At 57.4% G+C, this 140,087-nt stretch overlaps 1 protein-coding gene and 1 long non-coding RNA gene across 9 annotated transcripts; one reads left to right on the forward strand and one right to left on the reverse strand.

Annotated features, from left to right (window-relative positions):
- Nucleotides 1-57,463: 57,463 nt before the first annotated feature.
- LOC102150579 (uncharacterized) lies at nucleotides 57,464-68,432 on the reverse strand. 3 transcript variants are annotated; one of them, XR_011423622.1, is made up of 4 exons: nucleotides 67,810-68,346; nucleotides 65,555-65,702; nucleotides 64,379-65,201; nucleotides 57,464-59,915 (listed from the first exon to the last, which is right to left on the reverse strand). It is a non-coding gene; the product is annotated as an uncharacterized lncRNA (long non-coding RNA). The 3 variants fall into 3 exon arrangements; XR_011423623.1 differs by having other exon boundaries at nucleotides 67,704-68,101; XR_011423624.1 differs by lacking the exon at nucleotides 64,379-65,201 and having other exon boundaries at nucleotides 67,810-68,432.
- CD82 (CD82 molecule) lies at nucleotides 68,233-116,644 on the forward strand. Of its 6 annotated transcripts, none has more exons than XM_014729435.3 (10): nucleotides 82,143-82,256; nucleotides 83,348-83,494; nucleotides 95,160-95,242; nucleotides 99,863-99,935; nucleotides 104,809-104,933; nucleotides 105,070-105,144; nucleotides 112,513-112,614; nucleotides 114,873-115,073; nucleotides 115,300-115,383; nucleotides 115,740-116,644. In XM_014729435.3, exons 3-10 carry the CDS (start codon nucleotides 95,180-95,182, stop codon nucleotides 115,815-115,817), a joined length of 801 nt encoding a protein of 266 aa, XP_014584921.2. In that variant the 5' UTR covers nucleotides 82,143-82,256; nucleotides 83,348-83,494; nucleotides 95,160-95,179; the 3' UTR covers nucleotides 115,818-116,644. The 6 variants fall into 6 exon arrangements, with proteins under 6 accessions (XP_070084746.1, XP_001489973.4, XP_014584921.2 ...); XM_070228646.1 differs by having other exon boundaries at nucleotides 82,153-82,256; nucleotides 83,436-83,494; XM_070228645.1 differs by lacking the exons at nucleotides 82,143-82,256; nucleotides 83,348-83,494 and adding an exon at nucleotides 68,233-68,311.
- Nucleotides 116,645-140,087: the final 23,443 nt, after the last annotated feature.

Below are 140,087 nucleotides of genomic sequence, written 5' to 3' on the forward strand. Positions count from 1 at the left end.
CCATGGCCTTCTGTACTGCTCCGAGCTTGGGAAAAGGCGAGCAAATGAGGCCGAGGCCCCGGGCAGCCCTGGTCCTCCCCTGCTAGAAAGGCTCGGGCCATTGTTCCTCCCAAAGTAGAAACGGGCTCTGGGCCCCGCCTGAGCAGGACGCTTTTGTTGGGTGGGGGGGGCGGCAAAGCAGGCGACGCTGGAGAGGAGTCCCCCAGTGCCACATGCCCTGTGCTCCTTCTCTGGAGCCCACCAGAGCCCAGGTGGCCGTGGGGCCGCAGAAGCCCTTGCCACCCAGCGAGCCAGCCCCAGGGGCCCGGCACCCCTGGGAGAGGTGGCGGCTGTCAGCGCCAAGGAGAGGAGCATTCCGGGGCACAAGAATAGCGCGACCACAAGACAGAGAGGCGCTGCCTCGGAAACATGGCCCCTCCCTGGAAAGCAAAGACCACATGTTGTGTTGGGAGGCCCCAAGCTTTCCTGGAACTGCTGGGAGTGGAGGCTGGTCATTTCCCAGGTGGACCCAGCTCCCCTGCGGGGGCCTGTGCAGGGGGGCGGGGGTCCACGCCTGTCCATGCGAGGCACCCCCCCCACCCCGCAGCTGATGGGGGTCGTGAGACAGGGCCATTCCTGAGACGGTCCAGCCTGTTATGGTTCACGTGAGACCCCGGGCCACAAAAAAGTGTTGGCAGAGCCTGGATCCCGCCGAGAACCACAGTAAACACGGAGACTCCAGCTCTCCAATTGGTCACACGTCCTCTGTACCTGATTGTTCGCTTGTTCAAGAACAACGGAGCACCTTTGTACCGGGCCCTGCTCTAGGAACTGGGAGGTGGGGGAGCGAGGGAGTGACAAACAGGACAGGCCCCTGCTCCCCTGGAGGAGAGAAGGAGAAAGGAGACAGTGAACACGGAAAGAAAGGCAGCAGACACTTTCAGGTGGCAATGAGTGACCCAGAGGCCAGAAGGGTGGTTATGGGATGGAGACGTCCAGGCCTAGGGGCACGGGGCAGCTGCTTCCATCCAGCAGTCGGGGAGGCCTCTCGGAGGAGGTGACATTGCAGTGGATTCCTTGGAGGTGAGAAGTGGCCAGCCATGCAAAGATCTGGGGGAAGGTATTCTGAGCACAAAAACCATCCAGGTGCAAAGGCCCTGGGGAACGAGCAAGCAGGGAAGGGCAGAGTGGCTGGAACAGAGTGTAAACCAGGGAAGAGGCACCGGACGGGGTTGGTGGGATAGCAGGGGCCTGGCTGTGTAGACGCGGAGGGATTGTAAGTCAGAGGAGGGATTCTGGACTCGATTCTACATGGACCGGGAAGCCACTGGAGAGATGTCAGCAGAGGCGTGGCATGGTCTGGCTTTTGTTTTCAAAAGCCCATCCAGCAGCGAGAGGAAGGGGCGGGTGGAGGCCCGTGGGGCGAGGCAGGTCTGTGTCTGTTCCAGCCAGAGAGGACCAGGCCCGGGCTAGGGAGGGACAGCCGGGGACATTCAGGCTCTGTTCTGGCTCTGAGCTGCCGGGAGCTGCTGAGGGAATAGACGTAAGAGGTGAAGGAAATGGAAGATTAAGATCCAGGGCGTGAGCAGACGGCTGGATGACGATGTCTATTTGCTGCCATGGGTGGGAGTCAGGATGGTGCACCTGCCACAGGACGCACGACATCAGGGGGCCGGGCCAGGCTCAAGGCTCCCAGGTGCTCAGGAGGAGCTTGACGAAGCTGCCACAGGGTATGGGGGAAATTGTGGGAGGAAGAAATCTCCACTGAAGCACAACGCTTCCCTTTCATCTGTTCTGTAGATGAAATGTTTTTCACAGATTCGGAAGAACAGCAACAACAAGTTGAGGCCAGTGGTAAGGCTACAGCTGCCGACAGCCTTGTTCACGGCAGCCTTGGTCACAGTAGCCAAAAGTGGAAGCAACCCAAATGCCCATCAACAACGAGCGGATAAAGAAAAGTGGTATGGCCGCCCAACGGAATATTACTCAGCCCTCAAAAAGGAGCAAAATTTTGACAAACGCTACCACATGGACGGACTTTGGCAACATGACACTAAGTGAAACAAGCCGGATACAGAAGGACAAGCGCTGTGTGATTCCACTCATATGAGGTACCCAGAACGGCTCACAGGGACAGGAAGTGGAATAGAGGTTCCCAGGGGCTGGGGGGAAGAGCGAGGAGGGAATTCCTATTTAATAGTTGGAGCTTTTGTTTGGGATGGAGAAAAAGGCTCTGCTGTCGGTAGTGGTGATGGTCACTCCTGTTCTCTGGGTCCCTGGCCGCAGGGCCGGGCAGATCTTCCTCCCCAAGAGGAGTGCCCCCAGGTGGAGTCACTCAGATTCATTTCCACCCGGAAGTGTCTGGTCTTAGTCTCCTTGGGCGCCATAACAGGAGGCCACAGACGGGGGGCGTCGACAACAGGCGTTGATCTCTCACAGCTCTGGAGGCTGGGAATCCAAGATCGGGGTGCTGGGTGATTTGGGTCCTGGGGAGAGCCCTCTTCCTGGCTTGTGGACCTCGCCGTGTCATCACCTGGCAGAGAGAGAGGGCTCTCTGGTGTCTCCTCTTATAAGGACACTAATCCTATTGGATCAGGGCCCCCCCCCTTGTGACCTTATTTAAACTTAATTCCTCCCTTACTCCAAATACAGCCACTCGGGGCGTTAAGTCTTTAACACATGAATTTGGGCGGGGGTCACAGTTCAGTCCATACAGACCTCAACCTCCATGTGGCCACATCTGTCTGTCCTCCCGCCCCCAAGTTAGCCTCTCCTCCCCACCTCTCTGTTCCACTGGTGGCGGCTCTGTGCTCCCAGCCACTCATCAGAGCATCTTCCCTCTCCCTTGTCCCCAGGCCGCACCTGTCACCTGCCTAAAGAGAGCTTCCTAAAGCACCAGTCGGACCGTACCAGCCCCATCATGCGGCTCAAACCACTTCAGTGCCTTCCCACAACCAAGTGACATCTGACTTCTCACCCCGGTGTTCAGGGAACGGCCCCAACCCGTCTTTCCATTCCTCCCTGGTCCCCCAGGCAACTGTCACCCTCCTCCACGCCGGCAACTTGCCCAGGCCGCCCCTCCACCTGCAGAGCTCCAGCACCCCCTCTCTGGAGGGCTCACCTCCTCCCAAGTCAGGTTCAAGGTTAACGTCCTCCCAGACGCCTTCTCTGACGGCTCCAGCTGGAAGAGACTCCGCCCCCTTGACCCCTTTTGTTCCTTGCACTAGTCAGCGACACCCTTGACAACTCATGACAGAACTTAGTCTCACACCAGCCTGAGCCCCTGAAGGGGGAACATTTGGCTCGTGTGTCTGGAAAGCCCGGCCTGGGAGCAGGTCCCAGAAATGAAGGCATCGCAACTCTCTCGTCTCTTGCCACCCAACCCTTCGTCTCTCCGGGGCTTCCTTCTCTCCTTCTCGTGGCAGATGGGGGACCCCGCTGTGGGAGGGCAGAAGAGCTCCGTCCTGGTCAGCTGCAGGCTCCCACCATCCCACTCGAGCGGCCCCACGCGAAAGACAGCACCTGCCCGCCCTCCTGGGGGACAGTCCTGATGGGCCGGGTTTGGATCACGTGCCGTCCCAGATGGGTCCCGGGGGCCAGGAGAATAGGGGACTGCGATTGGCCAGGCAGGGGTCACAGAAACACCGGGAGGGCCAGAAATATGGAATATTGTGCTTGGCGCCGTGCCAGTAACGGAGTCGGGGAAACAAGCTTCCCAGAGGACGGGGAGCGCGGTAGACGAGAACCGAGCGTCCGCTGCACCACTAGCCCCCGTTACACACCTTTTTGTGTTGTAACTCCCTTTGCACGTGTCTACGTATCTCACACGCCAGACTCGAGCTCCTTGGGCACAAGGGGATGCATCTTATTTCTCTCTATGGCCCCACTCAAGGGTCTGACCCGTAAGTGCTCAATAAACGTTACTAGCTGGGCTCCGATTTGTCCCTTTCCCCTTACACTGACCTTCAGACGAGCCTTAATGGGGGAGAGGGACCTAGACAGGGGGACACGGTGCCCCATGGGGTCCCTAGGAATTCTGGGATGCCTTCCCTGGGGCCCCACTGGGAAGCGTCAGGCCTCCGTGTCATCTTCTCTCTGCTTTTATCTGTTTCACATAAATTGAAATTTCTTGTAGAAAAGAATTTGAAGACAGTATTCTGTGGCTTTTTAGAAGTTTGAAAGCTGCTGTGCTGGGGGCAGGGGCTCCGTGGGCCATTGGTCTTTGAGACGGCCCTCACTGAAGGAGTCCACGGTCAAACCGGCCTGGGAAACTGTTCACTCTAGCCCCTTCTCGGACATAAATAATGCGCACGGACACATTAAATGCTCTGACAAGTCCTGCAGCGGTGAACATCTTCTTGGATTGGTTAAGTCACTGATCCCCAGGATGATTTCAGCATAAAATCCTTTTGTCTAGTGGTGCCAATCAACACTGTGCAGAACCAGTGTCCCATGGAAGTGAAACAGAGAACTCCTGGGCTGGGGATCTCGGGCCGCTCTGGTCCTGCGGTTCTTGGATCCATGTGAGGAGTGGCTGAAGGACCTGGGGACAAGGAGCCTGGGATGGTCACAGTCTTCAAATCTCTGACAGGCCGTCAGTGGAAGAGGTGGCTGTTTTGTACATCGGGCCCCCCCAAACGAAGCTGGCCTTAAAAACGGAGCTCCCGAACTTACTGGGGAAAGCGTGAGTTGGATCAGCCTCTCCTGCCATCATTTTAGCAACAGGTGCCTAAAATCTCAAAAACGTGTGTGTCCTTCTGCTCCAGCAAGTCCGTGCCTGGGACTCTACCTGAAGGAGGGAACGGCTCAAATGCGTATGAGCAAGGGCGTGCATCCAGTGTTCCTTATTACCCTGAAAACCGGGGACCGTCAGAACCTCCAGCATCGAGGGCTGGCAAACAAAATCGCAGAGCATCCGCGCGGTGGAAGCGAGCAGCCAAGCATACGATATGACAGGGTAAGGGAGACACGGTATGAAGCTGGGGCGAGGCACTGATAACAAAATGGGATATGAACCCATTTTTATTAACATATCTATATTCGTGCTCCTCACACTAGCTATGCTGAAGGAGCACTTTGTGACTTCCCATCTGTTACAAGTCAATACTTTTTTTTTTTTTGGTGAGGAAGATTGGCCCTGAGCTAACATCTGTGCCAGTCTTCCTCTGTTTTGTATATGGGATGCTGCCACAGCATGGCTTGAAGAGTGGTGTATGTCCATGCTCAGGATATGAACCCGCAAACCCCAGGCCACTGAAGCAGAGCACGTGAACTTAATCATTACGCCACTGGGCTGGCCCCAAAAAGTCAATGCTTTCGTAAAATACTGTAAATAAAAATGCAGTGGCCATATCAAGCTGCTATAGAAGTTTCTGAATGCTTACTCCTGTTTTCCATATTTATCTCTTTATGCACTAGGGGCAAACGGTTTGCAGACCACACTTCAAATTGCCCCGTTTTATACCTTGTATGACAATCTGGGAGGAAGTGCAATTCTAGATCATGAGTGATTTTCTCCAAAGAGCGAGTTGCAATTCTTTTTTTTTAATCCGTATTTCATCTTTGCTGCAATGAATGTGCATTTCTTGAGTAACGAGACATTGCTGCAAGTGGCCGTGGCGGGGCTGGACCAGCTCCCATAGGGAGGCTGTGCAGGCCGTTCCAGCTCAGGGTGGGAAGCTGGGAGCAGACGGCCACGGCGCCTTCCAGTTCCCAGCCGAGACCTGCGGCTGCCTCTGCAGGAGGAGAGATCAGTGGGTCAGCAGCTTCCTGCAGGCAGGGCCCTGCGAGGCAGAAGGCTTCCGCTGTCTTCTGAGTCTGGAGCGTCACCCCTGGTCCCCATCCTTGCGGTGCCTGCCTCTCCATCCCCATCCTTGGTCGCTGAACTCTCTGGTTGTCCTCCCCCGGCCGGGCCGGCCTCGCCCGTGGAAACACGAAGCAGCACATGTGTCACCTGCACACAGCGCAGCCCGGCCACGCCGGAGCCAAGCCGCCAGACATCACGTCAGCGCATCGCACCCGGAGGCTGAGCTGCGGAGGAAGCATCCTGAGTCCAGGCCGCTGCCAAGGCCCGGGGCACCGTCTGCCGGCTCCTCGGCTCCTCGGCTCCGGCTCCGGCTCCCGGGAGTTTTCCCAGGGCCCTCCACCCTGCCAGCCAGCGGAGGAGGAGGAGGAGGAGGGAAGGCAGGCGCAGCCCAGTTGTGGTTAGCAAGGGGGCGCGGCGGGAAAAGCGCCCCCCGCCATTCCTGCGGGGTGGAGGCAGCGCTGCGCCCAGCACAGGAGTCTGGCTTCGTTGTTGTTTCCTAAAGAGAAGAAAGGGCGGAGATGAGTTTCCAGACGCCAGCCATGGGGAAGAATGTAAACCCCTGCTGGGATGACAAGGCCTCCGTGGTCCCCAGGCTCTGCGGACGCCTCGGGGCTGGAGACCTTGGCAGACAAAGCCGGCTGCCCAGAGCCAACACTCGTTCTGGCCCCAAGAGGGAGGGCGGGGTGACCTTGGGAGACTCTTGGTCTCTGTGCCTCCCCGAGTTTGGGCACATCGTGGCCGTCAGGACGCAGATCCAAGGATTCAGCCTGTTGTGGAATTTTGCACCAAGCCGATGGGACGGGTGTGGGTGTCATCCTGTTTTACAAATGGGGAAACTGAGGCTCAGAGCAATGAAGTGGCCAGATTGCCCAAGGCCATGGAGCTGGGACTTGGCAGAGCCTGGACTCAAACCCCGGCCAGGCTGGCTCTAAGACGCCACCCTCTCTCTGCCAGGACATTCTGTGTCCTAAGAGGGTAAAGCAGATGAAGTCTGATTCTGAGTTCCACCCACTCCCCCCCTAGAGAGCCACGCCCGTCTAGAGCGGAAGGTAGACTTGGCTTCTTCCTGGACCCCATCCTTGTTGGAAAGCGCCAAGAAGCCAGTTGTTGTCCATGTGCCCATTGCAATAATGTAGGAAGCTTCTACCCCGGAAAGTTTAGCATTTTCAGAGTGGACTCTGGGAAATCCAAAATCTTCAAGACCCAAAGGAATGCTTGTCTGGTGGTGGAATTGCAGACACGGCGGCAGGTCTTTGATTGTGGGACCCGCCCTGGGGCTCTTTGAATTGTCCTCTGCCCTCCATACGGTCAGTCCTGCTCCCACTGACCCACCTCGGGCTGGGTCAGCAGACCTCGGTTCTTACCTAAGTTCTGACCCCCATTAGCGTTGTGACACTGGAAAGTCACTTCCCCTCTCTGAGCCTCAGGAAACTGAGGAGGGTGTGCCAGAAAATGAACCAGGGCCCACCTATATCGGAATCGCCTGTGAGCAGTGTGACAATCACAGGTTCTTGTGTCCCACCCCCATCCCACCTGACCACATCCGATGAGCCTGTCCGGAGGGTGCTGCCTGGCAATCTGACTTTCGAGGAGATTCCCGGGTGATTCCAACAGGTACTAGAGTCTGAGGTCACTGATGGAGAGGATGCCCAGGGTCGGTCCCGGGCTGTGCTGGGACTGTAACATTGGCGGGTGTCCTCTGTGTCCGTCTGCCTCCCCGCCCACCGCGCCCAGATTCACTGTGCGGAGGAGAAGCATCAGGGCCACCGGGCAGGCACGGGGCTGGGACCAGACCGGCAGCCGAGGCAGGACAGCAGTGGGGGAAAGGCCGGGGCCTGCTGGAGCCGGGGCTCCGTGCTGGGGCCCCAGGCTGGGTCTTCACTCCCGGGCTGGCCGGGCCTGGCCCCAAGTCCAGAAGGCCTCAGGAGCTGGATCCTGGGGGGCCGTCGCTTCAGCCCACACGGTGTCCTGTCTCCTCGGTCACAAAGGCCTGATCCGCTGATGTGTCTCCAGCTCCTCCCCTTGCCAGAGGCTCGACTGACACCAGGGGGCTCGAGGCTCTGACCCTTCAATCACGTGGTTGGACTCTCAGGTGTGGCCAGCCCCATCCTGGGCCGTCCTGTCAGCATGAACTATCAGGTGTGGTCCGAGGGACCCACCAGAATCATAAAGGCATCAAGTGACAGACTCAGGAAGCTCCAAGGGTTTCGAGGTTGCCCCCCAGGAACTGGAGATGAAGGCCAGCCAAAAGCTTCATTATACAAAACTCATACGACACGGAAACAGGAAGGGAAGGAGAGCCCTCAGGACGTGCACAGTGGCGCTCCCAGCGTGCCGGGGTTCAGGCTGTGGCCGACACCGTGACAGGCTCGCCAGAACCCCTCTCTTCCTCCTGACGCACAGCCGGACTACATTTCCCAGCATCCCTTGCAATGAGGTGTGGCCATGTGACTGAATTCTGGCCAATGAAATGTGAGCAGAAATAACACTTGCCAATTCCAAGCCGAACCCATACAACCTTACAATCTTTCCTCTTTTTTCTCACAGACTGGCTAGAGACAAAGCGCCCAGGGCCCCAGAGGACGACTGAGACATAGGATGTGAGGATTCTGGGTCCCTGAATCATCAAGAGAAAGGCCACATCCCAAGCACCATCATTGTTTGAGCTGTCATTGCATGAGCAAAAATAGCCCATTATGTTAAACCACTGAAATTCGGAGGATGTTTATTAACAGCAGGTGGGCCACCCTAACTAACGCATGGGTGATTTTCTTTTTTCCCCCTTATGCCATTTTTCTTAACATTCTATAATAAATACTTATTATTTTCTGTAAGGGAAAAAGCAAAGCCCAAAGTTATTTTTTAATAACAGACAAAAAATTAGATTAGATGGTTGGCGTGGAGGGCGCCTGAATAATTTAAAAATGTTTTTGAAGAAAATTTAATAGAAACATTTGATAGCACAGGAAAATGTGTGTTCTTCTGGAATCCTTGAACCGCAAGGGTTCCTCTCGTCTCTCAATGAGCCGCCCAGCCAACCTCAAAGGCGCTTTTCTCCACGAGCGTCCCGAGGCTAAGGACACAGCCCCTCCAGGACTTCTCCCCGGCCTGCTGCGTGGGTTGCATCCAGGGAGCTGTTTCTGCTCCTGGCCAGTCGCTCAGCCCGGGTCGCTGTCCTGCCCCGGCCCCCGCGAACAGCCAGGCTGGAGGCAGCTTAGACGTTACACAGCCTTAGCCGTCGTTACGTATTATATATGGGGAAACTGAGGCCCAGGGATATGGAGAAGAATTCGGGCTAGCACCTCAGGCCTTTCTCCATCCACAGTGCTTCTCCCCAAGGTGCGTTCAAGGTCAGTCTGGGCTCCATCCGGATTTCTCACCAACCTCATCACCTTGACGTTTTCAACAAGAAGGAGCTTTCTTGCCTTCTGCTGAATTTCTGTGGTTTCACAGAGTAACCAGACCCAGGTCTGGGGCCAGTCTCCAGCCCACCCCTACCACCGCTCAGGGTCTCGGGCCCCAGGGTCTCTCTCCTGAGGATGCACTTCCAGTGCAATTCTAGAGAGCCCTGCTGAGGACTCCCTCTTTCCCATTTGTCGTCCACGAGGTGGCCGGCGCTGGGCATGGCTTTCATTACCAATAAGCACAGGATCTGTATTAGTCAGACTTCTCCAGAGAAACAGGACCAGTAGGATACATGTCTGTCTATATATAGAAAGGCAGAGACAGATTTATTTTAAGGAATCGGCTTATGTGAATATGGAGGTTAAGTCCCAAATCTGCAGGGTTGGTTGGCAGGCAGAGGCCCAGGGGCTAGCCAGAGCTGCAGCTCAATCCAAAGACCGTCTTCTGGCAGAGTTCCGTCTTGCCTGAGGGAGGTCAGCCTTTTGTTCTAGTCAGGCCTTCAACTGATTAGACAAGGCCCACCCACATTATGGCGGGCAATCTGCTTTACCCAAAGGCCACTAATTTAAATGTTGATTTCATCCAAAAACACCCTTCCAGAAACATCCAGAATAATGCTTGACTGAATACCTGGGCACCATGGCCCAGTCAAATTGACACATAAAATGAACCATCACAGGATCCTCAAAGCCCAGCCTTTAGGTCAGTTTTTCTTGATGGTGAGACCTCACATTCCAGAAAGATCTCAGCCAGTGGTGCTCACGTGAGACAGCCACGTGCTGAGGGCTGCGATTCACTCCTGACAACGTCGTCGCCATCATCACCATTATTATTATTATTATTGTTGTTCCCACTTTCCTGAGCAGATGCCCAAAGCTCAGAGAGGCTCAGTGACCCACCCATGATTCCCTAGCTGGGGAAGAGCCAAAACTGGATTTGAACTCAGATATGGAGCCACTTTCCACCACTCCCTGCTGTCTCTCTTCGTGCAAACACGAAAACCATTTCCAACAGGGCCCGGCCCTGCTCTGGGCGTTAATGACCATTCGCTCCTTAAGTTCCTGCAGCCGCCGTGTGACATCAGTGCCTCCAGCGTCCCCATCCAACAGAGGAGAAGATAAGGCACGGAGTGGGGGCAACGGGCGTCAAAGCAGATGGGATCCAGATGGTCAGAGCCCAGAGCCCACGCTAACCACTGCCTTACATCGCCTCTCCCTGGGGCCCCTCCATCCCCACCAGCCCACACGTCCTTTTATTTTTAAAGGAACTTTATAGAAAAGAAGAACCTAAAAATGGTTAGGCTCCAGCTCTTTGTGTCCCTCAACCCTCTGAGCCGGAGCCTCTGCAATGTACGCTCCTTATGGTCATGTGGCCGGCCGCTCTCGGGGCTCTGTCCCTTGTACTCTTCCATCTGCTGATGTCCCCGTATCCACAGGGGGCACACAGGGGCCACCACCTCTGTGGAACGGCGTCTCCCATTCTGCCGATGTCTCCCAGCTGTTCGCCAGCCCCCCAGATCGTTGGGGGCTGCTAAGAGTGAGCATTTTCCACGCAACGACACGGGCCAAGTGCCAGGCTGCGTTTCCTCACACACACGAACTCCTTGAGCCCCCAGCAACCCTGCGAGGCAGGCCCTTTATCACCCGCATCTCACAGACGAGGCGGCTGAGGGGCAGAGCTGTGACGCGACTTGGCCAAGGCTGGCCAGCTGCTCAGCTGCGATTCACTCCTGACAACGTCATCGCCATCATCACCATTATTATTATTATTGTTGTTCCCACTTTCCTGAGCAGATGCCCAAAGCTCAGAGAGGCTCAGGGTGGCCCAATCCAGATCCAACTGACCTGACAGCTCGTGCTGGTCCAGGATCTGGCCGGTAGGCCTCCCAGGAGACATCAGCTGAGGTCACCACATTGGTGAGACCCGGGCCCTGCCGTCCCCTGGCTCATGGGCTGGCCAGGCAACCTGAAACTGTCTTACCTGAGCTGCAGCTCAGCCAGGAGTCTCCCCTGAGTTCAGAGTTGCCGAGGGGTGTGGTTCATTCACTCGCCGATTCCTGAGTTGCTCCTCGGTGCCAGCTCTGAGCGAGGACCTGGGGTCCCCGGATGAGCCAAAGCGGACACAGTCCTTCCCTGCCCCGTAGGGAGATGGTGAGAAATCACACTGACAGGTGGGAAGGAAAACCAAGGGAAGTGCTGAGGAGAAGAGGAGCTTGATTCTATGGGCCTGACACAAAGAACCAGTCTGGGAAGACTTCCTGGAGGAGGTGACCCTTGCCTGTGTTCTGTCATATGCATAGGAGTTAACGCAGAAAGAGGGCAGAAGAGTGAGGGTCCCAGGTTTGGATGAGCAGGGAGTTTTGGAGGAAGTAAATGAAGTCCAGATCAGCAGGCGAACAGAGACGAGGGAGGAGGTCACACGGGATGGGCTGGAAAACCATGGAGCAGGGATGGGAGAGGCAAACCCGGCAAAGCCTTGAAGGGTGTGCTAAGGATCTGGGTCCCAACAAGTGAGGGGCAACCCGTCTTCACCTGGGTCCATTTGCCCACTGGACAGCTTGCTTGACAGCCAGAGTGTCTAATGTCCACCCCTCCCTGGAGGGTTTGGACATCCATATAGACTTCTTATTATTTATTTTAATTCTTTTTGGCCATCCTTTGGTAATTTAAAGAAATGTTAAGTAATTTATCCAAGTGATAAAACGTTGTTGAATAATAGACAAATGTTTCCACAACAGTGTTTAAAAATCCTGTTATTTAGGGGGCCGGCCCGGTGTGGTGTAGTGGTTAAGTTCACATGTTCTGCTTCGGGGGCCCGGGGTTTGTGGGTTGGGATCCCGGGCGCAGACATACACGTTGCTTATCAAGCCATGCTGTGGTGGCGTCCCACATACAAAATAGAGGGAGACTGGCACAGATATTAGCTCAGCGACAATCTTCCAAAAAGAAAAAGCATCCTATTGCTTATCAAGTTTAATTGTTAAGCTATCATTGAGATTTGCGGTTAAGGGCAGGCAGATCGGTTTGAACCCCAGGTCTGTCCTTCAAAAGCTGTCACCTCCCCTCTCCAAAACTCTTTTCTCATCTGGAAAACGGGAAAATATCTATTTCACAGTAATATGGATAGATGAACGGAACTGACACAAGCAGAACGCCGAGCACGATGTGTTCAGTTATCTACAGTTATCTCTGTTATTCACGAATTCTTTATTTCCTCCCACCAAAAACCTGTTCCACCTCCTGTATTTCTCGTCTTGAAAAACAGCCTCGCCATTTATCCAGCATTGTTCAAGCCAAACCACCCGTGATAGCTCACTCTCTTTGCCCCCAGTGGCTGATCCCTGCGCAGACGGCGCCACTTCCTACATTTGCCCCTCGCCAGCCATGTCCCCCACTTCGTCTCCTTCCATTTCTCCAACGTCGCCCCCTTGGCTCCCTGCACTGCTTCCTAAGTGGCCTCCCACTGCCCCCTGCCCGCTATAGTCCATTCTCCATGCAGCGGCGGGAGCGACCCTTTCAAAACATAAGTGAGATCAGCAAATTGCCATCAGGGCTGCGACAAAGCCCCAGCTCCTTCTCTGACTTCACGTCCTCCACTCTCCTTCCTGTCCACGCAACTCCAGCCACGCCTCCCTTTTCCCAGGTCTTGGAAACCATTCCCACCCTATGGCCTTGAGAACAGCTGTCCCTCAGGTCCTCACAGCTCTGGCTCCTTCTTAACATCCAGCTATAACTTAAACTTCAACTCCTTAGGGAAGCCTCTGCTGACCGCCTCTCTTAAGTCATTCCTCCTCACGCCTTTCTTCCTATTTGTTTATCTTATCTGATTCATTGCACTTTCAACTATTAGAAAGTACCTTATTCATTTAGTTGTCTTGTTAAATGCCTAGAACATAAGTTCCTTGAGGGCAAGGATCCTTCCGTCTGCTTTATCGCTATATTCCAGCACATGGTAAGGGCTTGGCAAAGGTCTGTTCCATGAAAGAACTGATATCAACACTGTTAATACAAAATTAATTTGGAAATGCCTCATATGTCACCTCCTCTATGAAGCCATCTCTGATTTCCTGGGGCATTTTTTCTTTTTTGAGGAAGACTAGCCCTAAGCTAACATTGGCTGCAAATCGTCATCTTTTTTGCTGAGGAAGACTGGCCTGGAGCTAACATCTGTGCCCATCTTCCTCTACTTTATATGTGGGATGCCTACCACAGCATGGTTTGACAAGCGGTGCGTGGGTCTGCACCTGGGACCTGAACTGGCAAACCCTGGGCTGCTGAAGTGGAATGTGTGAACTTAACCACTGCACCACTGGGCCCTCCCCTCCTGGGACATTTTTGTGCCTATGTCTACCGGCCTGCTGACCGGCAGTTGAACTGGTATTAGGCAAGTTGGTCCAGAGCTGCTGGGAGGAGCTGTAAGGTTTTCGGAGAGGATGGTACAGCCCCGTCGCCTTAGAGTCCTGGAAACACCGTCCAGGAACAGACTGGCACGGGCAAGGAGCCTCCATCCCCACCGCGAGGCTGACAGACTGGAGAGCAAGAGGTGAGAGCCAAAAATCAAAAACAGTGTTCAAAAGAGAGAGAGAACGCCAACCGTTGACCACAGGGTCTTGAAAGGAGAGAGCCACCCAGGGACAATCTGCACTTTTAGCCCCGAGCTCTTCTAGGGCCCGTCAGGCCAGCTGAGCATATGGCTGCTGCTCTGTACCTCATCTCTACACCCGCACTTGGGGCCTGAGCAAGCGGCTCTGCTTGGCTGGTCCAATATCCTGGCGCTGCCTGGGGAGCTCGGTCCCTCCGACCTCTGGGGGTGGCCAAGTCAGAGGAGATGCAAAGAGGAGAAGGCAAACTCTTGTGGTTAATCTGGACCTGGGGTTTGGAGGTTATGCCGAAGCTTTGAAGGAGGAGCAGGTTTCTCCTGAGTTAACCCACGGTGCCATAGTGGCTGGGGGCCACGGACTCTGGAGTCGTTGGATTCAAACCTTGGCTCTTCCTGCTATATGGTTTTCTGCGCCTCAGTTTCTTCACCTGTAAAATGGGGCTAAGGATGGTACCTACCTCAAAAGGATGCCTTGAATATTAAATGAGAGGATATGCATAAGGGGCGTAGGATGGTGTCTGGCGCACAGCCGGTGCTGCCTCAGTGATCGCTCTCATTGTCATTCTTTATCCACACTGATTGATTTCCCAGGACACAATATTAAAGCGGATCATGATAAATTACATCTCAAGGGACTGGAGGTTCATTTTACCTCATCGCCGATTCAATAGGCAGTATTTCTGGACTCTTGTCAACTAACCTGAAAGTGTTCAGTCCTAACGTAGATTATAAGAAAGAAAACATACTTGATATGACGGTCGGAAGCCTGGTGTTGGAGGCTTACTGTAAATATTCAATAAGGACATGATTACCCTTCCACCTTGTTCCCGACACACACGCAGATGAGAAGCTAATCGCGTTAATCTGCCGTTTTCTTGTTTAACTGCAGAGGTGCCAGGGGTCACGAGGACTCAGGAGCCTGTCTTGCAGAAGAAGGATGCCTTTAAGGAAGTTATGGTCGCCAGACAACCCGCCCCCAGTTGCTGCTGACGCCCACAAGTCTGGTTGCCCGAGGGCTTATCTGGAGTGAAAGAAACACGGATTTCCCTTCGTTTCTCTGAAACTCCCCCCAAGCTCCTTAGCTCTAGAAACCCCCTGCTTTCTCCTTTTGTTAAGGCAGATTTGAGAGACTCTATCCTCCTGCCTTCTCATTTTGGCAATTTGAATGAACTTTATCCATCTCTGAGCACCGATGTCTCAGCGATTGGCATGTTGCGCATCAGGCACATGAACTTGAGGTTCAGAGGTTTGATATCAGGCCAGTTAGGGCTACGGCACCACTGTCGCTCCAGCCTCTGCCACCCCAACTTTCCTAGAGATTAATCTTTCTGAAGCATAGACCTGGGAGGCCAGCAGATGATTTTCGTCTATCTGGAAAGACCAAGATAGTTAATGGAAAAACTCTTATAAACAATGAGAGAGCTGAGTGGAATGTATAGTTACAAAATAAATATACAAAAATCAGTAGCTTTCTTACATAGCAACGATAACCAGCATCATGGAAATAGAGAATCTGTTTACAAAGCAACAGTAACAACAACAACAACAAATAAAATATTAGGAATAAATTCAATAAGAAATGTGTTGGTTCATATGAAAAAATATATATGTAACCCCCAAAAGTATAGAGAGAAGGACTTGAATAGATATGTATCTTGTTCTTGTCCAGAAAGACTCAAATTTATACAAATGTCAATTCTCCTAAAAGATATTAAAAAATTCAACTCAATCCCAAATGAAATTTCAGTGTGGTTATTTTTGGAGTTGACAGCATGATTCTAAATTTTATCTGGAAGAATAAACAGCAGAGAGAAAATATCTCGTATAAAAATGAGAAAAGGAGAAGAACCTGCATTAGCAGATATTGGAACATTTTATAAAGATAGACTAATCACATGCTTTGATATGGGGTCAAAAACAGGCAGGTCAGTAGAACAGAGCAGAAAACGCAACTTCACGTGAGACCTTAGTGCCCTGGAAGAGACACTTCTAATCAAGAGGGAGAGATGTATTATTTAATAGATGATGTGGGCAACTGGCCGGCCATTTGGAAAAAAAATAAAGATGGATTCATACTTCTCTCACCAGAATAAATTCCAGATGGAATAAAATTTAAACATAAAAACCGAAACCATACAAATATTAGAAAAGTCTATGGAAGAATATTTTATAAGGATAAAGGCTTTATAAGGGGCAAATGAGACCCAGAAGCCATAATGGAAAAGATAGGCAGTTTGAGGTTTTACAGATTTTACAGTAAATACATTGCAAATAAAATTGAAAGACAAGCTTCACGTGGGAAAAAAATATGCCTGAGATAAGTTTACTATCCTTAAGATAGAAAGAGCATCTATAAACCAATGAGAAAGAAGTAAGGAACTTGAACATGCAAAAAGAGGACCAATCTGTCTCATAATAAAGGAAATGAAAATCAGAATGATGAAATGTATTACCCCTCCATCTCACTGACAGTTTTCAAAGATCAAACACTCAAACTTGGCTAAGAGGTGGGGAAAGAGGCATTTTCCTACATCACTGGTAGAAGTATAAATTGGTTCAAGGTTTTTGAAGAGAAATTTGGCAATATCAATCAATATTTTAAATGTGTGGAATACATTTCTGTGCTTTTTTGGGACTCTCACACATCTTTTACTCATGTGAGAAAACTTGTGGTGTAGTGGATGCTGTGGTGGGCCACGCAGATGCTCCTTCAGCTGCTACAAGTGTTGACAGCTGAGAGCTCACAGCTGAGTACCCGGCCCCCCCATCCCAACCACCCTAGAGGTTACATCTTGCCCAAGGTCATGCCCACTCCCTGGAGCAGCCCACATCCAGTGACCGGTTAATAGAGATGTATGAAGACCTAACCTCTGTCCCAGCTTGGAGTACCGGGTCTTTCTAGCTCCAGAACTCCCTGTGGGATTGGCTGGAGCTTTCGTTGGGTCTCCATTGCAGCCCAGCTTCTCCCTGTGCCCACACATGCTTCCTTCACTCCCTCGCAGACGTCGATGCTGAGAGCATCCCCCAAGAAACCTTCTGCAGGTAGATCTCTGTCTCTACGTCTGACTCCCAGGGAAGCTGACCTGTGACATTTGGCGCCATGAGTGACGCAAGAAGGCAGACTTTCACACGGGGTGTTGGAGCTGGCTGACCGCTGCCTGGCTGGCAGGGAGGCCGCCCCTGTTGGCGTGTGGAGCGCTGAGCATCACTGAAGCTCTGTGGCAATGGAGCCCTCAGTCTCCGACAGTGAACTGCGACGGCTTGTGAGGAGAGGGAACAGATGGTTTGGACAACGGACCAAGTGTGGACAAGAAGGGCGAAGTCGTCATTCCAAGGACAATGGAACTGAAGGGCTGTTGCTGGGGCAATAGGTGCTTTGGAGATAGATAAGGCTTTGACAGCTTGAAAGAGATTCTGATCCTTGAGGCTGGAAGGCAGGAAAAGCTGGGGATGAGGGCGAGGATTTCCCCTCTCGAGAGAAAAGCGTCCCAGGAAAGGGGTTTCTCTGAAAGTCTGAGCTCTGTGGAGGAGCAGGACCCCAAGATGGGAGATGGGGATCTCCGGATGGATACACTCGAGAACCTTCGGGCCCCAGATGAACGTCACTCTTCTGGCCATTGCTTGAGGGCAACACAGAGGCCTCTGACCTATACCTCCCTTGGCATGTGCCCCCACCTCCCCTCCTGGCCCTCAGACCCAGAACTAGCAGTAATTCACAACGTAACTCAGGCCGCGGGGGGCGGGGCCTGCAAGGGGGGGAAGGGACTGCACTCTGAGGGTGTACAGACAACCCGAGTTGGGTAAGAGAAAATGGGCAACCAACAAGGGTATTTCTTACTCTACACAGTTAAACTCAGGAATGAACGAACAGGAGTCCGAAAGCAGCCACCTCAACGAAAAGCCATGACCCCTTGACCAGTTTCTGATCCTGAGCCAGTTTTCAGACCTAGAGTCCATTGGGTGAAGAAAAGGCTGGGCCTCCAGGAGGAAGGAGCTTGTGATCCCATGGCAGGTGTACATAAGAGAGGTTTCCCCAGCCTTCCCCCAGAGGGACTGCAGCCATTTACTTGGGTGGAAGGGAGATTCCTTAGCCTTCTGAGGACTGTTAGACCCAGGGCATGAGTTGACATTGGTGCTCAGGGACTAAAGCATCATCGCGTGTCTTCTGTCAGAGTGGGGACATCCAGGAGCCAGACCCAGCTTACTGTGGGTCCAGGGAGTCTCTGGTCTTACTCAGATAATTTGCCTGGTCCCCCAGTTTATCACTGGAATGTCTATACTTGGAATCCGGCAGAACACCACTGACTCATTAGCAAGTGGGGTAAGACCCAAGTGCGAACTTTTGAAACGTCCCCCTCATCACAACCGAAAGAGCAACTAAAAACCAATATCGTGTCCAGGCACTGGGCGTGGGGAGGTGGCAGGGACTAGTGCCATTCTGGAGGATGCACGGATGGCGATCCCCATCACACTTCCATTTAACTCGTCAGTCTGGCCCCTGTGAAAGCCAGGCAGGTCCTGAAGGATGAAAACGGACGATTGCCAACTTCACCAGGTCGTCGCCTCTCTTGCAGCCACTGTGCCAGGTGTGGTTTCTCGACTAGAACAGATTAATGTGGCCTCCAGAAAATGACACCTGAGCGCTGATGTGGTGAATGTGTTATTGTCCATCCATCAGACGGGGGGTCAAGAACAGTTTGCATTCACCTGGAAGGAACTACAGTATACCTTGACTGTCTTGCCTCCAGGGCTGTTAGTGTCTCTACCCTCTGTCATGATACGATCAGAAGGTGCTGAACTGTCTAGACGTCCCACAGAGCATTGCATCCGGCTTTTATGTTGATGGCACCGTGCGAATCAGACTAGATGAACAATAAGTGGCAAATATATCGGAAGCCTTGGTACAATGTGTGCTCCAGCGGGTGGGGGGTAATCCTAGAAGATTCAGAAGCCACATTAGTGCAGTTTTGGAGTTCAGACTGGTCCTGGTCTAGAACGTTCCAGAACATTCCCTCTAATATCAAGGGCAAATTATTGTATCTCACACCTCTCTCCACTAAGACAGAAGTACGATGCCCGGTTGGCCTCTTCGGGGTCTAAAGGCAGCATATTTCATGGTGTTCCAGCCCACCTATCAGACAACTTGAAAAGCAGCCGGTTCTGAGCGGAGACCAGACCAAGACGTGTCTGCAGCAGATCTGAGCTGCACTGCAGGAAGCCCAGCTGCCTGGGCCACACGACCCCCCAGAGTGTATGGCGTTGGAGCTCTCCATGGTGGGGAGAATGCTGTGTAGATTTTATGGCAAGTCCCGGTAGAATCTCGGCATAGACTCTGAAGTTCTGGAGAAGGCCGTGTCATCTGCAGCGGAAAATTATACACCTTCCAAAAATAGGTCCTGGAATGGTGCTGAGCGCTGATGGAGAGGCTGACCACGGGACATCAAGTCTTCGTGCAGCCAGAGCTGTCCATCGTTAGCTGAGTTCAGACAGTATTGCAAAGCCATAAGTTTGGGTGGACCCGACAGGGCCAGTGGACACAAACAAGCTGTACAGGCAAGCAATCTGTGTCCCCGCATCATCTGTCATTGTTCCATTGGGTCCCCTCCCTCAGCTCTCACCCCGTGGCCACATGTAGGCGCCCTATAAACAACCAGCAGGGGAGGAAAAGAGTTCCTAGCTGGGTCAGCTTGATGTTTGGGTGCAAGCTGCAAATGGACCCTAAATGCATGTGGCCCCCCTCGGGGTTAGTCCTGAGGAACAGGGGGGTGGGGACATTCCCCACCTTGGGCAGCAGAGCATGGAGCAGGGACCGGTCCTCCACTTCGTGCAGAGAGAGGAGGGGCCTAGGGTTAGAATACACACGAATGCCTGGGTGGTGGTGAACAGATGGACTGGCTGTTCAGGAGCCTGCAGGGAGAACATTTAGAAGATCGGGAACAAATATGTGGATGGATTTAAGGGCGTAAAGTGTGAAGATCTTTCCATTGCATGTAATGCCTGCCAGAGAGCGTCCACCTTGAAGAGGCACCGAGCAACCCAGCAGACAGGGTGACAGAGCCAGACGGCGTCAGCCGACATGCTGTCAGCAGCCCCGGTGCCTGCGTACCTGGCCCTTGGATGGGATAGCCAGGGCGGCGGGGATGGAGGCTGTGCCGGGAGGGAACCCGTTCCTCAAGGCTGGTCCAGCTAGTGCCACTGCTGAGCAGCCAGACTGCCTGCATCTGACAACGCTGGGCCCCTGATATGGCACCTTCCGTGAGGAGACCAAGCGGCCGCTTGGTGGCAGGTGACTGCATCGGACTCCTTCCACCCGGGACCGAGCAGATTCGTGTTGACCGACGCTGACACACACTCGAGGTCTGAGTTTGTCTTTTCTGCCCACAGGGCTGCAGGCAACACCTACCAGTAGTCAACTTCTAGCTGTGTGTCCGTCCCCCACACAGGGTCCTGTATGATGTTGCGTGGGACAAGGGACCCACGCTAGAGCAAAGGGGTGTAGCCCCGTTCCTCCACCTTCAAAGGGCGTCATCCCACTGTCTGCCTCCGTTGTCACGTCTCCTCTCTGGCTCTGATCCTCTGGCCTTCCTCCTAGAAGGACCCTTGTGATGACGCTGAGCCCACCAGCATAAACCAGAGTCATTGCCCCATCTCAAAACCCTTAACTTAATCACATCTTCAAATTCCCTTTGCCTCGTAGGGTAACATGTTCGCAGGTTCTGGGGAATTACGATGTGGAGAACCTTGACGGGGAGGGCATCGTTCTGTCTACCACAAGTGTCGATCCCGCAGCCACTTTGCTCATGACAGCCAAGCGTGAAACCCTGCCTGTGGTTCCTTCACACCCGGCAGTTTGAAGTCTGGTGAGCTGGTCTGCCTGCCCCTGGCTAGGACAGACAGCAGAGCAAAGCCACGGTAATTTCGAGCTGTAGAAAGGCTAAGGGCTTGGTGAGAGCTGAGGGCTGGCGGTGGACGCGATGCTGGGCAGGGAGAGGAGCCCGGGCTCTCCACGCAGGTGGGTGATGGAGAGTGTGCAATGCACAGCCTGGCAGGACAGCACCGTCGTATTGGTAAGACAGCGCCAACCATCAGCCTTCAAGCCAGAGTCCATAATGGACCCCAGGTACCCTGCCAGCACGATTAGAATGCAGGAGAAACTTCCAAGAGTTAGAGCTGGAGCAAGGAGCCGTCTCTCAGGGCCTCATTCCTCAGCTGGAAGATGGGGTGGCAATAAGGATGCCTCCCTCCGGGAGCTGCCAGGAGCATCCCTGAGGGATGGGTGTGAAGGGCATCCCAAGGTGCAGGCGCATTGTAGGTGCTCAGGGAGTGCTAGCCCATCGCTGTAGTGGTGGCCTCTGTCCACGAGATTCATGTTCCCTCCAGAGTGCAGAGTCATTGCTGGCAAACAGCAGTCCAGCCCGGGATGACGTTTCCCATTCCCCTTGCATCTGTGTGTGGTCACGTGGCCGGTTCCAGTCGATGGAATGTGGGCAGAAGCGATGGGCTCCTTCCAGCCAGGCCCACACACTCCCTCCCGGGGGTCCCCCACATCCTCTCCCCTCTGTCTGCCCGCTGAACGGTGATGCCCAGGGTGACCTTTGAAGCTGGAAGGTGAAGATGGCAGAGCCTCCATCTACCTGGGTGCACAGGCTGCCATCTCTGGTACCTCACTGCCGTTCAGACTTTATGAATGAGAAATACACTTCCACAGGTTAAACCATTGCAATCTTTGGATTTATTCTCTCTGTAACATCGGCCAACTTTACCTTAACTGATCAGCTGTCAATGATTACTTACCCATCTGAATATGCTGAAAAATCCAACCCGAGAAACAAAATTGGCACAAGGCTCAGAGAGGAGCCTCAGCAATCTGACATTTGAAGGATGCGGCAGACATCGATTTTAAACCCAGGGTCCCAGGACTGACTGCTGGGGCAGTGGGGGACACACAGGGTAAGTGCTGTACGGGGTAAACGGGCCATCCGTCACGACAGCTCCAGAGCGCTGGCACTTCCTGGGGGCGGACTCTTTCCTTGCTTTATCTCACTGAACCCTGAGAGGTGGGGACCACGTTTATGTCCGTCTTACAGAAATCCTCCGTAAAAGCCTCACAGAGAGGTTCCACCACTTGCTTAAGGTTGCACAGCTGGAAAGCAGGGGGGCCGGGATTCAGGTCCAGGGCTCCTGACACAGAGCCATCCTCTCAACCCCTGTGCTAGCTCCCACCCCCCAACCCCGGGGCAGGCGGGGGAGTTAAGTGCACTGCCAGACTCATAAGGAGATTTTCAGCTTCAACAATGAATGATTGCCCAGGATGTGGCTGAAGCTGTTGTTTGAAGATGCTTTGAATCAGATTTGTATAATCAGCAGAGAGGGTCCCAAGGACAGGACTAGAACAGATGATTCTGGGGCCAAGAAGTCTCCAAGATTTGGATGAGGAGACGGAGGTGGAAAGGGGCCTGGCCTGATTCCCCTCTTGCTTCTTCTGTCTGGACGACATCTCTGACGTTTCTGGCATTTTTATTCTTGGCTCTCTCTCTCAAACAAAACGGAACAACGAAGCTTATTTATTACATTTCAGATTTGGAGGTTTATGGGTTCCCAGTTCAATAATCTTCCGGGGGTTAGGACAAGGGTGAACTCTCTCACAAATGTCAATAGCTTTGGGTCCCAAGTGCCCTGAGAGGCGTTTAAAAGAGTCTGTATTTCATAAGCAAGCATCAATAATATGGCCTATTAATGTCTGTATCCACTATCTACTGCCACAACCATGCTGAGTTACAGCCACAAAGACCTGGACGCATACGACGATAAGCGTGCATTTGGCTCAAGAGTCTGTAGGCTTCTGCTGACCTGGGCTGGGTTCGACGGGCTTTGGTTTGACTCACTCGTGCTTCGGCAGCCAGCCGTGGGTCGTCTGACCAGCTCTGCGGATCTCGGCGGGATCCGTCTGGAGTCAGCTGGCTCTCGGCTGATCTGGGATGGCCTCGTCTGAGACGACGGGGCGGACGCAGCTCTGTGGCACAGGTCGCATCCTCCAGCAGGAGAGCGCGGACCTGTTCTCACGGCAGGTGCAGAGGGGCAAGAGGGAGGGAGCGGAAATGTGCAGGTGTTCGTCGAAGTATGTACTGACATCGCATCTGCTCACATCCCATTGGTCGAAGCAAGTCACATGTCCGAGCCACAGTCAGAGAGGAAGGACACTAAAGGGGTCCATAGGCGAGGATACAGGGAGGGGAAAGAATGCGGCAGCTGGGGAGGGAGGAGGCAGTAACACCATCAACCTACCAGAGAACTTACCGTTTGTGTGTTCACTGGGAGCCACATCCTGGACCAGGTCCTTTATAGATACGATCTTCAATACTACGAGTATCATCCTCCTGTCTCTGACTTAGAGCCTCAGAGAGGTGCAGCAACTGACCCAGAGTCACACAGCCAGGAAGCAGCAGAGCTGAGATTAGAACCCGCTGACGGCCGCGGGTGCTCTTCCCACACCAGCACACGGCTGGGATATAAATATCTTTATTACTGATTTTAAGGACGTGTCATGCCGTAATGGCTTACATTTCTAACTTCAGCAGCAAATCACTGTAGGAGGTTTGGGTCTTTCTTGGTTTGTTAGTTTAGTGTGAAATGTTAAATACAGAATTTTGATAGAAAATGATTATTCCCCAATAGCAACAGTGACAGGAACCGTAACGATAGCGAGAACTTAGCACGTGACAAGCACAGAGCTTTACACGCATTACGCCTCACTGAGGTCTCCCGGCCGCCTTGTGACAGAGGTCCTCTCCCTCCCTCCATGGTACCGATGAGGCGGGGACGCAGAGCTGTGCTCTCACACAGGCAGGAAGATGCCAGATCTGAAGTTTCTAACCATCTTGCTAAACGGCCCTGTTGCTTTGGTGTTTAGTGGAATTTAACATGTTCGGGGGCCGCCAGCTGTGTCCCCAGGAGCCCCTCTCTCTGCCTTCACAGCGGCCCTCTTGATCCCAGGTGACTGATGTCCTCGGGCAGCCATGAACCACGCCTGGGGTGGGTGGGGGTGTGGACGACGGGAACTTTCCGAGGCTGCAGCTGGGAACTGGTGCTGGGAAGGCGGGCGCGCTGGGGGTGGGGGGAGACGTCCTCCCAGAGCCAACAGGCAAGGGCCACGGGGACCTGGCTCCTTGGCAGTGCAGCCTCCAAGATGGATGGCCGTGGCCTTCAGGGCTGGACAACCTCTTCCCAGGCCTTTGATGCTGAAGGCAGAACAAATGCGAGCCGGCCGCCCGGCCCCAGCTGCCTCTCATTAGGGCCCGCGTCCTCCGCCGAGGACGAGGTGGACCCGCGAGGGAAGCCGGGGCAAACGCCAGATGTGCCGGGCGCAGCTGGCTGCAAACCCTCGCTCTCGACTCCTCGCCCCCAGACTCACTTCCCGGCCCCCCGCCCAACATCCCCCTGGTTCTTCAGCCAGAATCTGAGGCTGGAGTGGGCCCTCCCTCCCCACGACCACCGCGTTCCCCGTGACATCCAATCGATCAGCAAATCCCGTCAGCTCTGCTTTCAAGCTGTGTCGTCTGCCCAACCACCCTCTCCGTCTCCACGGCCGTCACCTGCGTCCGATCCACGCACTGTCTCTCCCGGACGACTGCAGTCACCTCCTGCGACGGGTGCAAAATTTTTGAATTCATACATTGAAGTCCTAACGCCCCAGCACCTCAGAATGGGACCTTATGTGGGAATAGGACCACTGGAGATGTAATTAGTCACGATGAGGTCACACTGGAGCAGGGGGCCCCAAATCCAACACAACTGGTTTCCTTATAAAAAGGGGGAGTTTGGACACAGACATGCGCACAGGAGAGCGCCATGCGAAGATGGAGGCGGAGGTCAGGCAAGGCTTTTATAAGCCACAGAATGCCAGAGATTGTCAGCAAACCGCCAGCAGCCAGGAGAGAGACATGGGACAGACTCTCCCGCCCTCGGAAGGAACCAACTGTGCCGACACCTGGATCTCAGGGGTCCAGCCTCCAGAACTGAGGCAACGCATTTCCGTTGTTAAGGCGCCCTGCCCATGGGGTTTTGAATTCTCTGCTTCCTCTCTTGCTTGTCCCCACTCCCCACGTGCGCATTACGTGCCACAGAAAACGCCTATTTGAGAATTCCAATTTGGACTACGTAATTCTCCTGCTTTGAATGACACAATAGCTTGCTGTGGCCTGCCAGGCCCTGGAAGACCCAGCCCCACCAAATGCTGCGACCTCCTGTCTACCTGTCTCTCCCGAGCCGGCTACGCGCCCCTCACGCCAGGCCCCATGGCCATGCAGGGTATGCCAAGTTCCTTCCAGGTAAGGGCCTTTGCACATGCTGTGCCCGAGTCCCTCCTCCAGGTCTCCACATCATCACCTTGTGGAAGTCGATAACGTACACCCCGGAGACATCGTGCGCCCCCTGCTCTGTGGCTTAAGCAGGAAAGAAATCCGCAAAACACACAAGGCACACTCTGTGGTTGTCCCCAGATGGCCAACGGTCACTGCTCGTGGGGAGAGGGAGGAAGGAACGGCTGGGGTGACCTCGGAGACGTTACCAAGACGAGGATGCTCCCGTGTGGACGCGGCTTCCGTTTGCAACTCTATACCAGCTCCGAGATTTACAACAAGGAGCACAAGCAAGGCCACAAAATCAACACGAGTGGGACAAAGTTTTAATCTTCTGTGAACAAACTGCTTGTAAACATTCTGACGCAGGTTGCGTACTATCCTGGGAAGTCTCCAGTACAGGTTACGTGTCACCTGAACATAGCAGCTGCCACCAGCGGCCGGCCCGTGCAGCGCGCCAGGCTCTGGGCTAAGACCCGCATGCCTGCTCCTGTCCAGCCCGCAAGCAACCTTCTGAGGGGACAGCAACCTCCCTGCGCCCGCTCCACAGCGAAGGAAACTGAGCGTCCTCGACGGCGACTGCGGAGCCCACACTGTCCGTCACGCGGGGCTCGCGCAGGGTGACAAGCGACATCTTCATTAGCGTGTTTTCCTGCAACTTTCTGAGCCCTTCGAAGTCCCCATCTCTCACCCTGAATACTGTGTCTTGAGCTTTCACTCTTTAGCTGTCGTCCCCAGGGGGTGTCACAAGCAACCGAGAAAGAGGAAAGATTCTGAAATTCTATAATTCACGTGCTTTAGGTGAAAAGCTGATGGATTTGGGAGGAGCAGAGCTCGGGGCAGGTGGAGGGGGCTTTGTCTCAGAGTGGGGGCTCTGTCTGCTCTGGGCTGGAGCCCGAGGGGGCAGGAATCGCAGCCCCCGCTGCGCTGGGAGACGGGCAGGAGATGGAAGTGGCACCTCGCTGCCCAGGAAAGGCCAGCAGGCCTGGCACAGCCCTTTGTCCCAGCAGGTGTAGCCACGGCCGCAGGAGGGGCCTGTGCCAATGTCCCCTGAGCGAGTGGGGCTCAGAGCCAGCTGTGTGGGGTCCCCCACGGCCCAGAGTGTGGTGCAGGGCCACCGGTGGGCAGCAGGGGACACTTGCCCCCCGCCTCTGAGGGACTCAAGTTGGCCAAACAACAGAGGTGGCCCGGAGGTGGCCCTAGGGTGGCCGAGCCGCCTCCCCCGGCCCCGAGCCCGAGGGGCTGTGGGCTGAGAGCCACATCACAAGGATGCAAGGGTGGGGCAGCGGCACAAGCTGAGTCATCCTCGCCTCCCGCTTGGGCCCAGCAGAAGCCTGAGAATCCGGCTGCCGTCAATGCGTCGCCTGGATATGACTAAGTTCAATTGCATCCGCAGAACGTGGCTCCAGACAGAGAGGAAGCTTTGTCCCGGAGAAATAAAGACGGTCGACTTTCCCGCACGCTGAACTCACAGCCTGTATGGAGAGCTTCTTGTTCCGTTTCACCCTACGAGCCTGCTCCTGCGAGGACGTCCGTTCTCTGCACGCCCTCCCACCCTCCACGCACACACACACACACTCACTCACTCAGGAGGGTCTCTCCCTGACCCCGTGTGACAGGCAGAAAACGACCCCCCAGATACGTCCACGTTCTAGTTCCCAGACCCCCTGAGATGTCGCCTGACTGGACAGCAAAGGCGGCTGCTGGTGATGCGCAGCTGTCACACTCCAGCTCCCGGGGACAGGGCAGGGGCAAGCCGCCACGCTGGGGGCCTCCTCCTGCTCTGAGGCAGGGGCAACCGCCCCTGCCCCCGGCCAGCAGGGGAGAGCAGCCCAGCCGAGGGCCCCCGCCTTGATGGCTCAGACGGGGCTGGGAGCAGGAAGGGGGACGGGGAGAGCCTGCGGAGGTGCCAGAGTGTATCGCACCTCATAAAAGAGCGCGAACTGGGGCGCCGCGGGCTGCCCTCGGACTTTCATCTCCTGTCAGCAAAGCGTTATCAGCCCTGAGCTGGGCTTTCAGCTCTTACTTCCAGATGTGGCTCAAGGCCCGTCCCCAGGGGGGCTCCTTTCCCCTCTGCAGCCCCCTTCTCACGCAGGCAGCCGCTCGGGGTGACCTGGGAGGGACGAGGAGGGGACCAAAGTCCTTGCAGGACTGTGTCCTGGGGTCACAGGAGCCAGGTCAGCCAAGCCAGGCTGGGGGAGGGTCCTGGGTACAGGGATTCCCGCCCCGGGAGGCGGATCCGGGGCCGGGGTGCCTCCTCTCAGGGTCTGTCTGTCCCTGCTGAGACGTGGGAGGAGCACCCGCCTGGACCCCAGGCCTGTCCTTGACCTGAAGGGTGACCTTGGGCAAGTTGATTTCCTATTCAGGCCTCACTAGTCTCAGTAACGTGAGGGTCTCCTTCCAGCTTCTTTCGTTAATTAGTCCATCCTTACGTATCCAGCCGCGGTGCACGCTGGCTGCTGTTCCGTCTTGGGAGAGGCAGGTGGACAAGGAGCCGGGCTCTCGACTCTTCTGAGGAACCGTTCTGGTGGGGAGAGGCCAGTAAACACGGAGGGAGCAAAACACCCAGGCTGCCAGCACCGCGGTGCCAGAAAGGAATCAGGACGGTGATCGAGGAGACCTCGGGGGAAGGACCCAGCTAGGAAGGGGGCCCGGGCCGCCCTCTCTGAAGAGGGCGGGTGTGAGCAGAGCCCAGTGGAAAATGTAGAGGAAGAGCACTCCAGGCAGAAGGAACAGCGAGTGCAAAGGCCCCTGGTGGGGACAAGCTTGGCGCCTTGGAGGAAAAGAAAAGCCACTGCAGCTGACATGCAGTAAGAGAGAGAGAGGGGTAGGAGGCAGAGTCCAGTGGTCAGGGGCCATATTTCCTAGTATTAACTAGGACCAGGTCAGGTGCATGGCAAAGAGGTTCAGAGGGATGTGGTTGGGTGTTGGTGTGGCGCTACACAGTGTCACCTCCCCAGCTCCTTCCATGTTGCTATTCTGCATTCTCAGCATGTGACTTACTCCTCATGGTCCAAAATGGCGGCTTAAGCGCCAGGCATCAAATCTACTTTCCAGTTATCCAGAAGAAGAAAGAAAAAATAACGGAAGGCAGCCCTTCTCCTGTTTGGGGCACTGCCCAGTCGTGGAACGCAGCATTTCCGCTTACCTCTTGTTGTCAGGAATGCTGGAAAGTGTGCTGTTTATTCCGGGTGGTTATGTGCCCAGCTGAGGATCCGGGGTTACATTACTCAGGAGGAAGGGAAATAGACACGGTGGCAGACAACTGCCCACGGGGCAGGGCTGCTCATCCAGAGACCCCGCTGCTTCCACTGCTCAAACCCGCAGCCACTGGTAAACCAACCACTTGCCCCACAGACCTAGTCTCCCCTGGCCGGTCAGTGCCCAAGATGGAAATTTGACGATGCTTCCCCAGCCCCACAAAGCCCCACATCCAAGATGTACCAAGGCCTGCCCGTCCGACCCCCAAAATATATCCCGCATCCCCCCTCTTCTCTCCATCGGCCTGTCACCACCTTAGTCAAGGCCTGTCTCTTCCCCCATCCACTGCAGCGGCCTCCAAACTTGTCTTCTGCTTCCCTACCACTAATTTTCCACGGAGCAGCCATCATCCTCAGTCTAAAAGTCACTGGCTCTGTCTAAAGGCCTTCGGTGGCTTTCAGGATACAAAGAATTAAGTCCCAACTCCGTGATGTGGCCCTGCGATGACCAGGTTTTGACCTTACTCTTTCTCCCTTCCTGCCACACCGGCCTTCTTTCAAGTCATCAAGCCCTGAAAGCTCCTTCCTGCCGCAGGGCCTTCGCACGTGCGGTTCCCTCTGCTTCCTTTCTCCCCTGGTAAAACCCCAGCTGAGAGGGCCTTCCTGCCGCCCTCCCCTAGGTGAGGATATTTGCTCCCACTGCCCCGTGTATCTCACACAGGGCATTTATCACAATTGCAGTTAATCAATTGTCTTCTGTCGGCTCTCCTGCCAGGACACGAGCTCCTGGGGGCAGGGAACATATCACCGTCACGAGGGGTTGCCCGTAAACGCCCGTTCAACAAACACACTGAATTCTCTGTCAGTCCCTGCAGGGCACCATGCCCACTGCCACTTTCCATCATGAATGGGGACATGTGAACCTCTGGGAGTGGGGACACTGTGCGTGTTCATGGCAGGACCCCATCCAGTGGGCCACTCTCCGTGTTCCCCGCGCCGGTTCTCAGCCACAGGCATGCGCGGCAGAGCCCCCCTGGGTGTCAGCGCCGGGCCTGAGCCTCGGGGAGCCCTCCAGCATGGGAATCCAGGGGTGAGGGAGGGAGGGACGGGCGGCGGGGGCGGCAGGGCAGCGGGGTCTCCGCAGGCTCGGAGGAGCCCGGGCGTGTATAGGGAGCCCAAGGAGGCCGGGGCACCGGAGGCCCAGAAGCCTGACCTGCAGATGAGGTGTTTCAGGCGTCGTTCGAGGAGCAAAGCTCTGGAACATTGAGAGTTTTCATTGATCAGAGTGGGAGGGATGGGCCGCAGATCAGGAGACTCCAGCCATGGACTCACCCTTGTGCCTGCCTGTTGCAACACGGGGCGTTGCTTCTCCTCTGCGGGCCTGCCTCAGTTTCTCCAACTGTGAAAAGGAGCTGGTTGAACTAGAAGCTGCTGAGAGTCCTTGCAATCAGCTTGCATGTTGAGAAAACTATGAGCTCCTGACCGTCTCCGAAAACTGCAGGAGACGAAGCCAGAAGGAGCCGAAGCAGGGATGGGCCGGGCTCCGCTGAGAGGACTAACGAGCCCTGACGTCTCTTCGCACAACGACGACGTAGGCCCCGCTCCACAGAGTCTGCCGCGTGCTGGCGACATTGTCTGCAACATGTGGCCGCCAAGGTCCCGAGGAGGAGGGCGTGCTGGCTCTGCCCCTCCTGGAACGGGCATCCACGGTCTCCGTTCACAGTGCACCGGCCAAAAGAGTGCTGTGACCCCATCCCACGGCAAGGAAGTCTGGGAGATGGAAGGGGGCCTCGGAATGTTTGTTCCCGACTGTCTCTGATGCAGCCCATGATGTGAGGTTGGGCTGATGAGCCCTCCAGGCAGCACAGGGGCGTTGGGCACCTTCCCGGTGCTCCCTGAAGTGGCCTTCGTCCCACGCACCCCCTCGCTCACACTCGACTTTCAGCCACACGCAGAGACCCCAACCGCTCCTCCAGACCCACCGCCCCTCAGCTGAGCATCAGCCCTCAGAAACATCCGGGATGCCTCTCTCCCAGTGGGAGACACGGAGCTGGCCACACATGGTGTCTCGCCAGCTCTGGGGCATCCGTGGTCTGACTAAGGGAACACGTGTTCTCCCTTTGTCTGGAGGACAGTCAAAGTGACAAGGAAGGAGAGCGGGCTGCAAGGAGACAGAGAACCCTGGGAGTGCTTAACTCGCTAACTCTGTCCTTCCTTCTGCCGAATAGTCCATCCACCCATCCATCCTGTTATTCAAGGATCACTTCCGGCCAGACTCGGGATGACACTTTGGAGGGTGGCGTCCCTGAAGTGTGCGGAGGCTTGCTGAGGACACTGGACTATGGCACAGGGGACCTGCCCTCGTAGGATGCTGAGGCTAATAAGCCAGTGACCATAACGAGGATGAGGATGCTGAAGACAACGGGGACAGCTGCCGTGTGCTGAGTCTCTGTGTGCCAGGCTCAGGGACACTGTGCTGGGAGCCCTACAGATGCGATGGCCTTGGAGCCTCAAGACAATCCCCCTGAAGCCAGGGCTGCTGTCCCCCATCGCTCGGTAACTCGGCGTCCAAAGCCAGCCATCCATGGAGCTGGCTGTGCCCTGGAGAGATCTGCTCAGGGATGGTGGTGGCATCTCCGCGGGCCAGCTCCACAGCGAGAACGAGGACGGTGTCCTTCACGTCACAGGCTCCAAGTCTGGGTCTCCAGCCCTTGTCTGCTTCATAACAATAACGTGCCATGTCTGGTTTCTGTTGCTTGCCACCGGGAGCTCTGCATAACTGGCGTCAACCAGAGGGGGACACGCCCCCAGCAAACGTGGGGAGAAATCCACTGGTCCTCAGAGGTGCCAGCTGTCCCCTCCTCTCTGCCTCCGCCTGGGCCCAAGGCCACATCCACTCTCCCCAGATTATGAAGGCAGCCACCCACCTGGTCTCCTGGGAGCTCCTCACCCCGTCCATGCAGCCACCAGAGGGCGATTTCTAACTTAGACGGCTGGCCTCCCCACGACCTGAACAACAAAGCACCAGTCCTCCACCAGCCCTTCCAGGCCCTTCCGATCTGCCACCGCCTATCTGCCCGTGGCCGCAGCTCCGGCCCTGCCTTCTCTCGAGCTCCCAGGAAATAGTCATTGAATTAAAATTAGATGGGGCCCTGAGTGGTCATCTCATTAGAGGTCTCAAACGGGGTCCCAGAGGCTGGATTCAGCCAGTATCCCTCAGAATTCTGTCTTCACCAGTGGTCACATATTTAAAAGGGGAGAGTCCTCGGGAATGAACCCCACATTCCGACTTCTCTTCCAGAAGCAGGGGAGCTGCCCAGCCCCTTCCCGGCTCAACTCTGACAACAGGCCCGTTGGCTGGAGCTGAGTGGTGGCCGGATCTCGCAAACCCGGCAAACGTTTCCCAGTTTTCTATGGCTCCTGCCCAGCTCACTCCTGTCATCTCTGCAAAGTCTGTCCGGGGCTCCCAGAAGCACTGAGGTTTTCAGTCCCGATCTGTGTAAAACCTTATTTTACTGGGGGACATGGATGCCCTGCTGGGGGTGGTGCCAGGTGGCACTTAGTGGCAAAGCTGGGGCTCCCTGCCCTCCGCCGTCTGCCTCCGTCGTCCCTGCATCCCGCTCAGACGATGGATCCAGCGCCGCGCACGCCCGCACGTGCTTGGCATCTCCATTTTGGATTTGCCTTAAGCTCCTTTTGCTACAGGTTGGGACGTGTTGGAGCTTCCTAAGTCCGCATCGGCTCCGCCCGTTACCACCCCAACGAGCTCCTCGGTGCCCCCGAGCCGCGCGTCCAGAGCCACATCCATCACGGACACTGGGCTGTCAGCACGGCCACGTGCCCCTCTCAAAGGCCCGAATCCAGAACGGATTTCTCCCTGGGGCAGCCTGGTCATGCTTTTATGTCCTCAATTCGTTAGGTTTTCTGTCAGCAGCATAAATCAGGGCCTGCCCCTCTTCTCGCACACTCGGGAACGGGGGAGACACGCAGGGAACAGCTGGAACAGGCGGGGAGGCCGGACGCGGCCGGCAGGCATTGCGCATCCTGTGTTCATCCTTCTGTTTTTTTAACCCAAAAGAGATCTTAGCGGGATCCTTGGGGAGCCAGGCAGAGGGGGAGGATGGATGGGGAGATTGAGGCTGAAATTGTTGCTTTCCACATAATCCCACGAAATTGTCCTTAATTTCTCCCAATTCCATAGTGAAAAAAAATCTCCCTTTTTATTCGATTTTTTGAAAAAAATAAACCAAATCACGCTAAACTCTTCAGTTGCTCCCCACTGCGGTTAGAACGGGACCCAAGCTCCCAACGAGGGTCTCCCAGGGCCCCATCCCATATTGTACGACTCTCCCCCTTAGCTTGATAGGTTGCAAAATTGCTTTTCATTCATTCCCTTATTCATTCATTCATTTGACAGACGTTTAATAGCATCTGCTCGGTGCCAGGCACTTCCCTCAGCCCTTGGGGTGCGGGGGGAGCAGAGAAAAATTCCTGCCCTACGGAGCTTACATTCCGGTGGAAGAGAGGTGATGTTACACAGAGACAAACACATCGTAATACGTCAGAGAGTCATAAAAGCTACTAAGAAAGAAAGTAGACTAAGTGATCGAGAGTGAGAGGGGGGCTATTTCAGGGGGGCTGACCCCTCCTAGGCAGTGTCACTGCGGCAGAGACCAGAGCAAAGTGACGGAGGGAGTCCCTGGGATAAAAGGAGGGACAGAGCTCCAGGGAGCCATAACAGCCAGTGCAAAGGCCGTGGGGTAGGAGCGAGCAGGGTGTGTTCGAGAAAGTGAACAAGAAGCCCCATGCGGCAGAGTCGGCGTGGATCCTGAGTGTAGTGGGAGCTCTGAGGGGTCAAGCTGGGGAGTGACACACTCATCTTTGTGTTTTAAAAGGATCATCCCGTGTGCTGTTCTCCATGAGACAGACCACAGGAGAGCCTGAGGGGGTGCCGGGAGCAATCAAGGGTGGGGGTGAGGGGGCAAGCAGAGGCTGGAGAGGGAGGGGTGGGTGGATCTTGGCGTCAGGAGAAGCGAGCATCGAGCTTTACACTTTGGCGTTGGCCTGGGCACACAATGCCGTGTTACAGCTCACTGCACTATTATGTTCTTCCCGCCTCCACTGAGCCCTCCTGCCGTCCAGGGGCGGCCCAGGCCCTGCAGCCTCAAACATACTCTGAGTCCGCCGTCCACCTTGTTTTCTGCATCAGAAAGTGTGTTAGGTTCAGGCCAGTGTGAAGGCAGACGAGACGGGAGAAATACCTTTCTAAGAATGGAGACGGCCAGCCCCATGGCGCAGTGGTTAAGTTCACACTCTCTGCTTCAGTGGCTCGGGATTCGCTGGTTCGGATCCTGGGCACAGACCTAGCATGGCTCCTCTGCAGCCATGCTGTGGCAGCATCCCACATACAAAATAGAGGAAGATGGGCACAGACATTAGCTCATGGCCAATCTTCCTCACCAAAAAAAAAAAAAAAGAAAAAAGGAATGGAGAATGAAAGGTAGGAATTTTGTTCCTCATATCCCCAGACTCGTTCCCACATCAGGACCTTTGAAGCAGCCACTGCTTCTAGAATGGGGGCCCCTCTCTGCCCAGGCGCTTCACCCAGAGCCCCACCCTTCCGTTCCATAGATAGAGCAGGGTGCGTCCCCTCCAGTTCATAGAGTGAAGCCCCTCACCCCTAGGGTGGTTGTATTTAGAGACAGGGCGTTTAGGAGGCAATTAGGGCTAAATGAGGCCATACGGATGGGGTCCTGACCCTGTAGGACGGGTGACCTTATAAGAAGAGGAAGTGAGAGAAAACTATCTCCCCATCTCCCCACCCGGTGCCGTGCAACGTGCTCGCCAGGCGGGATGAGCACGCGGTGAGAAGGCGGCCGTCTGCCAGCCAGGAAGAGCCCTCGCCAGGAACCAAAGGGGCCGGCAGCCTGATCCTGGCCCTTCCAGCCCCTGGAACTCTGCGAATCAACGTCTGCTATTGACGCCCCCAGACCGTGGCAGCCGAGCTGACTGAGACCAGGGTGTCCAGCTCGTGACCACCCGCCCGGCCCCAGCAGTAAACACGCTGAGCACACCCCCCACTGCAGGGCTAGTGACGCAAAATTTCATACGGAGACCACATATGCTACGATCTGTCTGTTTATAAAACACCGACAAAATGTTTGTTCCTTATTTTTAAGATTGAGAAACAAAAATAAACAGAAGTTCTACTATTTTCTTCATGGATGCCATCGGACCCTCCTGTCCACTCCACTTTGGAGACATTATTTTAGAGCTCGACCTCTGTTCTTCAGGAAAACCTTTTCTGATCTATAACTCATTCATTCATTCATTCATTCACTGAACAAATATTCTTAAGGGACCTGGAGGCATGGAGTGGATGTGGATCCAGCAGACAGACGTGGTCCCGCTCTTGAAGGCAGAGCCAGAATTGGGGCGCCCTCCTGGAAGTCAGCCTCCTCCGTAACGAGCTGCAATTAATGAAGTGTTTAATTACCTGTTTACAAGACATCTGCTTTTTTTCCTGCCAGAGGACAGAGCAGGACAGAGGCGCGAGGACAGAGGCCGCGGCCGCCCCCATTCACGGCCGCGTCTTCCGTGCTCGGTGTACAGCAAGCATTCAATAAACAGCGCACGGATGAGTGACAACTGATGGAATGAACAACCGAAGGAATGAATGAAAAGTGGCTGGCTGAGTTCACTCTCCCTTTTCGCTCCCTTTTTCTCGGGTCAGTCTTGCCGTGAAAAAATGCCGAAGCCGCCGAGGGGCGGGCGGGCGGGCTGGCCGGCAGAGTGGGAGCGAGGGGAGAGATTTGCGAGCCGGGGCCAGGTTAGCGGCGGTTTTATTACGTCCCATTAAGCATATGGTCATGATTATAATAAGCACATGAGTTATGGCGAGTGACATGTTTCTTAAAAAAAAAGGAGCGAGGAGGAAGAGAAAGAGAAGCCCAGCCAGCCCCCAGAAGCGCCTGGCGGTGGAGGCTGGGCGGGAGGGGTCTGCTCTGCCCTCCGCCTTTAACCCCTTCACACCCTGGGCGTGGCCCGTGGGAAGGCAGGGGCTCCCGAGAGGATCTTGTCCACTGGTCCGAGGGCCCCCACAGGACGGGGATGTGGTCAGCTTAGCTTGGCGGCCTCAGCATCCTGGACAGGGCCTGGCCCAGAGGGACGCGGAGGGAAGGAGGAGGGAGGAGAAAAAGAAGGGAAAGAATGAAGGAAGGAAGGAGGAAGAGAGGGAGGGAGCAAGGGAAAGAGGGAGGGCACTGACGGTTCTCAATGAACTTTCGTTTATTCATTCAACAACCAGGCTCTCTACAGTGCACAGCAAGGTGTGGCGGGGGAGGCCTGGGCTGGGGTCAGACACCTGGCTTGCTCCCTGGGCTTCGCCGTGCACATCCTGTGTGGCCTTGGGTGAATCGCTTTCCTTCTCTCTGTCTCATTTGTAAAAGGATGTGGTCACTCAAGTCTCTCCTGGCTCTGACCGGGGGCTGCAGGCCCCTGGGTAGAAGGGGCACAGAGACCCCAGCCCCGGGAAGCTCCTCACGAGACCTCAGCAGGACGCGTCCTAGGAGACCCTCTCACTCCTGCCTTCTCACCCACGTTACAGGCATGGGAATGGAGGCCTGGGCGTGCGTGCTGCCCGGCGATGAGCTCACCGGTTGTCCCCACTCCTCAGTCCTTCCTCCACCTCGCCCCAAGGTCAAGGTGGGTTTTGACCAGAGAATGAAGGACTCGAGCATCTTTCGGTCATCTGCTGCGACTGAGGAGGTGGCCACATCTGGGCAGCAGTGGAAGACAGGGGCCCCTGTTCTGGAAGGCTCCGCCACAGCATGGCAGCCAGGCGTGGGGCTCGGCTCCAGGAGCAGCATCGGCGGCTGCTGACGGAGGATGTGGGAACCGGGGACCCTGGCCACCGGAAGCTGGGGTGTCGGAAGTGCCAGGCACCATCTCTGAAAACGTGCCAAGAGCCAGAGCTCCGAGAGAATGGGTCCTCAGCTCACGCCGTGGTTCCGCAGCCTCTTTCCACGTGAGGAGGTGTGCTGTGCTCACGGTCTCACAGCGGCAGGTGGCAGAGCCAGGCTGGGATCCGGGGCCGCCCGGGGCATCCTCCCCAAGGCCTCTCCCTCCGCAGGGTGGAGGCCTGGCCACGCCTCTGCCAGGGTGACTGGGGCCAGGCAGGTCACCCCCCAGGACTGACAGGCGGGTGATGGAAGCAGCATCAGGCACAGGGCCGGTGTGCGGGGTGGGGCTGGGGGCTGGACCAAATCACAGCTTCCCGGCCTTCTCCTCGCAGAAGGCAGCTTTTCTTATCCTGTGTCTCGAGACAACTTATCTCTTGAACAAACTTTGTTTTAAAGTAATAATTCATTTCTTTCCCCTCTTTCTTATCCCTCGAAGATGCCTGAGGCCATCCTCTGAGATGACGGCCGTGTCCACACTGAGCTGTCAGAACTCCAGTCTCCTCCAGGACAGGACGCTCCCTGTCCAGCCTGGATTCCCTGACCAGGGCCTGCGAGGGCCTCGGAACCATCTGGAAGATGAGCTGGCACCTGCCGCTATCATCCCAGTGAGGACCCCAGGTCACAAGCCCCAGGGCGGGGATGGTGACAATAATCGCAGTCTCGGGCCTTCATGGAGCTCGCCTTCTGTGCCCCGCCGGGGTCAGAAGTTTCCACGTGTGACCTCGCAGGTTCTGTGACTCGTCCTCATTCTGCACAGGAAAAAGCGAGACGTCAACAGCTCCTTGAGGTCACGAGCTGGGGTGTGGAGTCAGGCCTGGGCGACCGCTCTGATGCCAGCACTGAGGCCCCACCTGCGTCTGGAGTCCTGTGATTGGCGTGGGGGTCCTGAGGCCCCCTGGGCCTTCCCTGGAGGACTTCCCCAGCTAGCAAAGGGCACCGGACACCAAATGGCTTGCCCAAATCTGCAGGGCAGCCACGCCGAGTCCCTACAAGGCCCTGCACGATTTGGCCAAAGGTGGGCTGCTTGTGCCTGTGGCAGAGGCAGGCACAGGGGATCCCGGAGCTGAGCGGCTCCCCGATCTCTGCCTCAGTTTCCCCCTTCATAGAGAATAGGTGCTAATGCTTCGAAGGACTGTTGCAAGGCTCCCGAGAGAGCAGGGGCCAAACGCCCAGCGAGCCCAGCCTGTGACTAAGACGAACAGCCCTCCGGCCACAGACCTTCTCTGTGCATTGCCAGGTGGGGGGCAGGAAAGAAGCCGGAGGAGAACCACATTCTGGGGGGCTGCCCTGCAGAGTGACGGCTGCAGGGGGACGAACCCAAAGATAAATAAGAAGAGTCCGCGTGAGCCGGGGCTCATCTTAACACTAAGCAGAGAGGCCCGGGGCCGGACTTGAAAGCTCCTGCCCGAGATGGATGGGCTGCTTCCCGGGCGGGGGCGGCTGGGCGTGGGGGATGAGTGATGGGGTGTCGGGGCGCTCAGTCACCGCCAGCCAGAGATGCTGGCCTCTGTCCGGCCGCCGGGACCTGTGCGGGGGCCCGCCCCGCCTGCGCCCTGCCTGGGGATTTATGGCTTCGTCACGGCCTGGCCAGGGGCTGGGGCCAGGCCTGCGGGGAGGGCTGGATGTCAGCTGCTCCTGCTGGATTTCTGCCCTGCGCGATGGAGGGGAGACCAGGCCTGGCCCCACAGGGCAGGGCTGTCTCGGGGTCACGCACAGAGGGGCCCCTTCTGCTGGCTCCGGGGACTTGCGAGTAGGGAGGCCTGGGTGCCCCCGGGTGACTCCCTCCGTCCTTCCGCCCTCAGCAGCCCCATGGCCCCTCAGCTGTTCCCGCACCTCCTCCCTCTCAGCCAATCTCAGCTCAGGAGGGCTGATGGGGGATGCTGAGATGCTGCAGGTGGACTCTCGGCCTTGCCGCTGGGGGCGCAGAGGCGCCTCCCCAAAGCCCAGGAGCTCAATACCACCTCCTGCCCTAGGAGAGACCTTCCATTTGGTGGACTAAAGCCCCTGGCTGCCAGCCAGCCTGGCTCTCCTGAGCCCAGGACCCTCCCAAGTGGCCCTGATCCCCTGCCCACCTACGGCCCTCGTGCTGGGGCTGGGGGAGCCTGCCGCGTCCCCCTTGCTGTCCAGGCCTCCAGCTCCGGAGTCTGCACAGCTGTTAGGAAGCAGCCTTCTCCCGCCACTCGGCCCCCCGGCAAGGGCTCCGCTTCACACAGGGGTGTGGATGACGGTCCATCCAGGCTGTCTGGGGCGGGGCGGGGGGGGGGGGGGGGAGGCGCTGGAGCAACGCAAGCTGGCTGCGCCTCCAGCCTCCCCTCCCCGCCCTCCACGTCCCCGCAGCCTCGCTGGGGCTGGTTCTCGGAATCGTCTGTTTGGGGTCCAGAGGCTTAACAAGGTGAGACTCTCAACACCTGCCCCGAGGGATCCGTCGAGCTCCTCCTCCGCTCACGAATCGGGAGAGAGGGGCGGCTTCGAGTAGGAAACCGGCACATCTGCAACCTCCCAGGGGCAGGAGCACCATCAGAACTCGAGCTGCAAAAATCTTCTGCCTTCGTCATTCATTCATTCATTCATTCACCCATTTGCCTGCCATGTGCAGGCCACTGCTCCCGAGCACTGAGAGCCCATCGTGGACAAGACAGGCAAAAGTTTTGTTTTCAGGGAGCAACAGCCTGCTGGGAAAGACAGACCTTAGACAGAGCATTGGAGATAACTAATTCATGCCGCGATGCGTCACTCCCCCCACAGCTCTGCTCGAGTCACCCCCTCCTCGGGGAGACCTGGCCTGACCCCATCCCAAAACACCACCCTGTCCATCTCCATCCCTTTCTCGATTGCTAACAGCTGCATGAGTATTTGGGATTGTGCTATGCATTTCTTCATTTATTTCCTGTCTTTTTCACCCTGAGAGTGGAAATGGTGGCTATTTTGTGCTCAATCTCTAGCGCCCGGCGTGTCGTAGGTGCTCAGTGAACACCTGTCGAATGAGAAATGCATGGATGAATGAATGAATGAATGAATGAAGGCAGAGGCCAGCGGCATGTGCAGAGTCCAGATGCTGATGAGAACCGATAAAGTCCCGCTGATGTCCCTGTTTGGACAGTCATGGCGGCGGCCGTGAGTGTCGCGGGGGCATTTTCCTGCAAGCCTAGATCCTCGGATCAGCTCCGGGATCTGCCACCTCCCACCCGGGTGACCGTGGAGAGCATTTACCCTCCGTTTTCCTCAGTCTCCTCATCTGTAAGGTGGGGAAGGGCACAGCATCTCCCTTGGGGTCACTGTGAGGACATCGGGAATGACAGCTGCGAGTGTGTTTGGATGAGAGCCTGAGCCTTCGAGAGCGGTGAAGACATGCTGGCTCCTCCAGCCCACAGCTGCCTCCCGTCTCCCATGGGACATCAGGCCAAAGCGGTCCGGGTTTTAGAGAAGGGCTTCCTGGCCGGCTTCGCTCGAGGAACGACGGGGTGGGAAGTCGACAGTGCTGAGGGTTGGTTCATTCCCCAGAACAAGCCATCCGCCTCTCAGCCTCAGTGTCCCCATCTGCTCAAGGAGGCGTCAGCTAGCTTCTCTCCAGGCCTGCGTCCCGCCCCCAGCCATTCCCAGCCAAGCTCCTGGTTCCCGAGGCCTGAACTTCCCGTCAGAGACCTCGGTGGGGGGCGGGGGGGTGGCGAGCACAGCCAGGCCTCCACCTCCTGCACAAATATTCTGCACCTGCCCCCAGCCCAGATGTCCCGGAGCCTCGCCTCGCCGGCTCTCTCCAGCCTGCTCTCCCTCCAGGCCGGCTCCTGGCCAGCAAGCCCGTGGCCACTCCCCAGGCCTCAGCACCCACCTCCCCTAACTCCCACCATCCACGTCCCCCGCCGCAGGAGGTCACGCCCATCCTTGCGGTAACTGATTTTAGGGAGGTCGACTCGCAGTGCAGGCTGGGGGCTCCCCTGACTTTTGGAAGGGCCCTCCTTGCTCCCCACCTCCTGCCACAGGGGAGACATGCACAGACACACATGCACACGCGCATGCACACGAGGCCTCAGGAGGGCGGCACAAGCTCCCCCTGACACAGAGAGCGAGTTCCAGAAACTCGGGACGGTGGGAAGGGGGTCGCTGAGGGGGCAGGCTCTGGCGGGGGGCCCAGAACTGTGGTTTCTGCTGCTGCCTCAGCCTGGGGGCGGGAGGAGAGGAAGTGCTGAGTCGGCAGCTGAGCAGCGATGGGAACATTTCACAGGGCAGAGGCGGCCGGGGATCCGGGATCTGCACGGGCCGAGGCGACCCGGCTGGGGAAGTCACTGTCCTCCTCTCGGCCTATTCCCTCCTCTGTGAAATGTCAGCTCCAGACAGCAGGCGGCGTGGAGCCGTGCCAAGAGCAGGCAGACTGGGTTCCCATCACAGCCTGGGCCCCACCGACTGTGTGGCTCGTGGCAAAAGGCTGCACCTCGCTGGGCCTTCATCTCCTCATCCACGGAATGCGAATGCTGAGCGTCACCTTGCAGGACTGCCATGAGGTTGAGAAATGGTGCATGGAAAGCACCAAATGAGGCGCTAGGAAAACACATCCCTTCCTGGGGGCCTGTGGAGCCCAGGGCGAGGTCCGGGCCCCTGGGGAGGGCCTGTCCTCACGACTCTGTCCCTCACAGTGCTGAGTGCCTGTGACTGTACATGTATTTATGTGATGATGGGTGCCCACCCTCCTTCTCCACTACATCGTGAGCTTCTTGAAGGCAGAGACCTAAGTGGCATGTAGCAGGGGTTGCCATCAGGTCGGGAATCCAGAACTCATGCAGGTATTTCAACAGAGGGAATTTAACACAGGGAACGCATTCTGAAGGGGCTGGAAGAGCTGAGCGGTCTGAGGGGATGGTAGGCAACTCAGGGACAAGAGCAGGCAGGAAGCTGCAGCCTCCCTGGGACCAGAGGGACTAAGGAGCAAGCGATGACACCAGAGCCCAGGAGCCAGGATGAGTGGGCGACATGGGAGCATAGTCAGTGCTGCCCGTAGGAGCTGGGACTCGGAAGGCGGGCTGTCCCCAGGACCTGGAACCACGGAGGGGACCCAGCCACTGCCCAAGATGCCACCAAAGCAGAAAGGGGGAAGGACCCTGGCTCCTGCCGCCCATCTCCAACCAGCTATTCCCATTGGCCAAGGCTAACAGGAAGCGGTTGGCAACGGACCCTGGGAGATGTAGTTTGGAGGAGTCAGCCCCGCAACACAGAGAAGGAGGAAGAAAGAGCAGGGGACAGATCTGAGTTGAAAAGACAAACGGCAGGCCCAAGCCTCAACTTATTTATTCCTTCACAAATGCATACATAGTGTTTAGTAGGCACGGAGCACTGTTCTAAGATTTTTACAAAGATGAATGCGTTTAATAAGCATTTGTTCAAAGAGTAAACAGTAGGCGCTCGATAAATGCTGCCTGTCCTTGCCGAGGGTGCTGCTGTTGTCAGGCATGCTTGAAAGAGCTCAGACCTGCTGTGCTTCTGGGATGTTCCAGTGCTGCCTCCCAGCCCTCCACCCCGCCTCGGCCTCCCAGCCCTCCACCCCGCCTCGGCCTCCTCGGTCCAGCGCCCCAGGCCCCAGGCCCCCGGCTGCCCCTGCCCAGAGCAGGCAGGAAGGGCAGAGGATGCGCGAGAGCCGAGCCCCTGTGGAGCCCCTCCGTCTCTGCCCCGGGCTCCCCGGGGAGCCGGCGCGCCCTTTCTGCGCCTGTCAGTCAAACCCAGCCCCTTGGAAGTTCAAGCGTGGCCAAAAGGAAGCAGATTTCAAAACACACCTCTCCTGGCCCGCTCCTCCAGGCCCCTCCTGGCCCCGCTGCAGCTCCGGGGGCGCCCTGGCCCCTGGCCTGTCCCGGCAGAGCTGAAAGCATAAGGCTCCGGGGCAGAGGCCCGGGTGGGCTGTGGGGAGGGAGGGAGGGAGGGAGGGTCTCACTCCCATCTGGGGGCTGCTCCGGGGAGGGGAGAAGAAATCTGAGGCAGACCAGGGTGAAGCTGCCCCTTCTGTAACGAGGAGGGTCCCTGGGGGTGGCGGGAACGGGGCCTGACCCCCGAAAACCAGTGAGACTGGAGGCTTACTGTTTTGTTTATTCCTCTCCCTGCAGTGGCACAAGCCTGGGCTTCTAGAAGATTCTCCATGGGTATCTGTTGTTGGATAAGTGAATGAATGAGTGAATCCCACCAAGGAGAAGGTGGCCCAACTGTGACATGGAGGCTAAAGGGGGTGTTGGCTGGAGGGCCCCCGACTGCCCGCCAGGACCCGGAGCCTTGGGCGCCGTGTCCCTGTGTGGCTCACTCCCCCTTCCTCTCAGAGCGCCCCGGACGCCATCCTGGCTCTCCCCAGGAGGGGTGACACTGGACAAATCGGTATCCTCTTCCAGCTCAGCTTTCCTCCTCTGTGAAACGGGGGAGACCACTCTCCTCCCTAGGGCGCTGAGGCCCATGGAACAAATCCTCCCCCAGGGCCCCCTGCGCCCCCGGCGCCCCTGTGCCGCAGAAGCCTTCGCAGGGCCCAGGGCCTGTGGGAGCCCGAGAAGCAGCCCGGACGCCTTCCCGTGGGGCTGTCACCAGCTTCAGAGGCAGAGCCTGGCTGTGACAAGCAGCCACTGCTTCTCGAAACGTCTCTGCAGAAGCAGACGGAGGGGAAGCAACATGGGAGTGGAGGCAGCTCTGGGCCGGCCGCCTGGACGGGGGTCATCCGTCCCCGCCGGGTCCTGGGCTGGTGAGCGTTCACTCCTCTTCTGCCCTCCTTGCTCCAAGTCCAGCCATCAAAGCCGTGACAGCCGGGCCCACACTGTCCGCTTTACTGCAGCGTTGTTTTCCATTTGGAGGACGTCTCTGCAGAATGTGCCTGAAGCTCTGAAGACGTGAGTTAATATATCGATGATGTCTTTATTGTCGGAACACTTCCTGAACGAGAAAGAGGCCCCCTGAAGTCAATAAAATGACACGGGGAGCGCATTCCTTTCCCGGGATGGAAGCTCGTTGGAGGCTGGCCTTGGGTGGGGGGTGCCTTCCCGAGGCTTGGAGCTTTGCCCCAAGGTTCCTCCGATAACTCAGGAGCCAGCTGGGCAGTGGGGGCCCGCTTCCCCAGAAACAAAAGCCCCCGCCCGCCCCGGGAGCAGGGAGCTGGGCCGGGGGGTGCCCAGGGTGTGGCCCATCGCTGGCCCCTGCCTGGCCCACCCAGTCCCCAACAGTCCCGGCCGGACCCTCCGCGGCCTCCTTCCCGGGGGTCACCCAGGAGCAGGGTGCAGGTCTTCCCTCTGCAGAACTCCGAGGAGACGGCCCCCGCCCTTGGTGCCCCCTCCTGCTGAGGCCTCCTGCCCTTCTCCGGGCCCCTGTGCTCTCATCCCCATGACCCCTAGGGCCCCCCCCCGCCGCCAACCTCATTGATCTTCTGAGTCTGAAGTCTGTCTGTGATTCATTAGAAGAGACAGACAGCAGGGTGGACTGGAAAGACAAGGCCTCGGGCTCCTGCAGATCTGCACTTGAGTCTCTTGGTTGCTGTGTGATCTTGAGCAAGTGACTTCACCTCTCTGTGCTTCAGTTTCCTCCACAGTGATGGAAACACCTGCTACTCCCTCACTTCCCTAAAGTCTTGTTATCACTGGGGAAGAAGTAGGTTGGGAGAGAAGGAGCCTGTGGGATATTGGTACTGGGAGGGACCGAGCAGCAGAAGTTTCCTCTCAAGGGGAAACAAAGGAAGAGTATGGCTATTTTAATGAATACCTACTATATGTCAGGCATACAGCTGCCCTTATTCCACTCAGAGAGGTTAAGTTACTTCCCCAAGGTCACACAGCTAACAAAAGAGACTCAGATTCATTCCTAGGTTCATGCTTAGTTTACTCCCCCCTCAGACAGAATCCTGCTGTGGAGGAGGGGGTGTGGGAGGGACCAGGGCAGAGCCCCCCGACTCTGGCAGCTGTTGCTGTGCATGATGGGAGAAACTGCTTCCTCCCGTGATGACCATGCTCTGGGTGGTGCCACCTTTCCCTGAGGGAGACATCTCGCTGACTCAGAGGCCCCCGTGGGGTCTGTTTCCCAGGGTTCCCGACTCCGTTTCTCATTTCCTTTCGATGGATTTGCCTTTCCATCCGGCCGCCCGCCACCTGGAGCCTCTGCAGCCCCGCTTCCCCACGGCCGCCTCAGTCCCCGTGGGGCCAAGGTGTGCGGGTCAGGACTCGGAAACGTGAAGCTGGGAGGGGCCACCTTCTCCACTGCACCGTGGTCCGGGTGCCCCGGGGGTCCCGTGGTTTGGGGCTTCTGGCGGGGGGAGAGGGCAGAGGCCAGAGGGGAGGGAGCCCCCGTCCCCGCTCATCTGCCTGATCCTCGGGTCCAGCCGTGGTCGGGGGGCAGAGAGGCCCTGGGCGGGGGGCCGGGAGACCACGAGCTGGCCAAGGTCGCAGCTTGGCCTAGGACGGGGAGGCCCCAGGTCTCAGCTCCCCACACCCCCTTCCTTCACCCCCCGCAGCCTGGGGAGGAGCCGAGACATCCAGTTGTTTGCTGTGCATTCATCAGCTGCTGTGTTCCTTGAAGGAATGCCTGCCCCTCTCTGTGCCTTGTTTCCCTACATGAAAACACGGAGCGATGACACTCTTCCTGAGACATCTCTCTGGGGCTGTAGCCTCATCATCCCCATTTCCCCTCAAAAAGGACTATATCCTGACTCCTCTCTGCTCAGGCAGCCCAGCCTGGCGGCCGGGGACCCTTCAGCTCATGTGGCGAGGGCACGGGGCCCTGCCTCCCTGTGTGCCCGGCAGGCCGTGGCCTCCCTGAGGGCTCCCTCCAGCTCTGTGGAGGAGGCCATGTGAGTCTCACGGCCATGGCCAGCCCCGGGGCAGACCCACCACATCTGCGTCCCAGCCAGTGCCCTCGCAGTCCCGTGTGCGTGCTGCCGATGCCACCCCTCGGTCACCAGCAGTTGGGAACATAAGCTGAGTTGTCTCTTTCCATGGCCAGTCGGGCTCTGAGCTGACGAGGAGTCGAGGGACCAGCTGTGGGTTTCAGACCTGGTCCCTAAGTGGCCGTGTCGCCGGGGGACATAACTCAACAGCTTTGTGCCTCGATTTCCCCCTCTGAGCAGTGAACTCGTCCCTCCCCTCCATTCCACTTGCCTGTCACACTGTCCCAGACACTCGAAGGAGCCAGAATGGAGGGGGGGCAGCTCTGGCCCAGGAGGTGGGGAGCAGGCCGCAGCTCTCGCCGGCCCCAGGCCACATGCAACCCCATCTGGAGCCGCTGGCCCCACCTGCACCCGGGCCGGAGGCCAGACCTCCAGCCCCCCACCCCGCTTGGCCGCCTGGCCTGCTGCCCCTGATTGCACCCACAATCTGCATATTCACCAGCTGCAGGCAAACCATGGATCCTTCTGGGGTGGGACCCTGGAGAGGAGCTACCCCCGCTTCCGAGACCCCGCTCCCCAAGGCTCCAGGCCGGCCGGGACGTCAGCTCTGTCCTCAGGCGTCCCCCAGCCTGCAGAGGCTGAGCCAGGCAGCTAAGAGGTCAGAGTAGTCGAAATAACCAGAGGAGGACTAAAAGACAAATAAGGACGGTTTCCCCTGACTCTCAGGATGCTGAGTTAGCCGGACTGGGCCTACTGTTCTCCCCATTCAGCAGAGGGGTAAACTGAGGCCCAGGCTCAGTCCTGAGTCATTCAGGGCCGACTGGGCAGCAACGCCAGGAGGAGCTGTCCTGCCCCAGAGGCCTGGCCGACGCGGGTGAATTTCCCACCCTCGAGTCTGGAAGCAGCTAGGAGCCACGAGCAGAACGTAGCACAGGGGACCCCCACGCCCGACCCCCAGCTCTGCCCCCCGCTCCGTGCGGTCACGGCAGTGGCTGTGACTCCTCTGAGATGTTCCCACCGCCCCTTGGCTCCTGGGCCCTCTCCCACCTCCCGATTCAGCCGCCACCTCCCGGCCCTGACCCCAAAGGGGCAGAAGCTTTCAGTGTCATTGATGCCCCTGAAAAACTGGAACCGGACTCCCCTAGACAGGTGCTCCCGGAAAACGTGCACAGTAGACATGCTGGTGCCCAGAACTCGTCCTTGAACCTGGCCCTGACCCTGAAGTACAAGCCAGTGGCACTTCCTGAGCTCTGTCTAGGGACCAGATGGTAGAGCGAGCGCTCTTCCGAGACAGTCCTCGTCGCCCTGACGTCAGCCCTGAGGAGAAGGAGGAAGATGACGCCCAGGAAGATGAAGAAAATGGTGTGGGAGCGGGAGGGGCCGGACTCCACGCCCGCTGTCAGACGGGGGCCCCCGCGCTGCAGCGCCCACGGCCACGGCATCTTCAGGAAGAATGAATCCTCCGTCTCTGTGCTCTTTGCTCCTGCCTGCAGCCCGGTGGGCCGCCCTGCCCCGGACCCCAAAGCGCACGCCCACCTCCCTCCTATTTTCAGCTCCCACCATGTCCACGTCCCACTGTCCTGGGGCATCGACTGGCTGCAGAGATTTCTACAGCCGGTGCCCTCCATGCCCCGCCCGGCGCCCACTGGGGCAGGATGTGGGGTCCAGGTCTTCTTTCTCTCTTCTATTCATAAATCTAACAAGTGCCTCACGCCAGGCACTGTTCTCGTGACGGGGACAAAGCCCCTCACTTAAAAGTGTCCTCAGTCTTATTGTTCTCAGCGCAGGCTGCCCCGGGTCCCCCCGAAGCATCCCCTGATGGATGGAACAGAGACTTTGAAGGGAAAGAGCAGGGCTGCGGCTGGAACCAGAAGGCCAGGGTGCACGTGCTCGCCCTGCCGTTAACTCGCCGTGTGACCTTGAACAAGCCGCTGGGCCTCTGAGCCGCAGCCTGCCCATCTGTCAAACGGGAGACCTGATCTCCGGCCATCGAGCGGCTTCCGGCCCGCCTGTCCCGCCTTCCTGACTCTTGCCATGTCCCCCATGCCTCCATTAACTGAATATTGTTCTTGAAATAAATGTGCTTTCCCCAGTTAAATCAATTTGTTTTCAAAGGAAATTTTAAATCACTTCTACAAATGAAAAAATGCAGTATCATCTGCCATAAGAAATAAAAAGTAACCAGAAAAATAAATGCAAGGAAGACAGAATAATGTAATTAGGCTCACTGGGAGCTCTTCTCTGCCAGGAACCGTGGTCCCCGTGACCCGCTCTCACTGCTAGTCATTCAGGGAACAAATGTTCCCTGAGCTCCTTCCACGTGCCAGGTGCCATTCTGGGGCTGGAGATAAAGCAATTCAAAAGAAATAGACAGAGTCCCTGCTTGATGGAGCTCATGCCCTAGCGGAGGGAGACAGGAAATAGGTGAGACACAGTGTAGAGGCACCAGCTATGGAAGGAAAACGAAGGGAGGAGGTGTTGCTCCCTTACCCAGGATGGTGGTGGTGGTGGGGGGAGGGGGTGTCAGCGTGAATTCGAGCCAAGCTCTGAAGGAAGCGAGGGCTTGAGCCAAGCAGGTATCTAAGAAAAGAGCATTTAGGCGAGAGAAAATAGCAGGTGCAAAGGCCCTGAGGCAGGAGTGTGCAGGTGTCTCTGAGGAATCCAGTGTGGAGTGAGCTGGGGGAGATCAGAGGGCAGCTGCTGTTGGCAGGGACAGTTGGGAGTCTCCCAGAGGCGTTAAAGACAGAAGGGCAGCGAACTGGGACCTCCTCATGGACTTAGAAGGAGGCAAGAGTCAAGGGCACGACTTCTGGTTCTGTGAGTCAGTGCTCTGCCCTGCGGGGTCTTTGCAGCCTTCCAGCGTCATCCTGGGAACCTCCAGGGATGCCCACCTGGCGCACACCCCAACCTCCCCTCAAGCCCTCCCGCGGCTCTCTGGATTCTGTCCCGCTATCGGGATTCCCGACTCTCCGCGTTTCTCGGCTGGGCTCAGAGCAGCTCCGGGAGGGCCCTGGAGCCGCCCGCGAAAGCTCAGGGGCCCTCCCTGCGCCTCGCATTTGCACGTTTGCACACTGTCTTTCCTTCTTCCCGGACAGCCAGCTTCCAGGCAGTGATCCCCCCACCCCCTGGGCCCTCCTGCCCCGGAGACCTGCGCCCGGCCGCCGCCCGCGCACCCGGAGGGTGGCCCTGACCAGGAGGCCCCGTCCACGCCCTTCCTCAGTTATTCCCCACAGCAACCCCAGAAAGGCACACCATTACCCCCCACCCATCTTACAGAGGAGGAAACTGAGGCTGCCGGAGGTCAAGGCAGGACGAGACATGGGGGCACCCCACGCCGGGCCGCGGGCAGCCCCAGTCTCGCCCTTTTCCTCCGCCCCACGCACCTCGCCCGGACGACACCACCATCAGGGACCCACAGGGGCTCCTGGTCGCGAGGAGAGGGGTGTCCGAGGCCAGGTGGGACGGACAGGCGTGGCCGGGCCTCAGACTCCTGCGCCGGGGCTGCCAGGCTGGACAAGGCCAAGAAATCAAAGCCGCGAGCGCCCCCCGTGCTGCCGTCGGAGGCGGGGGCGGCCCCCAGAGCCCCCTTGCCGGAAGGATCCAGGCCGGGGGAGGGGAGGGCAGGGCGGCCCGGGCGCGCAGGGCGGCCCGGGAAAGCGCTCGGCAGGTGTGGCGGGATGACACCTTGCACAGGTGGCCCCGGACCCGGCTGGGAACAGACCTGAAGGCGCGCCAGGAAGCGGGAGGACCGCAGCCATCCGGGAGGGCTGGGCTGGGGGCGGGACCCACGGGACGGGGGTCCCATCGGCGTCTTTCGCAGGGAGGCTGGACCGAAGTTCCCAGGGGACCTCCCCGTGCGCCTGCGCACGGACGCCCGGGACTCAGAGGTCTCCCCGGGCCCTGCGCCCCCCTCGCGCGGGGAGAAGGCCAGCGGATGCCCCGCGCGCGCAGCCGAGCGCCGGCCGTTCTTGCAGCCGCCGCACGAGGGCCGAATCCCGGCGAGTCAGAAGGACCCGGGGCTGGACCGACGGTGGGACGACCCCAGGGGCCCCGCGTGCTGCGTCCCACGTGAACGGAGCCCCCTGGCTGGCCTAACGGGCGGCCCCGCCTGGTCCAGGGAGCGGGGCCTGAGCCGGGCCCAGCGGGGACCCCTGCCCGCGCAGCCTGAGCCTCCGGGAAGCCCGGGCTCTGCTGGTACCAACTGTGCGACCCCAGACGACTGCTTCTTCTCCCCGTGCCTCAGTTTCCCCATCTGCAAACTGGGGAGGATAACAGACCCCACCCCATAGGGTTGCTGGGCAGATTAGAAGAGCTAATACACGAAAAGCGCCCGGGATAAGGGCCCGGGTCATTGTGGGTCCTCAATAAGTGGAGTTGTCATGTTGTTCCCTTCTTTGGCAAGTGGGCTAGGGAGGGAGCTCGGCTCGGGCAGGACGGGGTGTGGGCACGAAGGGCAGGGATGCCCTCAGGGAGAGCGGGCACCAGGTGGGACATGGAGCCACCCGAGTGCTGGCCCTGCGCAGGGCAGGGCGGATGCAGACAGGAGCGAGTCCCAGGCCCGCTTGAAAGCTTCCTGGTCCAGTGGGGAAACTCAGCGGAGAGAACGTTCCAGCCCAGCAGGGCCAGGCTGGGCGAGGGGCAGCCAAGGGGAAATGAGGAAGGTCCCGGAGTGACCCGGGAGGCCTCTTGAGGAGGGACCCGACAAGCAGAAAAGAGGAGGGAGGAAGAGAAGGTGGGTGTTTGCTGGAAGAGCGAAGGGGCCATTCCCAGGAAGAGAGGGGCTGGTGCCGGGGCGCAGAAGGGGAGAGGTTCAGACAAGGGCCTGGGCTGGATTGGAGAGCCTGGAATGCTGAGAAGAGAAATTTCGATTTCTCCCCTGGGAGCCCCTGAAAAAAATAATAAAACGCTCTAACAATAGTGTGTAATGTGCCAGGTGCCTATACATATCTCATTTAATAGTCAGAAGAACCTTCTGCTTATCAACAACTCTTATTGTCTTTGTTAGAGATGAAGAGACCGAGGGTCAGAGAAGGGAAGGGATTATTGTCTCAAGGTCACACGGCTGGGAGGCGGAAGAAGCAGGAGTGGAAGCTTGGCCCCCTCTGGGGTGTGCGGGCTGTGACTCGGGTCTACTCCAGACCCTGCGTCTGCCTTGCTGTGTGACCTGGACTCGGAGCCTTCTGCTGCTTCCGTGGGCAGTGAGAGGGGAGGTGAAGGAGGGGGGTCCAGGGCAGCGAGGGACGCCGGGAGGAGAAGCCAGGGCCGGGCGGGGCTGGGCTGTGGCTCAGCAGGCGCCGGGAGGCCGGGGTCAGCCCTGCTCTGCTCCGGGAGTGGGGAACGAGGGGCTGAGCAGGGCGAGGCCCCAGCTGGGAGCGTCCTGGGAGCCTCGGCGGGCCTGGCCTGGAGTTAATTAGCAACAGGGAGGGGAGTGCGAGGGCGGTGACCTTCGGAGGCGGCTGGTGTCCTGCTGGCCCCGCCACCAGGCCCAGCACCCACGGACATCCGGCCCCTCTCCAGCAGGCCGGACACAGGCTCCGCAGTGAGGGGCAGAGCTGGGGTGCAGATGGGCGGAGAGGACCCAGCTCTGGCCGGGGGTCAGGGGACCGCCGCCCCCAGGCCCTGGGTGACCTTGGGACTGGTCCTTACCGGCCTCGGGACCGGTTCCCCATCTTCGAAAGGCGATGAAGGAAGCTGCTGGCCCCCTTCCTGGGGCGGCCTTCCGGCCTCACGTTCCCCGGGCCTGCGAGGGTCCTGGGCCAGGAGAGGCCAGGGAGATGGGAGTGAGGACCTGCGGCTTCATCGAGACTTGCACGTGGCGGGGACTCAGGGGCCCTGCCCGAGTTGGAGCTGCTCCAGCAGCTCAGGGTCAGGGCAGGGGACAGGTGGTCAGAGGGGGCGGAGCTCCTGGCCCCGCCCCTCCAGACCCCCGACAGCTTTGCTTTTCTGCTTCCACTCCCACGGGAGATGTGGCTTGAAGCAGCTTCTATTGCTAAAGATCTGCTTGAGAACTCCTGACCTAGGTCCCTGCTGTTGCACAAGAGAACAGCCCAGAGAGGGAAAGGGACTTGCTTGAGTCACACAGCCGAGGTGGGGGTGGGGACAGGGTGGGAGAGGAACACGGACCCCACCTCCCTCATCCCCTTAATTCTAGCAGGTTTGCCTCTCAAGAAAGATGTGAATCCACCTGGGTGGGCTCATACAGGCACAGAAGAGTCACCCAGAGGTATGGTCCACTTGGACCCCTGGCTCTCCTGACATCTTTGGGCAACCCAGACAGTCTTATCTATTCTTTGTTCCTTGTCCCTCTTTCCTCAGAATTCCAGGCTGGTGCATCTTTCATTTCATTTCCATTCAGACTGGGGAAGTGGGGAGGTCTGCCACGTCCCCAGCCTTCCCCCGCAAAGGCAGGGAAAGGTCCACTTAAAAACAAGCAAGCAAATCAAACTCTTATCCACTATCCAATAGGGCCTGGCGGCCTACCCACTTCCTAACATAGCAATATTGCCCCCACTTGGCAGATGAGGAAACTGAGGCTCCGAGAGGTGAACAGACTCTCCTGGCGTTCCCAGCTGGGACCAGAAGCCAGGCCTCGAGGCTCCGCGGTGCATGCAGCTGGCTGTGGCGAGGCTTTTCACGCCTCTCCCAGTGCCGCCTCCTGGATGCAGAGCCACCTACCCCGCCCCGCATCCACTGGACCAGCAGCATCCTCGGGTCTCTGCCCCTGGGTGAGCCTGGACCACGGTGTCTGCGCCGGAAGGGCCCCATTTCAGAGACAAGGGCGACCCCTGGTGGAGTCTGTGAGCACGACACGCTGCTACAAGGCAATGGGGCGAGCCTGGGAGACGCCCCGCGGCGATCCCCCTGGCTTCCTGCCTCCCTCCGCGTATTTATTGAAAGCCTACTATGTGCCAGGCGCAGCCTGTGTCCACAACACAGAAGTAAACGTGCTCTTCTCCCTCAAAAAACTTCCAACATATAATATGGTTATATTCTTTAACAATAATTGCAATGCAAAGTATGAAACCAAGTTTTCACATTTTTTTCCTTTAAATCAGAGCAAATGAAATCCTACATGGAAACATAATTCACAATCATAGCCAACGCTTACTGAGCATGCACGACATGCCAGCGCTGTCGTAAGTGCTTCCTGAACAAACTCATTTAATCCTCCCAACGACCCTCAGGAGGCAGGAATTATCATGAGCTCCATCTTACAGACTGTAAATATATTACTAGCTGTGTGTAATATCATGTACATGATAAAATATCACTAGCTCCATTTGCAAACTAGTGATCAGAGAAGCTGAGTAACTGGGCCAGGGTCACACAGTCCAAAAGATGAAGAGTCGGGATTTGAACTCGGGCAGACTGGCTCTAGAAGCCTTGTCCTTCTCAATGTTACACTGCCTCTGGGCACAGCGCATACAAGTGAGGCTTCCCTGGCTGAAACGGAGGGGATGGTTTCAGAGTCAGGCTTGTTCAGCCTGTTCCCCGACCTCCTCTGGACACCCGGGGAGCCGTCAACAGCTGTTGACCTCAGTGTGGAAATCAGTACACGTCTGACATGGAGACCTTGACGGGTTTTAGGCCGAGAAGAGGAACAAATAGATTTGCGTGTTGCAACGATTACTTCTGAGTGGAGCAGGGGCTCAGGACTGGAGGCCATCAGAGTTCATGGGCTGAACTGGGGCAGCGCCTATGGGAATCGAGGCAGGAGGGCAGAGGTGAAAGGTGATCCTGGGGCCACAAGCTTAGCCCTTAATTTCCCTGGAGGTGGGGGTGGGGGCCAGATATGTTTCCAGTTTGCATCATGAGCCAATCAATTCATTCTCAACTGTCTATGGAACACCTGCTATGTCCAGTCATTGTTCTAGATGGTGGGGAACAAGGATACAAGGTCCTGCTCTCTTAGAACGTACACTGTAGTGGGGGGAGTCCAACAAGAATCTAAAGTCAGTAAGAGAAGCGAAGACGGTGGTAAATATTATGGGACAGACAAAACAGGGCACTGTGCTCAAAGAGGCAATATCTGTAGCAATTAAGAGTAGAGACTTCAGAGCCAGACCAGATGGTTTGAATTCTTACATTGCCACCTTGTGCAGATCTGAGAACAGAGTGTTTCTGGCAGAGGGAACAGCAAGTGCAAAGGCCCTGGGGTGGGAAGGTGCCCTGGGCATGAGACCAAAAAATGTGTGACTGAAGCATGGGAGGGGAGGAGATCAGAAAAGGAGGCAGGGGTCAGATCCCATGCATGGTGACAAGCTTGGACTTTTGTCTGAGTCCAGTTAGGAGGTGATTATGTGCATCCAGGAGAGAGGTGAACGGTGAGTTGGAGTAAAGTGGAAGTGGCAGAGATCAAAAGAAATGGAAGAATTCAGAGGTATTTGGAGGTAGAATTGGCTGAGTTTGCCAATGGGCCATAAATAGGGGGGCAGTCACGGGAAAGGGGGGAATCGAAGGTGTGCTCTAGAGTTTGGACCGTGGATGGATGGTGCTGTGCTTGCTGAGATGACAAGGCAGGAGGAACAGGTGTGGGGCAGGAGGCTGAGGGGAATCAGAGTTCTACATGTGGTTGCACAAGAAGAGATGAGACCTAAGCAAGTGGATACATGAATCTGGGAACTATTGAACAGATCAGATCTGGAATTATAGATGTGGGTGTCATCTCACTAAGAAAAGGCGAGCTATGGACTGGGAGAAGATATTCACAGTTCTACATCAGACAGATAATGAACCCCCTCAGTATCACTATTAATACCACCAATGTCAATACCATGCCATTATCAATGGTAACGTCACATCATTACAATCATCAATGTGACCACCATCACCATCACCACCAACATCGCCATTATAATCATCAACACCACCACCATCACCATTAGAATCATCACCATCACCACCACCATCACCATTAGAATCATCGGCATCACCACAACCATGACCATCAGAATCATCAACACCACCATCATCACCATCAGCACCACCATCACCATTAGAATCATCACCATCACCACCATCACCATTAGAATCATCACCATCACCACCATCACCATTAGAATCATCAGCATCACCACCACCATCACCATTAGAATCATCAGCACCACCACCATCACCATTAGAATCATCAACACCACCACCATCACCACCATTAGAATCACCAACACCACCATCATTAGCATCACCACCACCATCACCTTCACCATCAACATTATAATCAACACCACCATCACCATCACCATCACAATCATCATCACCACCATCACCATCACCATCACCACCAACATCACCATTACAGTCATCGACATCACCATCACCACCAACATCACCATTACAGTCATCGACATCACCATCACCATCAACATCACCATTACAATCATCGACATCACCACCATCACCACCAACATCATCATTATAATCCTCAACACCACCACCATCACTACTATCACCATCACCATGCTCACCACTAAGATCTTCACTATCACTACCACCATCACCAAGATCTTCACCATCCCCACCACCGTCCTATCAGGGTCACCATTAACAGCAGCAGCAGCAGCATCCTGCTCCCTAGCACCATCAGCACCACTATAGTCGTCTCCATCAGCAACATCACCACCAGCACCCGCAGTACTGTTACCATCATCACCATCACTGTCTCCGTCACACCATCCTCACCAGCAGCAGCAGCCTCATGTCGCTGTTACCACCCTAGTCATCATCATTGTCATAGCATCGTGAGCCCCATTACCTCTCCTCACACCATCACTCTCCTCCTCATCACTATAGCCGTCGCCATCACTATCATCATTACACCATCAGCAGCATTATTGTCATTGCCTTCGTCATCACCACCTCCACCACCATCAATGTCACCACTGACACCATCAATACCACTGCCATCCTCGCTATAACTGTTACAACCATCATCTCCACCATTATCATCACCATTACCACCCTTACCATCAGAAACCAGAATCTCCAACACCGCCACCGATGTAAGCATCACCATTGCCCTCACTGTTGTCATCGTCGTCGTCTGTTCTTGAATTTCATCCTTCTTGTAAGCCCAGAGCCCTTGCCCTGTGACCCCACTCATCTGCCCTATTCCTCAGTGAGGCCGAGCTCAGTCTTTCCCCTTTACAGATGGTGCCGGGGGGGTGGGGGGTTCAAACAGGGGCCGTCCCTTGTTCAGAGCCGGCCATGGAAGGAGAGAGGACAGTCTTCTTCAGGCAAGGAGGACCTGAGTCTGGGGCCCTAGCATTTGAAGATGAGTTTGGGAGAAAGGCCACCCTCAGAATCCGTGTAAACTGAGTGAACCCCTCCAAGAGAAACTGCGGTGACACAGATTACCCTGCTGCTAGCAAGCCCCACACCCAGGGGCTTCAGCAGGATGGACACCTCTCTCTCAGGCCAGGCCGGCTGGCTGCTCGGGGTTGGTGGAGACCCCGGCCCTCTTCCCGTGTCCCCCTCACCCTCAGCAGGCAGCTCCCACTCACAGTCCAGGGAAGCTGCCTGGGTCCCACTGTCGCGTCCTTTCCAGGCAGTGAAAATAGCGGACACGGATGAGACGGGCTCTGTCATCTCCTGTAAGGACACAGAAGTTGACACGTCTCTTCTGGGCACACCCACTGGCCAGAGAGGGGTCTCTGTCCATCGAGATAAGGATCTGGATTCCATTCTTACTAACTAGTATATTAATAAAAGCTACTGTTTATTAGGTCACTACGAAATGTTAACTATTACGCCAAAAATTTCACACACACCATTTGTAATCTCGTGAGACAGAATGACCACTCTTTTCATTGCCTTCACCTTACACGTGAGAAAAATGTCGTTCAAAGAAGTGAGGTCCCCAAGATCCAGCCAGACTCTCCTCTGGGGGAGGCAGCGGGTTGACATCAGACACCAGCAGCCTTGTCTACTCACTGAGCCATCTCGTCAAGGTGAGAAGGGCTCCAGAGTCAGAATGCCTGGGCCCACACGCTAATTCTGTCCCTTCCTGGCTGTCTCACCTCGAATGAGCGACTTAGACTCTATTTCTCTAAGCGTCAGTTTTCTCATTGGTAAAATGGGCTCATTCAGGATGCGATAATTTGTGGAAAGCCCACAGCACAGGGCCTGGCACACGAGCGCTGAGGAAATGGTAAGTGGTAATATGAATGACAGTTGTAGCAGCAGCAACAGTGTTGCCCAGCGGACATCATTCCTCCTGGCACTGTGACCTGACCACCCTCTCTACTGTGTCACTCCATGAGTGGCGATGGTGATGCTAATGCTGCTGCTGCTGGTAAAACAGATGCTGACGGTGATTCTGATGATGTGGATGAAGACAGCGATGATGGTGATGACGTTGTTAACAGTGACACTGATGGTGGTGGCAGTGGTGATGGTGGCAGCGAAGATGATGATGACAATGGTGATGATGATGAAAGTGATGGGGATGGTAGTGGTGTTTGTGAGGGTGGTGATAGTGGATTATAATGGTAAGAACAGTGATAGCATTGGTGGTGACACTGATGACATCATTGGTGACACTGATGATGTGGCTGGTAAGGGTGATTGTGGTGGTGGTCATCGTGAGCTCCTGCTAAAATTGATTTCTCTCTCTTAGGTGAGTGGACCCAGCTGAATACACAGTTGAAACCCCGGTGCCTTCTGTCTTTGCTGCTCAGCCTTCTCAACATTTGGCTGCTATCTTGAGGTCTAAAATGGCTGCTGCAACTCCAGCCATCACATCTGTATTCCAGCTAGTAGCAATGTGGAGGGTGAGGGTGGGAGAAGGAGGGAAAGGCAGTCTCCTGCCCTTTTAAGGGCATAACCTGGAAATTTTTGAAATGGAACTCAGACAACATTCTTTTAAACACTGCTATCATGGATAAAGTTCATTGTATGGCCCCATGTCCCTATATAGAAAGACCTGCAAACAAATTCGTCTCAGATCCAGGAAAAAGGTGGCCTTTCATGGTGAACCAGCAAGTTTTCTTCCACTAGAGGCTGCAAAGGGCCCCAGCTCCAGAAACAGACTACTCGCTTCTGGATTGGACCAGGCAGGGTGGCCAGGTGAGGACCCGGCCCCAACACCGCAGACTTGGCGCCCCAGCGAGCACCAGGGCGGGTTTCTAGAACGGCAGGGAGAGGTCTTGGCAGAAAGCGATTTTTGCTTCTGCTTCTTAAAACACGTTCCTAGTGGCCTGAAGTTAACCTTTGACGTTATTGTTTGAAAGACGGGTTAGGACAATGAAATCAGGAGTCGGGAAGCCGTATTTTCTCATTTGGGCTCCAGCACTCACTGTTTACAGCCTGAGGCAATTCTCTGAGTCGTGCTCTTCTTTGTTTTACTTTTTTATTGACTTAATTTTCTAGAGCTTTTTAGGTTCACAGCTAAATGGGGAGAAGGTAACAGAGATTTCCCACACACCCCTGCCCTCACACACGCGCAGCCCCCCATTGTCCGCATCCCCCACACGGTGGGACGTTTGATGAGCCACACTGACTCATGGGTGTCACCCTGAGCCCACAGTTTACATGGGGCTCCGTCTTGGTGGTGAACCTTCTGTGGGTTTAAACAAATGTACAATGGCACGTGACTGTCATTACGTTATCAGAGTCTTTTCACTGCCCCGAACATCCTCTGTCCTCCGCCCGTTCACCCCTCCCCACCCACCCCGTCAACTTCTGGCAACCTCTGAGCTTTTCACTGTCTCCGTAGTTTTGTCTTTTCCGGAATGGCATAGAGTTGGCATCGTAAAATATGCAGCCTTTTCAGATTGACTCCTTTCACTTAGTAACATGCATTTAAGTTTCCTCCATGTCTTGACAGCTCATTTCTTTTTCGCGCTGAATACTATTCCATTGTCTGGTCGTACCACAGTTTATTCATTCACCTTCTGAAGGACATCTTGGTTGCTTCTGCATCTTGCCAGTTATGAATACTGCTGCTATAAACATTTGTGAGCAGGTTTTTGTGTGGACTTAGGTTTTCAACTCCTTTGCATAAATACCAGGAATGCAGCTGCTGGGTCATCTGGTAAGAGTTTGTTTAGTTTTGTTAGAAACTGCCCAACTGTCTTCCAAAGTGGCTGGACCACTTTGCATCCCCACCAGCAACAAATGAGAGTTCCTGTTGCTCTGCATCTTTGTCAGCATTTGGTGTTGTCAGAGTTCCGGATTTTGGCCAGTCTAATGGCCGTGCAGTGGTATCTCACTGTGGTTTTAATTTGCAATTCCCCGATGACATATGATGTGGAGCATCTTTTCATCTACTTACTTGCCATCTGTGTATCTTTTTTGGTGAAGTGTCTGTTAAGGTTTTTGGTCCATTTTTTAATTGGATTGTTTGTTTTCCTATTGTTGAGTTTAAGGAGTTCTTTACATATTTTGGATAACAGCCCTTTATCAGACGTATCTTTTGCAAATATTTTCTCCCACTCTGCAGCTTGTCTTCTCATTCTCGACATTGCCTTTCACAGGGCACAAGTTTTTAATTTTAATGAAGTCCAGCTTATCAATTAATTATTTCTGTCATGGATTGTGCCTTTGGTATTGTATCTAAAAAGTCATTTCCATACCCAAGGTCATCTAGGCTTTCTTATGTTATCTTCTAGGAGTTTTATAGTTTTGCATTTTATATTTAGATCTGTGACCGATTTTGAGTGAATTTTTGTGAAGAGTGTAAGGTCTGTGTCTAGATTCTTTTCTCTTTTTTTTGCATGTGGATGTCCAGTTCTTCCAGCAGCATCTTTTGAAAAGACTGTCCTTGCTGCCTTGTATTGCCTCTGCTCCTTTGTCCAAGACCAGTTGACATTAGTGGGTCTGCCTGTCCGCTGGGCGCACGCCGTGTGGACCCGGCGATCAGGGGCCCCTCAGTGGGTGCAGGTTGTCGGTCATCCCTCAACTGCTTCTCTAGGTTGGCCAAAAACCCCACGTTGGGCTCAAGAATGTGCTGATTTCCAGAACCAACAACACGTTTATAATCGTTGTTTTCTCATACATGGAAAAAACTATGTGCCGGAGATGGAGCCACACGAGCGGCCAGCGAATGGCCTCATCCGTTCATTTCTTTCATTGGCAAACTTTCTAGATTATTTTCTGGATTAGATTTCCTCGGTCTCCTGGCTCACCTTCTTTCTCCACAGGGTTTTCCTCTTTCATACAAAACATTCACACCTCACAGCGTGGGGAAGACGACAGCAGTGGTTCCTGGCCCACCACGCAGCGTGGACTCTGGATGTCCACCTTCAGGAAGAACCATCGAGATGCAATTACCGCTCGCTCGAGTCTTCTCACCGGATCCCCCGGAAGCGCAAACGTTCTTATGCCGTTTTCCTACAGAAACATCAGAGCAGGCTTCCTGTTCATTAGTCAGAGAGCACATTTTCGGTAAACATTTTTTTCAAAATGTTCCAATCTTTTCATGGGGGGTGTGTGTCTATCACCCTTTCTTTGGAAGAAATCTTATTCTGATATACAGTTGGAAACAGTTGAGAGCAGAGCTGCCGGGGGAAGGGGTCGTGCGGCCCGAAGCCCCTCCCCGCTGAGCCAGCCCAGGGGAGCCCAGGCACGTCCACACAGGGTGAAGATGTCGTCACCGCACAGCTGGCTCCGGAGAGCACGGAGCCAGACTATTGCCACATTTCCAGCCCTCAGTTTCGTGCTCACTGGAGCTTTTGTAACTGGGCTTTTCAGAGATAGAATTTCCCTGTCTCTGTCTGCCACAGTTCCATCCTCTTGCCTTTATCGGCGATGCCTTCTCGTCTCCTCTCCTCGTGATTGTGGGCTGCTCTGGGGAATATAAATAAATTGACAAAAGTGCTTCTGAATGCTCAGTGGGCCACCGTGGGCCAGGTCGGGATTATTGCGGTGGCCTCCTCACTGGTTCCCCCTCTTCTAACCTTGCCCCCCTACACTCTATTCTCAACCCAGCTGCCCGAGGGACCCCATAAATCATGAGTCATGTCATGCTATTCCCCTGCTCCCATCCTTCCCTCTGAGCAGAAGCCCAAGCCCGTAAGGCCCTCCACCAGCTGTCCCTGCCACCTCTCTGGCTCACTTCCTATTACCAGCCCTCACACACTCTGTTCCAACCTTGCTTCAGCCTCAGGGCCTTTGCACATGCCACTCCTCTGCCCAGGTATCCTCCAGGTCTCACTCCCTCACTTCATTCAGGTCTCTGCTCACAGGTCACCTCCTCAGACGGTCTTCCTTGACCTGTTATACAAAACAGCCTCTCTCTTCTAGAAACTTCCTACCCTTCACTGTGCTTCAATTTTCTCCAGCCCACTTATCACCACTCACGTATTATATACTATTATCTGTCCTCCACTGGAAGGTAAGAAGCTCCAAGGGGGCAGGGCCCTTGACTGTTTTGTTTACTGCTGTCTCCTCCAAGGTAGAGTATTGCCCAGCACACAGTAGGCCCTCAGCAATATTTGTGAGATGCAAAAATGCATTCTAGTCAATGAGAGCATGAAGCACCATTTGTTCACTCAGTTGCCCTGTAACTGGGGTCTGTGGTAACCCCGCGACCTAGAATCCAGCTCTCGGGGCTGAGGGCGTGCTCTTGTTCCCCGTCACCCCCTCCCGTCCCTGTGAGACGAGACAGCCCCGCCCACTGTCCTGTGCCCAGCAGCCCCACCTCCACGGAGGTGTCGCTCGGCTGTGTGACTCGCTCTAACCATTGGCATGCGGGCGGAAGGGACAGACGCCGCATCTGAGCAGAAGCTCTGGGGCCATGCGACTGAGAAGAGCATCTCCCCCTTAGGGGCCAAGTTTTCACCTTGGACCTAGGAATGAGGGAGACGCAAGGAGCAGGGCTCACCCGACCCACGGCCGTGCTCAGTGGCCACGCAACAGAAATGAGAAATACACCTTTGTGGTTCCAAGTCAAGAGAACGTGGGGGTCCTTTGTTACTGCAGCCTGACTGCACAGAAGTGACGACCACACGGCCAAGGGGCAGCCCGGAGAGGCGGGCAGGTAGCTGCTTCTGAAGCCCTTTCCAGGCCCTCATTCTGGACGCCATGGCTCGTCCTCAGTTAACGCGACGAGTCCTGACCGAGGAGGCACTTTGGGCAGGCGGCGTAGCATGTTTATTGGATTTCAGAGTCAGGCAGTCCTGGCTCGCTCCTGGCCGTGCCACTTACCAGTGGTGAGGTCTTACTCAAATTATCTAAACTCTCTGAGCCTCAGTTTCCTTCTCTGTAGGACAGGGACCGTCACTGCTCCTCCCTCAGAGGGTCAGGCTGAGCCAGGTGAGATAAAGCCAGGGCCTAGCGCGCAGGGCCCCCATCGGCAGGGGGACACGTGTCCCAGTCATGGCTGCCCTGCATCTTTAGCATGGTCTTTCCATACGTGAGGAGGTCCCCCATTGCCACGACCTCCGGGCGTCGGCATCGACCTCTAAACTCCCAGCCCTGCTGGCGGCCGGCCCGCGGGCGACATTCCAGGCTCCTCCGGGCTGACTCTCCCACGCAAGCCTTGGACTCGGGCGACCGGCTCTGCGAGGAGCCTTGGAGTGCTGCTGGTGCGGCCGAGGGGACCTCCGGGCGCTGCCTCCCCGGGGTCGCACGGCTGCCTTCCTGGGGCGGAGGCACAGTGGATGGAGGATGGGGACAGTGACAGCTGTCTTCTCAGGCCGGCTCTGCGGTATAGTTGAGGCCTCACTTCTGGAAACTGAGTGTAGGCCCGACCTCCAGCCCGCCCCAACTCCCCACCCAATGGCTCAGCGGCTTCATTAGCGCCTTTTAGTAAATTTTGCTGCATAAACAACCAGACTCTACTTCCTGTGCCTATAAAGCCTACTGTGGTCACTATGATTTCATTGCCACAATGAAATAAGAGTCACCGGGTCCTCGAGGCCTCCACGTGCCCCAGGGACTGTGGGCCCGCCAGAGTTGGCTCATAGGTCCCACACCAAGCTTCCTGGCCTGGGCTGGGTGGGGAATCTGCAGTTGGAACCTGCTAGAGAGACTAATCCCCCTCTGCGCTTGCCTGGCCCTCGTGCCAGGGCTCTGCTCTGCTGACCCGAGGGCAGGACCCCGTGGGGACCCCCTACCCCCAGCCTTTCCTCTCCTCTCTCGAGGCTGCACTGAGCGCTGTGGACACCAGAGGGCGACACACGCTCGTTTTGGAGGGAAGAGCATGGAGGAGTTTTGGTTTTTTCTCTCCATTTCTGATGGTGAAAGGAACCAACTGGAATTAGCTGGTCCTCTTAGGGCCCTAAAGCAGCAGACGCTGTGTGTGCGCGGCCTGCAGCTCACAGGCCAGGAAGCAGACCTGGCGAGGGGAAGATGCCCGCGTAAGGTCCCATGGCTGGAAAGCGAGCCGACTGGGACGTGAGCCCAACCCATCGCTCACAGGGGCGGGCTGTGCTAACACTGCAGCTGTCTCAGGGGGGTCACGGAGAGAAGGGAAGAGAAGAACGCAGCGTCTCCGTCTCCCTGCAGCGGTCTGTGGCTCTGCTCCTCAGCGAGATCTCAGGACGACCGTCAATTCAAGAACATCAGTTGAGCCCAAGAATGCACACTCAGCTGCCCACAGGGAGCAGGCAGGTCACAGAAACGCGGGAAGCAGGCTGGGTGTGCAATAGGGAGTGGTGGGGACTGTGGCCAGCTGGAGGGTGTACATTACAACTGAAGGGGAAGCCACACTTGGGTCCAGCCGGCTGTGGCCCCGTCAGGACACACATCAGGGTGTTTGGACTTTTCTGGTTTCCAACAGAAGCTGTACATTAAAACACTAATGTGAAAATTCCCCAATTCTGAAATGCTGGTGACAAATTCAAAACTTTTTCCACTCAGCTCTCTGAGCCTTGGCGTTCTCAACCGTATGATGGGAATGATGTCTACACTACACCGTCAGCTTCTTGGGCCTCAGGAGTGTTCTTTCTAACCACGGGCCTGATTCAGGGGAGGATCTCTGGGTCAGGGCAGCTCCACCCAATGAAGGGGTGAGAGCCCCGCTTTCGGCAACATCTCCCCATCTATTCCTGGGACCACGGAGCATCAGGAGACCCTGAAAATGGCTGCCCAGAGGAGCCGTCTGTTTTCTGCTCCAATGATTCTTCCCTGGGGGTGTGGACGCCACGGTAGACGGTCTCCAATGGGATCTACTGAGGTTCAAGGAGGAAATAATAAGATCGCTTTGTATTTATCTTTATCTTTGCTTATATTGAATATTTTAAATCATTTTTATCTTGTTTTTAAAAAGTTTTTGTGTATGGTTCAGAATATGCAAAATGGCTAGCAAATTAGTGCGTGCGTGCATGTCAATTATAAATAAATAAATCAGCACACATTGGGGTGTGGGCTCACGACTGTTTGGGGTGCCCAACCCCTGTCATGGGGCAGAGCTGATGCCCAAACGGGGAAAAGGACAGCTGTAACAAGGAACTGTGGGTAGGGAGACATCATTGCATAGTTCCAGTCACCCAAATGCCACAGTTGTTAAAAAATAATTTTAAAAAAGCACAACGCAAAGGCTTCTTATCAAATTAGTTAAATATACTCAAAGTCATTTTTTAAATGTCTGGTCCATGGTAACAGTTTGCTTTGAAAACAAAGGCTGTACTATTATTGTTGTCGTCATTATTGGTATGGCAGCATCGCAGGGCAGGGCACCGCTGCACTGGTTTATGGTCAGCGTCCCCACTGAGCCGAAAGCCCCGAGGCCGGCACTGGGGGGATTAAGCCCTGGGCCTTCGGATGCAGCAGCGGCAGGGTGGGCTCAGAGCAGAGGTCTGAAGGGTCTCTGTTCAGTGACCGAGACAGGAAGGGAGCAATGGCTCAGCCTCTGGCGGGAACGTGGGTCCCGTCCCAGCTCCAGCCCAGCCCCAAGGGGCTTAGAGTTCAGGTCCTTCAGTCCTCTGGAGAAGAAAGGAAAGGTCGCGGCCCTGCTGAGCCCCCTCACCCGCAGGAACAGACCCGGGCTCGAGACACCGCTACTAACACTCGCGGCCCGAGACCCAGCAAGAGGACCGAGCCCGTGTGCCAAGCAAGGCTGGAGCCCAGCTCCTCGGGCCAGCCTCTTCCTCAAGCAGGAAGCAGGGTCCCTTCCAGGCCCCGGGAGGGAGCTCTGATAGACCACACGGCTCAGAGCTGGTGCTCAGATCGGGGTCCCTGCGCCCTGCTCAACTTGGGCCCTTTCCCCGGGGCTCAGTTTCTGCAACTGAAAACTGGGGTGCCTACAAACTGCCATCTCTCTTTCCTCTGTCACCTACCAGTTGTCTGACCTTGGGCAGGTTACTTACCTTCTCAGTGCCTCCATTTCCACATCTCGGAAGCGAGCATCACAACAGTATGACCTCAGGAGGTCGCCGCTCTGAGGATCACATGGGTGCTATTTAAGTTTCTAGCTTCACGGAAACAGTGCAGGTGGAGGGCAGGGAGGTGCCCACTCCGCCCGAGGACACTCTGAAGAAGGAAAATCTCAAGACTCACTGTCCACTACCACACTTCTTATTCTTTTGTGCACAAATGGTCGTGTGAGAGATATTGCATGGTTTCTTCTCTAAATCAGCTCAATTCAGACTCTCAGCTCCCACCAGAGGAATTTCTACTCGTCATTCTGAGGACCCTCTTGGGGCAGATCGTATTTTCCAGATTGAGTCTCCAGCCAGCAAGAATATCTGCAACACTATCTTCTGTCCTGAAAGCTCTTCTAGAACTTGCCAACCCCCATCCAGAGAGGGAGACCATGTCCCCTTCCCTTGCACCGGGGGGGGTGTGATCGCCTCCTCTAACGGAATTCAGAGGAGGTGATGCGACAGGACTTTGAGGCTAGGTCATGAGCTGCCATGTGCTTCTAGCTTGTTCTCTCTTCATTCTAGAAACCCGGCCGTCTTGCTGTGAGGAAGCCCAGCGGCCTGTGCAGGAGGCTCCTGGAGAAGAACCAAGGCCTTGCGCCCCAGCTTGAGCCGAGCTCCCAGCTGACAGCTAGCACCAACTTGCTAGCCATGTGGCTGCGCCATCTTGAAAATGGATCCTCAAGCTCCGGCTGAACCAGCTGACACTGCACAGAGCAGAGCCGAGCCTTCCCCACAGAACCACCCCCGCAACCTGCAGATTTATGGGCTAAATAAAGGATGGGGCGGTTTGTTACACAGCCATGGGAAACAGATGCACCCCTCTCCCTCCTTCCCTCTCTCCCTCCCCTCAGAGTTGTGCAAACGGTCTGGGGGCCTCACCTTGGCCCAGGCACTAAAGAGACCCCCGACACCCATGTTCTTGCCCACAAGGACCCTCAGGCCTCCTGCCCTGCAGCCCCCGGGCCACCTTTGGGGTGGGGAATCTTCTGAGAGTCTGGGAACCCCATGGCCATCCCCTCTTGAGGTCTTGCCATACCCCCATCTCCCCTACGTCCAAGTTGGCCATTTGACACCTTCTCTCAAGGCTTTCTAGATGGTTCTTCATGCCCCTTTTCTCACCTCCAGAACTCCCGGCTTCACCTCTGGAATGGACGAAGGATTTCACAAAAAATGGGAGCGGTCTCCCACGGGGCCGGCTCTGCTCTCTGCCTGGCCAAGTGCCCCAGGTGCGCTATGACGAAGCCGGACTCCTGCTGGAAGGGGAATGCTGGGAGAAACAACCCCGTTTGATATTTCAGTGAAGAACTCAGACACACAGCTACTCAGCGACTGTCCCTCAAGCCCCCAATATGTGCCAGGCATTGTGCCAGGCGCTGGGGCGACAAGGCCAAACAGGTGCGCCACCCATAGACCTGGGTGAGAGGGCCACCTGTGTCCACTCAGAGCCTGCATGCCCATGCCCGTCCTCCATCACGCTTCCGGTGTCTGAAACCCTGGGAATCTCTGCCTCAACGGTCCGAGACCAGTTTTAGGGCTTACACAAGCAACTTCCCTGGGTCCATCCTTCTGAGGGTACAATGTGCCCCCGGGGCCACTCCTAGAGGACTGACCGAGTGACAGCTGGAGGCAAGGCATGTGGATAGATGGGTATGTGGGCTGGGGTGTTCACACGCCTGAGTCCTGGGCCACTTGTGACACAGGACAGACATGGGTCTAGAAAGAATTGGGTTGGGTGGGCTGAGGGCTGGGGTCAGGGCTGACCCACCCGACACCGCCATGTTCCTGAATAGCATTCCAGAGTCCAAGCGTTCTAAATTTGCACATGGCCCTCTGGGTCATCATCAAGAATGTTTCTCAAGGCAGGAGAATAAGCATATTTTATTTTACAGTCCGCTAACCATTGAGGTAGAAAGGAGAGGGGCTCTGTTTTCGCCATGCACGTGTTAGGGGCATTCTACAGGATAATAGGACCAGCGGCCCAGGCCAGGAGCTCCTATGAGAAGACCTTCTACCGGGCTGAAAGGATGGTGGGGGAGTATGGCAGAGATTCCAGGAGCTGCCTGCACACTGCCCTCCGTGTGGCCACAGCTGCCACCATCGCTAATCTGGAGTGACAGGGACAGGAAAGGGTAGCAGGTGGGACTAATGTGAGCGAGTGTGCGCCTGGGGCGGGGGGGTGCTGGTGGGATCCAGCTGTTCTGCCAACTGCCACTCACCATCACAACACCCTCAGCTGGAGGGGGGGCGTTCTGGCGGGGGAGAAGAGGACGGTATTTTATGCCCATTTTGCATGGCTTGGCTATGGCCCCAGCCCAAGACGGAACAACACAGTGGTTCTCAAAGCGTGGGCCTGGGCCAGCAGCATCGACATCATCTGGCACCTTGCGAGGCCCTTGAGGGAAAGATGGTCCCTCCGTGGGAAGGACAGCAGAGTGGGACACGGCTGGGCTCAAAGACTCCCCAGCCACACTCCCCGGACTTGCCGTGGAGATTCTGTGAAGGAGACTTTTCACTGGAAAGAGAACGCATTTGAGCACGCACAGTGTCCAAGATGGGGCGGTCGCTTCATGAGCACCACCAGCGAGTCCTCACAGCCTTGCAAGCGCCCGTGGGATTAACTGAGGGCTCCTCCCAGCGAGGTTAGGTACCTTGCCTCGTCTCGGGTCACAAGGCTCCCAGCAGGCCACCTGGGCTTTGCGATTCTCAGACCACCCTGACTGCTTCACCATGATGCTAAACAGGGGCTCTCAAGCTGGAGTGTGACTCGGAATCAGCTGGAGGCCTTGTCCAAGCTAACGGCTAGGCTCCTCCCCCTGAGTTTCTCATGGGGATGTCCCCGACGTGACCCCACTCATTCCGAACAAGATCGCAGCTGCTGCTCCTGCCGGTCCCAGGACCAGGCCTTGGGAACCGCCGCGCCGGGCTGGGATGCAGCCGGCTCCCTGCCGACTCCAGCCATGCAAACGGGGAGTAATCCCACGCTCCCAATTCCCCGCAACCGCGGCCCTGTGAGACGCCGCCGAGATCATGGGAGCGAAAGAGCTTTGTCAGCTGCCCAGGGGAAAGGCCCTGGTCATAACTGAGTCACCCGCCGGAGGCTGGTCCTGGGGTCCGGGGGTGCAAAGGGCTGGGATGCAGGTCGGGGCACCACAGCCACCAGGAGATCTTCTGCAGCCCATCTTAGTTCTGAGCCACTTCTCAAGGGAGAAAGGCAGCCTCTGAGGGCTCAGGCCCGCAGCCCCTCCTCCACCCACGCCTCCTCCCTCACCTCAGGCGCAACCGCTACTGGCCCGGCCTCTTCTCCAGGGGCCAGTCCGGGCAAGCCGGGCCGGCGCCAGCCTGTGATTCTGGACCCGGGGCTGGATCCCGCTCACCTGCAGCGCAGACTCAGAGGCCACCACGTCCCTTCTCTAAGCCTCAGACTGTTCATCGCTAAAATGGGGGCCACAGGAGTCCCATCTGCATAGAGTTGCGCCAGTTCAAGGGCCAGTCCTTTTGACAGCGCTTGGCACGGAGCCCGGAGCCTGGCGACGGTTCAATCGGTGGCAGCCGTTAGGATTTTGAGAGAGCGCCTGGGCCCAGGCTGCCTGCTGATAGCGGCCTCCTTGGAGCGCCAGCCGCTCCCACGCCGTTCGCCGGTTGCACCGGATGCACCCGCCCTGGAATGCCAGCCAGGGGCCGGGACTGCCCGCCGCGGGTGGGGCGGCCGGGCGCGTCGGGATCGGGGAGGCGCTGGGCTGGGAAGGGGCGTGGCCTCCCCTCAGAGGGCCAGGGGGCGGGGGAGGCCCGGAGGAGAAGGGGACCGAGGCGGGGGCGGAGGGAGGGGCCTGAGAAAGAGGAGGAAGGCCGAGGAGGGGGGCACCGTTCGGGAGCGCTGTGAGTGGGGCTTCCCACCCAACGGGGTCCGATCCGGGGGCCCAGGCTCTACTGGGGCAGAGCTGGGGGCCGGGAGGCGCGGCCGGGGTCGGGCCGGCGGGGATAGGTCGGGGAGGCCCTAGCGGGGCGGGGCGAGGGGCGGGGCCCCACCGGGGCCGGGGGCGGGGCAGGAGGCCGTGGGGGCGGAGACCGGCCGCATTCCTGCAGGGCCGGGGGCGGGGCTGGCGGGCGCAAGGCGGGGAGCCCAGGGGGCGTGCTCGGGGCGGGGCCTCCGGCGGGGGCGGGGCCTGGCCGAGGCCGCAGAGTTCCCCGACGGCCACCAGGAGGGGGACGGCCGGGGGACCCAGCCCGGGGCTGCGCAGTCGGACGCTGACCGGGGCGCGAGCGGGCGACGCCGGGCTTGCAGCGCCGAGCAGAGAGCAGAGCCAGCAGGTGAGTGGGGCCGGGGGGAGGCCGGACGGCCGAGCGGCGGCAGAGTTAGTTTCCGCCCCCGTGTCCAGAGCCAGCTCGGGCAGCTTTCTCGGAACGAGTGACAGGTCGGGCCACGGAGGCAGCTGGCGGGTGCGAAGGAACGTAAATCCCCGAGTCCTGAGCCCCGGCTCTCCGGCTCACCAGTTGCGTGACCCCGGGCCCGTGTCCCGACTCGGCTCTGGACCTCTCAGGTTCCAGTAAAGGGAGGGGGTTGAACCAGGTGGACGCCATGGTCCCGTCGCCCTTTCTCAGTAAAACCCCGGAAGGTGAGCGCTGGCAGGTGAGAGCGGGCTGCAGTTCAGCCACAGGTACTCAGATGGCGCTGCCCGGGCTGCAGCTTCTCGCCTTGCCGAGCGGCCCGAGCAAAACCAGCTCTCCGTGAGCGAGCCGCGAGTTGCTGTAAAGGTCACACTTGTCACACTAGGGACTTGGACCCACAAGCCCTGGGGAGGGGGAGCCCAAGTCAGGGAGGTGTGGGTCTCACCTTTCCCCCAACACTGAGAGCCAGGCCGAGTTCAGGCTGGAAACTCAGCGGGGCTTTTGTCCCCGTCCTGGGGCTTTTCCAGGTGAGCTGGCCTGGGAGGCCCGGGGCAGAAACCAGGGGACAAATTCTTATCCGGGTGCGTGGGGATTTCCCCACCAAACCTTGGGCCCGGACCCAAGCCCAGGGCCCCCGGCTCTCGCTGCCTGCCCAGGATTAGTTCCTTGGCTGGAGGTTTCTGTCCCTGGTGGTGGCGGGTGCTCGGTGCCAGGGCCATGCTACCTAGGCTGCCTGGTGCAGGAGTCAAGGGTTTGGGCTTTGGGACCAAATTGACTTGGATTCCACTCACCCTCCGAGCTTCAGTTTCCCCATCTGTAAAATGGAGGTAATGTCGGTACCCAATGGCAGTAGTGAGGACTAAATAGAATAACATTCATATAGTGCTGAGCAAGGCGCCAGGCACTCTGTGAGGCCTTGCAACATGACAGCTGCTCTGATGTGGATGGGCAGGTGACGGACTGGCTTCCTGCCTGGGAATGAGCCAGTTTTTGGAGAGCTGGAGGCTGGCTGTGGCCCCTCCGGACCTTGTGAGAGCCAGAAATTGCCACCTGCCGCCAGCATCACTCTGTCCATTTCAGGGTTGGGGAGTGTGTCATCTGGACCCCAGAGTGGCTGCGTTTTCTGTAATATTGCTTGACGTTTGTGGGTGTCAACCCCAAAAATGTTTCTTGAGTCCTTACTATTTACTCAATGGAGCAACGGGATACAGAGGTGAACTAGCCAGACCTGGCTCTGCCCTCATTTTGAGTTGTGGACAGTGAGGGCTCCCCCATCCCCACCATGCCCCTCCGGGAGAAGATAACTCACACCCAGGCTTCGGGGCCAGACGGGATTTCCTGGGTCTGTCCTGCTCTGGTGGCTGGAGACCAGCTATTCCACTGTACCCTTGGCTTGGGGTGGAGGTGAGGCGCCAGTTATCTGTCTCATCAGGGTTGGGCACCAAAGGAGATGAGTGGTGCGTGTCGGCTTCCTGCTTCTCCTGGGTGGGGGAGCCCTACACTTTGGAACCGGCTGGAAAGTACTGTGACACAGAGTCTGATTGAAGCCTGCGCTATGTGTGTGTGTCCGGGGGGGGGGGGGGGTTGCTTGGAAGAACTGAGACACTGCAGAAACTGGTCTTGGGGGATGGAGGGCTTCCTGGAGTTGGTGAGACTTGAGCAGGACTTTCTGCCTGGGCTTCCAGGTTCTGGTTGGGCTTGGATCAGCTGGGGGCCACAGCCTCCCCTCTCCAAGCGTTTGGATGGTATAAGATTAGAGTTTGGTATGGTGGGGAGGAAGAGGTGTCAGTAGGTGGTGCCTGTGGGGAGAGGAGAAGATGTTCATTTCATTTTTTTTGTTTTTTTGAGGAAGATTAGCCCTGAGCTAACATCCGCCACCAATCCTCCTCTTTTTGCTGGGGAAGACTGGCCCTGAGCTAACATCTGTGCCCATCTTCCTTTGCTTTATATATGGGGCGCCTGCCACAGCATGGTTTGATGAGCTGTGCCAGGTCCGCGCCAGGGATCCAAACCGGCGAACCCTGGGCTGCAGAAGTGGAGTGCGCGAACTTAACCTTAACCGCTGTGCCACCGGGCCGGCCCCACAGATGTTCATTTCAAACGGTGCTTAGTAAGCAACTACTGGAAAGTCTTCCCCACCACCCATCACCCACATGATGAATGACACACGGTGACACACTAACCCCATCCTTGGTTGCTTACCGTCTGGACAAGGATCCCAATGACTCTCATAGATCAGAGAAGAAAAGATTAGAGGGGCCTTCAGGAGGGCTTCACGGAGGCAGTGAAGTTGTGAGTGGTCCCTAAGGCCTGGGAGGGTTTTGGCAGCCACAGTGCAGACAGTGTTCTGGGCAGAGGGAAACGCCAGGCTAAGGCACGGAGCTCGGAGTGTTGAGGGAATTTTTAAGGAACTCCTAGGCCGATCAGCCCCACTGAAGAGTTGGGACTGCGCAGGGACATGAAGGGAGAGTGGCAGGGTGGATCAACTCGTGGAGGGCCTTGAATGCCAAGGTGAACTCTTCGGATTGGATTTGGAGAAAGTGGGAGCCACTGAAGGTTTGGGAGCAGGGGAGTGACATCATCAGAGCGGCACTTTAGGAAAGGCAGCCTGTGCCAGATGTGCTGGGGTGGAGGACCCAGTGGGCAGGGGTAATCAACCCGTGGCTGCAGGGATGGGGAAGGGGGCCCTGGGGGCTTGGGGGATGTTGGTGGCTGGTAGTGAAGAAAGAGGCAACAGCCGTGGGGATGGAAAAGGCATCGTCAGGGGGATGGGAGGGGAGACGAGCGATGAGGGGAGAGAGAGTGAATGCCCCGTGTTCCTTTCTGTTCCGGCACCCAGCCTAGACCCTGGTGCCGAGCAGGAGCTCAGGAAAGTGCTGGATTGGAGGGTGGGGCACTGGGGAGGGAGATGGGAGCTACAGAGTCATAGGGAGGGAGCCGCTCGAGAAGGCCCTGTGTCTGCCGTGGAGCGTGGCATCTGGGCCGAGTGGCCGGAGCTTGAGGCAGACCGCGGTGGGTCTGCGAGTGGGGCGGTGGGAAATCCTGCGTGTGGCTTCCCACTCCTAGCTCCAGCCCAGGGCAGGCAGAGGTGAGAGGTCAGCGAGAGAGGCACACATTTCCCACATCGGGGGTGGGTTTTGGTTCCCCCGGGCTCCTGTGAAGTTGGCACTGTGGGACAGTCCCCTCTCTCTTGAGGCCTCAGACGTCTGAGCCACTGCCTTGAAGCTCCCCGTCTTTATCTCCCTCTCCCCCGGCCCAGGGACCCGAGCCCTGTTCCCCCTAAGGACCAGACAGCTCTCCCCTGGCCCAGGGCAGAGCAGACCCGAGCCCGGAGCATTCCGAGGGGTTTGGAGCGCTGGGGCCAGCTGGCACCCCTGGTTTGGGCTTGGCCTTGACCCCCTTGCTCCAAACCATTACACCCACTTCCTCCACCTCGAAGGAAGCTCGGAGGGGTGGTTATCATTTAATCGAGAGCATCAGACAGTCAGGAGCTGGCTCTGTGAGAGGCGGGTGGGCGGGAAGAGCCGGGCCACTATGGGCGAGGAAGGGGCCAGAGGGGCCGGTTCAATCTCGGCAGGAACGGCCCTGCACACCGGCTTCCCCCTCCAGCCTGGGTCTGAGGGCCAGGCAGGGGAGCCCAGAGGTAAACACGGCCGGCCGAGAGGGGTGGGATGTGTGGCTCCTCTCCCCTCGCCCGATGCTGCCTGTGAGGAGGCGGCCAGCCAGGCCCCCGCCTCCGTACCAGGCCCAGTTGGTGTCTGGGGGCTGGCTGGTTCCTGACTCGCCCCGGGGATCCCCCTGCACCCTGGGCTTCCTGTGAGCAGCTGATTCACTCACGGCTGACAGGGAGAAGCAGCTGAGGGGAAGGAAGAGGCCTGTATGCTGGCGCTTGGGGTTAGTTCCAGCACCTTGTGCACAGGCTGTGTGACCTTCTGTAAGTTCCTCCTCCTCTCTGGCCTTCCCTGCTCTGCTCTACTCACGGCCTCTTCTTTCCTTGGCTCTCGGGGCTCCGTAACCTGGGATCTGTCGTTTGTAAAGCAGGACACGTGAGCCCACACACACATACACGCACACACACAGGGTCTCAGGACAGAGTGACACTGGGAAACACATCTCAGACATCCCATAATCAGGCCCACCTCCTGACCCTTGCTCGCCCCGTACCTGAAGCACCACCCCTACCTTCTGCCTATCTGCAGACTAGGGAGATGGTCGAGCATGGTGGTAACGAGTTGGACTTGGAGCCAGAATCTTGGCCCCGCCCCTTCCTAGTTCTGTGACCCCTTCTGAGCCTCAGTTTCTGAATCTGTAAATTGGGTGTAATAATATAATGATAGAAAATTGCTTAGCAATTTTATACCCAGCACACAGTGACCACTCCATACATAAGAGTTGCTGCTGCTGCTGCTATTGTCTGCACCTGGCCCATCTGTCAAGGCTTGTGCCAGGCTGCTTTGCAGGCCTTCCAGAACATTCTGCAGAGCACCTACCTTCTGTATGGGCCCTCTGTGCCGCTCCAGCATGAGTGTGTGTGTGCCCCTAGATGCTAGTCATTTCCGGCTGTGTGATGCTCCCCACTTCTTCCTGGGGTGGCTGGGTCTCCCCAACATGACTCAAAGCTTCCTGAGGGGAAGTAGGACTGAACGGCAACAGCAAGCTTTCTCCAAGCCCCCTCCTTCCCCTTCCCCGCTCTTCTGTGCTGTCTACACTGAGTGCTTTCCTCCTGCTTTGTGGCATACGGAGTGTCTCCATGAACCTGCCCTGACCGTCTCTGTATCCTTGATGCCTGGCACAGTGCCTGGCACACAGCGGGCACTCAGGAAATGATGGTTGAATGAATACGTGATTCTCCTCCGGGCAGCCCAGCAGGACCCAGCTCGGTGCCAGCTCCTCTGTGACTCCTTGGCAGAGGCAGAGCCAGGAAGCATGATCCGGATGTCCCTGCCTTGCCCTTCAGGCCTGCCCTCCCCGCTCCTGGAACCTGGGTCCAGGGAGGTGGGAAGAGGCTGGCTGGCCTGGGATTGCTTCACTCGGGGCTCTGGCTTCCCCTGTGATGTCTGGCCTTTCCCCTCCCGAGAGGGGAACAGCCCAACTTCCTCCAGCCCCAGCCTGGTGAGGGGTCACTCTGCCCTTATGAACCCTGACTCAGCCAGAAAAGGCACCTTCAGGTCAGCAGTTTTTTACGGAAGATGCTGCTGCCCTGTGAGGGTACGGGCTCGGGGCTGGGGGATGGAAGGTGCCTGCTGGAGGCCCAGCCCGGACCTTACCCCTGCAGCCCACCAGCTGGTCTGCTCTGCCAAGTGCCCCCTCTCTCCCCTCTGGCTTCTTTCCCTGCAGTGTGGGCTTCTGCCCCTTCTCTGGGTCCACCCCTGACTCTCCCTGCTGTGATGAGGGGTGATCTGGGATGGAAGTTGCTGCGCATCCTGGACCTCGCTTTGTGGAACGGATGCAGAGACGTGGACACAGTGCTGGGCGTAAGGGGGGACGTTAGGAAGCCTGGGTTCACATCTGGCTCTGCTGGGAAGTGGCCACGTGGCTTTGCCCAGGGAGGTGACCCTCTAGGCTGGGTCTCTCACTCTTCAGGCAGCAAGTGGTCCAGAGGCCTGTCTGCGGTCCAGCAGGGCACGGACCGGGGCGTGGGGAAAGAACCACAGGCTGTGTCACCCACTCTGGAACCAAACAGCCTGCGGGTGATTCCTGCCTCTGCTACTTCCCTGCTGGAGGTGACCTTGGGCCAGTGTCTTGACCTCTCTGTGCATCAGTTCAGCATCTAAAACGAAGATGATAAACGTACTTGCCTTGCAGGGTTGTTTGAGGATAATATGAATTAATGTACGTGAAGCATTGTGACATGTGCCTGGTGCACAGTAAGCGGTATATATGTACCCACTGCTTTTGGTAGTGTTGCCATTATGAATAAGAAGCGGGATTTAAGTCCTTGAGGCAGGAAAGCTTGGTGAATAGCTTGAGTCTGGGGATCAGGAGAAGTGGGTTCTGATCCCAGCTCATCCTTTACTCACCATGTGACCTTGGGCAAGTTACAACCCTTCTCGGCCGCGAAATTATAACAATTATCCTGCATTTGCTGCACTTGGCTCGTGTAAGCAAGGCACATGCGATGTCACAGTGGGCAGTGGCAGGTTTTATTCAGAGGAAGAACTTCTGGGTCCCTGGCCCGTCCCCCTGCACTGAGACAGCCACCGTAGGGGGACAGGTCCTGGTGCTGCCATAGAGGCACTGCAGACACAGAATGGCACAGCCGCCTCCCCATGACTGTACTTAACAAGGCCGAAAAGTAGATGAATGCATTTAAATATACACATAACAGTGAGATTATACAGATCAGATTACAGACCTTTATTTTTTTACTTTTCCCTTTTTTCTGAATCTTCTGTAGTGAGCCCATCTTATTTTTATGCTCAAGAAAGGAAGAACACACTTCCACAATAAAGCTATCAAAAACCTTACTATACCTATTTAAACAAAAATGTATTATATGAACTTGGGATCATCTGGAGTGTCATTTTTTTTCAAAAGGCAGTGGAGTGTTGGTTTGAAGTCACTATTGACTTGTCACGCCTCAAAATTTGACAGAGGGAGTGGCAATGGAGGGAGTTGCCATGGCCAGCGGCCTCAGAGCCTGGGAGAGTGGAGTCAGATATGGCTGGGAGTGTCGTCAGCTTCCCTGCTGGTGGACACACCCTGAGTGCCGTGTGGCGTTTGGAAAGCTTTTCAACAGTCCTTAACACCCAAGGGCGTAACTCCCTCATGTGTAAAATGGAATAATAGTAATGCCTAATTCAGGGGGTGCTGTGAGCGGTAAAGGAGCTTAACCCACGTGGAGGTTTCCCAGGGAACCCCTCTTTTCCTCCTTAACTTGGGACCAAGTGAAAACAGGTGACAAAGATTTAGCTCCAAATGGAAGCGTCGTTACTGAGAAGGCTGGCCGGAGAAGGCGGCTTTAGATGGGGACCCAGAGGGCTTGCTAACGTCTGCCTGGTCCTGGCAGAGCTGCCGTCCGGTCACAGGCGGCGCTGGACAGGCGCGGGCCTCCCTGCAGGTGCAGCCGCAGGTGCAGCCCAGATGCAACCCTCCCTGCAGGCAGCTGGGCTCTGTGAGGGGCGGGGCCCTGCCGGGCATGCCCAGTGTGTCTCCCAGCCGAACCAATCAGATAAGTCACTGCAGGCGTGACGTGAGAAGGGGGCGGGGCGAGGCCGGCGGTGTTCCCCAGGTAGAGGGCCCTGGATAGGGAAGCAAGTGGAGAGGGGAATATGTGTTCCCCCTCATACACATAGGGCACTTGGAAACATGCTGGGGATGCAGTTAGCGCTCAGTAAACGTTCCTTTGTCGTTGCTAATAATGGTAACAATGAGTAATTCTGCTATTAAGGTTGGAAAGTCACTCTCCCACTCACTGTCTTGGGAGATGGAATATTAGGACGTTGTTGCAATGGACCTGTGAGCCGCCCTCACGGGTAGAGGAAATAGAAACTCAGGGGGATGGGGGAGGATGGGTTTTTCTGAGGTCTTGCGGCAAGTGAGTGGGTGGCCCGTCCTTACGTCACTGTCGCGTAGACAGCCCATTTCCGTGACCCCCATGCCCTGCTGAACGCACAGCGGAGCAGTCACTGTGGCTGGGAGGGTGTGTCCTCTGCCCTGGTGCTGTGCCTTTAGACGTTCTGCGAAAGCGCCTCTGGTCGCCTTTCTCTCTGCCCCACACCCTCTCTGGCAGGGTCAACCGCAGGAGACTGTAAAGCCTGCCACCATGCTTCTCAAGCTTTGTGCATAGCCGAAATCCTGGGGGGCAAGCTGCAAGGAGGGGCCACTGGGGTTGTGCTTACAGCTTGGGCTTCATCCAGCCCCTCAGGCCTTGATGTTGGCCAGACCCAGGCTTGGGCCAGCTCTTCCTCCCTCTCTGCTCACCTTCGCGCAAGCTTCTCAACCTCTTAGAGCCTCGGTTTCCCTATCGTGAAATGGGAATGGCAGTGGTACCTCTCCCACGCTTGCGTGAGGATTAGATGAGATACTGGGTGTGGGGTGAATGTCAGGCTGCGCCCTGCACACGGCCGGAGGATGATCAGGGTGATGATGATGGATGAAGCCTGCTCCTTTGCGGAAATGACAGAGTCCTCCTCCCAAAAGACTGGAGCCCCTGCTCTGGGGTGAAGGGTCTTTCCAGGGCTAGTGGGAGCTCCAGGGGTCAAGAGGGCCTTCGGCTGTGGGGGGCTTAGTCCTCTATCAGACTACTGAGCCCAACCTCGGCCTGGTGCTGGCGGCCTACAGTTGAGGGCAGAGTTGGGGGCTGTGATCTTGGTCCTGTGGTGATCTGGAGCAGTTCTAGAGTTCGTCGAGCCAGTCTCCCTACCCAGACTGATCCATGGACAATATCCAGCCTTTGCTTGCACACCTCGAAGCTTGGAGAGCTCACTATCGTTCATCTCTGGATGGATCTGACTCTTAAAAAATATGACATCGAATCTGAGCAAACCCACTGTCCCTTAGCTCCTACCGTCGGTCCTGATCATTCTCTGGGACCACGTGGAATGTGGACACTCCCTGAAGGGACCAAGGCTCCCTTATAGCAGGGCCCCCACCCCAGCCAGTGATTCAGATGTAGAAAAGAGACGTTCGTGTGAACTTTTTTAAAAAACTTCATCTCCATCAGAACCAAATAGCCACTTAAAAAAAAAAAAAAAAAGACTTCCTGGTTATTGAAGAAATCGTCTTTGTGGAAAAATTTGGAGGGTAAAGAACAGAGGCAAAGAGGAAATAACTGGTCAGAGATAAATACTGCGAACCATTTGGTGTTCTTTCACACACACACACACACACACGATTGGGATCACGCAGTATGACCCACTTCCTGTGCTGTCGCATTCAGGTTCACATCGTAGAGGGGGATTTTTCCATGTTACTCAGTATTCGTCCGCAGCCTGCTTCCTGGCTCCCTAGTATCTTGCCACAGGGATCTACCTTGACCCAGTTAGACATTTCCCTGCCGTGCCACCCTTAGGCCGTTTTGAATTTTTCATTGACTTTTTCATAGCATCCGTGTCGCTGTAGTGACCACCTTGTCCAGACCTATATTTTGAGCTCAATTCTAATGATCTCCACAAAGTGAGTTCCTAGACGTGGCTTTCCAGTCAGACGGTTTTCAAACTCAAGGTCTGAAAGCCAGATTCTCAGGGGAAAGCCTGTTCGCTGATACCCGCCCAGAGTGGACCCCCACATCTAGCTCCAGCCTCACCGGGGGGAGAGGGCATTGACTGTCCCTCAATGCTAGTGAGCAAACGCACAGAGGGAAGGGGGCAGGCTCTCGGGGGATGGTGTGTGTGCAAAGGAGCCCGCAGCTGGGGAGCTTTTCTCTTCCCCTGTAGTCTCACTTTGGCCCTCCCCCTCTCTGGGAACCAGTGGTGTCATGAACTAATTATGGGATCTCTTTACTATTTAATGACCTCTCTCTCTGGTGACTCCTTTCTCCCCAGTAGCCAGCCTTCCGGGAGCCAGGGAGTGCGGCAATGAGTCTGTGGGAGGAAGTTTCTCCGGAGTAGGAGGCGGGGCGGGGCTGGTGCTGTGGTTCTTGAACTCTGACATACATCAGGCTCCCAGAGGTTTGTTAAAGCAGGGTTGGTACCCCTAGAGTTTCTGACCCCATTGATCTGGGGTGCCGCCCGAGAAGGTGCATTGAGAGTAAGTTCCCGGGAGATGCTGCTGCTGCTGCCGGTCTGGGGGCCACACTTCGAGAACCCCTGGAATAGTGGGATGGGGCAGGGCAGGCTGTGTGCTGGATTTCACCTCCTGGCACTACTGACAGTAGGAACCCTGCCCCGTTTAATAAAGCCTCGTATGAGGCTGGCACTCAGTTCCCTCTGCCCCCACCTCATCCCCCCCTCCAGCATGTGCTATTATATATGGATGTGCATGGTTATCGCCATCCCCATTTTACAGAATGGAAAATCGAGGCTCTGACAGGTGACTGGATATGTCCAAAGATGCCCTGGAAGCCGGCAGGGGAGCTGACACAGGAGCCCTGGCCTTGTCACCTCTCCCTGCCCTCCCCTCACACACTCCAGGCTTCCCCCACGCAGGTCTGGCACAGAAACAGAGGTGCCTTCCCAGAGCGCTGTCCTGCCCCAGGGGACCTCAAGTGAGGTGGCTGGGAAGGCAGGTTCCCCCACGCTGTCTCTGAGCTGGTCTCGCTCTCCTTCCTACCCACCACTAGCCATTTGGTAACGTGATCCTCTCCTAAGATCCGGTCTTCTCCAGCCCGTTTATGTTTCCAGGTATTGTTCTGGGCAGGTTTTCCGGCAGGCTGGAAACTTTCTCCTGCTGAGCTGGGCGCTACCGGCAGGCATAGCAGAGGGACGGGAAGAACCCTCATCTGTGCACTCCTCATGCGTGTTAGACCCTGCCCTGGGCGCTTTGGAGCTGTGACGTCAGGCCATCCTCCCACCAGCACCCCCCCAAGTAGAGAGTATCGTCAGCCCCCATTTTACAGAACCCCGGGGGGGTTCAAAGAGCCCAAGGTCACAGCAGAAAGGGGCAGAGCTGGGCTTTCCATCCCAAACTCCCAGGCTGGACCCCCTCGTCTGGAGGGGCATGGGTCCTGGACCCGCTGGGGTGTGGGGGAGGCAGCCTGTGCTCCATCCCCACCCCAGTCAAAGACCAGCCCGAGGGGCTGGCTCCCTCTGGGTTCAGGTCTTGCGGGGGAGGGCCCTGGCCTCGCCATCGGGAGACCCAGTTCAGATCGTGCTCTGCTGCCGCCTGGCTGTGTGACCTTGGGCAAGTCGCTGCCCCCTTGGGGCGTCGAGCCCTCATTTGTCACACGGATGCCTCCTGCTTTGTGGCTCCGAGCAGTGAGCGCTTTCTCACGCGCTTGTGTCTGGAAGCCTCCGAGCCCTTCGTGAACTAGGGGGAGGCATTATTACTAAGCCCATTTTACAGGGCATGACAGAGGCCGTGAGTGAGATGCCCCACACCCTACAGCTGAGGACGCATTAGAGCTGGGGCTGGAACCCGTGTCGTCTTTGCTCCCCATCCCGAGCCTGGCCCATCACCTGGAGCAGCCTCCTGAGTGAGGAGGGGCAACTCCGGGCTCTGCTCTGTTCTCAGCCTTCGGATTAGGGGTCCCAGGGCTCTTCGTGGGGCTGGTGGGTCCTGGGGGCCAGAGGCCCAGGACTCCAGGAAAGGCAGACCCTGGCCGCTTGCTCTGGGTCCGGAACCATGGGCCGGGAAGATAGGGTGGTCCTTGCTGTCCATGTTGACGGCTCCTGCCGAGGCCTGGCATTCAAAGCTCCTGGTGGTGGCAGGAGGAGGGGTGCAGCCAGGCTCCCCCTCCCACCTCAGCCTCTGGCTTCCCCTGGGCCCTGTGCCTGCCCTCCAATGCGTGGTATGGAATTTTCTAGACTCTCAGACCTCGGGGCCTGGGCCCTGTGGTTCTGCCTGACTGTCCTCGCCTCCTCCCTGTATCCTGACCTGAGTCTTCCTCATCCTTCTGGGCCCAGCTGCAGCCACCCGCCTCCCTCAGGGAGGTCTTGGTCCTCTGGGCAAGCCCACTCGGCTGTCTCTGGCTCTGTCCTTCAGGTGACTGACTAACTGGGTTAGTTAACTCCCCACAAGGCCCTGGGGGTGGGCACGTGGCTTTTGTGGGTCCCCACCAGGCTGGCGGTGCTCAGAGTGCTGGGGCAGCCTCAGACCTGTGACCCACGCTTTGTGATCTGGTGCAAGTCCCTTACCTTCTCTGAGCCCTGCCTCCCTTCTCTGAAGAAGAGGACAGCTCCTTTCCTTACTGAGCACGTGTAAGGCTTGCAAGAGATACAGCGCGCAGAGTACCCCCTGCTGGTGTCTGCTGGGCTCCAGGCCCTCGGGAATGCCAGTCCCCACCCTTCCCTGCAACCAGCCGTGCCTTCCTCTCTCCTCCCCCCTCGCCCCCCACCCCCTTGAGCCCGTGTCTTGGACCTTGGGCTGAGGCTGGAGGATAGCTGCTCTAGGTAGGGGTGCTTTGGCCTGATAACGGGGGAGGAGCCAGCGCAAGGGCGGATCAGCTTCAAACAGGCCCTGCCACTTCAAATGGTGACCCTGGCCCAGAATCCCGGTCCACCCATCTCTGGGAGGGGCTGCTCCTGTCCCCTGGGTTCTCAGTTGCACAGGAGGCCCCTGGTAGGCCCGCTGAGGACACCTGGGAATGCAGGTGACCCGAGCCAGAGCACTCCCTCCCAGGGGATGGGTGGCAGCCTTTCGAGCTTCATTTGCATACACGGTTTCGTGTGCTGGGAAGCCTACGGTCTGCTTTCGCTTTCTCTCTTGGCTTTCCCTTGCGCTCTTGGCTCTGGGCCTGGAGTGCTGGGTCACCCTGGGGAGCAGCCTGTCTCTGAGCTCCTTTCTTCCTGTGTAGCCCCCGGAGCCCACCCAGGCTCGAGGCCCAGCCTGATTTTCTGAGACAGAGGTGTGTCCCCGCAGGTCCCCATGCTGAGAGCCCCTGGGGCCCACTGGGGGCGCAGACCCCTTCCTGCAGCACCAAGCACCTTTCCTGTCCATTCCTGTCTCTTCTCGCCTGTCCAGCCCCTCCCCCAGCTCCCTGTGGCCTGGAGCCTTCTCACTTCCCTTTATTGTGCAAGAACGGTTTTATTCCGCAGAGCTTACACCTCCCGTCAGGTGGGAAGGACTCTGGTTACCCCAGAGAGGGAAAGGCACTTGTCAGGGCCAGCAGCTGGGCCTCAGCCTCTCTCCCCACCCCCATTCCCCAGCTCTCAGCGGATGCTCACATTCTTGGCCAAAGTTTGCCTTCCAGAGGAGTGTCCCTCGAATGGGCAGGGGAAGGGGGTTGGGAGGAGGCGGGGCTGGCGAGTCCCAGGTCTCCAGGCTCCCGGTGGAGGGTCCTAGATGTCCACCCTCTTTAGGCACTGGCGCAGGGCCCATCCCATTGCAGAAAGGGAAGCTGAGGTTAGGGAAGTGGGGTGACCACAGGCTGGAGCTCGTGGGCTCCGTCCTTTCTTCTCTTCTCTCCAGGACCCTGAGGGCTGCGGGGGCGGGGGGGAGGGGCGGGGGCGGGGCGGTGCTGTTTGGAATGGAGCTGCTCATTTTGGCTTAGCCACTGCTGGCTGAGGCCAAGTCCCCTCTCCCTGCGTCAGCTCCTTAGGGTCTGTGGGTGGCTCCAGCACCCTGTCTAGTGATAAAGATCCATCCAGACTGCTCAGGAATCTCAGGGCAGGGCCAGGGGGGAGAGGGCTGATGGTGCTCCATCCACGGCACCGCCCACCTGGCACTCCTTCGAATCTGCAGGGGAGAGGCCAAGACTGAGAAGAATGGGCTGGGGAGGGACGGGCCCTTTTGGCGGCTGGTGAGGGGAAGGGCGGTGTGGGTAAGAACCACAGGGCCCTGGTCCCCCAAGGCGGCCACCAAAGAGGCAGGGCTCTTGGCCACAAAGCGGGCTGAGGTATGAGATTGGGGGCGGTGGGCCAGGAAGAGGAGCTGAGCTGGCTCCCAGGGTGGGGTCCTGCCTGGGGCAGCTGGGCCTGTGCTCTCTGGTGGGTTTGCCTCAGGCTCCCTGGGGGCTTCCGTGGAGACCCCAGAGGGCCAGAGGGCTGCAGGTTGGAGCCCCAGATGCATGGGAGGCCCCCCTTCCCTGGGATCTGTCTCTCTGTTCCTGTCTCCCTGTCATCCTCGGTCTCTCTCTTTATCTGTCTCTGCCTCTCTGTCTCCCCTCCCCGTCCTCCCCCACCTCTCTTTTTACTCCCCTACTGAAGCCCCCATCAGGCCCTCTCTCTCTACCCTCCAGGTGCCCCTGAAGCCAGCACATGTCTGGAGGGTGTAGTGGGTGTGGGGGCCCCATGGCCGAATCCAGCCCAAGGGGGCTCGTCGCTGCTCCTCAGCGGGCCCAGAGGACCCGAGCAGCCCAGGCAGGCGTCTTTCTCCCTGGGCAGGGGGCCCCAGTGGGTTGTGCTGGTCTCCTCTGCTACCTGCCCCAAGTGCCAGGTGTCCGGGCTGGTTAGGCGGCCACCGCCCTGCCTGGGAACCAGGGGCTTGGGCTGCACCACCACGTGGGGAAGCAGCCCTACCTCCCAGCCTCCGAGGGCCCGGATGGATCCCTGCCATTGACCGTGGAAATGGGTTTCCCAGGCCCCCCTGCCCTGGAGCCGGGTGCCCGCCGTGGGGAGGACTGGATAGGCGGGAGCCGGGGCATGAGGGCGGGGTGAGGCTGCCCTGGACCCTGGATGTCCAGAGGCTCTCGGGACGTGAGGGGAGAGACCGGAGAGATGGTCTCAGAAGCAGGGAGAGACAGGACAGAGTGGAAGGCTCGCAGAAAGCCACCCACACCGGTAGGGAGACATCCAGAAGGGGAGAGACGGCGTGGGAAAGAGCCGGGGGCAGGGGTGAGGCCCGAAAGCCGTTCAGCACTCCTCACCTGGGCTGCACTCCCTCCAGCCGGGTCTCGCCAGGAAGCCCCCCGCCCACCTCCAAGCCCTGGGAGTTGACGACCTGCCTGTGCCCTCCTACCTCACCTCCTCTTCCCTGTGCTTTCCCCAGGGACCCAGGAGAGCGAGTGCCTGCCCCTGTGTGCTGCCTCCACTGCATCTCCCTCAGCCCCTTCTCTGTCTCTCTCTCTGTCAAATAGCCCCGAAGCCAAACCAGCTTCCAGGCCTAAGGAGGTGCTGAGAGCAACAACCTTGGGAGGTAGGAAGTATGAGCCCATTTTACAGATGAGGGAACTGAAGCTCAGAAAAATTAAGTGACTCTTCGGGATGGACAGCCCCCATCTGGCTGACGGCCACCCTAGCTACTCAGGCCAAGATAATTAGGGCCGCAGACAGCGTTCTGTCAGGGTCTGTGCAGGAGGATTTCTGGGAAGGCTGCCTGGAGGAGGGGGCATTTCAGCCACCCCATCTCTTCCTTCCTGAGCCCAGAGCCTGCAGAGGGTATGCTGTGACTGAAGAGCATGCCAGCTGCCGTGTGACGTCCCTGATGTGCGTCCCCCCCCTTTCGGATCACCCTGCCCTGCCGAGGCCCCACACCCAGCCCCCATCCTTAGTTTCTTAGGAACCCCAGCCCTGGCCCAGAGGTTAACACTTTGTCACGCACCTGTCCCCAGCTGACCAGACCCTGGGATGGATGTGTGAGCTGGTCCCTGGTGCCTTATGCGGCCCCAGGGTGTCATTAGTAGGTTGGGTTCAGAGGCTGGGCTGTGAAACCCAATCAGCGTGGGTTGGGCCTTGGCGAGGTTATTTTGGTGACCTGTCACTTATGCCTTTGTTTCCACAGGCAGCCTACCGTGACAGCAGAGCACGGGGGCCCCGAGTCAGACTGTTGGGGTTCAACTCCCAGGTCCGTGGGCTGTGACCTTGGGCAAGTCCCGTTACCCCCTGAACCTCAGTTTCTTCAACTGTGAAATGGGGTAAAGGCCCGCTGACCTCTTAGGGCCCTTACAAGGATAACCTGAGCTGCATGAAGTGCTTACCACCGTCTCTGGCAAGGAGGAACGGCAGAGATGTTAGCTTTTGGGATTAACTGCTGGGGAGTGTGTTCTGAAGAGCCCGTTGTGTCCCTCGGAGGGAGAGCTGGAGGCGGGGTGGGATCACCGTGCCCTTGATGCTTGTGTTGGTGTATAATCGCTCCTTTTCACGTCTTGGCCCTCTGGGCTGGCACTCCCTGAGGGCAGGATGGGTTTCGTCCATCCATTTCCTGTGTCCAGCTCGGGGCCCCTCAGAGTAGGGATTCGATGAGCTGCGGTGGGCAGTGGCTCAGGATGGAAACTCTGAGCAGAGCGCGGCCGCTGGGGAGCCCCCTGGGAGGGCCCCCCTGGCCTTCCGTGTGGGAAGCAGTGTCGTGCAGCAGGTGGGATGCTGGACTCCAGAGTCAGAGGGTCTGGAGCACAAAGCTCAGCTGGGCCACTGTCCTCCATGTGACCAGGGCAAGTGGCACTACCTTCCTGAGCCCCACACCCTCCTCCTGACGTGTGACGAGGGGACCCTTCGCCTACTGTGCTCTCTTCGCAGAGTCTTTTTCCTCTGCCAGGCTCACAGTCTGGGGTTTGGCAAGCTGATTCCGCCATCTTCCTGGACAAGCCCTCATATCCCCATTTTAAAGATGAGCACGCCGAGGCTCAGAGTGGGTAGGCTGCTTGTCAAAGGTCACACAGCTCTGTGGAATGGGATTGGAAATTAGGTGTCTCAATCCAAAGTCCATACTACGACCTGGTTCCTTATTCTGCCTCTCACCGTGGGGCTGGGGAGGGGTCCTGGGAAGGTGGCTGACTCCTGAGAGCCCACCTGGGAATCTGGGTCCTCTTGTTAGGGCCCCTGGAATCTGGGGCTCTTGCATAGCCTCTCCTACAGTCCTAAATATCCTCCTAATTTAGAGCTTCCCAACCCATGTGCCCAAATGGGTTACGAGTGTGTTGAGATAGCTCATCAGCCCTTGGGGCAGAGCCGCGGGCCGGTCCCCTGAGATCAGGCTCAGTCCTGTCTGTCCGCCCCAGTGTGCTAAACAAATATGTGTACTTATCTACATGTATCGTGACAAGAAACGGGTTGGGAGGCACTGAGGCACTAACCAGTTCCCTCCTGCTCCGACCATGCACTCAACACACACTTTCCCCGGAAGGGTGGGGATTATTCATGGTCCTCTCTGGGCCTCAGTCTGTTCATCTGAGAAATGGGGACTGAAGGAGGTGACGTCCAAGGCCTTTGCAGCACTGTGAATCTGAGTGTGTGCGCCTTAGACCCCAGCATTGGGAGAGAGCAGAGTCTGCTGGGGGTCCAAGCAGCCTGCCACGAAGGCCAGAAACAGTCAAGAAAGGGAGCCATGAGAAGGAGAGGTCAGAGGCTATGGTTCAGCCTCAACTTGAATCTTTGGCTGCCTGGGGGCCTGATAGGGAGGCTAGAAGGCTCTGGATGTCTGTTCATCCTCATGCTGCCCCTCCATTAGAGTGGCCCACTTCTTCATGCTGAAGGCTGTCCAGTCTCATTGCTTGTGTCTCAGAGCAAAGCCTGCTGGGAAGGGCCACATCTGTCAGCCTCATCAGCCACACTGGAGGAACACCCTGGCCGGGATTGGTGGGGCTGATCTTTTCCTTCCTGACAGGAAGCCAAGATTCAGGCCTGGGAGCCAGAGCAGGATGGGGTGGGGGTCAGGCAAGCAGGCAGAGGCACAGAAGGGTGGGGACAGTGGGCTCCACCGTCCACCCCGTTCACGTAGGCCGCAGGTGAGGAGGAGAGAGCTGTGGTCTCAAGTCTGACCTGAATTTTAACCGTGGCTTAGCCACTTACTTGTGTGGCCTTAGGCAGGTCACTGAGCATCAGAGTCTCCATTTCTTCGTCTGTTAAATGAGATAATAATATCTCAGGGGGAAGCTGTGTGTTATAGAGATCAAAAGAGAGACAGTGGGATGACATTATGCACACTATAAAGTTCTGTCTCTCCTCTGGCCCAGTCTGGCCAGGGCTGGCTGCTGGCCTGTGTCCCTCTGGTACCCTGGCGTCCTTCCCCCAGTGCTGGGAGTCAGTCCCAGCTCCAGGGCGAGAAGCCCTCGGGAGAGTGGGAGCCCGTCACAGCGGCTCGTGGAGCCGTGTGGCAGGAGCTGTTCCTCGCTGGGCCTCGGTTCCGCATCTGTGAGACAAACAGGGGCCTTGGGGTTCCTGGGAGGGGCTGATCTGGACGTGTTTCTTCCAGCCGCTGGTGGTGGTGGTGGTGGGGTTTGCTGGCTTGTGTGTGAGCAGGTGACAGTGCCCCTGAAGCTCTTTGCACACCTTGCCACAGTCCTCCAACAGTCCTGTGAGACGGGCGTCCTGCTCGTGTCCCCACGTTAGAGATGAGACGCTGGGCCCAGAGAGGGTCAGCGACTCCCTTGCTCGAGGTCACACAGCTAGCAGGAGCAGAGCTGCCGTTGGAACCTGGGTCTTGAAAGAAACTTGAGATCGCAATCAAGTTCTCTGGCCTCCCCATTTCCCTGTTGCCCAGAGTAACAGCTTTTTACTTTTTTTTTGTTTGTTTCTTTTCTGTTTTAACAACAACAGAAAAAGGTAAGACCAGAGATTGAAAAATAAGATAGTGCGGAAGTCAGAGAGCCATGCCCTGGAGTCAGCCGGGGTTCCAGGAAACACATCATCTGTCCTCTTGAAAACAAACACAGCCACCTGTGGCCGGCCTCTTCACGGGCCGTCGGGACAAAGTCCAGAAACCGGAGAGCCAGGTGGCCAAGAACCAGCTTGCAGGTGGAGCGCCCGTGCACAGGAGGGCTCTCTCACCTCACTTCCTGCTCCGGCAACAGGATCAGTTGTCTGACTCACCAAATTGGCTGGACCTCCAGGCCTCCAGCGGGCCCCTGAGGCACAGCCCAGAGGCTCAGAGACAGAGGCTCCCTCCTTGGGCGGCCCAGCCCAGCCCCGCTTAGCACCCACCCCCTTGCCCGGGAACAGCAGGAGTCACCCTGTGGCACGGAGGCCTCCAGGCCGGGCACAAATTTAGAGGCTGGATCAGCCCCCCGGAGGGCGTCCAACTGTTGGTCACGTAACCAACAATTTCTGCGTAGTCATTCTCCTCGGCGTAATTGATAGCATTTATTTGACACTTGATGGGTGCCAGACACTGGACAAAGACTAACTCGCATGGGCCTCCCCAGAACCCATTATTAACTCCATTTTACAGGTGGGAAAGCTGAGGCACAGTGGCGAGGTGATGCCCAAGGCCACACAGCTGGACAGACTTGGCAGCTTTGGCATCTTCAAGTGGGGAGAGTGGGAGGCATGGGCCGGGGTGCCAGCATGGATGAAACCCTACTGTGCTCTGGCCTGATCGTGGTTCGCCTCACACCTGCGTGGGGTGGGCAGCTTTAGGATCCGCATTCTCTGACGGGGAGACGGCTCTGCAGTGTTTCCCGAGGGTCTGTGGCTGGTGTGTGGCAGAGCCCAGGGTGGGAAGCCAGGGCATCGGTGTGACTCTGAGCCCAGTTCTCCTTACGCCTCTCTCTGCTGAAGGCCCGCTGAGCTGGGACAGGGCCGCGCGTGGAGACAGAAGAGGGATTTCCCAGTCCTCCCCTGCGTGCTCAGCCCCAGTCTTGCTGCGCGAGCTGCAGACTGTCACTCTGGCCCCTCTGAGATGGGCAATGATCTCAAAGGTCTTCAGCACCTGGCACCCGGATATTGCTCTGGGCTAAATGACCCAGAGGAAGGAGCCTCCAGGAAGTGGGGGATGGAGCAGAGACACGGGGAGCTTGCTGTGAGATTATCCCCGTCAGGCCCGGCTGCACCAGGACCCCCAGGCCCCGCCTGCATCCCACTCGGAGCAGAGGGACGCGGCCACCCTGGGCACGGCGTCTATGGCCATGACCCTCAACACGTTAGAATCCCCTGGAAGGCTTTAAAAATTTCTGATGCCCAGGCTGCACCCCAGACCAATTAAATCAGATTTCTGGGAGGGGGGCCCAGGCACCTGCAAGAGCTCCCAGGGTAATTTAGAGCTCCCAGGATAGTGCCAGGGTGCAGCCAAGATTGGGGACCAGTGCTCTGAATGGCTGGGAGGCGAGGGAAGTAAGAAGCTCCGGGCTTTCCTGGGTCAGTGACCCCAAAAGGGGATGCAAGCATGCACCTGCATCTTCCTAGGGAGAGAGTTCACAGCCCCTCCAGCTTTCCTGACCCAAAGGAGATTAAAGTCCAGTGTTGGGGGCAGCAACCTCCTCCCCACGCCAGCGATGATTTCTAAGGGCCAGGAGCCTCTGGTGGCAGGATCAAAGTTGGTCATCCTGTCTCCTCTGAGGAGCCTTTCCTGACCTCTCCAGGCTCCCTCCTGTCCTCCTTCCTGCAAACCCGTGTCGAGTGCGGACTCCGGACTCGGCACTGTTCTGGGCTCTGGGAAACAGGGTGAATGAGACAGACGCAGCCTCTCCCCGCAAGGAGCCCCATTTTCAGGGGGGGCTCCACACCCACTAGTGACACAATAAGGTCACTGCCACGAGAGGGGCCATGTGACAGGCCCAGGTGTCGGAGCTGTTGCTCCTTCGAGTCAGGGCTGGCGGGGAGCCCCCTCCCCAGAGATGCTGCTGGCTTTGTGGGATGGGGACCGAGGCTGGGCATTGGTGTATTTTGATTCGAATGTGTAGCTGGACATGAGGCCCGCTGTGTAGATGGGGTGTTCCGGGAAGGCCTCTGGGAGGAGGAACTCGGCCTTCTGAGCAAGGCTTGCGGGAAGGGAAGGAGGCCACCGGAGCTTCTGGGGAACAGAGCTCCTGGCAGCGAACCGCAAGGTGCAGGCCCCTGGTGGGCAAGGGCCTGCTGTACTGGAACCACAGGAAAGAGCGGCCTGACAGATGGATGTGTGTGTGGGGAGGAGGGAGGTGCTGAGGACAGAGGAGGGCCAGGGCAAACCAGGCAGGGCCCCGCCGGCCACATAGGAGCCCGGATTTTGTAGCTAGCCTGTCTGCTCCGTCACCATCAGAGGACAGCAGGCAGGGGAGTGACGAGATCTGGTCTGCATCTCTCAAAGAGCCCTCCCTCGCTGGGGATAACGGATGGGCGAGGGTGGGAGCAGACCCTGTGAATAGCAGGGAGCTGAGGCATGGGGCTGGCAGAGCTGGTGGGTTGGAGCAGACACACATGGGCTGGGGCCGGGAGAGGCGGAGATGGGAGCGTTCCTCCTGAGTGTTTACTCTGAGGCAACCGATGGGCAAAGGGCCACCTCCCCTCTGGATCCTGGCGGACCGGCCCCCAGGGGACCCTCCAGAGTCTTTGACCTGGCATTTCCAAAGACACGTTCCACATGGTGTTAATGGCTAGAAAGTGAAAATGGTTTTAGGTCGGCAGTGTTTACTGCCAGCGTCTTGGAGACGTTAATGGCTCATGGACAGTGACTCACGGGGAGGAGGGCTGGTGCTCCCCAGACTTGGTGACAGCAGAGTGTTTTGTTCTTAACTGTGTGTCACGTCTGCTGAGGACGGCTCCAGAGAGCTCTGCTCTGGCCCCATCACTAGACAGGTGAGGAGGCAGCCCTGGGAGGGCAGTCGCCATGCCAGGCCTCGTACCCCGTGTCCCGTCAGAGCAGAGTCTGAGCCCGTGCCTTCTGTCTCTGGGCCCAGAGGGGCCTCGCCACTGCATCACTCTCTGCCCTGAGGCTGGACGGGGACATACGGGTTCTAGCATCGGGCCACAGGGCTCCTCCCCATCCTTGGGGAGGGACAGGCCAGCCTCCGACCTTACAGGTGTGAACGCACAGGGCCCAACCCAGAGAAGGGGCTCCCGGAAGACGCCAGCTCCTCCCTGGGCCACCTCCTGTGCCCAGGGCCTCCAGGGGAGGTGAGGGAGCCTTGGCAGCGGTGCTGGCATTCAGAACTGGCTGAGGGTGCTCACCTTACAGGACCCTCACCCCTCGTTGGGTGGGGACAGTAGAGGCCCGAAAATAGAGTCTCAGCTGACTGAGACCCCCCTTTGGGTGGCTGAGCACTTGAAAGCCCTGGTGCTCTATGTGGAAGACCCTCCCCCCCCACCTCTCCATCCACCTGTTCCTCCATCCATCCATCCACCCATCCATTCACCCATCCATCCACCCATTCATCTAACCATCTGTCTAACCATCCATCCATCCATCCATCCATCCACCCATCCCTCTCTCTACCGATCCCTCTATCTCTCCATTCATCCACTCATCCATTCCTCCATCCACCCGTCGCTCCACCCATCCGTCCATCCATCCATCCCTTCATCCATCCATCCCTCCATCCACCCTTTCATTCGGCCACATTTGCTGGGAGCCTACTTTGTTCTCATAAATAATACATAGTCTTTCCCCTCAAGACATCACAGTCCAGAGGGGAGATGGACAAGTAATAGAAAATTCGTGTACGACATCGAGTTGTGATAGTCACCTCCATTTACTGACAGCCTACCACATGCCCGGCAGTTTACCCAAATTATCTAATTTCATCTCTGGACACATCTGGCAAAGAGGTTTTATTTTCCTCATTTCACAGGTGAGTAAGGTGAGGCTCAGAGAGGTTAAGTCATTTGTCCAAGATCACACAGCTGGGCAGTGATAGAACTGCGTTCAAACCCAGGCAGTCTGATGCCAGAGCCTGTTCTGGGAACGGCTTCAGGGTCGAGTGCCACTGGAAGGAAGCAGGGAGGGAGTGCCCCTAACCAGCATGCATGTTGGCGGGGAGCGGGTGGCGGTGGCGGTGGTGACCAGCCTGGCTGGAGTAGGAGGTTTCCTGGAGGAGGCGCTGTCTGAGGTGCTTCCTGAAGGGTGAGTAGGAGGTAGTGAAATATTAGTATAGTAATTTCGTTGCACAGACTGATTTGGCATAAAATTATGTATTTGGGCAATTTAAATTGTAGTTTCTTAGAAATGGCCAATTTACCTGCTAGTAAGTCTAACATAAAATCAGCACCCTGCCCTGGTGCCCACACAGCCGTCAGTGAATGTTCTGGAAGTTTCTGATAAGATGTGCTTGCATCTCCTTCCCCTGTTCTGTGGCTGTTAACACACCCTCCGCCATCGTAGGAAAGCAAAGGCAGACCCTGCAGGGCTCTCCCAGGAAGTGTGTGCGAGAGAGCGTAACGTTGGGAGGCGTCCTTTGTGCTTAATTTCATCTGCGAATGAAACGCTCGCCCTTTCTTCTTCCACGAGTACTGATGCTGCCCAGCGCCCGCTCGCGGAGCCCTGCCTGCGGGCGCTGACCTCACTCTCTCTGTAACGGTGGGTCCCCTTAGGACCCTCACCGTGGAGCTGAGGACTGCGAGGCCCCGTAATCCCTTCCCCGTGGCCATGTGTCGACAGCCAGTTCTTGCATCCTTGTCCAGGGATCCTGCATCTTCTCTCTCCCAACGGTCCAGTTCCTGACGTTCGACTCCTGCCACCCAGCTCGCTCTCCCCGAGACCCCAAGCTAAGGGCGTCCCTGACCCTCACTGCCTCTCACACTGGCGTGCACATTGTGTGATCTCCTAGGCTGGGGGCTGGCAAGCTTTTCCCATAAAAGGTCAGACAGGGATGTTCTGGGTGTGTGGGCCAGACGGTCTCTGTCGCAGCTGCCCCGCTGTGCCGCGGACAACACGTCATCTCGCGGCGTGGCTGTGTGCCAGTACACCTTTATTTATGGACGCTGAAATTTGAATTTCGGGTGTTATGGAATATTCTTCTTTTTATTTCTTTCTACTTAAAAGTGTAAAATCTTCTCTTAGCTCTCAAGCTGTATAAAACCAGGCAATGGGTTGAACCTGATCCACAGGCCCCAGCTGGCCAACCCCTGCCCCGCACTGGCCCTTATTCCCGTCTCGTGGAGGAGGACACTGGGGTCAGACCCCTCAACGTGGGAGAGCAGAGCTGGAACATAACCCCAGGCCCTCTGAATCCAACTCGGGGTCTCCTCAAGGCTGGGTGGTGGTTGTGGGCTCCCTGGGGAATGCCTCAGGGTCCAGGATCTGGGCCAACATGCCCACGGGCCGCCTGCCCCAGGCTCCAGCTCTCCGCATCTTCTCCTCCCTTAGGCAGTTCTCAGGTCCCATCCTGATTGACCAAGCTGCCTGCCAGTCGTGGGGCTGCCTGGCTCCTGCTCCAGCATCTGAAGCCACCCAGCTGCCTCCTGGAGAGAGTGGGGTGGCCCAAGGGCGAGGCCGCCTGGGTTCTGTCCTTGCTGGTCCACATCCTGGTGACTTTGGGCGAGCTCCTTCGCCCCTGGGCCTTAGTTTGCTCAGAGGACACTGCAGGGCTTTGCCCAAGGCCTTGCACACTTGTGTGAGTGACCAAGAGACCAGCGAGGGTGCCCAGGGTCTGGAGCGCCAGGGATATCAGCCTGGCAACCTCAGCTCTTTCTTGCCCGCCGAGCCAGAGCTCCTTTGAGGTGTCACCTTGCTACTCACCACCTGATGAGACAACAGAATCCCAGCTGCCCCCAGAGATCTCTCCGTAAAGTTGTAGTTAGTCCCCGGATGACCTCACTTCCGAGTGGAAAGATCTCGGGCTCTGGAGCTACCACTGCTCACGAGCTGTGTGACTTGGGCAAGTTGCTTCACCTCTCTGAGCCTCAGCTCCAGGGATAGGAACACCCTCCTCCCCTTCCTGGCTGATGATGAGGATAAGGGGATGACAGACGCCAACGGCCGCCCGGAGTCGGGGCCATTCACAGGCAGCCACTCCTTCCAACTGGGCAGGCCCGGTGTTTACTCTTGTCTAAAAGCTGCCCCTTTCTGAACCTCCCAAGCCTGCGAGGCTGCCCTGGAGACCCAGCCCGAGCAGACACTGCGGGAGCCGGTAAGTGTGGAAACCGTCTTCCTGGAATTTCTAGATCTGTGCAACCGCGAGGGCCGGCCGTGGTTGCTAACGGACTTCTCCAATTGCACAAGCCCGCAGCAGCCACGGTGCTCACAGGAGGCAGCTGGAGTGTGGGCAGCGAGGTGCTGGGGAAGGGGTGGCTTTGCCAGAGGCTGCAGAGGACCCGAGCAGGCCAGCCCCACAGTGTCCCGTGTTTCCTGGGGGGAGAGCCAGTGGGTTTGTGGGGGAAGGAGGCTTGCCTGCCTCCCCCAGAGAACCTTCCCGCTCTGCTGTTTTGCTCAGCACAGTTGATGAAGTTGATGAAGCGCCTGCGGTTGGTCAGGCGCTGCGCTGGGAGGGGACAAAGGGGACAATAGCTCCCCTTCATGAGGTCCTCCCCCGCCGGCCTCACTCGGCCTGGCTGGCTCTGGAGCTCAGATCGCTGGACTCCTGGCACCGGGGTGCCCTGTCTTCTCACCTCTGTGTCTGGGGGAGCCCGATGTCCCTGGGTCCTGTGTCACTGCTGTCCCCGCGTCCTCAGACCTGGGCCTGGGACCCTGATAGACGAGAGGAGCCTTTCAGTGTTGTCTCCCCAGGTAGCACTTGAATCCCCCGCAAGTCTTTGTCAGACTTCACTTCCATGCCACCTGTGACGGGGCGCTCACTGTCGCCCGGGCAGCCTTTTCCTTCTCTGGATGGCTTTGCTTCCTGTCGTGCCCAAATCTGACCCACAGAAAGGCAGCGAAAGAAAGCTTTGTCTAGCAGTGATGTCAGAGAACTGAGCAGGGCCCCTGGGAGGTGGCGAGCCCTCCCCAGCCCCCCACCCCCGTCACTGGAGATGCAGAAAGTGGAAGCTGGGCTGTTATGGATTGTTATGCACTGTTAGGATGGTTGTGTCCCGAGAAGGCTGAGCGGCCTCCAGATGGACGGGGGGGTTCACAACACGGAGGGCTCCTTTCACACTTGCACGAGGAGGGGGCAGCCCACGGCGCGGCCTTCCATTCCCTCTGCTCCGTCCTCCCCAGAGGGCAGTGGGAACACGGCTGGGGCTGTGCCTGCTTCCCACCCCTGAGCCCAGCTCTGCCCGTGCAGCTGTCCCAGGCCAGCTGTCCTGGCCCCAGCTGCCCCATGCTGGCTCCCACGACCCCACGGGGGCTGAGGGCTGGCCACTGTCATTCCTGGGTTGTCTGGCTGCTGGGAGGGGGTGAGGGCAGCCAGCTTCCAGCTTCCCGCTTGCTCCCTGAGTCCTGCCTGGCCTGGGCTCCCTGGGTGTGGAGGGACACGGCCAGAGTGCTGGAGCACCGTTTGAGTCGTTTCAGAAGCACAGGTGTGTCCCCCAGGGCGACTGAAAATGAGAAACAACCTGTGTGTCCGATCTCAGAGTACCTAGTCAATGCTTCGTGGTATATCTATATACCACTTGAACCTGGGGGCCTTGGGGGGGCTCCTGGATGGCTTCCTGGGGTCTATGAACCCCCAGAGATTATTTGCAAAATGCTACCTATACATGGGTTTTCCGGGGGAGTCTGTGACCCCCCCCAAACGTTAATGAGTGCTGAGCAGTAGTGTGGATTCTTGTCAACATGTCAGATTGTGTCGTGGAAGAGCATCCTCTCAGCACACAGAGACTGTAGATTGTAGAATGATGCTGCAAATCGCTCTGGACAGCACGAGCCCAATTTTGTTCAGAACCACACACGCAGGAGGGACAGCTCCTGAGATGATGACAGGCTCCCAGTTTCAGCCAGCATCCATCTAGGCAAGTTACAGAGCCTGAGGGTCTTCTGTGTAATGTCACTCCAGGCCCCGCCCCGGTGGAGTGGCTGACCCAGACCCTAACTACTGAGCATCAAGCAGCCAAGCCTGCCCGGAGGACCGCACTTCCTAGCTGTGTGGCCTTGGGCCAGGCGTCTAACCTCTCTGGGCCTCAGGGTGTTGTAAAATGGGACCTCACGTTAGTACCGACCTCATGGGGTTGTGCAGGTGAGCTGGGAGGGTGTGGGGCCAGCAGGTGTCGGGTGCCCGCCAGCCTTGGTTGCCTCTCCTCCCCTGCCCTGGCCCCCTCCCGCCCTCCTCTGACCTACCTGCCTTCTCTCTTCTCCCCAGGGAGCTCCAGGCCCAGCAGGATGGCGTCAGCCTGTATCAAAATTACCAAATACTTCCTCTTCCTCTTCAACTTGCTCTTTTTTGTAAGTATGGCCACCGCCGTCCTCATCGCCAACAACAGACTCTCTCCTCCTGGGACATCCCAGCCTGACCCTCCAGAGACCAGGCCTGGGGACGGCAGCGGGGCATGGCGTGGGGGCTGAGGATAGACCATTCCCAAGGGAACCGGCTGGGGGCAGCAAGGAGATTCCCTGAGTTCCCAGTGGCTCTGTGGGGGACCCCTGGGCTCCGCTCTCAGCCTTGCCCTCTCCTGGGGCACCGAGGCCCAGGCCCATCAGGGCTGGATGTGGGCGTGGGGGGAGGCGACCCCCCTGGGCTTCCCCTGACTCATCAGTGGGGAGTTGCTGGGAGGAGCCTCTGGGATCTGTCTTGTCCGGTCCTGACCCCCCCACCCTCCTGCACCCCCTGAAAAAACTTGCCTGTTCCTGTTCCAGGGCTCGGCTATCCCCACTGCTCTCCACCCCCATTGTGGGGGCTGTCCTCCGAGATCCCAGAGGGGGGCGAGAGAGGATGGGCTCTGCCCTAGAGGGGGACCCACGCCCCCTTCCCGCACCCACCCTGGCAGGCCTCGCCAGGTCCCTGAGCCAGGGGGCCGCCAAGAGGGCAGCTCTGCGCACATCTGGAGCTGGTTTTCCTGGGGGCTCGATGTTCCTCTCTGGGCTGGCACCGACTCACTCCTCCTGCCTGGGAGCTGGCAGGATGGTGGGGTGTGTGTGGGGGAGTGGGTGTGTGATGGAGTGAGGGCCCTCATGGCCCCAAGTGTTGGGCGCCGTGTCCTCCCCGTGTTGCTGGGTCACCCTACGTTGTTAAAAGATCGGGTTCCACAATAGGGTGTTTGTTATGGTCCAATTTTATTTTCAAAACTCGTACACACACATGAATATTTTTGAGAGGAGAAGAAAATGCCTCTGCATGTTAATGTTGGGACTCCTGGGGATTTTGGTTTTGTTCTTTATGCTTCTCTGCATTTCCCAGATTTTTTACAATAGACGTGAATTACTTGTGGGGGAAAATATTTTACATGACAAGTGACATAGGATTGTGGGAAGTTGGGAAAATAAAGAACCATTGTAAATTCCCCCTTATCACTTTAACCCGACACACACATCCTCACCAGGGTGTTCCTGGCACACGCAAGCACGCACATGCGCACACGCACACGTGCACACGCACATGCACGAGGACAGCCGTAATGCCGCCGGCCCTGCTGGTCGTCCACCCTGACTCCAGTCCCAGCCCCTCCTCGAGGGCAGTGCTGAGCCCCACTGTGACTCTGGCCCTCCGCTGGGGGGACAGGCAGGCCCGGAAGCCACCCTGGGCAGGGCCTGGGCACCCGGGCCTCCCCAGCTTGGTGATCACTTCCCTCCCGGCCCGCCAGGCCTCTGGAAAGCTCCTCCCAAGCAGCCAGAGCCAGGCCTTCCCAGCAGGACCCGTGGCTCCTGGGTCTCGGCCTGGCCGGGGGTCGGAGCACTGTCTTTCTGTCTCTGGGCATCCTGGGGACTCGTGAGAGGGGTCTAGGCCATAGTCGAGGAGGCGATGGGGCTTGGGGTTCCGGGACAGAGACACCCTGTCTCCCCCCGGTGGGAGGGGCGGGGAGAGACTTTGTGGAGAGAGGGACCAAGCTTGATGGTTTGGGCCCAGGAGTCCCTTCCTGTCCCTCTCCCCGCTGCCCTGCTCGGCCCTCCCGCCTCTTTCCAGCTGCTCCAGGGGCTGGGGGAGTCAGGGGTCAACCCCGTGCATGCCGGGGCCCAGGATGGCCCATCAGGATGGGGAGTGGGCACTAGGGGAGGGGGAGGGGACAGGAGGGAGTTTGGGGGCCATGTCGGCTCCTTCGCCCTTTGGCGGTGTCTGCCCTGACACCTCTGTACTGAGACCCCGTCCTGGGAGCTGGAGACACATTCGCTGGCAGAAGATTATGGCTTCTGTCCTCATGGGGCTCACGTTCTGGGGGCGGTGGGCTCTAGTCAAACACTTACTCGAGTGGACGATGACACCGCCCTCGTGTTTGGCTGGGAATGAAGGACATGGCCCCCGGGAGAGCAGATAATTATCAGGGGCTCAGCCGGCTCCCTGGAGTCCTGTGTGATGCTGGGGGAGGGGTCCGGCTGGGGCCGGGCAGAGCCCTGCGGCCTCCCGGAGGGATGCTGGCCCTGGTTCGACGCACGGTGAGAAGTGGCTACGTGACGGGACCTGTGGTTGGAAGCATCGCTTGGGCTGCGGTGTGTGCTTGCCCCAGCACGTGTGTGCACGTGTGCGTGCTCGCCTCCTTCCCTCCTGACGCCAGACCCGCCCGAAGACGGCCTGGCCAGCTTTTCTCGGCTCTGCCCTGGGGAAGGACGCTGGCTGGCGGGGTCTCAGCTCCTGGCTGAGTCCTGTCCGGAGATTCTGGAGGGCTAGAGTGCTTGATGTGGGGAGGTGCCCCGCGCCCCAGGCCTGCTTCACGGCGAAAGGGGGTGCCATGGTGTTTCCCCCTCTTCTGGTTGGCCACCTGCACGGCCCTTCTTCCTGGCAGACCCGAGGCCTGGTGGCTGGTCCGGCCACAGCTGACGGTCAATTCGCAGTCATCAGACCCACGGAGGGACCAGAGGGGCCGTGCCAGGGACTTCCCTCTCCGGGAGGCGAGCCGAGGAGCTTGGCGGGGCAGGCCCGGATTGAGGTCTGCTTGGGATGACGGTTGCCCGGAGGGGATTTCTGCCCTGCCTCTCCTTCCCTCTCCGGAGCGGCTCCTCTCCCCGCTGCCCTGCCCCGAGCGTGGAGATGAGCGGGCCAGGCCTCTGCCGTGTGGGTCTGGGTGACGGGAGCAGAACGTGGACCTGACGACGGGCCCTTGGCTGGCCGTGCTGTGAGCTGTAGGGTCGGCAGGCAGGGGCCCAGGGGTCTCCTCTGGGACCCAGACTCCTGGGTTCTGTGAAGCCCCCCTTCCTCCCAGCGAGCTGCACAGTCTGAGTGCCCCCATCTGACGGTGGGCCCTCCCCTCCCCGGCATCTCAGTAGCCTTCCTGTCGCCAGAGACCAGCTCTCCAGGCCCAAGCCCAGGCCAACCCAAGTAGCCCTGTGGCCGGTGTGCCTCTGTCCAGCCCCGATCAACAGTCACTCTGCGCTTTGAGCCCCTGATGGGGAATTGGGTAACCTTGTGCGGCGTCAGGGCCTCAGTTTCCCCATCTGTACAATGAGGACAATAACAGGGCCCATGTGAAAGGAGAGAGGAGAGGACAAGTGAGCGGCTGGAAGACAGGGGACCAGGGGAGGGTGGCCATCTCGCCTCCCCATTTGTGGTCGTCTCTGCTGTCCCTCTGGGCGCCGGGACCAGGGTCAGGGAGTGAGGCCGTCCCTTCTGAAGGAGACACAGTACCCGCTGTGTCGGGGCTCCGCTCCTCTTCCAGAGGAAAAAACAGTAAAACCCATCCTGTCCTTATTTAAAAGTTTGATATTTTGTTCATCATGGATTTTTTCCATTCATTTTGGTTTTTTAAAAAGAGTTGCTGGAAACTCTTGTTTATCTTGGTTACTGAGGGTTTCGGGGTCCCCTGAGTTTTCGCACCCGAGGCAAGTGCCCCATTCGTCTGACTCGGGTCCCAGCGCTGTAAGGACGGCAGAGCCAGCCTGGCAGGCCCCGGGCTGGGGCTCACCCTGCCTGAGGGCTTTGTCTGCCCCTGCTGGCCTCGCACCCGAGATGATGGGCTGGGGGCCAAGGTGGGGACCCGGGGCTGGCAGTGAGGCGGGCGGTGACATGCTGGGACTCTCAGGGTGGGTTACTCCCCAGTGGGCCCAGGCTAAGCCCCAGGCAAAGGCTGACCTTGGGGGGGATGCAGGGGCCCCACCCGAGGGAGCCTGTGCTTTTGCCCAGACTGCAAGCACTTCCTGGCCTCGGCCGGCGTGGTAAGACCGTGGATCCTGGCTGGGGGTCCACCTGGGGAGGGAGGAGGGAGTCCCTGGGCCTGGGCCTGCCCCGGCCCCCTGTGTTCGTGCATCCCCCACCTTCTGCTCCTGCCTTCACAGCTCGTCCTCGTGCTCCTTCAGTCCCTGAGCCCTCGGCTCCTGGGGCTACAGGCACCCGGGGATGCAGAGCTGCATGCAGCCCCGCCCTGCCCACAGGGAGCTCACTACCCAGCTGGGGAGACACACGTGGCAGAGTTAACCCAGCGGGAGCAGCTGTCGAGGGGCCCATGGTGGCTGCCACAGCTGGGGTGGCCCTTAGCTCCTGCCGGAAACGCTCCTGCAGACCGAGGCCTGGCGGCCGAGTCTCAGGGCCAGTGGCTTTGATGTTCAGTCCTTGAAGGGTCTTCTCCAGTCTGTTGGGGAGGCTCCGGCCCCTGTGCTGGGCTGGAGTGGAGGGGTGACACGGGAAAGGGCCAGGGGATGAAGCAGGAGGGTACCCCGCCAGGGGGCTGCACCCCTCAAAGCTGGAAGGCTCAGTTGACCACGCATGGGCATGGGGTGGGGAGACGGGCGGCAGGGGCTCCCCACACTGTCTGGATCTGGGGTGCCAGGGCTGCGGTTTGGGGCCTGAGGTCACCCTGACATGGGCTGGGCAAGGATGCAGGTGGCTCCCCGTGTCCCCCTGGCCTGGACTGCAGGGGTGGCTTGGCGGGGCTCCCCCACCCCCTGCTCCCAGGCCCTGCTAACTGCCCCTTCTCCTTCCAGATCCTGGGCGCCATGATCCTGGGCTTCGGCGTGTGGGTCCTGGCCGACAGGAGCAGCTTCATCTCTGTCCTGCGTAAGGACCCCTCTCCCCGCTCCCTCCTGGCCGGGGCAGCAGGCATGGCTGCTCGCACTGTTGCTGTGGCCCCTGCTGGCTGCTCTCCCCGCTGACCACAGGGCCTTGCCCGGGGCCTGCTGCTGACCGCTCCGCCATGGGCCCTGCGACAGGGGTTTCTGGAAGGAATTTACTCTCGCTCCCCGGACAAAGCTGCTGTTGTCTGGAGAACCCTGGGGTGAGGGAGGGCTATTCCCCACCCTGGCCCTTCCCTCAGCCCTGACCGTGAGAAAGCCTCTGTACGTTCTCGGCCTTCCATTTGGCTGTTCGGCAAAATGTGGGCAATGCTCCCTCTCCGCCCCAGTTCAGAGGGTTGTGAGACAGGGCCAGGAGCGACAGACCAGCAGGCGTCGGTGAAGTGCCTACTATGCGCCTGGCACCGGCAAGGCGGGTCGGGCACATGCGCTGATGAGGAAGGCACCATGTTCAATGGTTCGTGCTCACTCCGCGCCAGGCCAGGGGCCGAGCATCTTTCCCGTGTAAATTGTCTTTAATCCTGCAACAGCCCTGCGAGGTAGGAGCTGTGCTAGTCCCGCCTTACAAATGAAGGCGCGAGGCTCAGAGAAGTTAGGGCCCTGGCTCAAGTTTACACAGCTGCTGAGTGATAGGTGCAGGACTGGAACTCTGAGAGCGTTGGTCTGAAATGCTGCACGTTGGGGGTGAGCCACAGTGCGGAGGCCCCTTCTGTCTCTCTTTAGAAGCAGGAGGAAAGAAGCCCAAGGCACCCCTCCCCAGATGGTAAGAGCCCTTCTGGGTCTACTCACACTCTCCTCCAGGAAGCCCGCCAGGCTTGCTGCACGGACTCTCGAGGCTGCCCGAGTGGGAGGGAGGCGCTCTCGGCGAGTGTGCCCGCAGCTCACTTCCCTCCCAGCAGCTGCCCAGGGCAGCGGGTTTGGACTTAGGCCCACAACAGCTGCTCGATTTGAATAAAACGGAACCAGGCTAGGAGGGGTGATGCAGGGCCACATCCGTCACTGTGTTCCCAGGGGGCTAGGCCTGCCCTCAGCGGCAAAGGGAGGCAAGGATGATCCCCTCTAGCCGCGTCCGGGGCGGCCCGGGGCTGCCAGGCCTGCTTCCGTCCTGGGGCCGTGCACTGCTCCCCCATCCTGGGCTGGGGTGCGGGCTTCCTGCCTCAGCCAGGTGCCCAGGCTCCCCACACCCTCCCAACAGGGGACGCGTCCTCCTCAGCCCTGACCAGGCCCAGGCTTGCTGCTTCCTGGGCCGGCACACACCCACCGGGCGCTGTGCCACGGGGCAAAGTCTCGAGGCCCAGCCCGCCCTCTGCCCTCTGCCCTCTGCCCCCTGCCCCCTGCCCGGGGTGCTGGGGGCTGCCGGCTGCTCCTCCCACCTCCTCCCTGTCAGATCTGAGAATCTGAGGATCTGGCCAGACTCAAAAGGCACCAAGCTGCACCCGGAGAGTTTTTACAAACCCCAGGACCCGGGCCCCACCCTGATGGATCTGCCTCCCTCCGTGCCAGTGGGGGCTGGGAACGTTATGGTTTTTGAAAGGCTCCCCAGGCTGCCAGGTTCAGAAGCACCAATCTGCTAGCCCGTCGCTAGAGGTGCAGAGAGGGGACAAAGGCTCCCTGAGAATCACACAGCAATTGAGGTCGGAGCTGGGGCCCGGGGCTCCTGACCTACGATGTGCCGAGCTCCCCCCTTTCCTAAGTGAGTCCTCGCTGTCAGTCCGGGGAGCCAGGCAGCACCATGCCCACTGTAAAACGGAGGAAACGGAAGCACAGGCCGGGGCAGTAACTTGTCCAAGGGCACACAGCTAGAACGTGGCGAGCTGGGCTATGAACCCGGTGGCAGAGCTCCTGAGCCCCCAGACCCCCAATCCATGGAGCGCAGGGTTCTGTGGCCAGCCACGTGTTCCTGCCTTAACAAGAGGAAGCGGGCACAGTGGTTCAGAGCACACCCTGCCGAGGTTCCCATCCTGGCTCTGCTACCTGCTGGCTGTGTGACCCTGAGCAAGTTCCTTCACCTCTCTGTGCCTCTTTATCCATAAAAGGGGAATATAATAGAAGGCACCTCATGAGGGTATTATGAGAAATTAAATGCGTTAACATGTGAAAGGAGTTTGGAAAAGCTCTTAGTGAAGAGTGAACCCTACATAAGTGACCGTTAAAGGAGTTTGTGACACCATTGACTCCTCATAATGTCGCTAAGAAGGAGGACTTTCTTCCCTTTTACGGAGAAAGAAATAAAGCCCAGAAGGGCTGGTCCGGGGTCGGAGCCTGTCAGCAGCGGAGCTGGGGTCAGAACCCACTTCCTCTGGTCCTCGGTCCCTTCTGTTTGGGCCGCTTCCTCCCCTCCCCCCACCCTCGGCTGGAACCCGCCAGTCAGACCAGGAAGCTGCCTGTGCCACGCACAGAGGATGGGCTCCCCCGGATGCTCAGGTGGCCCCTTCCTAAGTCAGGATCGGGCCTCTGAGACCCTACGAGGACAGGAGATGTGCTGAGAAGCTGAGGCCCCGCAGTTCGCCTGCCTCAGGGGAGGGGTCTGTGCTGGGGGCTCAGCCCTGGGCCTGGCCTGCTGGGTTCCGGGCGGCCTGGCAGCCTCTCTGGACCCCAGGACCTTGGGGCCGGGTCAGGATGTCCGTGCAGCCTGTCGCTGTTCTGGAAGTGAAGGGGGGGATTCACATGATGGGCCTTGTGTGGGTGGCGCACGGGGGTTCCCAGGGGCCCCCGGTCCCGTTGTTCTGGGGGGACTTGCTGGCACCACGCCCGGGAACTCTGGCGGCCCCACCCTGCTGGTTGCTGGGACCCGGGCAGAGGGGGCCTGCGATGAAAAGGTGGCTCAGGCCCGGAAGCCCCCAACTCGCCCTAGGAGGGCTCTCCCCGGCCTCCCAGGGGGCTCCTGTGAGGAGCTGGGCGGAGGCAGCCCTGCCCTGGCACCCTGAGGGGACGAGGGGCTGGCCAGGGCTCTTCCGAGCTCCAGAACATTCTGTGTGTGAGCAGGAAGTAGACAGGATCAGCCTCCCCGCCGCCCGCTCTCCAGCTTTGTGCTTACTCCTGCAGGGCGCTAACGCCCCCTCAGTGGCCCAGGTGGGGGTCCTCTCCCCACGCCCCCCCCCCGACCCCGGGAGCCAGCCTGTGTTCTCCCTGCTGACAGCCAGCTGGTCAGAGCCGACCGTGCCCGGGTCCATGGGGAGCACGTTGAAGCTGTAGACCAGGCGGGCTCCCAGGACGTCTGCTGGGCTGTGACAGGCCTGGGATCTGCGTCCCTAAGAGGCGCTCTGACCCGCGGATGCGCCCCGCTGCTCTCCGCCTTCTGGATACAGCACCCCAGGCTGCCGCCCGAGAGCGCGCATCCGCCAGCCCAGCTCTGACAGTCCTGGGGCGTGAGCGTGCCCTGTGTCCTCTGTCGGGCTTCTCAGGAGATGCTGGTCAGCTGCCCTGATGGAACGGCTGACCCCACCTGCCCGGGGCTCTGTTGGCCTGTGGCCCTGAAGAGGGTCTCTCGAGCATGAGCCTGTGGACCACCCCCACCCCTCTTGCTGGTCCATGTTTCCTCGCCTTCTTCTGTTCTTCAGACACACCAAGCTTCACGCGCTCTCCTCCTCAGGCCTTTGCACCTGCTGTTCCCATTGCCTGGGATGCTTTTCCCTCCGTCTGCACTTGGCTGACTTCCCCGTTCTCATCTCAGCTCAGATGTCCCTGCTCAGGGCAGCCTTCCCCACCCCCCAGCCCGTCCCCACCCCACACCTCTCTACACTCGCAGCTGCAGTATCTTTTTTTTGAGGAAGATTAGCCCTGAGCTAACATTGCTGACAATCCTCCTCTTTTTGCTGAGGAAGACTGGCCCTGAGCTAACATCCGTGCCCATTTTCCTCTACTTTATATGTGGCACGCCTACCACAGCATGGCTTGCCAAGCGGTGCCGTGTCCACACCCGGGATCTGAACCGGTGAACCCCGGGCCTCCGAAGTGGAGTGTGCAAACTTAACCACTGTGCCACCGGGCTGGCCCCATGCGTTCAGTATCTTTGTGGCCCTTCCCACACCACAAGACCCTCGTTGTTTATTTATTGTCCCCACCCCACCCCACTGAATGTCAGCTCCTGGCGTGGGGGCCTCATCCATCTGACTTCTGGGTCCCCAGCAGTTGGCACGGTGTCCAGCACCCAGTGGGCACTTGGTAAAGATTTCTCGGCTGAATCAGCGAAGAGATGTCATGCCTGTGTCAACACGTGTGCCCCCGAGCATCAGTGGGAAGAGCGGGGCCTGGAGCTCCGTGTTTCCAAACCCCAGCTCTGGCCCTTGCCCGCGTGCCTCGCTGAGCCTCAGTTTCCCCATCTGTGCAATGGTGGCGCTGGTGCCTCCCAGGCAGCGCCCTGTCAGAGTTGGAGAGGCTGTGGGGAGCCCTCGCCTGTTACAGGGACAAGTGGGGGGGAGCCTGTCGTGGCTGCGGCCACAGGACCCGCCAGCCCAGGGTTCGCGGTTGAGCAGATACTCGCCGCACTTCACTGTGCCGGACCCTGTTCTGGGGGCTGGGGCTCCAGCAGGGACCAAAGGCCCGCCCTCGTCCAGCTTACGTTCTCGTGGGGGCGGCAGACGACGGGCAAGGAGAATCAGGAAGACGTATCTTGTTCAATCCTGTCCGGTGCTAAGGAGAGAAACGAGGGCAGGGACGGGGTCAGGAGAGATGGGTGGGGAGACGTCGGGGAGGCCCTTCGGAAGCGGCCTCCCTGGTCCCTTGTGCGGGGCTGACCCCAGGGCTCCCGCTCCAAGGAGGGGATGCAGAGGGGTCCGAGCCCGGGCCCTGCCCCTGATGTCGTGCATGATGGGGGCGGGACAGCGGCTGAGCACACGCCCTCCTCTCTCCCTCCGCAGAGACCTCGTCCAGCTCGCTCAAGGTGGGCGCCTACGTCTTCATCACCGTGGGTGCCGTCACCATGCTCATGGGCTTCCTGGGCTGCATCGGCGCCATCCGGGAGGTCCGCTGCCTGCTGGGGCTGGTGAGTCCGCCCGGCCCCTGCCCCTGGCCTGAGCGCCGCCCTGGCCCAGGCGGGGTGGGAGCATCTCCCGGGGGGAGGGGGCCCTGCACCTGCTGGGGGACCCGCCGCTGACCCTGCACCTGCTCTGTGCCCCCAGTATATCACCTTCCTCCTGCTGATCTTCATCGCCCAGGTGACGGCCGGGGTCCTCTTCTACCTAAACATGGGCAAGGTAAGCACCCCCACCCCACATGGCCCTGAGGGCAGGGGACAGACAAGAAGCCCGCCGTCGTCACAGACCATCCCAGAGCAGGCGGGGCGGCCTTGGGGGCCCAGTGCCCTGGGGTCCCGCGTGGATGGGAGCGGAGAGGGGAGGGCAGTGTCTACGGGCAGAGCCCCTGCTGGGCCTGAGCTCCACTCTCCCCGACCACTTCCTAGCTGTGTGGCCGTGGGCCAGCTGCTTGCCTCTCTGTGCCTCTTCCACTATCTGTAAACTGGGGGCGATAAATTTAATACTCACGGTGGTTGTGAAGATTCAGTAAGATTATCTCAGTAAAACTCAGCACAATGTCTAGTTAAAGGAATAGAAAATCAGACGACTGGTGACTTCAACTCTAAGGACGTTTGTTGTTGACTTAACCAGAAGTTGGGTTTGGAAGCTCAGAGACCCTGGTTCTGGCTGGCTGCTCAGCATCCCCATCACGCCACTCACCTCATGGTCACAAAATGGCTGCCACAGCACCAGCACAACATCTGTGCTGCTGTGGCCAGAAGAAGGGGTAAGGGGCAATGCCGACCGTGGCCATCCCTTTGATTAGAGAAGCAAGTCCTCTGACGGGCTTCCGCGGACTGGGTCACAAGGCACCCCTGGCTTCGAGGGAGGCCAAGACAGTGAGTGCCCAGCTTTCAGACCGGAAGGACAGAGGCATGAGAGAGATGGGAGCTGGGAATGGCTGTTGGGGGAGCCCTGTCACAGTTATCATTGATGGAGTACCTACTACGTTCATGTGGTATCTTCTAGAAGCTTTACACACGTTGGCCCATCCTCCCAACAGCTCTGCACTGCATTAAGTTGACCGACAGGGAAGCAAATGCTCAGATAGGTGGATGACAATAGCAATGGCAATAATAGTAACTAGAAGCGCCACCACCCCTCTGGTGGGTTTGGTGCACCCCACGTGCTGAGTCCAAGGTCGGCCGCTTCAGTTCATTCTCTCTCTGACCCTCAGAACCCCACCCTGCAGGGGAGGGGAGGGCGCCCAGCTGGGCAGTGCCCGGGCCAGGTGAGCCTGGAGCTCGCCCCACCCCAGACTCACCGCACGTGGCCCATGGCCGGCCGAGCCCAGGGCCCTGTGTCCTCCGGTGCCACACGGGTCTTGTCCACCCATGAGGGGGAGCTGGCGGCCAGGTGGGCGCCTCCATTTGCCACCTGAAAGTTGAGTCGCCTCAGGTCCCTCTAAGAAGGGAGCTGAGCACGCGTTCCACCGCCATTGATAGCTAATGCTTCGCAAACAAGCCTGGTCCTAAACGCGCCGCACGGCTTCTTGTTCCTCACCATAGTCCTGTAGATCATGCATTTGAATACCTCCATTTTCACATGAGAAAGCTGAGGCACAGAGAGGTTAAGCAACTTGGACAAAGGCCACACAGCTAGTAAGTGGCAGAGCCAGGATTTGAACCCAGGCAGCCTGGCTTCTGGGTTCGTGCTGGTGAAATTCTCATTGTGGTGGTTCCTACCTCAATCTGCATTATTTCTTTTAATCCACATCCAGCCTGTTTCCCAGGAGAATTGTAGCTGCCTTCTAACATAGGCACAGGGTGACTAAAATCAAAATGCGAGAGATCAGGATGGACATGGAGAGAGAGGAAGACCACTGTTCCCGAAGCCAGGGGACAAGATACGGGAGCTGAGGGCCAACTTGAACACTGAGCTCCCTGGCAGCGAAGGAGAAAGGGGAAATACTGGTTTCCGTAAATGAAAGGAAGCTCGCCTGGGTGTCAGACAGGAAGACAGTGTTTAGCGCAGGGAAACTCTTTTCCCGGAGAGAGGGTTGTGGGATCAGGTCTTCATTTCTGCCCTGTGGCACCTAGAGCTTCTCTGGGACCCAGTCAGTGGTGCATTAAAATCAGGGTGGTTGAGAACTGGGCCCCAGTGAGCTGGTTCCTGTCACTCAACCCTGCAGGGAGGGGTCGTGGGGAGTCCACCATCTCACCCGCTGTGTGTTTCCCTGTCTCACAGTAATAAAGCAGGCGGCCACTTGTCAGACACCCACCACGTGCCAGGAGCCGAGCTAGGAACTTGACACACATTTCAGTTTTCCAACATTTTCCAGTTTAAGAGACTGAGGCCCAGGCAGGCGGAGTGACTGCTGGTCACACACAGCTCGAGGCATCAGAGGGGAGATTTCCATCCCCGTCCCTCTGCCCCAAGGCCCGTGCTCCCTCTGCCCGGCGCTGCTCCCCCCTGCCGGTGTCATCTTGGCGGGCCGACCCCCAGGAGCCGTTCCTCTGAGGTGGCCGGGTCTCCTGACTCCCGTGCAGGCTGGTCTGTGCCCCTGTTCCCTCCTCTCTCCCGTCTCCACCTCCTCCCCTCGGCCATCCTCTCCTGGAAGGCAGGGGACATTTCCCCTGCTGTGCTGGGGAAGTCCTGGCGCCACTCCCTCCCGAGTCGCAGGCCTGATTTATGTTTTCTTTCCCCGCACATTGTAAATCCCAGTGGAGACTAAACATCCCCTGGGTGGTGTTTATTCCCACAGATGGGGCCCAGCTGGGCACGGGCTCCTTTGAGCCTCAAGGAGAAAGCCTTTTAAAGGCCGAGGGCCGGCTGTCCCCGCCCCCTGGGCCTCCTGGCAGGTGGAAGGACTGAGCCCCCGGCTGCCCCAGAAGTGGGGTCCAGGGCTGTCTGTCCTTCCTGCCCCCAGCAGCGCAGCCGCAGGGGGGGGGACCTGAGCAGGCCCGCGGCCCTGGGGCCTTGGGTTCCACGGCTGTCAGTTGAGAATAAGCCCGCCTGGCCCCCGGCCACGGGCCTCGACCCCAGAGCCGAGCTGCCGAGTGGAGCCCCTGCTCTGAGACCCTCGGCACGTTACTCATCCTCTCTGTGCCTCCTTTGTCCGTGCCGTAACCGTGCAGGCCCACGCCCCCTTTTCTGTGATCTTGAAATCCAGAACCACGTTGAAAACCCAAAAGTGCCATTTGCAGCTCATTTGGTGGCAAAATTGAACCTGAATGGACATGGCCTTTTTAACCCCATTTAGATGTCCCTCGGGAAGTATAAACGGGAGAGGCTGTGGGACGTGACACACGCCCCAGTCCCTTTCTCAGACTGAGCGTCCCTCGGTGCGGGCACGTGGGCCCGGGGTGCCTGACGGGCTGCGCCGGGGCTCAAAGCGTGGCCTTGTGGGAGGGCGCGGCGTGGGACCGGGCAGAGCAGAGGTGGCTGGCATCGTGCCGGGGCTTGTTACCGTTGTCACCACTCTTAACTTGGTTGGTTTCTAGAATGTCTGCCGGTCCTGTCGTCGTCAGCATTGATGGCAGCGTTCCCTGGGGCTGTGGGAACCAGGAATGGGTGTGGTGTTACGATGCCCCCGGCTGTTCCAGCCTCTGTTTAGCGGGCAAAGCCCAGCTCTGGAATTCCGGGGCCCCATGTTCTAGGTGGGCTCTGCTGCTGATCGCTGTGTGGCCTTGGACAAGTTCCCTGGCCTCTCTGAGCCTCGGGTGGCCTGTTGGGCTGTTCCCAGCTCTGGCACTCTGGGCTTCTGACTTGTCCTCTCTGGGCAGTGGGGGTGGGAGGGGGTCAGGAGGAAGTGGACGTACTGCTTCCTGTGATGCGCTGGACGCTGGCCTGCACGCTCGTGCGGGCCGTGCCACCAACAGCCTGCCCAGGTGAGGCCCTGGGAGGTCACATCAGGGCCCGAGCAGCCGGCCTGAGGGCTGAGGGCTTGGAGCGGAAGGGGCTCACGTGGCTGTGTGGGCGCCGGGGTCGGGGGCGGTGACAGTGGCCTGGCCGGACTGCTGTGTGCTCCGCAGACAGGTGGGGCCCCCTTCCCTCTGCCACCAGGCAGCCCCGATACCCGGTGTGCGCACGCCGCAATGCGCAGGGGGTGGAACGGGTCCCTGAGGGTGGTGCGGTCCCTCGCTGTGATGGAAGCTTCTGGATCCCCGGCGTGGGTTTCTACCTGCTGTCAGGGAGGCAGCTGGAGCCGAGTCAGAGGGGTGGCCATCCCCTTGCCTCTGGGGCAGGGGACAAGGCGTCCAGGCCGTCCTTCTGGAAAGGGAGCACGGAGGGCGAGGGGGCGGGGACCCTCGGGCGCCTGCTGGGCGCTGGGCTGGGTTCAGTGCTCTCTTCTGGTTCTACGTCTCTGTGCAAAGTCCCACCACCAGTGACGTCAAAGCCCAGCACGGGTTGGGGAGGGGGAGCAGAGTCACCCCGGGAGACGGCGGGGCCTCGAGTCCGGTGGTGACAGGGGTGGCTTGCTGTGGCTGAGACCTCAGGGTTCTGGAACAGCCCATCTCCGGGTTACAGTCGCATCTGCTGCTTGCTAGCTGTGCCATCTTGGGAAGTGGCCCTGCCTCTCTGAGCCTCAGTTTTCTCTCCTGGGAAATGGGGCAGGCCCAGGGTGGGCTTCCCAGGCCTTAGCAGTCACACAGGGGCCCACACTTGGTCTGAAGCTCTGCTGCTGCTGCTGTCTTGAAATTCTCGGTCCTTTTTGGACGGGGGGCCCTGCAATGTCGTTTTGCACTGGCCTGTGAAGTGCGCAGCCCGTCCCGGGAAGGCCTTGATTGCATGTAACAGTAACCCGGCTCACACTGGCCAGGCGGGCTGCAGGCTCAGCTGGATCCAGGTTTCCAAAGGCTGCCAGAGGACGCGGTCCCTCTCTGCCCCTCAGCCCTGCTCTCCCGCCATGGCTCCCTCCTCGGGCAGGCTGTCCCCAGCAGGGCCTGAAGTGGCCACCAGCACCAGGCCCCTAGCCCACCAGATTAGCGGGAAGGGAGCCCCCGCGTGTGTGACTTGGGTCAGGTGCCCCTCCCCGAGCCTCTCTCTGTGCCCGGGCTGTGGAAGGCACAAGTGGCAGTGAGGGGGCGGGGCCTTCAAGCCACACGCCGCATGCACGGGGGCAGGGGGGCAGGGGGAGGGACTTTCCCTAAGGAGGGAGGAAGAGAGCGCGGGCAGGGGCCCAACCACAGCAGCGACAGGAGCATCCTCTCCGACTCCCTGGCTGCTCCTCGAGTCTCAGGATCCTCCTGGTGGCCACGGTGACGTCCCCGAGCTCCCAGCACAGCCTCCTGGGCGCGGGGGTCCTAAGGCAGCCGCCCCAGCTGAGGCAGCCCTGCAGCCCCCACCCCCAGGGCCGTGTCTCAGCCACATTCGGGCCAGAGGACGATGTGGCATTTCCATGGAAACCACCCAGCCTCAAAGGAAACTACCGGCTTCCATCCCCTGCTCACCGCAGGGACCTGAAACCAGGAAGTCTGGGTGGCTGCAGCCACCGCCTGGGCCATAAATAGAGCCTCGGTGGGTGGGGAGGATGTGAGAGAGGCGGGTCTCTATGCAGATGCCCCTGGGGACCCCTCCTTTACACGCTTCGGGGATCACCTGTCCGTGGGGAGCCGAGGTGGGGCAGCGACGGTCAGAGCAGAAAGACCCAAGACCTGCCCCCGGGGCAGCCCTAGCTGTGTAACATGGGCAAACCCCTTAGCTTCTCTGGGCCCTCCTTAAAACTGCTCTGGCCTCCTTCAAGGGGTGGCCATGTGGTTTAAATGCTGATAGAGCTTCATGGGTGAAAACCGGGGCTCTGGAATCAGACAGGCCTGGGCCCGACCTCAGCTCTTCCAGAGGCTGGCTGTGTGACCTTGGGCAAGTGAATTAACCTCTCTGGGCCTAGTTTTCACCTCTCTATAAAGAGGAAATAAGGTTAATACCTAGGCCACACGGGCCTGCTCTGAGGATTCAAGGGAGATAGCACATTGAAAGGGCTCAGCACAGTGCTGGTACGTAACAAGCCTTGGATAAAAGCCACTATTATAGTCACTGATGGAAAAGCTTTGTAAATGGTAGAGCTCTGCGCGAGCAACACGAAAAGTGACCCTGCAGAGAGTTCGAGAGTTCGGTCGAGAGGGAGAGGAGCAGAGAGCTGGCCTGGCGGGGCTGCCGCCGGCTGGGGGGCAGGGCTGGTGCAGGGCCGGCTGGCAGCTCCATCCGGAGGATGTGGCTTCTAGGAGCACAGCGTTGGCAGGCAGCCTGTGGTGGGCAGGCGGCAGCCCGCTCTCGGGGATCCGAACCCGGCCCTGAGCCTGGAAGCCCCCCCCCCGTCTCCCAGTTCCCTCTCTCAGCAGCCAAGGGGCGGGGGCACTGCTGTCCCCTGACTGCCCTGCCCCTCTCGGGCCCCTCGCCTGGTTCCACTGCGGCAGCAGGTGACCACCACCGGTGTGTGTCGTTCAGGGGAAGGCCCTGAGCAAAGGCCACGGGAGGGGCCGGGCCGGGGCTGGGTCTCGGAGGACCCCCACCTGGGGCCGGGCTTCTGGGGGCCAGGGGAACCCTGGGCTCAGCTCTTGAGTCGGGTGGCCTGTGTGCCCCCTGCACAGCTGGCTCGTTCCTGGAAAGCCGCGTCGTGGGCCTGGGAGGGGCCTTAGGGCCCGACGCTTTGCGCCCTGCGCCCTCGGCTGCCGTCTCCGTCAACCAAGGTTTTCTCGTGGGCATTAGGGAAACGGGTTCCTCTCCTCCTCAGCCAGGGGCCCTGCCTTCCTGAGCACTGAGGGGGCCAGTGCCCTGGGGACGTGGATGTCGTGGGGGGAGTCAGCAGAGTGCGGGCGCTGCACGGTGCGTGCCGAGGCACGTGGTTACGCACACGGTCGTGGTTGGTGTCTGCCTCTCCGGCCAGCCTTCACCAGACACATTCCCTGCCCCACGAACTGACAGTCCGGTGGAGGAGAGGGCAAATCCTGAGGACCAGTGAGCACATGCTCGCGAGGGTGTGAAGAACGCTTGCAGGACCGGGAGGGCCTGGGAGGGATGCAGAAGGGCTGGCATTCTGTTTGGTGGTCCAGGAAGGCCTTTCTGAAGAGGTCACATTTAAGCATGGCTCTGAAGGAAGTGGAGGAGAGAGCCATGGTAATATTTGGGGGAGGAGGCTTCCAGAAGGAGGGAACAGCAAGTGCAAAGGCCCTGAGACAGGAACATGCCCAGCACAGACAGCATGGAGGCCTGTGTAATTGAAGCAGAGGAAGCAGGAACAGAGAAAATGAGATCTGGAGAGACCAGGGGCCAAATGTCGGGCCCAGGGGCCACTGAGAGGACCTTGGCATTTGTCCTGACAGTAGGGGCTGGGGGGCCGCTGAAGAAGCAACTTGGAAAGGGTCACATTTAAAGGGTTGTGCAGCTGCTGAATGCTAGACAGACTGCAGGGTGGGGGGGCTGGCCCTGACTGTGCCGGGCTTCACATGGGGACAGCAGGGAGCTGGTACCCAGGAAGGGCCAGGAAAGGGTTGGAAAGGACGTGAAGTGCCGTGAGTGTGTCCCCAGGGTTGGGGACAGTTTAAGGAGATAGGAGTGGGGTGGTGCCAGGTTCAGGATCTGCCCTCAACCCCTGCCCTCCGTCTGCAGCTGAAGCAGGAGATGGGCGGCATCGTGAGCCAGCTCATCCAGAACTACCAGGACGGCCAGGAGGACAGCCTGCAGGAAGCCTGGGACTACGTGCAGGCCCAGGTAGGCGGCCGCGGCCGGGTGAGCGGCTTTGTGTGTGAGTGTGTGATGGGCGGCTCCCGGGCGGCCCCCTCCCCGCGCCCCAGCCGCCACCACAGTCCCTGCGCCGTGGCTCACCAGGTCCCCCCGTGGCCAGAGGGGGAGGTGCAGCTCTTGGCCTCTGCTGGGCACTCAGGGGGGCCCACGCTGGGGGTCCAGGACCTGGGCGCCGGGGCTGGTGAGCTGACACGAGTCTGAGGGGGGCGACCTCTGGGGAGGAGCGTTCCGGGTGAAAGGAGTGACTTATTCACATCTTGATCCAGGTGGTGGTGATGCCAGTATGTGTGTGAAAACTCCCCAGGCTGAATTTGTGCCCTTGGGGTGTGTGTGTGTGTATTCCCCCTCGAATGCAGTGAGAGAGGAACTGATGGACTGACCGACTGACTAACGGACCGACTAACTGACTGACTGACTGGGTTTCCAGCCGGCCTTGATGGTGAACCCATCACCACACACACGGATCGACCTCAGCAATCTGCCCTGGCCGCCCCCCTTTCGTGGTCCCAGATGCTGTGTGTCCGTGGGCAGGACCCACCCTCTCTGGGCCACAGCCTCCTCTCCCCTGTGGGGAGGGCCGTGGGTGCGGGGCCGGGGCAGGCAGGGCTGGGGCAGCTGGAGGCTGGCTGCACGTGGGCAGACGTCCTGTCACACAGTGGTTTGACCCACAGCCACTAAGATCAGAGGGAGGCAGGCGCTCTGGCATGAGAGCGCCACCTTCCAGGGGTCTGGGGGAGAGGGTCCCTCCGGAGGTGGTGAGGCCCCACGTGGGAGGCGGCGGACTGGGTTGGGATCCCCCAGAGGGCAGGGCCTCTAGATGGTTCTGGCGTCTGCCAGGTGCTGCTGGGGGTGGCGGCCGAGAGCCGCGGGGCTCAGCCCTGAGCTGGAATGACGCCCTGCCGCTGCCTAGCTGGCCTCAGTTTCCTCGTCTGCAAAGTGGGCTGTGTGTCCGTGCTCATGGGGACGAGCTGAGAAAGCCCGCTGCACCGCGGCTGCGCCGATCGTGGGCCGCGTCGGCAGTGACACTCGGCGGTGACACTCGTCACGCACAGCCGCTGAGCCGCGGGGCACGTGGTGGCTGGGACGGACCTTGGCCAGGAGGAGGGCTGCAGGGTGGGAGCAGGACCCGGGAGCTGCCCCGCTCCATGCGGCCAGGGGTGGCCGGAGAGGGGACAGCGGGCAGGGCGGCACAGAAAGGACCCCGGGCCCCCTGCACGTGCCTGGTGCGCCCCCTGCTGGCCGCTCGCTGCCCTGAGCCGGGGAGGAAGCAGGTGGGGGCACGCAGGGCACTCTGCATCCTGCCAGGGACCCCAGCTCCGTGGCTGTCAGCATCCCCTTCTCCAGACGAGGAGGCTGGGGCTCAGAGAAGTGCGGGGGCTTCCCAGGCACAGGGCAAGGCAGGATCTGAACGCCCCCTCACCTTTTGGGGGCATATCAGCCCAGGCCCTGGGATCCTAGTCCCGTTGGGGATTCAAGCCCAGACGTGACCCGAAGCCTCTCGGGTCCCCTCCATGGCACCCCTGGAGACCTGTTTACCACGCGGAGCCCAGCAAGCTTCCTTGCCTCTGGAACTAGAGCATTTTCTTCACTAAAAAAGCAGAATTGACCACGTCTCCTTTCTCGCTTTGGCCACCAGGAAGCTCAGAGCCCAAACTCAGCTCTGGCCCCTGAAGGTGGGGCTGGCCTTCTATACACCCTCCAGCCCCATGCTGGCCGCTGGCCTGCCTCGACCCCTCTAGTCCCAACGGCCCTGCTGCCAGCCCTGTGTGTCAGGGACTTTGTTACCCCCATTGTGCAGATGAGGAAACTGAAGTCAGGACTTGGCCCAAAGTTGAGCAGCTGGTTGGCAGCAGAGCTGCAGTTTGACCCAGCAGCCTGACTCCAGACCCCACGATCTTGGCTGTTTGCCGTCTGCCCCGCTTGCGTCCTGCACCCCTGTGCTCTGTCTTCCCGCTTGAGCTTCCCTTCTGATCTGCTGTGTGTTTTTGCCGATCCTGATTTCGGCCTCCTGCCGTGTTCACGGTTGACAGCGTGTTTCCCAAAAGCCCCTTTAAGCTCCTTGTGACTCCCAAAGCCTAAGTGGGACCTCAGCTCTAGCCCGGCCGTCGGGCTGGGGCGGGGGAGGCCTGGCAGTGGCAGAGCTGAGCCTCCGTCGGGGGGCCCGCCTTGCCAGGGGGCGGCCTCCCGCGCGGGCAGTGGCCCAGCAGCCTGTCCCCTGTGCGCAGGTGAAGTGCTGCGGCTGGGCCAGCTTCTACAACTGGACGGACAACGCGGCGCTCATGAACCGCACCAACATCACCTTCCCCTGCTCCTGCAAGAGGAGGGAGGAAGACAGCGACACCCTGGAGAGGCGGGGCTTCTGCGAGGCCCCGCGCAACGCCACCCAGAGCGGCAATAGCCCCGAGGACTGGCCCGTGTACAGAGAGGTGGGTGGGGGCCGGGGCCGGGGCTCGGGGATGCTGGGCTCGTCTGGCCTCCTGTTCCAGCCTTCCTCCCTTCACTTAGCTGTTCCTGCCGTGGGTCCATGGGTCCCTTGTCATTTATCCATCCAGGGAGCACGCAGAGCCCTCTCTGCAGGCCCTCTGGGCTGGGGATTCTGCGTGCCGGGTGAGGCGACCTGACGTGGTGACGTGGCCGTGTTCTCCCTCGCAGGGCTGCATGGAGAGGGTGGAGGCGTGGCTGCAGGAGAACCTGGGCATCGTCCTGGGCGTGTGTGTGGGCGTCGCTGTCATCGAGGTCTGAGTCCCCTCCCCTCCCACCATCCCCGTGCTCCATCCTCCCCACGCCCCGCCCTCCCGGATTGTCCCTGCTCCGCAGATGTGCTTGGGGAGGCTGAGGCCCCTCAGCTCCTGGAAGCCCTGCGGCCACCCCGGCCTGCACACTGTCCCTCCCTGACCCTCTGCCGCCTGAATGCCAGGCTGTCCTTGAGCGTCTGCTGACTGTGCAGTAAACCCTGTGTGTGGACCTGGACGGCGAGATGCTGCTCTGGGGCCCCTGGGGGGACCGGGCAGCCCTCTTCCTCTCACCCTCCCCCTCTCACTCTTGCCCTCCCTGTCCCTCTTGCCCTCTCACTCTTGCCTCTGCCTCCACAGCTCCTGGGGATGCTCCTGTCCATCTGCTTGTGCCGGCACGTCCATTCCGAAGACTACAGCAAGGTCCCCAAGTACTGAGGCAGCGGCTGTCCCCACCTCCCTGCCCGTCCCCCGCCTCCAGGGGTCCTTCTAGAGGCCTCCCTGGCTCCCTCCCCCAGGCCCGCCTCCCGCCCCACTGCCAAGGCCCCTTGCCCATCCTGTGCTGGCTGGAAATGGGGGGCTCTCTGGGGCCTGGACCCCCCTCCCTGTCTTTCCGCCTCCGGCTTTGAGCCCGGCTGTTCCATGGCTCCTCCGCTCCCTGCCCACCGGGGTTCTCTTTGCAACTCAGAGAAAATGCTGCCGCAACCTCCCTGCGCAGATGGGCTGGGCTCTACCTGCTTCCAGGGCTGTACATAGTTGGGGGGATGTGTTAGAAACTGGGCGGAGGGTGGGGGTCAGGTGCCCGGGCTGTCAGGGGACTGCCCACTGCGTGGGTCAACTCAGTGTCCACTTCGATGCTTGTATGTTTGGGTTTCGCATCTTCATTAAATGTCACGGGAGGGGTGGGCTGTAGCGGACTTGGGAGCGGCCCCCCCTTCCCCAGGCCTGATCCGGCCTCTCCGGGCAGCTCAGATCAGCCTGGGCCACGATTTGGGGCCTGGGCCAAAGGGGGGCTGCCTGGCCCTGGGCTGCTTAGGGAGACAGAGGGATGAACCCTCAGGGCAGGGCACAGAGCTGGCCCTGCATTCGCCTGGACCCTGAGCCGTCCATGGAAGCAGGGACCTTTTCTCCCGTCCTCTGCCCCCGGGGAGTGGGTGGGTGCGGCTGTGCCCTGTGGCGAAGTGGGAGGGGCTCCGTGCACCGTTCTGTAAAACATACTGGAGGTTTGATCACTGACTTTATTAAAGAGGGTTTGTAACAACCCAGCCTGCTGTGGTGGGGACGCTGCTTCCGGGGAGGAGGAGGGAGCGGGTGTGAGCAGGGTGGCTGGCTCTGGGGACAGAGGGGCGCCCTTTCTCAGCATCTCCAGGCCCCCTGCAGCCTGGTGGACGAGCAGAGTGGCGCCCGCCCTGGCTGCGGCGTGGCTGGAGTTTAATTTGTGAGCGGAAACAGGTGTAGACCACACATCTGGGTTCATGCCTCCGAGGCCGGGGTGCAAGTGTCCCCAGAAGGTGCACAGAACTGGGCTGGGGGGCGGGGTCCGTGAAGCCACAGGATCAACGCGCCTCCTTCTGGAGCATCCGCTTTTCAGAAAGGAAGGAGGCATTTTCTTCATATGCAATGAGTGTGATGGAGGAAGATGAGGTTCCAGCTCGACCCGCCAGGCGGCGCTGCTGCCCAGCCCGAGAGCCAGCAGCCCGGCATCCTCCCGGTGGCTGCAGGCACCTCGCCAGCCCAGGCCTGTGGGTCTCCCTCCAGCGGGGGCGCTGGCGGAAATGCAGATTCCCAGGCTCGGGATTCTGGTGCCTCCCTTGGTTGGGGACAAGGCGTCTGCATCCCGCCGAGGTGATTCCGAAATCACGTTGCTTTAGATCCTCAGGCCCCAGTGAGATCTGGCCGCAGACTCTCCCCAAGGAGAGAAGCAGCCGGGAGCCGGGCCGGACAGCCTGTCCTGGGTGAGGACGGAAGGGACACACCTTAGTGATGGTCTAACTCTTGGTCTGAACCTGACGCACTTCTTGCAAGAAGCTTCCTGTGGCTCAAACCCGGGGGCACCGCTTTCAGGCCTGCGGGAGGCGCTGGGTGCGAGGCTGGGGGCTGAGCGAGCTCCCCTGGAGCTGTTCTCTGCTGCACCGAGGGCGCCCAGCAAAGCCGTTCCAGCCTACTTGACTTCCGACCTGCTCATCCCACAAAGGCAGTAGATATAATAAAAGATACAACGTGGAGAAAATAGACATTCATGAAGAAGCGTGGACCCAGATGAAATAAACACAGCTGAGTTACCAACCTGGTGGTGGCCAGTGCGTGCTGGGCACATAGTGCGCTCTGTGGCTGTGCTCACAGCAGACATCCCTAAGGGATCGTTACTGTCATTTCCTTAGCCCCGTATGCCCTGGCCGTGCTTACAGCTACTATGACTCCTTGCAGCCTCAGAACCCTTCTCAACTTAGCACTATCCATCAATCTGGTTGGGATGCAAAAATAAAGCCATTGCCATCCTTGGGCTCTTGTTGTGTAGTTAAACCATATATAATTTTGTCTTTGAGCTTCCTGGTGGTCAAGGCAAACAGGGAAACTTTGTTGTTACATAGCTCTTGTTTCCCGAGGTTCCCTCCTGCCTGGCTACTAGGAAGAAGGGGGCTGTCTGGAATCTGGAGTTCGAGACCACCCTCAAACACACAGACCTCGAACGCTCTTCGTGACTGGAGCAGAAAGCATCCACGAGCCTGCTGTATGCCTGAAAGAAGAGGTCCCCTAATTTCCTCAACATGCTGCTGCTGCTAAGAGGAGCCGGGAGCCATGCCTTGGCCGTCCAGTTGCAGACAAGGAAAATCTGGAGCTTCAGCTGGACTTGGAGCTGTGGGCTGGGGCACTCAGAGGTCCCTGGGTTCCCGCGAGGCCATCCCACATCCCTAGGTCTCGGAGGGGTTCGAGGCTGCCCAGCCCTTTGCCTTGAGAAGGGCTCGGCCCCTGAGTCAGGTGGACCGGGTTCAAATGGAAGCTTGGGGGCTTCATCACCACACAACCCCTGGCCAGCACCTCTACCTCCTGGACCTCCCTTTCCTCGTCCGGGTGCTGGCACGCTGGCAGGGCTGGGGAGGCTTAGGTGACGTAGGGATGGAGAGCCCTCAGCTGGGTGCCTGGACCCCCGGGAACCCCAAACCAGAGTGAGCAACTGTAGCCTCAGCTTCGCCCATCTCACAGCGCTCCCAGCTGAGCAGACACCTCCCCGGGCTCTGTCTGCGGCAGCAGAGGGCGTGGGGGTCGTGCAGAGGGGCAGGATCTGCAGGAGGGGGACTGAGGAGCACCGGGCCCCGCGGGGTGGATGGCAGGAGAGTCTGGCTGCCAGATGGCGGGGTTTACCTTGCCTGCAGTGGCACCTGCAGGTGGGAGCCCCCCGCATGGGAGAAGCAGACAGGCAGAGGGTTGGGGGGGTCCAGGTGGGGTTTCCGCCAGGGCCGTCCCTCAGGGTTCCAGCAGGCCCCTGGTGTTGGGGACCATCCCCAGGGCAGGCCCCGCAATCCGCTGAGCGCAGAGAAACTGGGGGCCCCTTTCTTCCCCAGTGCACGTCTCTCCTCCCCAGCTGCCTGGACCTGGCGTTGGGAAGAATGGGGGTGCTGGGACGGGCCAGCCTCGTCCCCAAAGAGCGGCAGCAGGTGTGAGCGGGGCAGGAGTGAGCATGAAATTGGGCGGGTCAGACCCCAATGCCCAGGGCTCTGGGCGGAGGCTGGGCGTCTCGAGAAGGTGAGGGGCAAGGGAGACCTGGGGAACCTGCCGTCCCAGCCACCTGCTGGCCTCCCACTGAAATGGCACCAGCTGAGGGGTGTCAGCTGGGCTCCCCTCCGCGGCCTGGGCCACCTCCCTCTCGGCCTGTCCTCGCGGCCCTGTCATCCTGGGGGGCTCCTCCCAGCGTCGCCCTCAGGGAGCTCCTCAGCATGGCTCTTCCTCAACACCTTGTCATTGGGGTTGAAGCCAGCGCCACCTCCGTCTTCTTGCGTGGCACTGGCCCAGAGAGAGGAGGTGGGCTCGAAGCTGTGTCTGCAAAATACTTTAGAGAAGACAAGAAAATACCAGAAATCATTGAGGGGTGGGTTAAGTCCGCCAGCCTGCTTGTGCGGGAGTGTCACCTGTGAGGTGTGTCCCAGGCATCACAGCTGGAGAGCGCCAGAGCCGGGAAGGTGTCGCCAGATCCAACTCTGCAGACATCCTCCGGCTCCAGTGTCGTGCCGTGTTGTCAGACCGGGACCTGAATTTGTGAAATCGGGTCACTAAGCATCGAGCCTGCTGGGCCCCTCACTCCTTCAACTGGGGAGGACCCAGGCTCAGCCGCCCTCCTGCGCCCTCGTGGGGGGACCACAGTCCAGCTTCTCTCATCCTGAGCTGGATGCTAGAGCCCGTCATCCATCCAGAGCCCGCCTGGGCCTTCCATCCTTCCTGCCTCCCTGGGCGCGGGGCCAGCAGGGGGCCTTCCATGGGGCCGGGGCCACCCCCAGGCGGCCGTCACTCCCCCTAGGTCTAGGCAAAGGGACATGCTGTTCAGAGGACCGGCCCATGGGCCCCAAGGTGGCCTGGGTGCTGAGCCAGTGGGCAGGAGGATGCAAGGGTGCCCCTGGGGGGGCCCACCCGCTGCTCCCTGGGGCCAGGCAGGAAGCACGGGTGGGCGCCAGCTGGCTCTCTGGGTCCTTTGTGGGGGCAATGGCAGTGTCCTGGAAGCTGGACTTCAGGGGTTGTGCGGCACGGACCCTGACCCACAGGAGTGGAAGCCAGACGGGATCTGGGATGGGTCCTCCTGTGTGGGTTGCTGGGAGGTGCAAGGGCCCCTCGGGGTTGGCCTGGGAGGGTCGTGGTCAGCAGTAGAGAGGTGTTTCAATATCTTAGTAACTGGCATGGCTGTGTGGGCGAGTCCGGCGGGATGTCAGCCCAGTGTGTGCACGCACACACATGCACACGCACATGCACACGCATGGGTCCTGAAACCCTAAGAGGTCAGTCCGTGTCCAGCTTTGAGGGGCCCTAGCTATTCTCCTCTCAGACAGCTGTGGGGGCCTCTGGGGGGCAGAAAAGCTAAACGACTGCCAGTCTGGAATTTTCCACGCCTGCCCGGACGCTGACCCCCATCTGCCTGTTTCCCAGCAGAGCTCCTCCAGCCCTTGCCTGGGGTCTTCCAGGTGAGCGAGACCCCCGGGCCGAGCAGCAGCAGGAGAAAGGGGTCACTCAAGACACTGGAGTGTCCGGCCACCAGGGCGTCTCCACTGCACACCTCCTTCCCCTGTGGAGGGACACGCACTCAGGTGGCCACATGGCCCCAGGGCAGAAGTCTGGCTGCTCTCCGGGGTCTTTGGAACCTGTGGGCTAAGGTCTGTTCATTCATTCATTCATTCATTCATTCCACAAATACTTAATGGCACCTACTCAGTGCCAGGCTGTCCCAGGCTCTTGAGACCACGGCAGTGAAGCAGCTTCCACGACACCTGTGTTCTGGGAATGTAGGCAGCCTTGCACACACTTGTGCACACCCCCACACACACACACTTGCACACGCGCGTGCACAGCTGCCAGCTGCCGGCAGCATAGTCCATGCCCGCCGAGGGCACCTCGGGGCCCCTGGGCCCTCCAAGTCCTCCTGTGGGAGGAAAGACAACAGTGACCACGAGGGGAACAGACAGGGGGGCGGCAGCGCCCACCGCCCGGCCCACCCCCTCTAGCCACCCTGGCGGGAGGGAATCAGCCTTTCCCCTGGCCACCCCCCGCCCCCCTGAAATCAGATACTGGAAGAGCTCCAGCTCGTGGCGGGGGGTGGGGGACTGGCCGAGGGCCTTCACGTCTCAGTCTCATCTATAAAGTGGGGGCTGTAATTCCCCAGCCCCACGTTCCTGCGGGAATTAAATGAGATACCGTACACCGCAAGCTGCCTCCCAGGGTGGCCTGTGCCCGTGCCTGGCCCGGCTCCAGGGGCTCCCCCTCCCCTGGGGGGGTGTCCTCTCTGGACAGGAAAGGGCAGGCAGGAGACCCTTGGTGCCTCCAGGGCAGGATGCTGGTTGGTCCAAGAGGCGGGGCCTGGGGCAGGAAGCAATCTGCTGCGCCCAACTGTCTGCCCTGCCTGGTGGGGCGGAGCCTCCTGGCCTGTGGGGAAGGTGCCGCACGAGGGGCTGAGAGGCCCACTGAGCTGTGAGTGCCCCACCCCCACCCCTGTCCCCTCTGAAGTCACTTCCCCAGCACCTGCCTTCTGGGCTGTGGCAATGTCAGGCCCAGAGCCAAGCCCCCCCACCCCCACCCCACTGTCACCTCAGATGCCTCAAGCAGCATCCTGCTCTCTGGGAATAGGATGGGCTTCCTGCAGGATGCTGGGGGTGTGGAGCCCCTGTCCCCGGAACAGCTGGAAGTGCAGAAGGGCTGGAGGGGAGGAGGGAAGGCGGGAGCTGGAGGGGTCTCAACAGCAGCCTCCTGGGGGGTTGGGGGGCGGGAAGGGGTGCTGATGGCAGCCGGCAGGAGTGAAGGGGTCGAGCCTCTGCCCCTATATCACACACTAGGGGTGACTCCAGCTTGGGGTTTCCAGGGTGACGGCAACCCAGTGACCCCATCAGCCAATCCTCTGGGCCCTGGTTCATGGAGACTCAGGGCCTTGGGGAGGTGGCGGCGGGAGGATGGGAGGAGAGAGGCCGCTCCCCAGAGGAGCAAACCCGAGGGAGCCCACAGAGAGGAGGGACGGAGGGCAGGAGTGAGCACAATGCTGTGAACGGGACCTGCCGGAGGAGGAGTTGGGCGTAAGAGCGGGCCAGCCCTGCGGGCGAGGCATGATGCAGCTGCAGGCAGGGTGGCCGGCAGGGCAGTGGGAGGAGAGGGCGGGCAGCCAGCAGGCATGGGAGCTGCATCTCCCTGGCACTCGGCCTCTTTCCCAGTCCTCATCCTCCCCAGCATAGCCATCACAGCAGCCACCGTTTACTCGGTGTCAACTGTTAACCCTCAAACCGGGGCAAAGTAAACACGATTGCTCCCCTCACCCCCTCATGGTTGTGGAAACCAAGACTTGGAAAAGCTAAATGGCTTGCTGCAAGCCCGCCCCATTGCACAAACCCAGGAGGAGTCATTCACATTGTAGTCTAAATAAATGGCTCCCCTTGGAGTTGACAGTGAACAACCAGCACCACCGCCCATGACCGCCTCATGTCCACCATCACACAGTAAATGGAGAAGCTGGGACTGGCCCCCAGGGCCTGTGGCTCTGTGTCCAGTGCCCTTTCTACTAGGCCTCAAGGTCAATGGGAATAAAGACCCCCGGTTCAGAAAGCAGTAGAGGAGGTGGGCCGTTTCTGAAGAGGCTCAACTCAGTTAAATCTGAGGCTTCATTCATCCACTACATGCCAGGCTCTCGGGAAGGAGCCCGGGTCACCGAGGTGAGCAAGGTCCCTGACCTCGTGGAGCTGACAGTCTGGAGGGCGGGGGCACAGGCAATACACAAAAAAATGGAAAATGCACCCTGTGTTGGGGACAGGTGACCAAGACCCTGTCTCTACCTGCCAGGAAATGCACAGAAGAAGCCTGTCCCCAGAAAGGCTGTGTCACCGGATGTCCTCACTGCCTGGGGCACTGTGCGGGCTGCCACGCCACCAGGAGGCTGGCAGGCCCAGAGTTGGAGAGGATGCACAGGAACCAACCGTGAACACAAATGAGGACCGGGCACCCCCACCCCCAGGGGAGCTGCCGGGCGTCCTGAGGGTTAACGTGGGCAGGAGGAACTGAGGTTTGTGAGGCCTAAAGTGCCTCGTCGGGCCCGTTCCATGAGCTTACTCAGCAGACAGCTGGGGCTGCCCCCTGTGGGGAGGGCGTCCGGGTGTGCTGTGTGTGTTTCCTTCCCTGAGGATGAGGGGGCAGGGACCCCACGGGGTTTCCACAGGGGATGCGGGTCATTGGGTCCCCATGACTCCAGGCACAGGATGCTTGTGGCTGGCCCTGTGCGAGTCTGCTCTCCAGCTCCTAAGGGTAAAGGGACTTGAAGGTGACAACCCGGCTCTGATGGGGGTGGGGAGTGGAGCCGTGAAGCCATCTGGGAGAGTGACAGGCTCTGCTGCTGGAGTCACGGGGCAGAGTGGGAGCTGAGATGCGGTCACTGCACCAGGAAAGGAGAGGCCTGGGTCCTGTCCCACACATGCCCTGATTTTCTGCCTTGTGGCCAATCATTCACAGAAACGGTCACACTACTTCTCTTCCTGTACGGATGCCCTCCACCATGTGACCATGCAGCTGGCTCCTCCCCTCGTGATTCACTGTGGCTGACAGAATGTGGGGGAATTCTGTAATTCCCAGCATGCAGAATCTCGAGCTAAATAAACAGCTGTGTTTTAGGTCCCTAATTTTGGGGGTGGTTGTTACGCAGCAGTAGCTAACGGATACAATGGTGAGCTTAGGGAGTAAGAGTGACAGCTGCCGTGTGCAGGGGGCCCACTGCAGGCCAGGCCCAGTTCCACGCTCACAACCTCAGAAAACCCTGGCAGCAGCTCTGACAGTTAGAATTCCCATCCTCACTTTACAGACAAGAAAACGGAGGCTCAGAGATGATGCGGCCTGAGTAAGGCTGTGGGAATGGTCCGAGGCAGACAGGATGAGAACCTGAAGTCGGTTTTCATGGACTCAGCTCTGAATCTCCTTCCCAGACAAGCGGCAGTGTGAGCGAGCGCCAGCCACCCCGAGGGCGAAATGCAGCCTGCACACAGGCGCTGACATCATCCGGAAGGTTCTCCACCTTCCGCTCCCAGGTGCTTCCAGAAAGAAAGACAAAGTCACGGACACTGGGATCCTTTATTTCTGTTTTATCTCACCTCTTATTTAATCAGCAAATCTTTATAGACGGGCTGTCGTGTGCCCACTTCCAGAGTGTTCTTTCTTTGGTGACGTTCCCTGGACCCCGCACTCAGGGCCTGTAATCCTACAGCAGTGCTCAGGTGGTTGGGATCGTCCCCACTTCACAGACGGGAAAACCGAGGTTCCAGACTAGCGAAGCGGCCACTAGGAAGTGGCCAGGACACAATTCCGTTCCAGGTTTGGCTGAATTCAGGCTGGGCCTTTTCTTACTCTATTAGCAAAGCTGTGGCTTTTTTTTTTTAAGGGATTTTGAAGTTTCCCCTGGGCTCTGTGTATGGCAGGTAAGGGGCTGGGAGGCTGAGAGGGGGCAAGAAAGGGGAGTGGGGTGTTGGAAAATGTTCCCCGACTCTAGGAACTGGCCGGCTCCCCGCGCGATGCTCTGGTCCTGGGTCACCTGAGCTGCAGGAGGCCGAGGAGGAGGCGGCGTGTGCTGGGGGGATGGACAGAGAACCGCCGGCCCCATCCTGCTCCCCAGCCACAGCTGACATGTCGCAGCCATCCATCATCCACACCCATCCCTCTGCTCAGCCGCTGGACCGCGGCCGACTTCCAGCCCCAGACGTGGGGCAGGGCGCCCTTCTCCTCCCGCTGAACTGATTACAAATGGGGGATTCAGGGACAGTCCGGGCCGTCTCTCCTCCCGGGGCGATCACAGCCCTGGAGAGGGCGCTTAGCTGTGGGCCTCCCAAGGTTCCCTGGGCCCAGTCTCTGCTGAGGCCGCCTCCTCCAGGCTGGCAGCAGGACTAGCCCAGGTGCCGGGGCCGATCAGAATCTAGCTGCAAGGAGCCTTCGTGTGGCCCAAGAGCTACAACAGGAGTGTCCGTGGGAGCGGGAGGAGCACAGAGGTGAGAGGCTCGGAGGACTGAGGGTCTTCTAGGCAGTGGGGGGACCTCGTACCCCACAGTCACATGTGGCCACCCTCCCCTGGGGCAACTTGGGTGCTTGGAGGAGCCCTGCACGGGGGTCCTGACTGGCTGAGAAGCCTTACACAGGTCACCTTGCGTCTCTGGACCTCCGTCTGCTCTTCTTTAAACTGACAGAGATGCTCACAGCCACACGCTGCACAGACACTAGCGACATGTTTGATAAGGGCTCGGCACTGCATGCCTTATCTTAGCGATTCCCCCAAACGAGCCTAAGACCTAAGAAGTCTTAGCATCTTCTCCATTTTGCAGATGTGAAAACTGAGGCGGCTGAGCGAGGTTGAGCAGCTTGCCCAGGGTCACAGGGCTGGTGAGCGGGGGTCACGAGGCCGTTGAACTCAGCCTCCCCGACTCCCAGCCCGGGGAGGTGACATTTGCAGATGCGCGGATGCCCCACCAGATTCATCACTGCTGGGCAGTCGTGCTTCCACACTTGTCCACGACGTGCTGGAGGAAGTGCCACCCCAAGCCCACGGGGCAGCCTGACCCCTCTGCTGTGCTGGCTCAGGAATGGGTCCTGCTCCTCCGGCCCCCGGAACAATCTCCCTCGGCTCTCCTCCGGCCTGACCCTGCTCCTGCTTCAGATCAGCTTCCCTGCCTTGCAGCCCCTGATGACACCAATGTCGGAGGCCCTGCTGTGCCCTCCCACGGCCCCTCTCCTGGGAGGCGGCCGGCACTGACCGCCGTCTGCCCACCCACTGGCCCCGGGTTCCGATCTAGACTTTGCCTCCTGAGCTGTGTGACGTCAGCCGGGGGTCAGCCTTCTGTCTCTCCTCTCGGAAGCGGACAGGGGCCGGATGAGCGAGCACACTGCGGGCGGACAGCCGCTGCCTGACGCAGAGCAGGCTCGTGCGGCCCGGTTCCGAGCAGGTTCCCTTGGGAGCCCTCCTGACGGCAAACTGCAGCTGCCAGCCGGGCTCTGTGTCTTCTCTGCTGAGTTCTAAGTGTCTCGAGGGCAGGCCCGGCTCCTGGCGTGTTGCTTGCCTGGCCCCCGGCTTGGAGCACCGTGCCTGTCGCACAAGGGGCATGACACGTGTGCGTGGCATGAACGAGTGAACGTCGTGGACTCCATCCTCTGTGCCGGGATGAAACCAGGTGCAGGGAGGGCTCCAGCGCCGGTCCAGAGCAGGGCCCACGAGTGCCTAACTGGACGAGCTCTGGAGCATCTTCTCAGAAATCTAGATTCCCTGGTCCCAGCCCGGAGATTCTGGTTCCTTGAGGGTGAGGGGCTCTGGCAATCTATGCTTTTAACCTGCACCTCTGTCAATTCGGACACACAGGCCGCTTGCAAAATGCTGGCTTAGAGCAAAGCCTGGAGAGGAGACCAGCAGAAGAGGGGAGCAGACCCACCATGCACACTTCACAGAGGCTTGGGGCCGGAGCATCCTCCTGTATGAGGGGAGAGGAGCCTGGAGGACTTCCTGAAGGAGGCGGCACCAGAGCCAGCCTTGAGGACTGGGAATGAAGAGGTGAGGGGGCGCTATTGCTCCCTGGAGGCCCAGCAGGATGCAGCTCCAGATCCCTCCTCACAGTGACGACATCTGGAAGACAGAGCAGGGAGGCTGCAGCCCTGTGCTTGCCAAGTCCAGGCTCCCGTGAATCGGGCGCCCCTAAGGGAACGCCCAGTGTGATGTCCTGGGTCTGCCCTGTTGGGGAGGGTATGGGGTGGGGGCAGCGCTTTCTAAAGGAAGCCCAGTCAGGAAAATGCTCTGGGCCTGTGACTAGCTCAACGGGTTGTCCTCAGTTGTAGACGGGCTGGGGGACGGGGAGAGTGGTTGGTGACGGTCAACGTTCCCATTTCTATCATGGTCCAGAGCAGAGTTGGTCCCTCTGGAGTCACACGGTAGATATTAGGACTAGAATTCGGGCTACATCCTGGAGCTGGGGGAAGTGAAGAGACCGCTGTGTCGGGAAGGCAGTGGGAGGGACACTGTTGTTGAGTGTTGGCCATGATCTTGGGCCTCATGGCATCCAGCTCCTTAGAAAGCCACTATGAACGGAGGTCTTGCTCAGCCCTGAGTCTGAGTGACTGTGTGTGTGTGTCTGCGTGGCTGTGTGTGTGTGTGTGTCTGTGTGTATGTGTGACTGTGTGTCTATGTCTGTGTGTGTGTGTCTGTGTGTGTGTCTGAGTCTGTGTGTGTGTCTGAGTCTGTGTGTGTGTCTGTGTGTCCGCAAGCACACGGCAGGGCTCCTGAACGTACATAGGGATGTTCCTGATGCTTCACCATCGTGTCCTGAGTGCCAAGCACAGGGCCTGGCATGCGGTAGGTGCTCAACAAATGAATGGACAAGTTCCAGTGCGTCTGCATGTACGTGGTCCCTAAGATCAGGGCTCAGGTGACACCCAGCTCTGCAGGACCCACTGACAGCTGTGCAAGAGCTCTCGGGGGACAAGACCTGCTCACATCCTTCGAGTTTGGGCTGCTTGGAGAGACAGTAAGGGCTTGCATGCAGGAGACAGAGAGCCACCCCGATGGGCAAGGGTTTCACGGGAAAGAGCGGTATTTGCCAGGCCCTGGAGGGTAGAGAGGGCAGGGGACGCAGCCCGCACCGAGGCCTCAGGATGTGAGATGCTCCTTCTAGGAAGTGGCTGGGGCAGAGCGAGCAGAGCTGGGAGACGGGAGAGCGGAGGGAGGACAGGGGAGCGAGGACCTGGTGACCGAGGATTTGGGGAGTGTCGGAGGAGAAGGGCAAGATCAGATCTGCACGGTTGAAGAGCCACCTGGCTGCTGTGTGGAGAACGGTGGGAGGCGCTGGACTTGGGGCAGGAGACCAGTCTGCCCCGAACCAGAGAGGCCCGACCTGGACCAGCGGCAGCAGGGGAGATGGAGGGGTGACCGACGGCCTGCTCTGCCTGGGACTGAGGGATCCCCCGGATGCGGGACCGTCAGTGTTGAAACCTGAGAAACGAGATGCGTTGGTCACCCCAAGAAGGGCGAGTCCACAGAGCAAGGGGGTCAACCGGGTTTGGAGAGCAGGGGTCAGAGAAGGCTCCCAGGTTCGGTGTGGGCAACTGAGTGCGATGAAGCCCCATTTACTGGGCTTGGGGACCCTGGAGGAGGGGCCCCATCGGGGATGGATCGGGGTCGTGATGGAACAAGGGCCAGAGCGGAAGCTTGGGTGGAGAACAGGTTAACCACACGTCCATGGTGAGGGTAAGAAGGATCAGGGGCTAGAGGGGAGGAGAGAGATGCTGTCAAAAGGATTTCTTTGGAGCAAGATCTGGGTGTGCTTGAGTTTCCAGCCCTATGAAGGGGGAGGTGGGCGTACCTGCCCTCCCGCGGCTTGGTCGGAGGCTCCCAGCGGCTCTTGGGACGATGGTGACATGCGTCTCCAGCGGGGCAGACACAGAGTGGCCTGGACATAGCTAGCTAACTCTGTGAAAATATAAAAGGCCAGATAATGGCTGCCACCTGCTAGGATGAGCAGAGGGTGACGTGTCTGAGGTGGGATGGGCCGGGACCCCCAGAGCTGGTCAGAGTACAGGACACGCTTGTGATTCTGTGGCCCAGACGTGGGCCTCGTCTGCCAAGGTGTTTCACAGAGCCCAGGACATCCTCGTCATCACCCTCGGGGTTAGCAGTCTAGCAAACTTGGGAGGCAGTAAACAGAAAGAGTCTGTGTGCACCTGGAAAGCCAGAGGCAGACTGGGGAGCAGCCACGTGGAGGAGGCACGTGGCCCACGTGGGAAGCATAGCTGAATGTTCCCAGGTGAGGAGGGGCCTGAGGACCCCCAGAGTCGGTCCCACCCTCTGCAGGGTCCAGAGCAGAAGGCAGCTCGCAGCAGGTCCAGGGGATCACAGCCTTTCCTTCCGTGGACTTCTCCCTCCCTCTCAGGCGCTGGCAGCCTCGAAACAGCAAACGGCAAGATGGCAAGACGAGGGAAGGGGGGCAGAGAGGCAAGCCCCACGCAGGGGTGACGGAGGCCAGCCCCTCCCCGGCTGGCTGCCTGCCGAGGACAGTTCGCAAGGGCAGAGTGTTAACTCTAAACCAGGTTCAAAGTGGTGACCACACCGAGGGCCAGAGGCTTGTAATTGTCAGCCTGACTCTGTGTTTGCCACTCAAAGTGACCTAAGAGTTCTGCCACCTAACGGAGGTCAGAAAACTTGTGGGACTGCCCCATTTTTCATCCAGAAACAAGGGAAGAACTTCCTCCCGTGAATAAATCATTGAGAGACATCAGGAAGCAAGCATAACATTGTTTCCACTTCCGGCCCGTGAGTCCAGCTGTCCAGGGCACGGTCTCGGTCGTGGGGGGTGTGAGTCTGTCACCCCTCCTAGAGCGGGAGCTCCTTGAGGCCCGGGGCAGATTCAGCCCCGCCCCTCGGGCACCTGCCACCTGTAGATGTTAATTTCCTCCCTTCCTTCCGCCTGACCCTGGGTGTTCTGAACACGTGGCATCGAGCACCTGTGAGAGGGTAGCCCAAGGTCCCCTGCGAGTGGACGGAGATTCAGCCCATCGCTGCTGGCCTCTCCAAGTGTCAGTCCCGCCGGCCAGACAGTCCATCATCCAGTGAGGGGAGTAAACGGTCAGACCATCAGATGGCTGGGCATCGATCTGGAGACGGCTGGCCACCAGCCTTGCCAGGCAGACAGACCGTCCATCCGAGCCTCACTCCACACACGCCATCTGATGTGGACCCTGCTTCCCAGAGTCCCCTCCCAGGACTCTGAGAATGTCTCTCCTCTCCCAGAGGCCCCCCGTCCAGGAGGCCTGGTCCCGGGGGCTCCTGGCACAGCGCCCGTTCCTGATCACCGACTTGGCAGCCTCCTAGCTGCTGGCTCCAGCACTGCGCTGCCCCTCCTTTTCCCTCCCAAGGTGGGAGCTTCACGCTCTGCCAAAGCATTACTCAGAGTGGGGGTGACGTCACCCTCCCTGGTCCCACCCCGCCCCCCGCCCCACTTACCCTTCAGCCTTGGCTGCCCCTGAGAATATGACGCATCCTGTGTGGGGGAGGAAGCCGCCCCCTGGGATGGATGCCAGAGGTCCTCAGCCCAGGCTCAGATCACCCTCTCCCCCCACCCCCACTGGAGGCCGCTCTGTCTTGAGGAGCAGTCTTGGTCCCCGAGTCCGAGCCATCCAGATCCAAACGCACACCTCAGGCTCCCCGCTCAGCAGCTGGGGGACCCTGGACAAGGCCTGGATCTCGTGGGGCCTCATCTCTAAAACCAGGACAACTGTCAGCCCTCCCGGAGGGCGGGTGTGAGGCTCAAACTAGGTTGTGTCCCTCAGGGCCCCCTTGACCCCAATCATCCTGATTGATTGTGGAACGTGCATTCCACCAAAAACAAAACAACAGCGGTGAGGGTAGGTGGTCAAGGAAATTTGGAAATTGATGCAAAACACCCTCCCCACCCTCCCCCCGACCCGACCTCACCTCAGCCTTTCACAGTGAACGTTCCAAATTTTGATTATAAAAATAGCCCATGACACTCCACTTCAGGGGGCCCAGGGTTCACAGGTTTGGATCCCAAGCATGGACCTACACACCGCTCATCAAGCCATGTTGTGGGGTGTCCCGCATACAAAACAGAGGGAAACAGGTACAGATGTTAGCTCAGTGACAATCTTCTTCAAGCAAAAAGAGGAAGATCAGCACAGATGTTAGCTGGGAGCCAGTCTTCCTCACCAAAAATAAATAAGTAAATAAATAAATAAATAGTGGATGATTACTGCAAACAGCCACAATGGAGATGAAGATGAAGCTGAAAATGAAGTTCCTCAGCTCACTCAACAGACGAACGAGTAACAAGAGCCCATCCAGACGAAATAGATTTGGAAATTAATCAAATACAACTTCTCGAAGGGAAAAATACAATCCTTGAAATTGCAGGATTCAAGGTGTGAGCCAAACAGGAGGTCACATCAAGCTGAAGACAGAACTAGTAAAATATAAGACAGAGCTGCAGAAATGATCCTGAATGCAGCTCAAAGACAGAAGTTAGAGAATATAAAGGAGAAGTAAAAGCGCCTAGAGGATGGCAGCCTAACATGTGGAATCAGAATACTGGGCAGAAGAGAGAGAAAGCAGAGGGAAGAGGCAATATTTGCAGAGATCACAACTGCAAATTTTCAAGAGTTGTTGAAAGACAGCAAATCTTGCATCCAGAGAACCCAATAATTCCTGAGAACGAAAAGTGAGAAGAAACCCACACCTACACACAATGAGGTAAATCGGCAGAGTTGCAAGGGTTGGGGGGGCCAGAGAGGGACAGGACCACCTTGACGGAACAGCATCTCAGCACATGGCTGACTTCTCAACAGCAGTCACTCAACACAGGAGGCAGCAGAATGATATTTTTAGTATATTTGGAATTTAAATTGCTGAAATAAAGTCGTTGTTAGCCTAGAATTCTCTTTCTAATGAATCTACTTTTTAAGAACAAAGATGTAATGAAACTGAGAGAGTTTACCACCCCCAAACTTTAAGGATTCTTTATGGATGTGCTTTAGTCCCCCTAAAGTCAAGGACACGACAGGATGTCTGCTCTCACCTTCTATTTGACAGTGTACTAGAGGCTCTAACCAGAGCAATTAGGCAAGAAAAAGAAATTAAAAGCATCCAGATTGGAAAGGAAGAAGTCAAACGATCTTTATTTGCAGATGACATGTTCTTGCAGATAGAAAAATCCTAAGGAATCAACTAAAAAACCGTTAGAACTAATAAACCCATTCAGCAAGGTTGCAGGACACAAGATCAATGTACAAAAATTAGTTGCATACAGCTAAAACAAAATTGAAAAGGAACAAAGGTGGACTCACACCCCCTGATTTTAAAACTTACTTCAAAGCTGTAGTAATCAAGACGGTGTGGTACTGGCATAAGGACAGACACGGATCGATGGAACAGAATTGAGGAATCCAGAAAAAAACCAGTACATTTATGCAAAAGGGTGCCAAGACAATTCAGTCGGGGAAAGAATAGTCTTTTCAACAAATGGTGCGAGGACAGCCGGATTTTTACATGCAGAAGAATGAAGCTGGAACCCGATGCTGACACCACACATGAAAATTAACTTAAACTGGATCACAAACCCAAATGTGAGAGCTAAAACTATACAACTCTTAGAGGAAACACGGGTGTAAATCTTAGCGACCTTGGGTTAGGCAGAAACTTCCTAGACACAACGCCACAAGCTCAAGCAACAAAAGAAAAAATAGATAAATTAGACTTCACCAAAATTTAAAACTTCTGTGCATCAAAGGACACTATCAAGAAAATGAGAAGACACAGAATGGGAGAGTATATCTGCAAATCACATATCTGATGAAGAACTAGTATCCGGAACACACGAAGAACTCTCACAACTCGACATTAAAAAGACAAGTAACCCAACTGAAAAACAGGCAAAGGACTTGCATAGACGTTGCTTCAAAGAATATTTTCAACTGGCCAATAAGCACACGCTCAACACGATTAGCCATGGAGGAAACGCAAATCAAAACCACAACGAGATACCACTGCACACCCACTAGGACGGCTATAATCCAATTTTTTAAACAAGAAAGAAAATATGAAGTATTGGCAGAGACGCGGAAATGAGAACCCTCACACGTGACTGACAGGGACGCAGAACGGCACGGCCCCTTTGGAAACCAGTCTGGTAGATCCTCAAAATATTAAACATGGAGTTTCCATCTGACCCAGCGATTCCGCTCCAAGGTACACACCCAAGAGAAATGCAAACAAGCATCTCTGTAAAAAATGACATACACATGTTCACAGCAGCATTGTTCATTGGAAAGAAATGAAAAAAACTGACGTCTCCTCTGGCTGACGAATGGATGAATAAAATGTGGTATATTCATACAGTGCAGCATTATTTGGCAACAAAAAAGAACAAAGTACAAATACTTTCTACAATGCGAAGAATCTTGAAAACATTAGGCTAAGTGAAAGAAGCCAGTCACAAAAAAAACGCATAATGTATGATTCAATTTATGTGAAATATCCAGAATAGGAGAATCTACAGAGACAGAAAATGGGTTAGTGGCTGCCGGCGGCTGAGGGGTTTCGGGGCAGACGCAGAGTGACCACTAAGGGTCAGGGGGTTTCTTGTCGGGATGACGAAAACGTTCAAAAGTTGATCACGGTGATGTTTGCACAACTCTGGGACTATCCTAAAAACCAGTGAAATGTACAATTTAAATGATGAATTACGTGGTATGTGAGTTACAGCTCAAGAAAGCTGGGGTTTTTTTTATGTACTCTAGGTAGGAGGGACAACATCTCAGAGTCGGAAGAAAGAATCGTGAGCAAGGATGGTGGTAAATATGTGGTTAAATTCAAAGCACAGAGACTATATGATAGAATAGTAATAATGTCTAATTTGGAGGAGTGTAATGTAACAAGGTTGAATGTGAAAATATTGAGGGGAACACCTAAAAGAATAAACAAAATAAAACTACTTAACTAGTAGAGGCAGAAATTTCAACACACATGGAAATCTGGACCTCGTCTTATCACCGGCCACAGAGGCAGAGCACAGAGCGGCTGTGCCGACGGGCAGAGCCCCACAGAGACGGCAAAGCTCACCTGAAACAGACAGACCTTTGAGTGCTGGATTTGGGGCCCTGGGGGGTAACATGACTTTTTGTTCCTACTGTTTGTTTTTCTCCCATTAATATGTTTTTCAGCAAGGCTCAAATCCATTTAATTCAAAGTGAGGCACAAAATTTAAAAAAAAAAAAACCAAAAAGCTTACAGACAGAAGGCACAAAGTAAGAAGGTGGGAATAAACCCAAATATATCAGTCATCACAAACAATATAAATGGACTAAATGTTCTGGTTAAAAGACAAATTTTCAGACCAAATTAAAAATTAAATTCCAGCTCTAAGCCGGTTATTTTTTAATCTTTGAGCCTACGTTTGCTTGTGTTTGTTTGTTTATTTTTTTTTAAATAGCAGCTTTATTGAGCTATAATTCACACGCCACACAATTCACCCACTTAAAGTTCACAATTCAATGGTTTTTAGTATGTTCACAGAGCTGTGCAACCATCAATTTTAGAATATTTCCTTCACTCCAAAAAGATACCACATGCTCATCAGCAGTCACTCCCAATTTCCCTCAAAATTCCTCAGCCCTGGGAGACCGCTCCTGTCTGCTTTCTGTCTCGATAGATTTCCTATTCTGGACGAGTCACTTACATGGAGTCACGCCATATGTGGTACCCTGTGGCCGGCTTCTTTCACCTAGCATGATCTTTCTGTGTTCATCCATGATGTAGCATGTCTCAGGCCTTCGTTCCTTTTACTGCCCAATAATATCCCATTGTATGGGTATCCATTTTATGTATCCTTCGTCCCCCAAAGGACATGGGTTGTTTCTACTTTTTGGCTGTTATGAATAACGCAGCTATGAACATCCAGGTTTTCATGAATAGATATGTCTTATTTTTATATATTTTGTGTGGACATGTGTTGTCTAGGACTGCTTTTTTGGGGTCACGTGATAGCTCTATGTTTAGCCTTTTGAGGAACTGATGGATTTTTCGAAAGGAGCTGAACCACTTTACAATCCCATTAATGACATGTGAGGGCTCCCGTTTCCACATCCTCCCCATCACTGGTTATTGTCTGACTTTTTTATTATAGCCATTAAATTGATAACACATCATGATGAAGCAGGGTTTTATTACAGAAATGAAAGGTTGGCTTAATATTCAAAAATCAATCAATACAAACCACCATATTAACAGACTAAACTAGAAAAGCCATTTGATCATCTGGATGGAAGCAATAAAAGCGTTTGTCCGATCCAACATCCACTCCTTATAAAAAACTCTCAGCAATAGAATGGAAGGGAACTTCCTCAACAGGACAAAGGATAACGGTAAAAACCTACAACTACCATCAAGCTCAATGACGGAAGACTGAACAGGTTTTTTTCCTAAGATCAGGAAAAAGTCAAGGACGCCCACTGTCACCCCTTCAATTCAATATTATGCTGGAGCTTCTAACCAGTGCATTCAGGCAAGAAAAAGACATCAAAGCCATCCCAACTAGAAAGGAAGAAGTAAGACTGTCTGTATTTTGCAGATGGCGTGATGATCTACGCAACAAATGCTCTGGAATCTACAAAAGACTGCAATAACTAAGTGAGTTAAGAAAGGTGGCCGGATATAACATCAATATACAAAAATCAATTGTATTTCTAGATACTAGTCACAACAGGAAATTGAAACAAAAAATATCATTTACAATCATATCAAAAAACATGAAATACTTAGAGAGAAATCTGAGGAAAGATGTGAAAAACCCGCACACTGAAAATACAAAACATTGATGACCAAAGCTAAAGAAAACCTAAATAAATGGAGAAGCATACTGTGTTCATGGATTGGAAGGGTCAGTGTTGTTGAAATGTCAGTTCTCTCCAGATCAATCTACAGATTCAATTCAATCCTGGTCAAAATCCTGGCAAGCTATTTTGGTAGAAACTGAAGAGCTGATTCAGAAAGTCACTTGGACATGAGAAGGATCTAGAACAGCCAAAACAATCATGAAGATGGAGAACAAAGTCGGAGGACTTATGCCCCCTCACTTCAAGGCTTAATATAAAGCCGTGGTAATCAGTGTGGTACCAGCATCGAACAGACAGATCAATGGAACAAATACAGAGTCTGCAGCTGGACCCACGTTTATATGGTTAATTGATTTTGAACAAAGGTACAAAGATAATTCAGTGGGGAAAGGACAGTTGTCAAGAGTTTAGCTCAGCTGCTCCTCGGTATCGTCACTTTGGCATCCATTTTGTTTGGCCAAGTGGCCTGTGGGGACCTTAAGCTGACACCAGCCCCTCATGCGAGCACATGCCCTAGATGACAGCCTGCAGAGCCACAAGCAAATGAGCTCCTGATGTGACTTCCCCAACAGCCCTTGTGACGGACAGTCTCCCTTGCAATGGACAGTCTCCCTTGCCTCCCTGGGCCTTCTCCTCGTGCACCCCTCGGATAAGACCCCTGCGGAGCTCAGCAGATCTCTGCTCTTTTGATTTGAATTGACAATCTGACCTTAGCCCAGGAAAATTCCGTCCACGGACTCTAATAAAGGCATGTGCCCCAGGTCTGCACTGCCTTGACCTCCGCATGTGGCCCCTCTGGGCTGTGTGCTTCCTCCAGGACCTGTGAGCAATAATCTTCTCTGTTTCAATTCTCTTCTGGTCTGTTGTTGAAGCTTAACTCACTGTCAACACCTAAAAATGTTAATTTAACCAAGTTATGACACTAGGCTTGCCAACACTTGATGCTGAAGCGACTGGATGTGCATATTAAAAATTAACTTTGATCCCTTCCTCATGCCATATATCAAAAATAGCTCAAAATGGATAATAGAAACTAAACACAAAATATAAAACTATAAAACTTCTGGAAGAGAACATATATGTGATCTTGGGCTATTAAATAAAAAATAGGAAAACTGGACTTCATCAAAATTAAGAACTTTCTCTCTTTAAAAGACATTGTTAACAGCATGAAAAAACAAGTTACAAACAGGGACAAAATATTTGCCAATCATGTATCTTATAAAGAACTTCTATCCAGAATACATAAATCTTAAAACTCAACAAATAAAAATTAGAAAGGGTAAAAAAAATTGAACATATACTTCACCAAGCAATACACAACACAAATGTCAAATAAGCACAAGGAAAGATGTCCCACCTCATTAGCCAAATAGGCAAATGCAAATTAAAACCACAATGAGATACCAACATACACCTATTAGGATGTCAACACTGAAAAAGCCTGGCCACACCAACTGCTGGTGAGGATGTGGAATAATTAGGACTCTCATACGCTGCTGGTAGGAATATAAAATGGTACAAAGGCTTTAGAAAGTAGTCTGGCGGTTTCTCGAAAAGTTAAACACCCACCAACCACACAACCCAGCCCTTCCACCTCCATTTACCAGGAAGAAGTAAGAGCATATGTTCATTCAAACATCTGTCGCCAATATTCAAGGCAGCTTTATTCATAGTAGCCAAAACTGGAAACAACCCAAATGTCCCCTGAAGGGTGAAAGGATAGACAAATTGTGGTGTATCCACACAACGGAATATTACTCAGCAATAAAAAAGAATGAAGTGTTGATACACATAGCAACTTAGATGAAACTCAAAATAATTATACTGAGTAAAAGAAGCCAGACAAAATAGAGTAGGTTTTGTATGATTCCATTTTAGAAAATTCTAGAAAATGCAAACAAATGTATAGTGATGTAAAGCAGATCAGTTTACGAGGAGGGACGGTGGGGGAGGGGCCAGGAGGAATTAACAAAGGATGGTAAATGCGTTCACTGTCATGAAAGCAGTCATGGTTCCACAAGAGTATACCTATCAAAGTCGTCAGATTATACGCTTTGTAAATGTAAAGTTAATTTATGTCAATTTTACCTCAGTTAAGCTGCTAAAATAATCAGAAGATATTATGAACTTTCTCCAAATGCGTCTTAAAAATTATGTGACATGAATGCACTCTTAGGAAAATAAGAACTCAAAAATTGGCACCAGCAGAAATACGACACAAAATGGTGTCCCCTGAAGGTGTCCCTGGGACTCTCATCTGAACAGTCCGGGAACCACAGAGGAAACTGAATCTGAAGTTTCCGATTTCCCACAATTGAAGACATCAGACAGCTTGACAGGCAAGTTCCACCAAGCAGTCAAGTTTCAGATAATCCCAATCTTACACAAAACAGGTGAGGTCAGAAAAAAGGAGGTAATCCCCAGCTCATTTCTAGGAGATGAGTAAAACTCAATCCCCGAGCCAGGCACAACACGAGGGAAAAGGAAACCACTCGTGAAGAAGGAGGCAAAGCCCCAAACAAAAGGCTAGCAAACCGAATCTTCTAATGAATACAAGTGATAACACATCGTGACACGTTCGATTTATCCCAGGAATGCAAAGATGGTTTGGCCTTGGAAAACAGACTCATAATGTCCAACGTAATTCTCCACATTGGACAAGACAGATGCTACATAATAATCTTGACAAATATAGAAAAGGAGTGCCATAAATTTCAACATCTCTTCATGAAGAAAACTCTTAGAAAACATGGAAGAGAAGACATGTTTTTTAGGGGCTGGCCCCGTGGCCAAGTGGGTAAGTTCACGCACTCCACTTTGTTGGCCCAGGGTTTTGCTGGTTCGGATCCTGGGTGTGGACACAGCACCGCTCATCAGGCCACGTTGAGGCGGTGTCCCACATGCCACAAGTAGAAGGACCCACAACTAAAATATGCAACTATGTACTGGGGGGATTTTGGGAGAAGAAGCAGAAAGAAAAAAAAAAAGAAATGTTTTTTAGCCTAATGAGTCATCTACAGAAACCCTAGTGCCAACATTATAAAGCATGAAGGATGATTGAAAATACTTCTTTTTCAATCGGGCAGAGGACACAGACTCCCGCTATGCCCTTCTAGTCGGTATTGCATTGGAAGCCTCAGACAGCAGGGTCAGACAGAGAACAACATGACACAGGGCCGGCCCGTGGCGCAGTGGTTAAGTTCACACACTCTGCTTCAGCAGCCTGGGGTTCGCAGGTTCAGATCCTGGGCGAGGACCTGGCACTGGCTGGTCAGCTACGCTGTGGCAGCATCCCCCATAAAACAGAGGAATATTGGCACAGATGTTCACTCAGTGACAATTTTTCTCACCAAAAAGAAAAGAACATAAAGTAAAATCTTTAAAAGATTAAAGGATATAAATATTGGAAAGAAAGAAAAAATCATAACTGCTTGCAAATGATATGATTGTTTCGTGGACAACCCAAAAGAATGCATGGATGCAGCATCGGGATTAACAGGAACGTTTAGCGAGGTTCCTGGCTACAAAATCAACACAGAAAAAAAATCCTCATGTTTCTACGTCACAGTACTATCAGAAAACGTGAACAGCAAAAGCAGTGGTGTTGATAACAGCCACCTTGTCCGTAAAACGTGGCCAGACAACAGTGCCTGCCTTGCCGCGGCCAGAGAGGGTTAATGAGACAAGCAGACAGGGCGTCAGCAAGCGCAGTTCCTAAGTTAGTAAGGCTCAGTTCCTCTGGTTGGGCACCCGCTGGGGACCACATCTTGGCCTCAAGAGCAGCAGGGAGATGGGTGGGACCCTCACCCGAGCATCCATCCCATGTGGCAGAAAATGACCAGCGCACAGGAGACAAGGCACGTTGGGACCAGAGGGTGGAGAGAAAGGCTGCCATCCGGATGGACTTCATCAGGGCCTTGAAAGTGGGTCGAATGTGGATACTCAGAGAGGATACGGAAGCAGCCGCCGGGGCGGGGGGGGGGAGGGGGGGGGACGACGACCAGTGGTGAGAAGGCGGGGTGGGGAGAAACTGCAGGCACTGAAAGGGGTAGGTCACTAACGGTGGGACTTGTGGCATCCCGTGGATGCCACGCGGGCAAAGGGGCACCAGGCAAGGAGACCTGGGGGCTGCGGACGCCTCTGGTCTCTCCCGCTCTTTCCAGAGCTGGCCTCTGAGCCCAGCAGCATACTCCATTCCATTCCCCGCCGTGGCTGCCCAGCCCTGGTGGCCCTCTGGCTCTGAGGTTTCGAGAGAAAACCCGTTTCGCCCGTGTGCAGGAGGAAATCTGTGCAAGGTGTTTACTGCAGGCATGCAGGGGGGCTGCGAGCCAGGCCTGGGGGCTCCGGAAGGACGAGGGAAGGGGCCTGGATGTTTGAACAGCTGGGGTGGGTCGGGGCTGCCACCCCCATTCCTCTCTCCCCTCCCCTCCGTCCGGGCTCCGTGCCCCATCCTACCTGAGGTCCTGCCTGGAGTGAACGGAGTTCTACAGCTGGAGGGTGTTTTCTCCCCGCAAACAGACTGTTGAGGGAAAGTGTGTTGTTTTCCCTGAAGTGGGTCAGTGTGGAGAAAGTACCAGCACCCAGGCAGACTGGTGCCATGGGGTTCCACAGAGA

Source organism: Equus caballus, chromosome 12, assembly GCF_041296265.1.
Source record: "Equus caballus isolate H_3958 breed thoroughbred chromosome 12, TB-T2T, whole genome shotgun sequence".
Lineage (NCBI taxonomy): Eukaryota > Metazoa > Chordata > Mammalia > Perissodactyla > Equidae > Equus > Equus caballus.

Coding starts and splice junctions, on each gene's coding strand:
- CD82 (XM_070228645.1), top strand. CDS start 95,180: ATGGCGTCAGCCTGTATCAAAATTACCAAATACTTCCTCTTCCTCTTC. Junction 112,615..114,872: donor GGGACTACGTGCAGGCCCAG/GTAGGCGGCCGC, acceptor CCCTGTGCGCAG/GTGAAGTGCTGCGGCTGGGC. Junction 115,384..115,739: donor TGGGCGTCGCTGTCATCGAG/GTCTGAGTCCCC, acceptor CTGCCTCCACAG/CTCCTGGGGATGCTCCTGTC.